The 144,179-nt window shown below is 34.3% G+C and overlaps 7 protein-coding genes and 1 long non-coding RNA gene across 19 annotated transcripts in view; 3 read left to right on the plus strand and 5 right to left on the minus strand.

Annotated features, from left to right (window-relative positions):
* Positions 1–7,759: 7,759 nt before the first annotated feature.
* On the minus strand, positions 7,760–8,341 carry LOC108455333 (serine/threonine-protein phosphatase 7 long form homolog). The gene has a single exon (XM_017753911.1). The coding sequence runs from the start codon at positions 8,339–8,341 to the stop codon at positions 7,760–7,762; it is 582 nt and encodes a 193-aa protein (XP_017609400.1).
* A 702-nt stretch (positions 8,342–9,043) lies between these two features.
* On the plus strand, positions 9,044–14,673 carry LOC108457220 (uncharacterized). Of its 7 annotated transcripts, none has more exons than XM_053024829.1 (16): positions 9,044–9,475; positions 9,550–9,644; positions 9,726–9,839; positions 10,080–10,184; positions 10,325–10,396; positions 10,878–10,990; positions 11,542–11,676; positions 11,922–12,056; positions 12,445–12,532; positions 12,609–12,680; positions 12,795–12,895; positions 13,149–13,266; positions 13,574–13,633; positions 13,746–13,856; positions 13,982–14,107; positions 14,271–14,673. In XM_053024829.1, the coding sequence occupies exons 1-15, from the start codon at positions 9,379–9,381 to the stop codon at positions 14,090–14,092; spliced, it is 1,527 nt and encodes a 508-aa protein (XP_052880789.1). In that variant the 5' UTR covers positions 9,044–9,378; the 3' UTR covers positions 14,093–14,107; positions 14,271–14,673. The 7 variants fall into 7 exon arrangements, with proteins under 7 accessions (XP_052880789.1, XP_052880790.1, XP_052880791.1 ...); XM_053024830.1 differs by having other exon boundaries at positions 11,925–12,056; XM_053024831.1 differs by having other exon boundaries at positions 9,046–9,475; positions 11,988–12,056.
* Positions 14,674–28,894: 14,221 nt separating this feature from the next.
* On the minus strand, positions 28,895–30,290 carry LOC108454524 (chalcone synthase-like). The gene is made up of 2 exons (XM_017753013.2): positions 30,002–30,290; positions 28,895–29,913 (listed from the first exon to the last, which is right to left on the minus strand). Exons 1-2 carry the CDS (start codon positions 30,003–30,005, stop codon positions 28,913–28,915), a joined length of 1,005 nt encoding a protein of 334 aa, XP_017608502.1. The 5' UTR covers positions 30,006–30,290; the 3' UTR covers positions 28,895–28,912.
* Positions 30,291–34,224: 3,934 nt separating this feature from the next.
* On the plus strand, positions 34,225–42,009 carry LOC108456942 (alpha-mannosidase At3g26720). 2 transcript variants are annotated; one of them, XM_017755702.2, is made up of 29 exons: positions 34,225–34,786; positions 34,881–34,964; positions 35,092–35,180; positions 35,344–35,518; positions 35,642–35,761; positions 35,943–36,026; positions 36,109–36,180; positions 36,298–36,411; positions 36,589–36,689; positions 36,767–36,860; positions 36,966–37,133; positions 37,223–37,312; positions 37,506–37,571; positions 37,655–37,711; positions 37,964–38,183; positions 38,285–38,427; positions 38,634–38,702; positions 38,791–38,850; positions 38,967–39,038; positions 39,525–39,572; positions 39,663–39,782; positions 40,078–40,143; positions 40,243–40,355; positions 40,437–40,521; positions 40,599–40,709; positions 40,788–40,883; positions 41,045–41,092; positions 41,205–41,273; positions 41,360–42,009. In XM_017755702.2, the coding sequence occupies exons 1-29, from the start codon at positions 34,568–34,570 to the stop codon at positions 41,573–41,575; spliced, it is 3,069 nt and encodes a 1,022-aa protein (XP_017611191.1). In that variant the 5' UTR covers positions 34,225–34,567; the 3' UTR covers positions 41,576–42,009. The 2 variants fall into 2 exon arrangements, with proteins under 2 accessions (XP_017611191.1, XP_052880786.1); XM_053024826.1 differs by having other exon boundaries at positions 34,227–34,786; positions 38,288–38,427.
* Positions 42,010–42,318: 309 nt separating this feature from the next.
* LOC108454831 (uncharacterized) lies at positions 42,319–44,679 on the minus strand. Of its 2 annotated transcripts, XR_008278703.1 has the most exons (3): positions 43,116–43,536; positions 42,753–43,032; positions 42,319–42,593 (listed from the first exon to the last, which is right to left on the minus strand). It is a non-coding gene; the product is annotated as an uncharacterized LOC108454831 (long non-coding RNA). The 2 variants fall into 2 exon arrangements; XR_001866778.2 differs by having other exon boundaries at positions 42,753–44,679.
* A 4,046-nt stretch (positions 44,680–48,725) lies between these two features.
* LOC108457432 (aspartokinase 2, chloroplastic) lies at positions 48,726–52,793 on the minus strand. Its single transcript, XM_017756491.2, has 14 exons — positions 52,477–52,793; positions 51,918–52,395; positions 51,737–51,819; positions 51,622–51,662; positions 51,361–51,515; positions 51,017–51,166; positions 50,819–50,914; positions 50,451–50,567; positions 50,167–50,286; positions 49,992–50,084; positions 49,786–49,902; positions 49,561–49,677; positions 49,373–49,435; positions 48,726–49,188 (listed from the first exon to the last, which is right to left on the minus strand). Exons 2-14 carry the CDS (start codon positions 52,317–52,319, stop codon positions 49,063–49,065), a joined length of 1,680 nt encoding a protein of 559 aa, XP_017611980.1. The 5' UTR covers positions 52,320–52,395; positions 52,477–52,793; the 3' UTR covers positions 48,726–49,062.
* A 15,623-nt stretch (positions 52,794–68,416) lies between these two features.
* Positions 68,417–70,789, minus strand: LOC108454554 (uncharacterized). The gene is made up of 5 exons (XM_053024825.1): positions 70,374–70,789; positions 69,498–69,596; positions 69,306–69,414; positions 69,135–69,206; positions 68,417–68,805 (listed from the first exon to the last, which is right to left on the minus strand). The coding sequence occupies exons 1-5, from the start codon at positions 70,649–70,651 to the stop codon at positions 68,701–68,703; spliced, it is 663 nt and encodes a 220-aa protein (XP_052880785.1). The 5' UTR covers positions 70,652–70,789; the 3' UTR covers positions 68,417–68,700.
* Positions 70,790–143,449: 72,660 nt separating this feature from the next.
* LOC108454082 (phytyl ester synthase 2, chloroplastic) overlaps positions 143,450–144,179 on the plus strand; it is a 5,956-nt gene continuing 5,226 nt past the window's right edge. For 2 of the 4 annotated variants that reach the window (XM_017752396.2, XM_017752397.2), the window contains exon 1: positions 143,491–144,073. In XM_017752396.2, coding sequence (XP_017607885.1) covers positions 143,677–144,073 — 397 coding nt within the window. In that variant the 5' untranslated portion in view covers positions 143,491–143,676. Of the gene's footprint in view, positions 144,074–144,179 lie in introns of all 4 variants that reach the window. The other 2 variants (XM_053024827.1, XM_017752398.2) reach the window with 2 other exon arrangements.

Here is a 144,179-nt window from a genome sequence, read left to right on the forward strand (position 1 = left end):
CTCTAAATTTCACTGGTCATACAATTCAGTCCTTGCTCAATTAGCCCATCACTTAAGCTATTTTTCCTCAATTAATATTTTATTCCATCATTCTAAACTATTACACAACCTTTAAAAATCAGAATTTCAACACTAAACCTTAATTCACAACTTTTTCACAATTAGGTTCTAAAATCAATTTTTATTGAAATTACTTGATAAAATCATCAAACAACAAAGTAAAAGCTTCAAATCTATTTTATTTCATCACAAACAGCCAACACTTATCAATGGTATCTTTCAATTTTGTCCATAAAATCAAAAACTAATGAATTAAACACTTGGACCTAATTGTAAAAGTCATAAAAACATAAAAATCTCAAAGAAAAAGGCAAGAATTGAACTCACATATGTCAAACTATGAAAAAAAGCAACTTTCAGACCTCCCATTGCGTTTTTGCTGAAGAAGAATGATGATATCTCTAGATTATTCAATTTTGTCTTGTTTTATATGCTTAATTTGCAAAATTTCCAATTTTGCCCCTTGTTCACACTTGATTTTTATTTTTCCTGCACACACATGCCGTCCAGCCCAATAATGGGTGTTTAATTGCCTATTTAGTCCTCTTTTAATTATTACTAGAGCTATTTAATCACATTTCATAATTTTGCACTTAATTCAATTTAGTCCTTTTTACCCAATTGACTACCAAAACCTTAAAATTTCTTGACGAAACTTTAATACTGACTTACTAATACTCCATAAATATTTCTAAAAATATTTATGCCGGTTTATGAATTTTAGGTCTCGATACCTCGTTTTCAACCCAATTTACCTGATTAATTCTTTTAAAATCGCAAAATTCACTAATTCAAAAATTCTTTTAAATTCACGCTTGGCCCATAATTATTATTTATTAAAATTTCTAAACTTACTTATTGGATTTTTTAATCTCGAATCACTGTTTTTCGATACCACTGAAAAATTTGGCTGTTACAGAATTTTAAAAACAGAGTTCTATAGGAAAAACTTACTCTTAAAACTTTAGTTTAAAATCAAAGTTCTTGGAAAACATAACAGTTAGCACACAAGTTACGAACTCTAAACATTCATACTGAAAAACATGATAGTTAGCAAACTTATAGCAAGTCGTAGCCACTCACTGATAAAGCTGAGAATTTAAACGAGTTTTGCTTTACCTTTATACTTGCTAGTAGATGGTCCGACTGGTTCGCAACATACATAACAAAATTAACACATTCAAGCGAACCTAACTTTTTGGACAATCAACCCTAACAAGATAGAGGATTACCTTGATTTCTACAAACTTGGTTCAGAAGATAGGCTTGACAATAGAATACCAATGAGAGAATTTTCATGGAAGAAGGATTGTATTTATAGGCACTAAGTGTCTTAGTGATTCTAGGATACCCTACTTGACTTAAAAATTTAGTCGGTTTAGAAGAAAGTTACATGCACGAAAAGTATCCTAGATACATAGTATCTTTATTTCCTAACTGACTTGACTTTAATTGGCGAACCTCTAGTTTACAACTTAACTAGCGAACACAACTTCCAATGAATCTAGCAAACCCTCTTACCACATCTTTTGGTGTACACCAGTTCACAAAAACACTGACGAACTCCTTAATAATTTCTCTTTGGCGAATCCTAATTCGTTGAAATAGTGGCGAACCTTCACTTGCGAGGTCAAAACTTCCAAACCCGATATCGAGATATTATTATTGATTAATTTGCAAACTATTTTTCATTAATGTTGCTTAGCCTATACTCACCTGACCAGTTTTTCCCTAAGGCTGATTTTGAAAATGGAAACTCATACCATCATAAAGTAACCCACTTCATATGTGCTGCTGCAAATTTTGGAAAAGCTATTTTGGGAAGGAGCGATATTCTTGTTTCAAGGAGAGGAAGTATAAAACAATGAAAAAATGGGCCAATTTACCAATAAAAGCCCCTATATTTTTAAATTTACCAAAATGGACCAGGTGGAAAATTAATTACTGGAATTGGCCAAATTCTACAAAATGCGTCTACACCAACGGGTTGTCAGGGGAAAAAGCAGGAAAACGCTTCTTCAAGGAAGCGCTTTGCCTATGTGGACAGAAAATGCTTCCTTGAGGGTGCACTTTCAGTCCACGTGGAAGAAATGCTTCCTTGAGGAAGCGTTTTCTCTTTTTTTAGGGTTATGGTTTTTTGCAATCAGGGTTAGGGTTTTGGGAGTTTTGGGCTTTTAAATTTAAGGGTTTTAAGGAAAAAATTAAATAAATTAGGGTTTAAGGTTTCTTAATTAAATTAATTATAAATTTTAAAAAATTAGATTATGGTTTAATGTTTATGGTTTTTAAGGAAAAAATCAAATAAATTAGGGTTTAGGGTTACTTGAGTAAATTAATTATAAATTTAAAAAATTTAGATTAGGCTTTTAAGGTTTAGGGTATTAGGGTATTAACGAAAAAATCAAATAAATTAGGGTTTGGGGTTTAGGGTTACTTAATTAAATTATTTGTTAATTTAAAAAAGATCTCACGTGGACGCTCTTTTGTTACAGTAGTTTCTGGAAAAAATAATTTTGAGAAAACGTTTCTGAGCAAATAGTGTCAAAAACACTTCAAGCAGTTGCATTGTCAGCAAAAGTACTGAAAGAAGCTCCCGCATAGATGCTCTTTTGCTATAGTATTTTCTAAAAAAAATAATTTTGAGAAGACGTTTCTGAGCAAATAGTGTCAAAAACACTTCAAGTAGGATGCATTGTCAGCAAAAGTATTGAAAGAAGCTCCCACGTGGACGCTCTTTTGCTACAGTAGTTTTTGAAAAAATAATTTTGAGAAGATTTTTCTGAGCAAATAGTGTCAAAAACGCTTCAAGTAGGATGTATTGTCAGCAAAAGTACTGAAAGAAGCTCCCACGTGGACGCTCTTTTGCTATAGTATTTTCTGAAAAAATAATTTTGAAAAGACGTTTCTGAGCAAATAGTGTTAAAAACGCTTCAAGCAGGATGCATTGTTAGCAAAAGTACTGAAAGAAGTTCCCACGTGACGCTAATTTGCTATAATGGTTTCTAAAAAAATAATTTTGAGAAGATGTTTCTGAGCAAATAGTGTCAAAAACGCTTCAAGCAAGATGCAATGTCAGCAAAAATACTGAAAGAAGCTCCCACGTGGACGCTCTTTTGCTACAATAGTTCCTATTTGGCCTGAGGTTATAAATGAGCCAAATTTTTTTCTCAGATTGCATAACTTACAGCAACAAAAGAGAGAGTCTAAGAAGGATAGAAATTAAAGATGAGTGAACGTATTAATGATGTTATTTACTATGATGGTGAGGTTCGTCACACTGAGAACGATGTTGTGTTTTTATCGGAGAATACAACTCGATTGGTTTTTAACTAGCACATTGATTTGACAGAACTTCGCAAAAAAATTAGGCATAAAATCTTTGGAACAATGCCAATGAAAGTTTTATCTATTAAGTATCAATTTTGTGCTTCTGTTGATCCTGTGATATATGACTCGTTCGACATCAGAGGTGCTCGTGGCTTGGAGGCAATAGTGCAGACTCATCTCGCTAGTGGAACACCCTATCTTTAGTTATATGTACATTTTGCATCCCTAAATGATACATTTGCGACTGTTGTTCGAGAGGAATACACGGCTCCTGCCCAACACTTCATTAGTGGGTTACAAAACACGGAATAGCCGGTGTTTGGTATCGGTATGGAATACACAACCCCTGCACGACACTCCGTCAGTGGATGGGACATGCATCTCGGTGGATCGATGTTTGATGCTGAAAATACGTACTAGGGAACGACATCAACTTCTAGTGGTTGGCAATCTACATCCAATTGGGGACGTTATGAAATGCCCAGAAGAAGGGATGATGTACTCCTTATGACGTCCACCAGTGAGGGGACCTCATACGTCGCAGATGATGGTGGGTTAGATGATGAGTCCGATGTAGATCCACTTCGAGAGCCCGACCCTGATGGTGTAGAAGTTGGATTATTTTCTGAACCAGAGCCTATTCCAACTGAACTTGAAGATGTTAAAGAGGGTTCAGATGAAGAAGAAGATCCACGATTCAGGGCATACTCGTCTCCAGCCCACATGCATAATGTCAATCTATCTGTAGATAATGCGTTGGAGTTTTCAGATCTACCACACAGAATGCGTGATCGTACAAGTTCGTTATTGGATTCGAGTGAATTTGAAGTTGGTAAGGAGTTTTCCAATAATGATAGTTTTCTTGGTTCATTGAAACAACATAGCATCAATAACAGTGTTAACTACCAAGTGGTTAAATCTAAATCTGATAAGTTTGAAGTGAAATGTACAGTGCAAGACGGTACATGTTCATGGAAAATCTACGCCTCGTTGAGGAAAAGAACAGGGTTGTGGGAGATAAAAAAGTACAAAGGTCCACATACATGTGCTGCAGGTAAAATATTTAAGGTTTTTTAATAATATTGTTATTATGTAATATTGTATTATTTAACGTACTTCGTTGACAGGTATTTCACAAGATCATCCCAAGATAGATTCAGCTATGTTAGCTAACTTAATACTACCCACAGTGAAGGCAGATCTCAGGACTTTAGTGCCGGTCTTAATTGCCAATATTTGTAGCCAAATGGGGTACACACCCTCTTACCATAAGGCTTGGATAGCTAAGCAGAAGGCGTTGGAGAAGATGTATAGTGGGTGGGATGCTTCATATAATGAAATATGGCAGTGGTGTCAAGTGCTAGAAAGATACGTCTCAGGTTGCATAACAGACCTTGAAATGAAACCTGCGTACTACAACGACCGATTGCTCCGTAGATGCCAAGTGTTCAAAAGTCTGTTTTGGACCTTTAAGCAATGCCGAGACGCATTTCTATACTGCAAGCTATTGGTACAAATTGACGGTACCTTTATGTTTGGTAGATATACCCATCGACTATTGCTGGCAGTGGTACAGGATGGCAGTGGGAGAATCCTTCCAATTGCGTTTGCAATAACATCGGGGGAGTCAGCTGATGGCTAGGATTTCTTTCTTTCTAGGTTAAGGAGGCATGCCTGCCTCCAACCTGATATCTGCATTATATCGGATTGAGGCACCAGAATACTAGCTGCAATTGAGCGACAGGGAAGTCTATGGCTTCGCACACACCATCGGTATTGCCTAAGGCACGTTGCTTCCAACTACAACAGCCAATATCTATCTAAAAGTGAACGACGGCAAGTGACCAATATGAGTATTTAACTTAATCTCTATTAATATAATTTTGTTTGTAATATTCAATTTATTCTAAATGGAAGAGTGGTACGTAATTTTCGCTATCAACTTATATTGGCATGGTATGAGATAAGTAAAAACCGTTTTCATGAGATGTTGGCGATTTTTCGTTCAGTTAATAAAGAAGGCCATGACTACCTATGTAACATACCTTTCTAATAGTGGACACAAGCATACGATGGTGGCATACGATATGGTCATAGGACCTTAAACTTGGTTGAATGCATAAATTCTGTTCTAAAAGGGACGCGTCATTTACCGATAACATCAATTGTGCGAGAGACATATTTTCGTTTAGCGGCGCTATTTCCAAAGCTAGCAGCGAGTTATACAGGCCAAATGCAGGGAGACCATGTATGGTGCACGAAGGTATTGCAAGAAATTAACAATGTGAAGGCGCGGACGAACACTATGCACACAGTGTGTCACGATCGAGACAACTTATGGTTTCGTGTGACAGAGTTTAACAGACCGCACCAAGGTATTACTGGCAAGCAATATCGTGTACACTTGAGAAATAGGACTTGCGACTATGGGAAGTTTAACGCACTTCGTTATCCATGCGCTCATGTAATTGCAGCTTGTCAGAATCTTCGTCTGGATCCCATGAGCTATGTCGACGGAGTTGACAAATTAGAATACATGTACAACATGTGGAGACACGTATTCCCACCGGTCCTAGATAAACGTAAGTGACCGTCTGTATCGCTTGTTCCGTTTAAGCTGTTACCGGAGAGAGTTGCGGCGCAAACTAAAGGGTTGACATTGCTATATTAGAATACACAACAATATGGATATCCGAGAAATAACCAATCAACAGAAGTTGTGCGGATGGTGTAGGAACCTAGGCCATACAAGTAGATCATGTCCAAATTGCAATAGTTGATAGTTGTTGTAATTATTTATATTTTATTACATGAAATAATATAAAATATTTAAAATATTGCCTTATTCAAAAGAATTTCTATTTTATTAAAAATATAAGACTAAATTACAATTACTTTATTCAAAACAACCTTTTATTTTATTACATTAAATAATATAAAAATATTCAAAATGTTTGTACAAATATATTAAAATAAAAATCAATGTCCGTGCCTGTCGGATTCAGTGCCACATAGAGGTCGTCGACGGTTATGCACTGGATTCCTCTTTTGTCTAGCTTTCAGCGCGGGTTGTGGTTGCTCCGGCAAAGATTTTGGTTCCTCCAGCAAGGGATCTGGTTGTGGGTGTTGGGAGGATGACCCACCTTGAGAGAATAGTGACTGCGGAGGTGTTTGCATCATCAATGGCGAAGGTGTTTGAAACCTATAAGGTGATGGGGATTGGTAAAAAGAAGAGCTCCCCGACGGCCCCTCGTGCGATCTCGAGTACGATGGCGGCCTATAGATCGGTGGTCCACTTAAAATAATCGAAAATGAAGATGAACCGGGCCATGCATTCCAACCTGTCATAAGACTAGAAAAATAAAACATATATGGGTTAGGATACATAAAAGGGCTAGGATACGCACCTGGCATCATCTGAAAAGGCTGTGCTGTGGGTGTCGTCGGTTGAAGTGTTGGGCCCGGTGACTGTGTGGGTGCTGTTGCTAGGCCTGCTGATTGTATGAGCACTGTTATAGGCCGGGTGATTGTGTGGGCGTTGTTGATGGGCCTGCGTCGTCATCCATTTTTCTTGGATTTAAAGGGCCACGTCGTTCCCTTTGGACACGCAATTGCCGTAGCCTCTCCTCTTCCAATAATAAATATGGCTTGCCATTGATCTTAAACCATGGCATGTATTCCGGCACGCACGCTAACTTTGGAACAATGATCGGTTCCCGAGTAGGTATATAATTATACCGATCTTCCCATATTTAGATAAAGTGTGACCAGAATCTCGGCCAATCCGTATGCAATTGCCGTAAGTCATTCTATGATGATCATCCAACACATCAGGTGCCACGGGAATTGGTTTTCGGAATCCAAATTGCCGTAATACTCTGTCTAATTGGTGCATCTCCACGATCGCAAAGTTTACCAATGGGACCTTCACATGCCAAGCGTTCAGATTTTACAAGTATTCATCCGGAATTACTGCCCGAATTGTCGAATCTTCATATAGTGTCCATTGAAACTATATGAAAATGATGGAAATATTAGTTATATACATAATACTAAATGCTAAATACGAATCGACTATTTTATTATGTATGTATATCTATTTTTTTAAATATTTACTTGTGCTTCCGATCGTTGGTCTAATAGAAGTCGTATATCTTCAAGAGAGGTAGGTAATCCAACATAACTTGCCAAATGGTTCTACCTAATTAAATAAACTTTTAGCATACGATTATATTTTAAATCTACGTAATAATTGTAAAATCTAATATAAAATTTACCTCATTATGAGTGGGAATGTATATGGGTGGTCCACTCGAGGACGTAAAAATGGAAAGCGAAACTGTGTCCATAATTGCAGTAGAGATAGGCAACCTCAGATTTTCGCTTTATTCGGTCGCGTCGCCCCGCACATCTCCCGGTACAGTGTTGCCAACATGGCAGACCCCCAACTAAATTCACCAGCTGCTCTAAAATCAACAAGTTTCAACAGCCATCTTAGATGTACAAGGTTTCGTGACAAGTCCGGCATCAAATAATCTCCAATTATCTCAAAAATGTATGCCGGAGCATATCGTATTCTTTCTAGTTCGATAGAATCATCATCCGGCTCTGGGAATTTGTCCCGTAACCAGCCCATCTCGATCCGACCTCCGTTAATATTATCCAGAATAGCACCCAAAAGCTCATAGCATACCTCTCCCCAATCAGCAGAATGAACGGACCCAGTGACTGCGTCCCCGTCCACCGACAATCCCAATTGCAAATGCACGTCTTCCAAAGTGATAGTAAACTCTCCATATGGAAGATGGAATGTGTGCGTCTCGGGTCTCCACCTCTCTATCAACGCACTAATGAGTTTCGGATCCAACTTGCACCCCCGGCCTATCGTAGCCACTTGCCAAAAACCCGCTTCCCGCAGATAATTCTCTATCAATGGTGATGGAGGACCAGCCATATTACGGATATAGTATTGCAATATCCGATCTACAGACTTTTATAAGAAATAATAAAACAAAAATTATTTAAAATTGCATAAATGAAAAAAAATCTTAAATAATATTTAAAAATTAAATTTAACACTTACCATTTTCATTTGTTTGACGAATATGTGTTTATCATCGAGACGAATTAATTCTCCGGCCATTGCTAACACGATCAAATTTTTTTGATTTAAAAAAATAAATTCAGAAAAAATAAAATTATAACTTTTTTGAAAAAATTAACGAGAGCTTTGAGAGAAATTTGAGAGAAATTTAAGAGAAATTTGAGAGATTTGAGAGAATATTGAAAGATTGAAGATGGAAAGGATTTAAGTGTGAAAAAAATGAAAGGGGTAGGGGTTTTTATAGTTTTATTTTTACCGTTGGGAGTTATCAATGGTCAAAAAAGTAGCCGTTGGTATTATTCATGCACAGGGAAAACGCTTCCTTGAGGAAGTATTTTCCTACTTTATCCCCTGACAACAAGCTAACATAGACGCGTTTTTGGGAGAAATGACCTATCTCGGTAATTAATTTTCCACCTGGCCCCTTTATATTTAACGAGACAAAAGTTAGAATATAATGGTAAAAGCAAATTTGCGGATTAACCAAATAATTTTATATTAAATATAAAAAAATTAAGGCAGCACTCCTCCAAACACGGCGATAGTGTTGATGTTGCAGCCTCCGTTTGCATTTTGATGGTTGGCTTAAGTAATTATTAATTATTATTCCGTCGGCCCCGGATAAGGCGATGCTGACAAAACCAAAATGCAGAGGCCAGAATTTCCATTAGCAAAGGAGATATTAATGCTGTAAACTCAGTTACCATGTAAAATTGGATTAAATGCTTTATAAATTGCAATTAAAGTTAAAATAGATGGATGTAGAGTCTTGGGAGTTACGATTTACCTTGCCTTTCATCCCACGCCATGAATCCCATAAAGCAATAAAACTTGCCGTTTCTTTCTTCCTTCTTCATCGTCTTTGAATCCACACCCACGTCTCTGCCATGGACACCAAAAACAAGGATGTTATTCGATTAGAGCGTGAATCCGTCATCCCCATCCTAAAGCCCAAGCTCATCATGACTTTAGCCAACCTAATTGGTATCCATTTATCCACTTCCTCTTTTTGGGTTTCTCTTACTGTCCTTTTAACTAATTTCATTCGCGCGTTACAGAACATAGTTCTGATCGGGCCGAGTTTTTAAAGTTCTGCAAGAGAGTTGAGTACACGATACGAGCTTGGTATCTTCTCCAATTTGAGGATTTAATGGTATTACAAACATAATCCTTGAAGCATTTTGTTCCTATTCCTTCCCTTTCTCCCTAATTTTAGTTGGACTTATGTCCGCAGCAATTATACTCCCTCTTCGACCCTGTACATGGGGCTCAGAAATTGCAGCAGCAAAATTTATCTTCTGAAGAAGTAGATGTACTTGAACAGAATTTCTTGACATATTTATTTCAGGTATTCTGCTCTGCTTCTAACGGGTAAAACAGAAACAATGTTCTCTATGTATAATAACACCATTTATTTTGTGCAAGCAAGTGTTATTGATATGATGACTTGAATTTCATTTATGATAAGTGTGTCTCTGATGTTTCCATTAACATAACTAAAATTGATTCCAACAACACCATATATGCTACTTATTTTGGCTGCTAATTTAGCATCACGATGGTAGTTGAATTTCCCTTTGGTGTACAGGTGATGGAGAAGAGTAATTTTAAGATTGCTACAGATGAGGAGATTGATGTCGCACTTGCAGGGCAATATCTTCTTAACCTTCCCATAATAGTTGATGAATCTAAGGTCATCTGCAACTTCGTCTGTTTTGTATATTATCATCTCCAGTTATTGAATCTTTATATCAATATACCGAGTGGGTTTTATTCTGTGTTAATAATATTATTCTTTTTTTATCTTACGCAGTTTGTTTTCATTGAATGCAGATTGACAAGACACTTCTGAAGAGATATTTTTCAGAGCACCCCCAACCAAACCTTCCTGATTTTGCTGATAAGGTTGTGATTACAATTTAGCATAGAAGGTGCATCATTGTTTGTGTTGTTTCGGACACTCACTAGTAAGACGAAGTTGCTCTTGAGTTTGTCATATGAAAAAACCAGAAGGATTTTGATTTTTGAGCTTCTTCTCTTTATTGAGCAGTTAGTTTTCACTAGTTTGTATTTTTTCTGTATTTTCCGTGTGGTTTTTGCTATGTATTTGTACATCAGACGGATCGGAGTCCAGAGACTTGTTTTGGTTAATGGCATAATATTATGCTTGAGACCTATAAAAGATGATTTTCTCAATGATTATGCACATGCCATATTATTACTCTAAAGATATAATATATCCATAAATTACATTAAAAGTGCAGAGTCATTTCAATACCATATCATCAAAGAAGTTTTGGATATGCTTGCTTATACATATTCGATTCAGATGTATTAGTTGATATCCCTCTCTCCTAAGCTAAGCATAAATCATTTTGTCTTTTAGTACATTATCTTCAGACGTGGGATAGGAATTGATCGTACAACGGATTATTTTTTCATGGAGAAGGTGGATATGATCATTACACGTCTTTGGACATTTCTTTTAAGGCTAACACGGTGAGCATCTTTAGGGAAATTATTACCTTTTATGAGTTGTTTTGGTATATTTTTGGCTAAAGCACCTTTAGATACAGTTGCTTAGAGGTAATTGGAAAACTGACTATGGTTAAGCCTATGGAATGTAATTTAACAAAATTTTCTGTAACTCAAAATATCTTGGAATTAGTATGACTGGTAGGTTGAGGTAATGTTTGACCATTCTGCGGTCTTCATTTATTAAGGGTCCTAAATTGTTAATTTACTGCAAAGGATATAGAGTTCGCCATGAGATGCCAGGGGTGGATGGTAATGGCCAAGCCCCCCAAAAAAAAAAGAGCAAAAAATTTTGGACATTTTCGTTACTTCCTTGAAATTTTTAATTAAGTACTCCTAAAATTTTTGAAAATTCTCATTATTCTCACAAAATATTTGAAAATTTTAATTATGCCTCCAAAACTTAGTCCCAAGATCCACCACTAATATCTTTCTTCTCTTTCTTGTAGACTTGATTGCTTCATACATTTTGTTTTTCTTCCTTTTAATGCTTTCCAGAGATATGATCCTTGCAGATTGGAAAAACTTTTGAACAGAAGATTAAGAGAACGACATAAGAAAGAGCCAAAGAAGGATGATGAAATTAACCCTGAAGCAGACAGTGAAGATTTGTTTGTTGATCGGATCCGTCTTGAAAATATGGACCTAAGGTTGTGAAGTACCACCTTATGCTTTTATTTTCGAGGACAGTACTTATTTATGAACATATATACCATCTAAGTGCTTTCTAAGCAAGCCACTTGTAGGATGCTTTCCATGCCATCATCATTAAATTTGAACTAGTCTTGATAATTTACAATTTTGACGCAGCTACTTTTTTTAGCTTTATGTTTTAATTTCAGTACGAATATTTGCATATCTTTCCTCTTAAATAGTTATATGATTTTATCATTAGCAGCATGTCTTTCCTAAACTCTGGCGGTGTCATTAGTCAATTACTTGCTTGTTCTGTATTAAGCAGCATCAAGAAATTGGTGAGCAAGACTACAATCCAAGAGCCTACTTTTGATAGGATTATTGTTGTCTACAGGTACTGCATGTTGCATCTTACCATACAAGTTTCCAGTTGAGATAAATTAGAAATTGTCAATAATGTCTTTCTTCAATAATTGATATGGATATATTAGAAAGCCAGTTTATTGGTCTACTTTATTTCAAGGTTGAACATATTGATTGTTGGAACAGTATTCTGAAAGCACCTCAGTTTCTTATTCTCTTGGTCTTGAGAGAATTATCTTATTAGTAAAGAAAAAGAAAGGAGAAAGGGCATCAAGACAGAAATTTCTATGGATAGAGAATCATATTTTCTTTAGGAAAAAATGCTAAACTGCTCATGGATTTGGTGTCTTTCTAAATTAGTTAAATAAAAATCATGAAGAGCAATTCATAGAAATCTAAGATGTGAGGTGAACTTCCAGGAGAGCTAGCCCCAAACCAAATATGGATCGAGGAATATACGTAAAACATTTCAAAAATATTCCAATGGCAGATCTGGAAATAGTCCTTGTGAGTCTCTCATCTCTTTGCTCAAAGCTTTTATATGATCAAAGTGTATGATATTATTTTTGTTTTTTCATAACAGCCTGAAAAGAAAAATCCAGGATTAACTCCCATGGACTGGGTCAAGTTCCTTGCCTCTGCTGTTGTGGGGCTGGTCAGTTAAGCAATGATGTTTCTCTGTTACCTGTTCTTGTCTTTCCACCATTGCTTCATTTCTGCCTGGTATTCATATTGATTGAATGCACTATTATTGTGCCTTTATTCACAGGTTACTGTGTTTAGTTCTCTTCAAATGCCTACAGCTGATCTTTGGGTCATCTTTGCCATTTTGTCAACTGTGATTGGTTACTGCGCTAAGACATATTTCACGTATGCTTTCCTCCATCTTGGATTAAATGTAATATGTCTTATGCTCTTTGCTATATGTCGTGGGATCAATGTTGATGGATCCATTCAGAAATATAAGCTGGTAAAGGGATGTCCTCTTATTTATACTATGTTGTCCCAGGTGCCTCTGGTTGGCTGTATAGGCACTTATACTTAATTACTTGGTGTCTCCGTTGCTTTACATGTTTCACATTGTTTGATTGATTTGTGTTATTATTTTCATATTACATTTTAGGTTTGAAGCAAACATGGCTACATATCAGAATTTAATAACACAGTCCATGTATGACAAACAACTCGATAGTGGAAGGGGCACTTTACTTCACTTGTGTGATGATGTGATTCAACAGGAAGTAGGTTGCATTCCTTTTTTTTTTCCTTCTGTCTTGTATCGGAAATTTTAGTACATTTTCCTGCCAAAAGCAAGAAACTGTAGCATCTATTTTTTTATTTTGATTCATATTGAAAGCAAGAGAAGCTGTATAGCCTTCACTATTCCAAGCCTTAATTGCTTGGTTACACAGTTGCGAAGCTTTGATGTGTAGTGCATATAGGATATGAAACCAAACAGAGTCTTATCTTCAAATGAGCTTTACTATTTGTTTATTTTCCTTCTGTTCCACAATATTCCTTTATTCTGAACAACAATCTTGACTGCAGGTGAAAGAGGTAATCATCTCATTCTTTATACTAATGGAGCAAGGTAAAGCCACCATGGAGGTATGCATCATCATTTTTTCATCATTCCTTGCTTTATAGATATTCTTCAATGTGACAAATTTTTATGTGGGTCCATTTTAGTAGAGCATAACCTTTTAACAATTCAATATAGGACTTGGATCTAAGGTGCGAGGAACTAATTAAAGAGGAATTTGGGGAGAGCTGTAACTTTGATGTGGATGATGCAGTTGAAAAGCTAGAGAAGTTGAAAATTGTTTCTCGGGTCCTTATATTCCACCTCCATAAACTTGATTATATTCATATTTGTTAAATATATTCATCTTTTGGGTTCAAGTTAGTTAATACATTTCTTGTGGATAAATTGGTTGCAAATGTTTTTGAATTCAGGATTCTATTGGACGATTTTATTGTGTTGGACTGAAACGTGCAAATGAGATTATTGGTGTAACCACTGAGGAACTCGTGCTGAAGGCAAGACAGGGTTCTATTTCAGCTTAATGCTATGCTACCTTGGTGAGGTGGGACACTTTCATCTATATATACAAATGTATTTCATATGTGTGTGTTTTCTTAAAAAAGTATGATACTAATTTTATAATTAGCAGAAGAATAATTCAAGGGCCTGGTTATTTTTTTTAAATTATGATATTAACTTAGTAATTGAATTTGAACTCAGGATGGTGAGTGGAGGATATACATGTATGAACCTGAGTCACGTGTTAATGAGGTTATCAGAACCCTAAAATCCTTGCTTCATATCATGTGACATGGGAACTGGGAAGACGTGGTCCGGCAAGCAGCTATGCAGTTGTGCATATTGTTGATTTTAATGTGTGTATTTCCTTATCTCAATTTGAGGGTTTCATTTTCTGTCATCTATGTGCTGTACATTATATTTTGGGGTATGTGGCATGCATGTTGTAGCTTCATGAAAATTGCTAACTTTGTTTATATTATGCATTGAGATGTTTGTTTGGAAGCACGAGTTCCAGAATCTAGAATGTTTGAAGAACACCGTGAGAAGCAGCCGATCTAACCTCTAGAATGAAACAGAGGAGGTTGGTTTTGATCATATATAATTCTTCAAGTAGCTAGCCAATATTCTATCCTAATATTATTAAGCTCTGCCATTCATACTCCGTATTTTGTATGTTGGTTCTTTATAAGCATTAGTGTGATGCTTATAATGTCGGATTCATTAAACTGCAAATGCAAGGATGGATATTTTAACTTTTAGATCACCAAAGGAAACATTAAATTAGATGACATGCATACTTTATTGCTCCATCCCATCTAACTAGAATATCAGAAATTGTTAATATTTTCTACTCTTTATCTTACTGATTGGGCACTGCCTTCTAAAAGCGTAGTTCTTACAACCTTTCTGGTGATTGAGAAAAACATCAGCTAACCCCCCCTCCCCTATCTCGTACCTTTTCCTCTTGTTTTCAGGATTGCTGCCGGCAACACCCTGGACGTAATGCAAAGTGACTTAAAATATCAACTGGTGCATAATCAATGCTCAAACTAATAGATTAATGATGGTGTAAGGTTATATGACCCAATTCCATAGACATATTTTGGGCGAACGTACCAAATCTAAAATGCATGCGTTCAAAGCCCAAAAAGCATAAAAGCTTAATCAATAAGCGTGCTAGCCGATAACTGAAAACCTATAAAAGGTTACTGGCTCATAGCATAATGGGAATAGGCTTTTTTTATTTTTTGACAAAAGGACCGGAAAGGTCAACTCAATTTATAGAATCACTTTATAACCAATGCATGGATATCCTCAGGATAATCCATATCAAAGGTCCAATTATAAGATTTAGTAATAGAATTTTTACAAATAAAGTTTGCCACCTTATTACAATTTCGGTTGGCCAAACAAATAACCGCAGTTTTAATATTGACCATAGTTTTGTAAATCTCCTTGATACGAGTGCCCATAATAGTGATTTCCTTAATCACGCTTTTTCACTCTATTCACTAGACTGGCACAATCGATATTAAATATAATTATATTTGAGTCCAATAATAATATTAAAGATTACTGTCAATTAGAGATATTGAGTTTGTTATTGAATTAATGTCGGAAATATTTCCGATATTGATAGTTCCGTATAGAATGATACCTATAGAATTGAAAAAGTTTAAAAGTACAGTTGCAAGAGTTGACAGATAGGGGTTTTGCCTGGCATAGTTTTTCTCTTTGGAGTGTTTCTTTGTTATTTGTTAAGAAAAAGGAAGGGTCAGTGCGACTATGTATCGACTACTAACAACTCAACAAAGTCACGATCAAGAATAAGTTTGCATTGCCACGTATCGATGATTTGTTTGATCAGTTGAAAGGTGCGACAGTATTCTCAAAGATCAATCTTCGTTCTGGTTATTATCAGTTACGGGTTAAAGACTCTGATGTGTCGAAAATTATGTTTAAAACCAGGTACGAACATTATGAGTTTCTTGTGATGCCATTTGGTTTGACTAATGCACCTGCTGTGTTTATGGACCTGATGAACAAAATATTCAAACCATATTTAGACAGATTTGTTGTTGTATTCATTGATGACATCCTGATCTATTCACGAGATGAGACAAAGCATGCCCAGAATTTAAGAATTGTTTTGCAAACTTTATGCGAAAAATAACTATTCGCTAAGTTCAGCAAATATGAGTTCTGACTCCAAGAAGTAGGAATTTTGGGATATGTAGTGTCTGCAGATGGTATTAGAATTGATCCGAGTAAAATCTCAGCTGTAGTGGACTAGAAACCTCCGAGAAATGTATCTGAATTCAAAAGTTTTCTGGATCTGGATATTATCGAAGATTTTTCAAGGGATTTTCGATGATTGCAACGCCTTTGACGAAACTATTGCAAAAAGATGTTAAGTTCGAATGGTCGGAGAAATGTCAGCAAAGTTTTAATCAGTTGAAAGCTTTGTTAATTGTGGCACCTGTGTTAGTTCAACCAGAGTCGGTAAAGAATTTGTGATTTATAGTGATACTTCATTGAATGATTTGGGTTGTGTTTTAATGCAAGAGGGCAAAGTAATATCGTATGCTTCTCGACAGTTGAAACTGCACGAAAAAAATTATTTGACTCACGATTTAGAGCTTGCAGCTATCGTATTTGCTTTGAAGATTTGGTGACACCATTTGTACGGAGAAAAATGTCACATCTTCACGGATCACAAGAGCTTGAAATATTTGATGTCACAGAAAGATTTGAATTTGGGAAAACGTAGGTGGCTTGAGTTATTGAAAGATTATGACTTGATCATTGATTATCATCCGGGAAAGGCTAATGTTGTTGTCGATACTTTGAGTAGAAAATCTTTTTTGCTTTACGAGCATTGAACACACGATTGATGTTGATTAATGACAGTTTAATTTTAGCTGAATTAAAAGCTACGTTTTTACAACAGATTTACGAAGCTTAAAAATATGATGAAAATTTGATCACTAAATGGAAACAGGTTAAGCCTACATCTGATTCAGATTTTCATGTTGGTTTCGATGACAGTTTGTACTTTAAAGACAAAATTTGTGTTCCGAGAAATTCTGATCTCATTCAAAAGTTTTTACAGAAAGCTCAATGTAGTAGCTTATTTATTCATCCTAGTAGTAATAAATTGTACGGCGATTTGAAACAGATATATTGGTGGCCAAGTATGAAACGGGAGATTTCAGGGTTCATATTGAAATGTTTGGTTTGTCAACAAGTTAAAGCCAAGCATCAGGTACCTTCTGGTTTGTTACAACCTGTGATGGTTCTAGAATGGAAATGAGAATGTGTCACAATGGATTTTGTATCGGGATTGTCTCTATCTCTTAGAAAGAAAGATGCTCTGTGGGTCATTGTAAATCGTTTGACGAAATCTGTGCATTTCATTCCAGTGCGTACGGATTTTTCACTTGAGAGATTGGCAGAGTTGTATGTTGCCAAGATTGTTAGATTGCACAGTATGCCATTTTCTATTATCTTTGATAAAGATTCACGGTTTACGTATCGATTCTAGAGTAAATTACATGAAGCTCTAGGTACTCGATTGCATTTCAGTATAATGTTTCATCCACAGATCGATGGTCAGTCTGAGCGAGTAATTAAGGTACTTAAAAATATGATTCGATGTTGTGTTTTAGAGTTCGAAGGTAACTGGGAGAGATTTTTTCCGTTGGTTGAATTTGCATACAACAACAGTTACCAGACGAGTATTAAAATGGCACCGTATAAAGATTTGTATGGTCGAAAGTGTCGAACTTCGTTATACTGGACTGAGCTGAGTGAGAAAAAGATATTCGGTGTTGATTTGATTTGAGAAATCGAAGAAAAGGTAAAAGTGATATGAAATAGTTTGAAAACAGCTTCTGATTGACAAATATCTTATGCAGATTTGAAAGAAAAGACATTGAATTTTAAATCAATGACAAGTATTGTTGAAAGTATCACATTGGAAGAAAGTTTTTCGATTTGTTCGGAAAGGAAAGCTTAGTCTGTGGTTTATCGAGTTGTACAAGATCATTGAGAGAATTGGGCCGGTAGGTTACAAATTGGTTTTGCCGTCAGAATTAGAAAATATTTATAATGTATTTCATGTATCGATGTTACGATGGTATCGATCAGATTCTTCACACGTAATATCCCCAGTTGATGTTGAGATTCAGCCTGATATGACGTACAGTGAAGAACCCATTAGAATTCTAGCTCGGGAAGTTAAAGAATTGAGAAATAAAAAGCATAATGTTAGTTAAAGTTCTCTGGCAATAACACGGAATAAAAGAGGCTACTTGAGAACTGGAAGAAGCTATGAAAGTGCAATACCTGAACTTATTTTTTGGGACAAAAATTCCTTTAAAGGGGAAAAGTTATAACAACCCATTTTTAGTGAAATCAGAATAATGGTTTTAGGATCACAAATATGATGAGTAAATTATTATTTTATGATTATTTTAATGTATATGGGACTATAGTAAGGTTGTATAAAAATTTCGTTAAGAAATTTTAATGTTTGCGTGATTAATTAAGTGAAAAAGACTAAATCATAAAAAGTGTAAAAGTAGAGTTCTATTTGTTTAAAGGGGTTAAAGGCTATGGTAAGAAACCATATAGACTTAAATGGTAACTAGACCATTTGAATAGTTAGTAGACATAGATGGACATAACTTAAGTGATTTTTTTTAAGTTAAAAACAAAAGTTAATATAGTAATTAGTAAATTAAACTAAAAACAAATAAAAGAAAAAATGTACTCATCTTCTCCAAATCTTATTTCCATTGAATTTTGAAGGAAATAAGGCTAGGGGTGAGCAAAATCCGATTCGATTCGAAAAACTCGATAAAAAATTTAAATTTTGAATTAAATAGTTCAAATTATTTGAGTAAATCATGTAATACCCCTACCCGTATTCATTGCCGGAATAGGATACGAGGCATTACAGGAGTTTACGAATTAATTTTTTTTTTATATTCAATATAGCCCCTTTATAAATATCTAACATTCCCTGCAATATTAAATCGAGACCAATCCACATCAACCAAATCAATTCAACATATTTTCAAGATAAATTCATGCATATTTATAAGATAACGTCATCACACATCTAAAACCAGGTTTGTTAACCATACTAAGGGCTAACTTTACATTCATTTCATGTTAACATTTACTTTGTTAGCTTATACATGCCATTGATTTCCAAAATAAAGTTTCTTTATATACCGAAATCCACGAGGTTGACGATGTGATGTGTCTCAGACCAAATCCGACCTCCCACTCTTAACACTACAAAAGCAGGGAAAAAGGAAGCGGGTAAGCACTTTGTGCTTAGTAAGCTCATGTAACAAGAATTATACTTACCTAATATTTTCAATACAATATAATAAACATTCATATATCCATTCAATGCATTATTACCCTAACATGCACAAACTCAACATTCAAGTTAGTACAATAATTTCCATGTATCAATAATATATACCATGATTGATGAGCTCGTCAATACCATGATTTCTATTTTCTTGTTATTTTTCCATATTTATCCCGTTGAATTTATCAGAATTTCGATGGATTTTCAGAGGTACACATTTATTGTACAATTCCGGGTCCGTCAATTCATATTCATGTGCGCACATTTCCATTTCAGAGAGCACACTCCATGAACCTCAACCTTGCGGCGGGATTACGGTCGAGCTAAATCCCGCAATATAAACTCATAGAGTATTGTCGGGATTACCGGTCCAGGCTAAATCCTGCAACGACAATTACTCTAATGAGCTTGGATCTGAATTATCATCCGAGCTAAATTTAGACCCTAATTGGATTACCCGTCGGGCTAAATCCATTTTACATATATTCTTGGAGGGCTATATCGAGTTAGGATCACCCGTCCGGGCTAGATCCTTTTTACCGTCAATTCCTTTTCAGAGATCCATCGAATTTTCCTTTCATTCAACCAGGATTTCTTCCCCTTTTATCAAATATATCAATGTTTCATAAATTTTCATATAATGAACATTCAAATCATATTCATATCAAAAACATACATTTCAAGCATTTAAGAATATAATTCAAGTTACATGAACTTACCTCGATACTTGTTTGTAAACAATAAAAATCTACTAATCCTGAAATTTTTCCTTTCCTCGATCTAGCTTCCTATTTGAATCTTCCGGATCTAAATAAATAAATTTAATTATCAATTTAATACATTTCATGTTCATATGCAACATTCTCTATAATTCAACTATTATTTATAGTTCATTCAAAGCTGTCTACTTGAGTCATAGTCACTAAATTATTTATAACTTGAGCTACGGAACTCCAAATTAAGATCTGTTAATTTCACCTAAAACTAGACTCATATATATTTTTACCATAAAATTTTCAGAATTTTTGGTTTAGCCAATAAGTACAGTTTATTATTTAAAGTCACCCCTATTCTGTTGTCGACAGTTCTGACCCTTCTTCACTAAAAATTAATTATCTCTTCATACAGAACTCAAATGATGTTATCGTTTGTTTCTCTTAAAAATAGACTCATCAAGGATTCTATACATATAAATTTAAGCCCATAATTGCTTTTATTAAATTTTTTATGATTTTTCAAAGTCAGAACAGGGGAACCTGAATTCATTCTGATCTTGTCTCACAAAATTCATTATATCTCAAAATTTACAAATCCATTCCTTGCATTATTTATTCTATGAAAAACTAGACTCAATAAGCTTTAATGCCATATTTTTTTCATCTTCTAATTCGATTTCTAAAATTTATGGTGATTTTTCAAAGTTAGTCTACTGCTGCTGTCCAAACTGTTTTTGTGCAAGCTGTTTATTACCATTTTTCCCCTAAGCTTTTAATAAATGATAATTTCGTCCATACTCAATTAGCCTCTCAATTGAGCTGATTTTTCTCAATTAACATTTTATTCTATCACCTTAAACTAGTTTACAACCTTTAGGAATCAGAATTTCAGCAATAGACTTTAATTCCAAGCATTTTCACAATTAGGTCCTAAAAATCAATTTCTATTGAAATTACCTAATAAAATCATCTCATAAACAAATTAAAGCTTTAATTTCATTCTATTTCATCATAAACTTACAGCACTCAACCATGGTGACTTTCAATTTCATCCATGAAATCAAAAACTAATGAATTTAATAGTAGGACGTAGTTGTAAAAGTCTTAGAAACACAAAAATTACAAGAAAAAGGCAAGGATTAACTCACTTGGTGCAAAAATTATGAAATACCAGCTTAGAGAACCCTCCTATGGCGTTTTTAGCTGCTGGAATTGAAGAGAAATGAAGAGAAATCTAGATATTTCCTATTTAGTCCTAGCTTTATTTAGTTATTTTGTAATATTCCAATTTTACCCTTAATTTATCAATTTTTCTGCTGATTTCATACCCTCGCCGTCCAGCCCAAATAAATTTTGGGTCTAATTCCCTTTTAAATCCTTTCTCATTAGACTCTTAAGCTATTTAATCATTCTAGCAACTTTTACACCTATTACAATTTAGTCCTTTTTATTTAATTGACTACCCAAACATTAAAATTTCCTAACGCAATTTTAATACCACATTAATAACATTTTATAAATATTTATAAAATTATTTTTGACTCAGTTTTACGAGATAGAGGTCTCGATACCTTGTTCTTACCCAATTTCTTCAATAATTTCTTTTTCTATCTAATCATTAAATCGGTAAAATTTTTCTATCAATATTTTCATACGATTTTCCTATCATATCAATTTTCAAGCAAAAATATTGAAATAAATTTCTCTTTAAACGGATCTAAGGTTCTGAAACCGTTGTTCGATAACCTTAAATTTAGGCCATTACAACTCTCCCCTTTAAGGATTTTCGTCCTCGAAAATCTTACCGAGAAAGAGGTTTGGGTATTGTTTCCTCATTGCCTCCTCCAGTTCCCATGTCGCTTCCTCAATCCGTGCTTTTGCCACAATACTTTCACCAAATTTATCTTTTATTTCTAAGCTCTTTTGTCTCCCATGCCAATATCTTGTGGGTTCTTCACCGTAAGTCATATCCGGTTGAATCTCTACTCATCGAGAAATAACATGTGAAAGATCTGATCGATATCGTCGTAACATAGATACATGAAAAACATTATGGATTCTATCAAGTTCGGTGGTAATGCCAATCGATAAGCGATAGGTCCAATTCTTTCTATGATTTCATAAGGCGGATAAATCTTGGACTCGGTTTACCCTTTCGACCGAATCGGAGGACTTTTTCCAAGGAGACACTTTCAAAAATAACTTGTCACCGACTTGAAATTCAATCTCTTTTCGTTTAAGGTTCGGCATATGATTTTGACGATCGAAGTCGCTTTTAGACTATCCCGAATAACCTTTACTTTTCTTACATTTCCGGATCAAATCAACCCCATGTATATTCCTTTCACTAAGCTCTATCCAATATAACAAAGTGTTCTACATTTTCTACCATACAAAGCTTCATACGAGCCATTTTAATACTAGACGATAAGCATTATTGTAAGCAAATTCAATCAAAGGTAGATACCTATCCCAATTACCTTCAAACTCTAGTATACAACATCGAGCATATCTTCCAATACTTGAATTACATTCTCGATTGACCATCATCGAGGATGAAATGCGATCTTGAAATACAACCGAGTACCCAAGGCTTCTTGCAATTTGTCCCGAAGCGAGACGTAAATCGGAGATCTCTATCGATATAATGGAGACAGCACTCCATGTAGCGACAATCTCAGATATGTACAGTTCAGCTAGTTTATCTAAAGAATAATCCATACGTACAGGAATAAAGTGAGCTGACTTTGTTAATCGGTCAACAATTACCCAAATAGCATCTTTTTTCCTCGGAGACAAAGGTAGCCCCGATACAAAATCCATAGTGATTCTTTCCCATTTCCATTCTGGTATAGTAATTGGCTGAAGTAACCCCGAAGGTACCTAATGTTCAGCTTTAACTTGTTGACATATTAAACACCTTGATACAAACTCAGAGATATCACGTTTCATTCCCGACCACAAGTACATCTTTTTTAGATCATTATACATTTTATTACTCCCCGGATGTACAGACATAATACCGTTGTGAGCCTCGCGTAGAATCTTCTGTATGAGCTCTGAATTCTGAGGTACACATACCTTACCTCTGAATAATAAACAACCATCGAACCAATCTGAAATTGAATCATTACGACTCACATTGTGCTGTTTAACTTGTAACTTCTCATCATTCTTCTGAGCTTCACATATTTGCTGTAAAAATGTCGGTTTAGCTCTTAATTCTGCTAAGATTGAACCATCATCAGTCAATGATAACCGGGTATTCATAACTTGTAAAGCAAATAGAGATTTCTGGCTCAAAGCATTAGCTACAACATTAGCCTTACCCGGATGGTAATCAATAATCAAATCATAGTCCTTTATCAGTTCAAGCCACCTGCGCTGTCTCAAATTCAAATCTTTCTGTGTCATCAAATATTTCAAGCTTTTATGATCAGTATAAATATGACATTTCTCACCGTACAAGTAATGGCACCATATCTTCAGCGCAAATACAATAGCAGCTAATTCAAGATCATGTACTGGGTAGTTTCTTTCATGTGGTTTAAGTTGTCTTGAAGCATAGGCTATTACTTTACCTTCTTGCATCAAAACACAACCTAAACCATTTAATGAGACATCACTGTAAATAACAAATTCCTTACCCGGTTCAGGCTTCACTAATACAGGTGCTTTCATTAATAGGTCTTTCAATCGGTTGAAACTTTGTTGACATTCATCAGTCCACTCGAACTTTACATCTTTCTACAATAATCGAGTCATTGGAGAAGCTATCATAGAGAATCCCTGTACAAATCTCCGATAATAACCAGCTAAACCCAAGAATCTTCTAACTTCAGATACATTCTTCGGTGGATTCCAATTGACAATAGCTGATATTTTACTTAGATCTACCCTGATGCCTTCGGCAGATATAATGTGTCCAAGAAAACCCACTTCTCGAAGCTAAAATTTACATTTACTGAATTTAGCATATAACTGTTTCTCTCGTAGAATTTGCAACACAATTCTCAAATGTTCTGCATGTTCTTCTTCATCCTGAGAATAAATCAAAATATCATCAATGAATACTACTACAAATCTGTCAAAGTACGGTCTGAATTTCCGGTTCATCAAATCCATGAATCTGCAGTGCATTAGTTAGCCCAAACGGCATAACGAGAAACTCATAATGCCCGTGCACGGTTCTAAAGGTTTTTTGGCACATCGACTCATTTACCCGTAATTGATAATAACTTTGATCGAAGATCAATCTTTGAAAACTGAGAGCACCTTTCGGTGATCAAATAAATCATCAATCCAGGTAATGGTACTTATTCTTTATGGTTACTTTATTGTTGCCGGTAGTCGATGCACAATCTCAAAGACCTATCTTTCTTTTTCACAAACACAACCGGAGCACCCCAAGGTGAATGACTCGGTCGGACAAAACCCCTATCAACAAGTTCTTGCAACTGTGTCTTTAAAACTTTTAATTCTGTAGGAGCCATACGATACGGAGCTATGGAGATCAGAGTAGTTCCCGGAATCAAATCTATAGAAAATTCCACTTCTCTTTCTGGTGGCAATCCTGGTAATTCCTTTGGAAACACATCGGAAAATTCACATACCAATGGAACTGCTTGTATTTTTTACTCAGATACTTTGGTGTCAAGTACATAAGCCAAGTAAGCATCATACCCTTTTTTGACATACCTCTATGCTGCCATTACTTAAATCATATCAGATAACCCCTCTGTCTGATCAGATTTAACCCGGAGCAACTCATCATTCTAACACTTTAGCACAATATATTTTTGTCTACAATTTACTACCGCATCATACTGGGTTAACCAATCCATGCCCAATATCACGTCAAATTCATCAAATGGCAGTAACATCAAATCAGCCGAGAAACAATAACCTCTTACCATTATTGGACAATTTTTACAAATTTTATCCACCAACACAGACTGGCCCAAGGGATTCGAGACTTTAACCACAAATTCAATAGGTTCAACAGATAAAGTTTTAATAATTGCAAGTTTAACACATATATATGAATGCGTAGAACCAGGATCAATCAATGCAGTAATATCAGTATCAAGTAAAGAAAATGTACCAGTAATAACATCGGGTACTAAGGCATCTTCTCTGGCACGAATGGCATATGTCCTAGCAGGTGCTCGTGCCTCAGGCCTACCTGCAGTATCTTTTGTAGCTCCTCGACTACCACTGACATTACCGGATGGTCGAGGTAGTCTACCTCTCGAAACTGGATTACTCAGCTTTGATATCTGTTCAGCTTCTTTTTCACCCCTTTCTGGACAATATCTGAGGAAATGGTCAAAAGAACCACATCGGTAACAAGCCCCGCTCTTTAATCGACATTCACCAAAATGAGCTTTATTACAGTACTGACATCTCGGTTTAGGAGTGCCAACACTGCCAACACTGGTCACTGATGGAGTAGAAGGCCTTGGATTAGTGCGTTAAGAACCTCGCTCTTTGCCCGAGTACCCAATGGCTGAAGTAGAACGATCGTGATACTTCTTCAATTTCTTTGAAGCAGAAAACTGAGATTTTCCCATTGGTCTTTTACTAAAAATTCGAGCTTCCCTTTCAGTCTGTTTCTTTTCTTTGCTCAATTCTTCTGCTTTATAAGCTCTCTCTGCCAATGTAGCAAACTCTCGAATTTCAAGAATTCCGATCAGTAGTTTAATGTCTTCATTTAACCCTTCTTCGAATCGTTTGCACATTTTAGCTTCTGACTGTACCCATTCTCGAGCATATTTACTCAATCGAACAAATTCTCTTTCATATTCAGATACTAATCTGTTACCCTGTTTCAACTCAAGAAATTCTTTTCTTTTCTGATCGAGAAACCTCTGGCTGATATTTTTTTTCTGAACTCGGTCTGAAAGAATTCCCATGTAATTTCTTCTTTCGGAACAACTGAAGCTTTAGTATTCCACCAATGGTAAACTGTGTCTTTTAGCAGTGAGACAGTACATTTCAGACATTCTTCTGGTGTACAAGATAATTCCTCCAGAACCCGAGTAGTGTTTTCTAACCGAATTCACTCGTTCGGAATCATCATCAATCGCTGCTTTCGAAATTCTTGACCCCATATTTTGAATTTTATATCTTGGAGCTTTCCTTTTTCGACAGATTCAAGACTGTACCTTGTGGGATCTCGGGAGCAGTGGAGGAGCAGGAGGAAGCTTGAACTTGTCGCACTCTGAGGTTAGTTCTTAAGTATTAATTAAACCATTCATTCATCATTTGAAAGAAATTTGTTTTTGCCTCCTCCTTGACCGTCTACCTCGGGCCTTCTCTTGCTAGTTTCTTCTCTTTGTCTCAAAGCGGAGCATGACTCGGACTTCCTCAGATTGAGCTCGATCGGATCACATTACTATAAGAAAAACACATTTTAAATGGTCGGAGATATCACACTATCAATAATAATTTAAATGACATGTATAGCTAATCCCGTATTTGCTACATAAGTCCTAGAACCGGCTAAACCGTAGCTCTGATACCAATAAATGTAATACCCCTACCCGTATTTATTTAGGAATAGGTACGAGGCATTCTAGGAGTTCTGAACTAATTTTTTTATATTCAATATAGCCCCTTTATAAATATCTAACATTCCCTGCAATATTAAATCGAGACCAATCCACATCAATCAAATCAATTCAACATATTTTCAAGATAAATTCATGCATATTTATAAGATAACGTCATCACATATCTAAAACCAGGTTTGTTAACCATACTAATGGCTAACTTTACATTCATTTCACGTTAACATTTCCTTTGTTAGCTTATACATGCCATTGATTTCCAAAACAAAGTTTCTTTATATACCGAAATCCCGAGGTTGACGATTGTGATGTGTCTCCACCAAATCCGACCTCCCACTCTTAACACTACAAAAGCAGGGAAAAAGGAAGCGGGTAAGCACTTTGTGCTTAGTAAGCTCATGTAACAAGAATTATACTTACCTAATATTTTCAATACAATATAATAAACATTCATATATCCATTCAATGCATTATTACCCTAACATGCACAAACTCAACATTCAAGTTAGTACAATAATTTCCATGTATCAATAATATATACCATGATTGATGAGCTCGTCAATACCATGATTTGATAGAAGTTGAATTACAATTGATGATGGAAATGTAACCAAATATGCATGTTTATGTAAGTTTTGATCTTTGCATTTGAGGTGCCTTGTATGGCATATTGGTTAATTGATTTTAGGACTCTTGAATTGGTCATTACATGTGTATTTTGATAGGGTTTTGATGCTTTGGTTATGTGCACATAAGGCCTAAAGGTTTATGCATGATGTGGTGTTGGAAATAGCTTATTTTGGGTGAAATTTAGGTCCACATACCCTGAGACACGGGTGTGCGACTCAGCCATGTGTGACACACGGCCTGGCACACAGGCGTGTGAGGCAATTTCAAGAGTTACACGGCTTAGCACACAAGCATGTGACACGACCGCGTGACCCTACTTAGAGAGTTATATAGGTGAGGACACGAGCTAGGACACCGCCTGTGTGTCCCTAGTTCGAATGTTACACGGTCTGAGACACGGGCGTGTGTCTCAGTCATGTGAGGCACACGGCCTGGCCACATGGACGTGTGGCCCTTGTATTCCAAAATTTGTAACTTTTTCATAAACTTCCCAAACGATTTTAAATTGGTCCTGAATTGGTTCTAAGGTATTTCCAGGGCCTCGAGGACTCGATTTAGGGACGATATGTATGCGAATAGTTGTTTTATATTATCTTTATAGTAATGTATGAAATGTATGTTTAAATGTTTTGTTTGTACTGTAATACTCCGTAACTCTAATCCGGCGACGGATACGGGTTAGGGGTGTTACAATTTAACCACAGAGTTGCCTCTCCGTAAACGCCTTTGTTTAATGTTTTTGGCTAGACATTCTTAAAAGTTATTTCACAATCAAAAGATTCTAATAATGCCTTGACTTAGTAAAATCGAACATTAGGCACAAATTGGAAGTTGAGGCAACTTTGGTGTTTTGATCCCTCTTTGGTTCTTTAACCAACCATTCTCACATCCAATTATAATTCCAACACAGTAAAAGTACGTGATTGGGTTAAAAGGATGGTGGTTGTTTAACATAACCTGTAGAATATACAAAATGGCTAAAAATAAATCAAGTATTAAAACTAAGAATTCGTGAAAGAAATTCTAGTACTATCAAATTTTCGTGAGGCTTAAAGCTATTTGGAGAAAATATATGTATAGGCTAAATATAATAGCTATCATCTTGCACTAGTATTTCATCCTTAACCTCTTTAACTTAATCTTTTATTTTCTGTTCGACTTTATTGAAAGTCTCAAGAATTTCCTTCTCATCCTTTTTGGGTTCAGCAGAACTTTTTAAGGAATGAGGTTCTATATCTTTTAATTCTCTTAAAATCAATATATTATAGACCCAAAAAATGTCTCTATAGCAAAAAAAATAATAATAAAATCTGAAACTAGGCTTTGTTAATAGTTCAAATAACAAAAACTTACCAAAAATTAAATTTAAGTTTTTTAAGTATTTCTTAAATCAATAATCAATAAAATATAAATATAAACAATATAACTAAAACACATATAGCATATTTCATTGGAAAAATATCACAAATAAATAGAAAAATTATATTGTATCATCCTCTCCAAGCCACATAATCGTCTTACTTTTTGTCTTGGTCAGTTTGCCTGTGTATGTATACTGTGTAGCACAACAGTTTCCACAGTGGGACCTGGCCCCAATCCGAAAAGGACACCCCACTCATACCCTTCACCGGTGGTCGGCATTCCTTGGTCAAGGGATTTCTTTCTCATCTCGTCCATGATAAATAACACACATGCACTTGACATGTTGCCAAACTCGCTCAGCACATGACGGGTAGCCCTGAGTTTGTCTTCTTTGAGACCTAGTTTGGCTTCGATTTGGTCAAGTATTGCAGGGCCACCAGGGTGAGCGATCCAGAAGATGGAGTTCCAGTCCCAGATGCCAATTGGTGAGAATGCTTCAACCAAGCTTTTTTCTATGTTCTTTGAGATCAATCCAGGTACGTCTTTCAACAAATGAAAAGTGAGGCCGACTTCACGCAAGTGTCCGTCAATGGCCCCATCTGAATCTGGCAAGATTGTCTGAGCAGCTGATACAAGCTGGAATAGTGGGCGTTCAGTTTTGGAATCAGGTTCAGCACCTATTATGACAGCTGCAGCGCCATCAGCAAAAAATGCTTGGCCCACTAGAGAATCCAAGTGCGTATCAGAGGGTCCACGAAAAGTGACAGCCGTGATCTCGGAGCACACCACCAGAACCCGAGCCTCCTTGTTATTTTTAGCCAAATCCTTGGCGAGACGAAGCACGGTTCCACCAGCAAAGCAGCCTAGCTGATACATCATGATCCTCTTCACAGAGGGTCTCAGTCCTAGGAGCTTGATAAGTTGGTAGTCCGCACCAGGCATGTCTACACCAGAAGTAGTGCAGAAAACAAGGTGGGTGATCTTAGATTTAGGGTGTCCCCATTCTTTGATGGCCTTTGTTGCGGCTTCTTTTCCCAGCTTTGGCACCTCCACCACCACTATTGCTTGGCGCGCGTCCAGAGATGAAGCCATGTAGGGGCACATGTTTGGATTTTCCTTCAAGATTTCCTCAGTCAGGTACATGTGACGTTTCTTGATCATTGACTTGTCGCCTGTTGAGTAAATGATTAAGGGAATAAGTAATAAATACAGAATGTAAGGAAACAATATATGGAATATATAAAGAGAATATCGACGCACACATGCGCTTGAATTTGTGTTAGAGGTCAGTCATGTGGTCGCTGTTGGTGATGTGGAAGTAGTAGTCAGGATAGTCAGCCTGGAAAACGCAGTTGGGAGGAGTGACGGTGCCAATGGCAAGGACGGTTGCAGGACCCTGGGCTCTTTGGGCCTTCCTGATCTCCTCAAAGGTAGCCATTGCCATTAGCTTAGCTGAGGAGCTCCCGAATAAAGGTTAGAGGTGGGGGCTCTAAAGTAGCTATTATTTATTATTGTTTATTATTATACTAACACAGGAAAGGCGTGTGTTTGTGTTGGATGAATAGGAATGGATTTTATTTATATTAGGAATGGGTAGGTTGGATGGACCGGCAGGCTGAGGCCACGTGGGGTCTGGGATTGGCTGTTCAAGACACGGTAAATGTGCTGCCACATCCCTGTCTATTTCTGTTTAATTTTAAATATTTTGTTTTGATTATTGAATTATAAAAAAATTTAATTTAATCCGAATTCGTTTTTTAATCGGTTAAACTATTAACGGTTAGAGGTGATCATGGGCCGGGCCGGGTTTGGAGCAGGCCCAAATAAAATTTTAGGTCCAGGCCCAGCCCGGCCCGAAATATGGGCCTAAAAATTTGTCCAAACCTGGCCCGAAATAAAATTGCTAAGCCCGAGTCCGGTACGGCCCGGCCCATATTAAATTTTTTTTGCTTATTTTATTAAATAAAAAAATAAAAAATATAATAAATCAAATATATTTAAAAACATAAAATAAATATTAAAACAAATAAAATGATACTAAAATAATTCTTAAAATAATACACAAATTGATAATATAATAAAAATGGTTATATTAAAATTTAAAATAATTAAAATAAAATAAATATATATATTAATATATAATTCGAGCAGGGCCGGGCCAAAAAACTCTTACTCGAGACCCGGCCCATTTTCTAAACGAGCCTCGTTTTTTTGCCCAAACTCATTTTTCGGGCTTATATTTTTACCCAAACCTTCTTATTTTTTAGGCGGGCCTTCAGGCAGAGCCGGGCCGCCCAGCCCATAATCAGCTCTATTAACAGTGTGATTATGTGGATTTTTTAAATATTTTATCTAAAATAGTAGGCCACCATTTTCCTTTTTCCTTTTTTCTTTCTTCTTCCCTCCGGTTGCCGTCGTCTCTGATTTCTTCCTCGATTGGACTCAACGCCTTGCAACCCCAGACTGACTTTCTAATCTTCAGGTGCACTTGTGGGTTCTACCTTTGGTTATATTTGGAACAACATTGAAAAAGTGAAGTCTTTGAGTGAAATAGAGTTTGGTCATTTACCTGGATACCCTGGTCTTCAAGCAGGAACATTTGCCATCCTTGTTTGGAGAAAATCAAGGATAGAAATGTTGCCAATACAAAGATCTGGGGTTGTTTTATAAATTCATTTGATGATTTGGAAGCTTAATATGTTCAATGGTTGAAGACACATGTAGGTCATAATCGTGTTTTCAGTGTTGGACCACTAAGTTTGGTAGGCCCTGATGTATCGGATCGGGGCTATTTAGGTTCTGTGTCTGACATAAATGTCGAGGATGTAGTTTAGAGTGGTGGCATGATGCTTTAATTTGTAATGACATATATAGGGAGCTTTCGATTGTTATTGAGACTATGTTTTGGTATGTGCTTTAGCTTAAAGCTTTGTTGCTTAAATAGTTAAATACAGCTCAAATATAGCAAAACTTGCTATGAATGTAAATCATGAATATTTAATGCTTTGTTAATATATTGGAAAATATAAAATGTGGTGCCAATGAGGGAACATTGGTTCCACACTTAATGTGGTTGTTTTGGCTTTGAATAGGTTAAATGGCTAGTAATTAGGTTACTTAGTGTCCAAGTAAGCATGATTTGGGAAACTTAATTTTTAAGATTCATTTTGGTACACACGAGCTGCCATACAGCCGTGTGCCGTACATGATCTAAGACACGGCCTTCGACACGCTCGTGTGTATCAAGTCAGTGAGTCACACGGTCTGCAATATGGTCGTGTCTAATTAGTCAGAGAGTTACACAATCTACGATACGGCCGTGTGACCTAAGTTAGTGAGTTACACGGGGAAAGACACAGGCTGGGACACGGCTGTGTGTCCCAACTTTGAATGCCCACAAGGTTTGGGCTAAGTCACACGGCCTGGACCACGGTTGTGTGACCCCTGCATTCTCAAATTTTCATGTTTTTCTAAAAAATTTCTGATTTGTCTCAATTTGATCCCTGATTATTTCTAATGTAATTTTTGGGCCTCGTAAACCCAAAATAAGGCCCATGTACATATTTATTCTATGATATGATATATGTTCTTAAATTAATTGAATACTTGTTATGGAATTAAGATAAATTTTTTGTTTAGTTCTGTAACACTCCGATCACTATTCTGGCAACGGAGATGGGATACGGGTGTTAAATTAGAAAATGAACCTCGAGAATACAATAAAACTCAACGATTGTCTACATTTTTTACGGACGAAAATAATCCACTGAGTGAGGCATAGCAAAGATATCAATTTCTATAAAGAGTTACTACATAAATTATTTATGGAACAATCTAAGAATATAAAAGATGGTAGAAGAATAGAAAGAAACTTTGCTTCTATGTTTTTGGGTGTGTTATATAAATGGAATTTCACTCTTATTTATAGGAGACTTCATGTCTCTTTATAGGGACATAACTACCCAAATGGATAGTCATCTATTTAGCAATAAACATAATTATTCAATAGATATCTATTTGAATAATTATAACTATTTGTTAATAATCAAGTAACATAATTTTTAAATTTAAGAGACATAACTTTTGATTTGTTATAAATTTTTATTTGTAATTATTTAATTTCTTATAACAGCTTAATGGATCAATAGCTAAACGCTTGGAACATACTGTAATCCCATTATTAATCTAATATATATATATATAATATAATACCAACTCCTAAAGTTGTCTTACAGAATAAATAAGGTTAAAATTAATCTTTCCTTTTACTTTTTATCAATAGTTATTATTTTCATTTATTTTTAATCCCTTTGTATTAATCAATCCTCATTTTTTCATATTATTTCAAGTTATAATGTAGCTATTTAACCTTAGTTTTATTTACGTAATATTTCCCACTCTACATATTTAATACTTAAAAAATTGTCACTATTTAATATTTTGTAGTCATTAATATATATTCTGAGTATATTTACTTTGTCTATAAATAATACTTTAATTTTGATATTGAATATGTTAGAAGTAATTTTTATTTTTAGCAGTAGTGTATTTAGGGAGTTAGGGTGTGTTCTCTATTGCTTTTGGGATGAACTTTTTCTAAAAAAAGTGTTTTTCTCTTAAAACAATGAAGAACACATATCATTAGAGTAACTTTTTAACTTTTGGGATGAGCTTTTTAGAGATGAAAAGCGATAAATTTTAGTTTTTAAATTAAAAAGCACTTTTGGTACGTTATTTTACCTTTTAACCTTACTTTTTGATTTAAAATGTGTTTGATGCTATTATTTGTGTCCTCTTTCTTGGTTATTTAATATGAGTTTTACAAATGTGTTAAAAGTATTAATTAAAAATAAAAATATTTTTAAAATAATACAATTGTGTCAATATCTAATTACAAATATTTAATTATTATATTTAAATATTTAAATATAGTTTATAATTCTAATTAAATTTAATAAATAATTAATATTAATATTATATATTAAAATATTAACAATAAGTTATAATAAATTATTTTTATATTTTTACTAAAATATCATAAAATTAACTAATTTGAACATTATTTAAATACATATTTGTTACTTTAAATATCATGTCTAAAATAGACATTTTACTTTTTAAAAGCACTTTTTAACAAAGAATATCAAACACTTAAATTTTTCCAAAGCATTTCTTAAAATCTTACCAATAAAGACTTTTTCACAAAGACTTTTCAAAAACAATGAAGAATTGACCTTAGTAGGGTCTTCCTAAAATAAAATTATTTTTAAAAATTTTAAAATTTTAAATTAATACAAGTAAAATTAGTTTTTAACTTTTTAAAAATAATGACATTTAGTCTATTTTAGACTAATTTAATAACAAATACAAATTCAAAATTTAAAAATGGAAAAGAAATAAAATAAAATAAAATACTAAAATAATTGTTTTTTGAAAGTTAAAGCTGTAAATAAATCATAATGCAAAACAAAAACATGTTAGAAATTAAAATGTGAGCTGCGCCTGCACCTGCAACTTTTGATTGGGCTAAGATGATGTCTTAAATTATCATATACTTAAGGATAAGATTAGTTGGGAGAAAAAAAAAAAAAAACTGAAGTCAATATCAGAGACAAAAATGGCTACTCACACTGACAAACCTACACACGCCTCTTCCCTTACAAGCAAACTCTTTGCTTTGATCAAAAGAGATTAAAAAATAGAACTTGCAGTGCGAAAATCAAGCTGACCATTGAAAGCGGTGGAAAGTCCATTCCAGTGGTTTGGGTCTTCACTCTTTATATAACTCCTTAATCTTTCCTGTTGTACTGTACCCTTTGCTGCTCTATGCCTATGGCGATGATGCCGATGGCGATCATCCTGTTGTTTGCCATCCTTTTGGCTAGAGGTGTTAGTAGTGCAGAATCCAGTTATATAGAATACAACACCACACAGAGAATTGTTCCTGGTAAAATCAATGTCCACTTGGTGCCCCATTCTCATGATGATGTTGGTTGGCTCAAGACTGTTGATCAGTATTACTTTGGGGGCAACAACTCTATTCGGGTATACCCTTTCTTGCATGCTTCTTTTTTTGTATTTGGTTCTTGCTCGATTGGGATTTGGTATTTGATTTGATGCTTCTTTCAACTTTCATCAGGGAGCTTGTGTTCAGAACGTCTTGGATTCCGTCATTTCAGCTTTATTTGATGATAAAAATAGAAAATTTATCTATGTCGAGATGGTAATTTTGTTTTCCTTCTTCTTCTTTTTCAATTTGAAGCCTTTTCTGTTCTGGGTTTCGACTCCTTTGCCCGTGTAAATGTGATTGATTTATGATTTCTATTGCATCGTTTGATTTTCCTTTTCAGGCTTTCTTTCAAAGGTGGTGGAGACAGCAGAGTAATGCTAAGAAGATTAAAGTGAAGGAGCTAGTCAACTCCGGTCAACTAGAGTTCATGTAATATTTTTTCATTTTTTTCCTATAATTGCATTTTGGTAAACTGAAAAGAAGTAAATATTAGAAAATTATGAGCAGTTGATTATCCTCACAGCATCTACCATTTGTTTATTAGGGCTTAATTGCTAATTTCCTGTGTGTGTATGTGTGTGTGTGTTTATAGAAATGGAGGTATGTGTATGCATGATGAGGCAACCCCACATTACATTGACTTGATTGATCAGACAACCTTAGGACATAAGTACATCAAAGATGAGTTCAATCAGATTCCTAGAGTTGGTTGGCAGATCGATCCTTTTGGGCATTCTGCTGTGCAAGCTTATTTGCTTGGTGCAGAGGTATGTATGCATGTGGCTTCAATGGGATTATTTCTTTATGTTTGGTGTATGAAATACGTTTTCGTGGCTATATATTGAATTTGTTATGTTCGAGTTGTTAGAATGCCTCTCTCTTTATTGCAGTTAGGATTTGACTCTCTATTTTTTGCTCGAATTGATTATCAAGATAGAGCTAAGCGCTTAAAGGAAAAGACTCTTGAGGTAGTATGGCAGGGTTCTAAGTCCCTTGGTTCATCTTCACAGGTTCGGGTCTTAACATCTATAGTTCTCATGGCTTTCTCATTTTCTGATTCAAAAACTGGATATTCCTTACTCCATTGAAGTTTGTTATAGACACAGAGTACTATATTTACTCCTTTTACTGATGTATTTTGCTGATATTTATAACATTGTTTTGATCACTCATATTCTGATTTCATGGCAGATATTCACTGGCATATTCCCCCGGCATTATGATCCTCCTGATGGTTTCACATTTGAGATAAATGATGTGTCTCCTCCCATTCAGGTAACCTTGTAAAACGTTCAAGTATCACTTTTCTCTCTACTTTTTGGTTATAAATTTATTAACACAAAGTTTTTAACTGAAGGACGATGTTCTCCTGTTTGACTATAATGTTCAAGAGCGGGTCAATGACTTCATAGCTGCTGCACTGGCACAGGTAGGACGTTACAGTTGCTATTTACTGATTTCCTTGAGAGCAAAACGAACTCTGCTTCCGAGATTTCTCCGACAGTATGGTTAACAGCAGTTGCTTAGTAACAGTTTTCTATTTTAGGCAAATGTAACGAGAACAAATCATATCATGTGGGCCATGGGGACTGATTTCCGTTACCAATATGCAAATTCATGGTTCAGACAAATGGACAAGTTCATTCATTATGTCAACCAGGTACTTGATTTCCTTGTACATCTTTCATTTTGACTTCTTATGTCTTCTTGTAATCATTTGGTCATGTTTTGATCTCTTTTTTCATGAGATTTGCCATCTGGTTTTCCCTTTAACTGCTATAGAATTCTAGTTGAATTTTGATGTTATAAAGCTTTTTCTTATTTGGAGAATCTATAGGATGGGCGCATCAATGCCTTATACTCCACTCCTTCCATCTATACCGATGCAAAATACACAGAAAATGTGCAGTGGCCACTCAAGACTGATGATTTCTTCCCGTGAGTTTAATTTCAATTTATGGTACTGCCCTTAGTGTAAGTCTGTGATGCTAATAAAACATATATATTATTTTTAGGTATGCAGATAAGCCAAACGCATATTGGACAGGTTACTTCACAAGCCGGCCAGCCTTTAAAGGTTATGTCAGAGTGCTGAGTGCTTACTATCTGGTAAGCCAGTTTCTAGAAATGTGGCTGTGGATTTTTAAAGGTAGATTCTCGCAGACTGTTTAAGGATGGTTTTTTTTTTTAATGCTTTCTTTTCATTATCAACAGGCTGCCAGGCAGTTGGAATTCTTTAAAGGTAGGAGTGCTTCAGGACCAAACACGGATGCATTAGCTGATGCTTTGGCAATTGCTCAACATCATGATGCAGTTAGTGGCACAGAAAGACAGCATGTAGCTGCTGACTATGCATTACGGTTGTCAATAGGATACAAGGAGGTTCGTACAGCTTAATGTCCTAAAATTTTGTACAACTATTGGCATTATACGGCTTAATAAAAATCTAATACTTTCAACTTTATTTTTAGGCTGAGAAGGTGGTTGCCTCTTCGCTTGCCTTCTTGGCAGATTCAAGGTCAAGTACTGAACAAAAGAACAGTGTTACAAGCTTTCAGCAGGTACACAATATAATTGGTATTAGTTTTATGCATCTTTGAATTTTTAGTTGCATGCTGAAACTAAAAAAGGAGTATAGAAAGTGCACATAAATTTTTATTATTATTCTTGTTGACCAATTTGCATTTTTTAATATAATTAAGTTGGTTGGGTGGCTTTTCTGACGAATCTTTTTTTTAACAAATCTTTTGCTAGTGTCCTTTACTTAATATAAGTTTTTGTCCTCCATCGGAAGCTGCCTTGTCCAGTGGGAAAAGCTTGGTAATGATATACATATACTGTTTCTGAGTTGGACCCATTTATTTCATGGCAATAGATCAACTAATATTTTATCTCCAATGTAGGTTATCATTATCTACAATTCTCTAGGATGGAAGAGAGAAGAAACTATAAGAATTCCTGTGAGTATCCCCCTTCTGCCTTTCTGGATCATGTGATGTGACAGTTGGACCTCTCTAAACTTTGATATTGTAGTACTTCAACAACAATAGAGTGAATAAATGATACAACCTGCATGCTTGCAATCTATATCCAACCAGAGACAATAACACACAATGAGGAATTGCAATTTATCTACAAAAACTGAAAATCTAACTGTAATCATTTAGAGCATGAAATTTGCTTGTTTTTCAGTGAGATTTAACCTGTGACAGGTCTCCTCCGAAAGTATTGTTGTCAAGGATTCTGAAGGGAGAGAAATCGAATCACAACTTATCCCTCTTTCAAATTCCACTTTACGCATAAGAAGTCAATACATCAAAGCATATTTGGGGAAAAAACCAAGAGAAACAGCTAAATATTGGGTTGCTTTTTCAGTTTCAGTGCCTTCTCTAGGTTTCAGCACTTATATTGTAGCAACTACTAAAGAGACAGGTTGGCATTATTGCTTCATTTTTTTTATGTGTCAATAAAGTAGATGATTTTGACTTATGCTTCTAAGTTATTAACAGAATGAACTGTTATTAAATTTTCAGAAGGCCGTAGCCCTACCATCTCAACCATGCATACCTATGAAGCAAGTGAAAACAATACCATTGAAGTTGGCCAAGGAAGTTTAAAGCTTCTTTACTCAGCAGATAAAGGAAAACTTACTCGTTATGTTAATACCAGAAATTCGGTAAACTATTCTGTCTAATCTTCAGTTTGGTTGTGTCTCTCTAACTATAATTATTGGATTATTTTTCGTTTATTTGTCTTTTAAATTTCTTTCAGTATTTCATATTTTATTTGGATTCTCTTTATTCTTTGTAATATTTTTTTCTTGTGTTATAAAATAATGTTATTTAAAGCCAGTTAGTCTGTAATCTAATTTTATTGCTGAAGGTTACGGCCTTTGCTGAGCAATCCTATGGTTATTACTCGGGAAATGATGGAACTGATAAAGATCCTCAGGTATTTTTGTTCATTCATTGAGCTTGTGGTTGGAGAAAAGGTATTATATTATAATATACTAATTGCAAAATACTTATGTTTTATAAAGGCTTCTGGGGCATATGTTTTTCGTCCAAATGGTACATTCTCCATAAAATCTGAAAACCAGGTATCTGTTTTTATTTGAACAAATTTCATGTCTATCAGTAATGACCCTTTACAATTCATTTATTATTTTTTTCAAAAATGAGGATCTGAAGAAAAATGGAGATTTGTTTGTTGCAGACTCCTTTAACGGTTGTGCGGGGTCCCTTGTTGGATGAAGTACATCAACAGCTGAATTCATGGGTATCACAGGTGATTCACCTGATAGAAACACGTTTGATGCACCAACTTCTGTTACTGGAACTTTTTACCTTAATATGAAGCTCTCATATTTCAGATTCTTGCATCTGAAAGTTATTGTTCACAAGTTCGTAAAGCTTTGGGACGGGATATAGATTCATAAAGAAACAGTTGCATATAGTTTATTGTCAATTATTGGACTTAGGAAAAGTGGGTTATGCATATCCAATTCATTTTTTGTCTAATTTATGTTTTTGTGGAGTCACTATTGGCTAAATTTAAAACCCCGGTCAATTTGCCGTCTGTTTTCCTCAATAAATCGTAATAAAAACATCCACCACCATACTCTTCTGAATCTCTGCTATCATGTTTATATTTAATTTGGAGTTATGTAATGCAGTTTCTATTTGCACAGAACAAGAAGTTTATGGCTTTTATTTGAACCGAAGTATCTAGTGTCTTCAACTTATAGTAACAGAATGCTGCATTGATGAACAGGTTACCAGGGTATACAAGGGAAAAGAGCATGCTGAGGTCGAGTTCAGTGTGAGTTAAATCTCTCTTGTTATTTTTTAAATTGCTTGCAGGACTGAACGGTTGGGTGGATTTTCTGACACTTTATGTGGATAATCTTAGATTGGACCTATTCCTGTGAATGATGGGATAGGTAAAGAAATCATCACTCAAATTACAACAACTATGAGGACCAACAAAACGTTCTATACAGATTCTAATGGACGTGACTTCATTAAACGGGTATGTTGATTCTTACTGCTGGCCATTCTAGCAAATTCTTGTCATGCAATTATTTTTTATCAAAAGCCATGCAGAATTCAACTTCTAGCATAAATTGTTTCTAGATACCAAATTCAGCTTCCAAAGTTTTCTGAATGGCAACTTTGCTAGCTTCTGTTTTTCTACTTGGTGAATGCTTGTATGCTTATTTTTCTCTTAATTTATTGTTTCATCCACCAAAATGAAATTCTAGTTCTGTAATTGCTGATAACAATGTCTACTTTTGCTCCATGGCACTTAAATCCAATGTTTGCAGATTCGAGATTTTAGGAAAGACTGGGACCTTCAAGTTAACCAACCAATTGCTGGAAATTACTACCCGGTATGTTCCTTTCTGTGAAAATTGCAAATATTTCTTTCCATTCTATAATAAAAATAGTGATATTGAAATTGGATTTCTTCTTTGCATGCTTTCTTCCAGGTTAACCTTGGAATCTATGTCCAAGATGATAGCACAGAGCTCTCAGTGTTGGTGGATCGTTCAGTGGGGGCATCCAGCTTAGCTGATGGCCAAATTGAGCTGATGCTTCACAGGTCCATTGCATCTTTCCTTTCTTTTCTTTTATTTTTTCAAGTACTTATTATTCAGAGTCTATAACATATAATGATTTATAGGAGGTTGATTCACGATGATATCAGAGGTGTTGGTGAAGTATTAAATGAAACAGTTTGTGTCTCTGAAGGATGTGATGGTTTAACTGTAAGCATAGCTTGACGTCATGTTCTTTGTCTGTGACTCTTAAAGTGCCATGCGTAATGGAATTCTGGATTTTGCAGATCCTTGGGAAATTTTATCTCCGAATTGATCATATAGGAGAAGGGGCAAAGTGGCGTCGCACGGTTGGCCAAGAGATATATTCCCCACTTCTTTTAGCCTTCTCTGAACAGGTGAAGTATAAACTAAACTTGGTTCTTTTGTGGCATTGGCCTTCCATGCTTATGTCATTGATGTTCCTTTTTCTATAGGATGGCAATGATTGGATGAGCTCTCACATTCCAACATTTTCAGGCATTGATCCCTCCTATTCATTACCAGATAACATTGCCATAATAACTCTCCAGGTGAAGAACAAATTACAGAACTAGCTAAAAGCTTCTGATGCCTATGACCTGAAAATGATTTTTTGTTTTTTTTTTTTTAAATTGCCCTGTGCATGCATGTTGGTTACTTAGGATAGTAAGTAAATTTTTTTTTATAGTTTTCCTGCTTTTGAATATTGCAGGAGCTGGAAAATGGAAAAGTGCTGCTGCGGTTGGCTCATCTGTTTGAGGTACTCTTAACTCCTCCCTTTGTGTAGGTTGTATAGAAACTTTACTATTATATGGTTCCATCCACATATTCAATAGAATAGATTGTAATTTGTTTTGTTGATTTGGTCAAAGACCGGGGAGGAAAAGGAGTATTCAGTGATGGCAAGTGTAGAACTGAAAAAGCTGTTTCCAAACAAGAAGGTAAGAGCAGCAATAGAGAATGGTTGATGGATGATATATGTATATGGCATAATAAATTATCTTACAGTGGTATTTCATCACTCCAGATAAAGAAAGTAACAGAGATGAGTTTGTCTGCAAATCAAGAAAGAGGTGAAATGGAAAAGAGAAGGTTAGCTTGGAAAGTAGAAGGCGGGGGCGGAGAATCAAAGGTGGTAAGGGGAGGAGCAGTTGATCCTGCTAAGCTGCTCGTTGAACTTGCTCCAATGGAGATCCGAACTTTCCTGATTGATGTAGATTACATCCAACTGGTGGGTGGTTGAAAGACACACCAAAATGTGGGTTTTGTATGTGCTAAATAAATCTTCATCTACTCAAACTTAATGTAATGGGGTTCAAGCTGTGTTTGTATGTGCAAGTGCAACTCCCTCTCACTACTACCTTCAGCCAAAGTTAAACACTGACATCTGCATCACACTTTGACGGTTGCTACAATCACATATTCATTAACTTACTGCCACACATGGGGTTTAGTGTTGCGTTGGTGACTCTAAAACTCGTAGAAAACACTAGCAAGGCATTTGGTGCTTTCCATGTGATTGATAGCCAAGTTGCTCTATAATGCTTAGTATATCTTGAAAAATATTGATTAGTGTCCTGACAAAGTTGCATTACAACATTTGGTTTTCTAAATATGATGATTAATCCGAACACTTTTTGGAAAATATGATATGATGACAAATTATGTTTGGTAAAAGTATCTCTTGTTACTAAGTTTACCTCTCTAAAAATTTGTAGTATCATTTGAATAATAATTAATAATGTTTTCTTTTATATCAATTCATCTTACTTTTGGATCGATATATTAATAAATTTAACTTTTATAATTTTTTTATTTTTGTATTAATTCTAAAAAAATTAACAAATTTAACCATCCTTAGATATTAACAAATTTAGAATTAATGACTAAATTGATAAAATAAATTTATTATGATAAAATTGATGAAATGTGTAAACATTAAAAGATATTATAGCTTTCAAAAGTAGGATAAATTGGCCAAATAAATGAACATAATGATTAATTGTTTTGCTTACTTTCAGATTTTTTTTAATCATCAATTGACTCAATATCAACATTTACAGCAACTAGATTAAGAATTTCATCAAAGAGAGACGATGGATTCTGAAGAGCGAGAGAAAGTCGACGATAGACGGAGCGATAATCGACAAGCAAAGAAAGGAGCAATCGAAATTCAAAATCGAGATGCGGATGTTGATATTGAAACTAACTTGACACCAAACAAGCCTAGGTCATGGAAGGATCGTCTCACCGGTACAGGCCTGCAAATCAAAGATAAAACAGAAGAGATAACTAGAGAAAAAGATGACGACGATATAGACTTACTCGAAGAAGATATTGTGAGAACCTCGGTAAACGGCATACCAGCAAGAATTCTCTAATCGGGTCAATCAGTTAGTTATAAAGGATATGGAACTTACGGTAGTAATCAAGCTCTTGGGAAGAAAAATTGGTTACGCAACACTGCAAAACAAGATCCATTCCTTGTGGAAACCGAGCCAACCGTTCAGATTAATGGACATCGAAAACGGCTACTATCTGGCTAAATTCCAGAACGTCGGAGACTTTGAGAGGGTTTTAAGTCTAGGGCCTTGGATAGTTTATGGGCAATATCTAACTGTTCAACCTTGGAGCATTGAATTTAACCTTCGCAACCATACCAGAATATGGTCATGGCTTGGATACGACTACCAGGATTGCCTGGACATATGTACAAAAGGAAAATTCTCTGAGAAATAGGAGGAATGGTGGGAACAGTCGCAAAATTGGACTTTAACACTTACAATGGTGTTCGGGGAAGATTTGCAAGAATGACAGTCTACGTCAATCTTGGAAAGGCCCTTACATCGAAAGTTCTAATCAATGGAATACCACAAAGAATCGAGTATGAACACCTTCCTACGGTATGTTTCTCTTGTGGCCACTATGGACATAAACAGGATATATGCCCAAAATCGACGACTGTTCAACACCAATAGAAAGAAAGCTTCTCGGGAGAAGAAACAATTCCGAAAAACAGACCTGATTCAAGAGAAAGCAACCTTACAAACAACTCTGGTGACTATAGACCTTGGATGCTCGTGGAAAAACGCAACCGGCGATGGTCAAAAGAGAGGCAGAACAGCAACGGCGCAGCCAAAGAGAAGAAACAAAAAAATATTAGGTTTCAACCTTTGGAAACCCTAATTGACGAAATGGGCTCAGAAGAGAACAGGCCCATTATGGAAACAATTCAAACCCAAACAGAGGCATGGAATTGTGTGTGCCCAATAGAAGCAAATAGTGGACCCTCATCCACAGGCCAGCTCCAGCAAAAAATAGATAAATAGGCTCCAGCTAACTCGAATTTTAAACAGACTCAGACCAAAACGTTTGGGCCCAGTTCATCTCCTAAAAGAAACCAGACTGGTTACAATTCAGGAAAACAAGAGCAATCAGGCATAATGCATCCTGTACCAGGAATAAAAATACAAACAGAACCAGAGAATAGGGTTTTGGAAGAAACACAATCTGCGATACAACAAACAGGGGGAGAATCGGGAATTGAAGCAACAGAAGACAAAGCAAACAATACAAAGAATGAGAGATAGATCATGAGAGAAATTAAATATTCACAGTCGACAACAAACCCGGGATCCCAACCTAGCCTCCATTCCACTGCTGAAAGTGCAAAGGAGGTCGCAGTGACACCTACCAACGGAATTCTATATCCAACCAAACACTCAATAGTAGTGTTCAAAGATCCAAACAACCACCAGGAAAAACATGAAGATCGACTAATATCCAAAAACCATATGGGGCGACGAAAGAATTCACCTATAGTAAGCACCAGTGGGGGGAAAACAAACGGCAGCACAAAAGGGCAAAAAATCAAAAGGATAATTCAGGATAAAGGAAGCCCTTTCAAAGTCACGTCCCTCAAAATTACTTTGGCAGAGTCAATGGCTAATATGGTGGATCTGTTACATGAACAAGTCAAGCAAAGCATATTCATTAAATCAAATGAAGAAGGAGATAGGAATGCAGAAAGCAGAAATGACACACGACTGCAAAACTAGACTGGGTAATTCTTTCTAAACCTTCATGATGAATAGTAAAATTAATTTATCAATTTTTGTCTGGAATTGCCAAGGATGCGCAAGTCTCAAATTCCCACGCATCTTTAGAGAATATAACATGGAATTTAGACCAGATATTATAGGACTTTTAGAACCAAAGCTTAGTGGCAGCAAGGCAGATGAAATAATTGTTAAACTTGGATTTCATCATTCACATCGCATAGAAGCAACAGGCTTTTCAAGGGAAATTTGGATTGGGTGGAAGGAGACAATTCACCTTGAAATAATTCAAAATCATCCCCAATTTATTCTGGTTAAAATACATAATGGGGAACAATACAACCCTTCCTACTTGCTATCATATATGGAAGCCCCAATTCCACTAAAAGAAAGAATTTATGGGAAACATTAAAAACAATTATACCATCGGATCATTCACATTGGATGGCATTATGTGATTTTAATGCAATTCTTTCCGTTGAAGATAAAAAGGGTGGTAATATCATAGGGAAAAGATGCCTACATTTTGGAGACTTTATGGACTCCAAAAATCTTCAAGACTTGGGATTCCAATGACCCTCATACACTTGGCAACGAGGAGGAGTCTTTGAAAGACTGGATCGTGCGATAGGAAATGCAGTCTGGTGTCAATCGTTTCCCCAATGCTTAATAACACACCTAACCCGAATCAAATTAGATCACAGACCATTGTTAGTAAACATCAATCCGGATTTTAAACATCCTAGAGGTCAACCGTTCAGGTTTCTTGCGGGATGGGCACAACATCAAGACTTTTCCAATATCGTTAAGAGTTAATGAAAATATGAAGGGGATATGTACAGCTCCTTAAATCAACTCACTGTAAGGCTTAAAGGCTAGAATAAAAACGTATATGGGCACATTGGATACTGCAAACAAAAATTGATTAAATCTTTAAGCTTGATACAAATGAAACTTGAAAGATCCTACTAGTATTCACTAGCCCAGGAAGAAATAAATATCAGAGAGGAACTGGAGAATGTTCTTAGTCTTGAGGAATTATTGTGGAAGCAAAAATCCAGATGCGACTGACTTAAATTAGGGGATAGGAATACAAAATTTTTCCATAGCCGTACAATGCATAGAAGGAAAATTAATCGCATTAGTGCTCTTCATGATATAAACGGTGATTGGCTTTATGACCCAGAAGATATCCAGAGTGAAGCGGTTAATTACTTTCAAAGATTATATGGTGAAAAACCAAATAGAGTGGGAAATCTACCCCCAAGTCAATTCCCTCCATTAGAAGATAGCGATATCAACTTTTTACAAAAAGAAGTCACGAATGAAGAAATCAAAAAAGCACTCTTTGATATGGCCCCTCTAAAAGCACCTGGAAGCGACGGTTATCACACTTCAGAACCAATGAGAGAACGTAGGAGACGCAGTCTGTACTAGGGTTAAAGATGTTTTTAAAGGGCGTCCTATTGATCAAGATATTAACAACACGTTATCGTCCTAATCCCGAAGGTTGCCCAACCAAAAGAAATATCCCAATTTAGACCAATAAGTCTATGCAACGTCCTTTACAAACTAATTATGAAAATAATAGCCAATAGGTTTAAAATAATCTTTCCCAAAATTATTTTTCAAGAACAAGAGGGTTTCATCGCCGGAAAAAACATCACTGATAATATTATAATAGCCCAGGAGGTCATACATTCGATGCGTGGAAAAAATAAAAAGTGGATGACAATCAAGATTGATTTGGAAAAAAGCCTATGACAGAGTTCGTTGGAATTTCATCGACAAATCGATTCAAGCAGCTGGAATACTAGATTATCTATGAAGAGTTATTATGTCAACCATCACAACAACTACTATGCAAGTTCTATGGAATGGAGTACCTACTGAAAATTTTAAACCAGCAAGAGGAGTGAGACAAGGGTGTCCATTATCACCTTACCTATTTGTCCTATGCATAGAATGGCTAGGGCATAGCTTCAAATCCTCCATCTCCTCAGAAAACTAGATCCTTGTTAGATTATCTAGATCTGGACCCAACTTGTCACACCTATTTTTTGCAGATGACTTGGTAATTTTCTCAAAAGCAGATATCAAACATGGCATGCTACTAAAAAATATTCTAAACCAGTTCTGCAGTTTTTCAGGACATTGTGACAACACAAGGAAAACCAACATATTTTTTCAAAAGGAGTAGCAGAAGATTTAAGTGATAGGCTTAGTAGGATATTGGGGTACCAGAAAGTAAAATAATTGGGCAAATATCTAGGTATCCTTCTTTTCCATAAAAGAATTACTAAGTCTATAGTTCAATTTGTAATTGAAAAAGTTTGGTCCAAATTATGCAACTGGGATGCAAAACAACTTTCCATGGCTGGACGCTTTATTCTTGTTCAATCGGTACTCTTAACTATCCCCAATTATTTCATGCAATCCATGAAAATTTAAAAAGGGGTATGCGATGAAATTGAACGATTAGCAAGACAGTTCATTTGGGGATCCAACATGGGGGGAAGAAAAATAACACTTGTGGATTGGCAAACAATATGCTAGCCACGTACATGCGGCGGTTTAGGCTTGAGACGATTGCATGAACAAAACAAATCATTCCTGCTGAAAATAGGATTCAATCTCATCTCCAATTGAAATGCACTATGGACACGTGTGCTACTGTCGAAATACGGAGTGAAATAGGTAATCCCCGAAAGTATAAGAAAAGGAAATAGTTCTGCATTATGGAAAACAATTGAACAGATTTGGCCTATGTTAAAAGACAACCTCTATTGGGCGGTTAATAATGGAACAGAAATACACTGCTGGAAAGATAATTGGGTTCCTACAGTTGGACCGTTGATTACGCAAATTCAAAATCCAAGTAGATCAATAAGTGAGTGTCTACTTAAAGACATGGTAACAGCAGAAGGGGTCTAGAATTTAGAAGCCTTTACAGAAAATTTAGCAGAAGAAACAGTGCAAAAAATTCTTGAAATACAGCCCCTACATCATCTAGCAGGACCAGACAAAGTTAGATGGATACCGACCTCTAATGGAATTTTTCAATCAAAACTACTTACCAAATGATAATGGAAAATACATGGAATAATCGGGACAACGTGGAAAGGAATCTAGAAATACTCAAGACCCCAACGCATTCGATTCTTCCTCTGGTTAGCTTGTAAACATCGACTACTTACAAACCTTGAAAGGTCACGACGAGCGCTCAGTTTTGATACCTCCTGCCCGGTCTGCTAGCAAAACACTGAAGAAGCCATTCATGTCCTCAGAGATTGTTCAATCACAAAAGAAGTTTGGCTGAACATTGTCCCTGCAAGCTGGCAAACAAAATTTTTTTCTAGCAATATTTTTGAATGGGTGGAAGAAAACTTAAAGCACAATGAATGGCTGATATGGGCTAAAACTTCCTGGCCAACCCTCTTCAGACTTGTTGCATGGCGCATATGGAAGAATAGAAACCTATTTGTTTTCTAGGATATAACATGGAGCTTAACGGAGACAATCAAAATCTCTGTCTGTTGGGCAAGACAGTACACACTTATATGTAAGGAATCCATCTTAGGAATTAAACGAAGAAATAGAACAGGACTCAAGAGTAATCATAGAATAAAGATTATGTTTAGATTTAATTTTCCTTTAAATTAGTTTATTTTTTCCACAAAAAAAATTGAGAGCAACTAAAAGATCTTTTTAACTTTTGTTTATTAATTAAAAGATAATACTATGTATTTTAATATTTTCAAGTATTTTTATCAATAAATATTTACATTAAATATGTAATAATAATAATAATCCAATTGATAACTTTTAAAATTTTCATTTTGATTTATATTTTAATTGATGATGAAAATTTTTCAATTTCTTTTTGGCAATTAAATTGTTTAGTTTAACTTTTATTTGTCATTTCATTTTCCATATATTTTTAAAAATATAACTATGCATATATATATATTCCAAATACATATAAATGTTTATTTTCTAAAAATGATGCATCTTGAAGAGTGAGAGGATTGATTAATTTCGATAATGCATCTTAAGATACACTGATGAAAGAGAAAGAGTATTAGGATTAGAAAGTAACCTCATTTTTCTTTTAAGCCAAAAAATTTAATAACCCAAACTAAAACAAAGGTAATTTTTGCCTTACAATTTTCTTTTCCCGAATTTCCGTTTACATGGAAAATTAACCTTTCCAACACTCGTTATTTCTGACAATTAACATTCCTCCCAAAAAAATAAAAGAAATTCAAATTTGCTCATTTATTTAAGCTTAAAATAGGCATTTGCAGGTAGCTAAGGTGGGGCTAGACAAGCAAGTTTGTATATTTGGTTTTGCTGAGGACCTTTATTCTTCACAAACACAAGCACAACTGACATACATAACAGGATATAAGACAATTGTGGCCTGCAATTCCTCCTTTTTTTCTTTCCATTAAATTGCATACAGGAAATTAAGCAGGCATCAATCATCCAGATACCCAGGGAAATAAATAGTAAATCATCCCCATCATCTGCCCCTACATTCATATGTTTATATAATGTTACATTATCATACCAATTTGTTAATATATCTTTCTAAATTGCAACAGCAGCAAGCAAAGGAAGAAGAATTTAATCTCCTAAGCTCATTATATCAAATGAATCCATAAATTTCTCATCTCATCAAACTGGCAGAACCACATTGATCTAACCCAGGAAGCTCACTTTCAAAAAATGATGAATGAAGTGCCCTCACGCACTCTTCTGCTTCGTTGTCATTTACAACCAATGATATGTTAACCTACAAAGGTTAAACAACACCCTCAGTGAGACTAAACATCCAGTTTCACATTAAGATTGATTACGAAGAACAGTCATCATGTCCCAGGAGGGCACTAAATAACATGTCAGGTGTCAACTCCAAAAGGTGGCAATTTGGAGGATAGAGAGAAACTGTAAGAGAAATTGGGTTGTGCAGAAAATACCTTAGATGCGCCCTGAGAGATCATTTGAACATTGACTCCATTGGTCCTAAGAACGTTAAATGCCTGTCACAAATTTTCAACCATCAATGGAACTAGCAATAAAATCAAACCCTATTCCATCAAATCCGAAGATTATTTAAAAGTTATGATCTTGTGTATGAGTGGTATGACACAAGATGATGCGGTACCTTCTCCAGTATAAGTGAGGATCTCTGGACATTCCCAATGAGAGAAATGATAGATCTGTGTTGAAGCAAATTGACAACAGCGATTTTTTCAAGTTCTTCTACAACATGGTCTAGTTCCTGTCAAGACAAAAATATGCAGTGGAAATGGATCAGAATTCTTCTGCAGAACAAGTACTACATTTATAACATGATACGATTAATAAAAGCATGAAGAATATTCCTTGCCTGCTGAATTAACTCTCTGCTCCAAAGTTTTGACGGATCCAAAGTCAACGAAATACTAACTTCACTGGTAGCTACAACATCCACAGAGATGCCTAAATCTTCGAAGATAGAAAATACCTGCAGAGATAAAGAAGATACAGATCAATCAGACAATAAAAAGGTCCAAATGAACAGAGAACATTGAAATAAAGAAATGGACTTCAAACCTTCGCTAGAAAGCCAAATTGACCAAGCATTCGTGTGCTAACAATATCCAACATGGTGACATTCCGTTTCAAAACAATGCTGGTGAGTACCGCCTGCAGTTAGGACAAAAATGATTAAACCCGTTCTGATTTCATGAAAGAAAGATACATGAACTACTAGCTAGCCGCTACAAACCTTACTCATATCTCTATTTCCAGTGATGAGAGTTCCTGGAGCATTAGGATTGTAAGAATTTTTAACCCTAACAGGAATATCACCCTCCCTAGCTGGTCTCATGGATTGTGGATGCAGAACCTGAAAAAGGGGTTGATGAATATACAAATTCACTCAGTTAGCCATGCTTAGATTAATTAAATGATCATTACACTATTGACAAGAATAGAACCCAAACACGAAGACATGCATTTTTCATCGGAGGGAAGCACTTGATAGTTATTAAAAGGAATGGACAATATTACCTGAGCACCAAAGTAAGCAAGTTCTGCTGCCTCTTCAAATGTCAGGTATGGTACAGGTTGAGCCCCAGAATATATGTTAGGATCACAGGTCAAAACACCATCAACATCTTTCCATACCTGCAATGAACAAAAGAATACTGTTGTACCCTAAAAAAGTAACATATGTAGGACAAAGGTTGTACTTTTGTGAGTATTTGTTTTTTGTTACACTTTTGGTGCATGGTACATTTGCAGATTTCTATGCTTGTTGGTTGTGAAATAGATGGTTTCCATTCAAGAAAAAGATAATAAAAGATGGTACTCATTATAGTCATGCATATATAGGTTTACGACTTAAACAAGTTCAGACCTTGAACAAATGCACTGACCTGAATTTCTCGCAATCCCAATGCTTTTCCAATGGTTGTGGCTGTCAAATCACTACCACCCCTACCTAAAGTAGTAATTGCACAAGATCTCCAGCCCTACAACATTAACAAGATAAAAAAACATTACCAAAAGATTCCCACACCAAACTCTTGTTTTAGAATGATATCATTTTGAAAAGATATCAGCAGCTGTTCTACCTTTCCAAGGAAACCGGTCACAACTGGGATTGCTGGATTACTGTTCCAATCATCATCTAATCTTTTTGCAACAGCTGTGTAAGTTGCCTCCAGAATATCCGCATTTGTGAAGTCATCAGTGGTAATGAAACCAATTTCAAAGGCATCATACTGCAAAACCAGAAAATGACTTACAAGGTCCACTCCATGTGATGGTACTTACAAGGAAATGCAAAGAATACAGTACAATGGATAAATGTGATTAAAAATTAAGCATGGATATGCGTGTATCCTACTCAATTCTGATTTGATTTTAGAACCACAAAATATACATAAAATCAACTTTTAGAGTAACAAAAACATACTTGACGGGCCTTAACCCCAATTTTATCCAAATATGCAGCAAAAATCCTTGTAGACATGCACTCCCCAAATGAAACTATATAGTCTTTTGTACGCAATGTTAACTCTTTCATCATAGCAATTCCTTTTAAGAGTTGCTCCAGTTCTTGCAGGTGCTCTACAGGCAAACAATCAAGACAGAAACTATAATAAGGAAAGCCTAAACTTAAAAAACATAAGAGGCTTCAATGTAAAACTGAATGAAGCAGCAGATTATAACTCACCATCAACAATCCACCTCTCCACTCCTAGTTCATCAACCGTCCTGAGTATTCAAATTGAAGATAAGATACAACAAATTATATTACAACTCTACATGTTTACAACTCTTGATGTTACCTATGATGCAGCTCTTTTATGAAGCCTAACTCTTCGATGGTATCCACCTTAGTGACACCACAGCTGACAGCCTTTTCACCAGCCTAACCATCAGATCAAAACCTACTTCTTAGTAAACCCTTGCAGCTCTAGTTTCAAAGACACTAACGGATAATATTGACAGATCAAATAAAATGGTTACCAGCAAAAGCTTATTGGTTGTCTTTCCCATGGCAGAAAGAACAATGACTGGCCTTTCGTTGGGGAAACTAAGTATAAGGTCAGCAACCTCTCTCATTCGCTCAGCGGAAGCCACTGATGATCCACCGAACTTCATCACACACGTCAATTCATTCTTTGCTTCTCCCAACGTTGATTTCTCAACCTCATTCCTTTCGATCACATCCACATTCCCTCCCTCACAACTAACCTTAAACACTCTACTTTTACAACAATGCCTTAGCCTCCTACAAGAATCCGTAGACCGGAATGACCCGAAATGAAGCTGGCTCGAAAATGCCGAACGACAGTGGAAAGAAGTCTGCTTTGGAAATGAATGAGACGGGGCGGTTTTTACGCCGGAAATTTGTAAAGAAGCCGCCATCGTAGCAAATAAAAAAACTCAGTAACTAGTTGTTTCGACGAGTAATGAACGGAAAATATAAATATTTCCCAAAGATCTGATTTGAAAACCATAGAAAATAACAATCAGTGGCTGTAGAAATAAGCGAAACGGAAATTAAAAAGGAAAAAATGCATACCTGTAGAGAGCGGGAAGAAAGAAGATGACTCTCTCAATTCAAAAGAGAAAAACAAAAGGATATATTTTCATATTATAAAATAAGAGGCGATCGTTTGAGAGGGAGAGTGAAGGAAGCGCCAACAATGAAACCAAAACACCGCCGCCTCCCTCTGTCTCTCCCAATCCCTCTGTTTGTTCTTTCTTAAATTATTTGGTCGGAAGAGAAAACCCTTCCCTTTGTTTTAGCTCTTGGAACACGTGGAAATGAATGACCAAGATTTTTGTGTTGTGAGGCTTCTTAATTTGATCTGACGGCTATGGAATAGTCTGTTGGCCGCGGCGCATGGGTTTTTGTTTTTATTTTTAAAAAAGTAATTAAGTAAAATAAATAAATAAATATATGTGAAAGTGGAAGCGGACGTGTACTGATTGCGCCGGTCCAATCTATGGCTGCCTTTTATTTGGACCACTATTTCTTATTTGACCACTAATTTTCACCTTCACCCTTTCTCTTAGAAATAACAAAAATCAACACGTTTCTTTAATATGATATATCACTCGTTTAGGTCTCAAAATTCGTTTGAGAAGTGAAAAAGTTTTGATAAAAATATATTCTTAAAAATAAATTTAAATAAAAATAATATTTATTATCTAAATGGTTAAGTTTTTGATAAAATTTTTGGACAAATTCGAGGATTTGTTTATATTTTTTTATTGTTTTGTTATCATTTTTAATATTGTTTTGTAACCATTTTGTTATTATTTTACTGTTATTTTATAATATTTTTAGTATATTTTAAATTTGTTAGGAAATATTTATTTTAATATTTTTAGTATATTTGATATTATATTTTTAAATTTATTTTATATAAAAAATAATATATATTTTTAAAACAGATGGATCGAGTTAGACTCGAATTTAGTATTTTTATTTAGGTCGGGCTTGAACAAAATTTTAAGTCCATTTTTCAAACTGAACCAAGCCTGGGCAAAAAATCGAGCCTAAAATTTTGTATTGGCTCGGCTCATGATTAAGTCTAAATGGCCCTATTATAAATGAAACGAGTTACCATAATTGTCTATAGATATTGTATTCCTAAAAAAATATAGGGTTAAGCTTTCAAGATAATATTTATGACCTTAAATATTATTCAACATATAAAATATCAAAATAAATTTTATATTTATTACATGTGTGATGTACAGATTTAACTATATGTGTTAATTAAAATATATTAAACTTATTTATATAAATTTTATGATTGATATTATAAATAAGTAAGAAGAATTTTAAATTTTTTATATATTTTGTAATTCAATAATCTTTTATAAAAGTAATGCCTTAAATCATTGTTGTATGTATATGATATATGCAATTTCTTAAATTAATATATATATATATATGAAAAGTGTTCATCAAATCCATTGAATTTTTATTTATGAAATCTATTTACAATAATTTTTTAAATTTGTTCTACTTTTTAGAAACCTAATTTAAATTTATTAAAATTTTAATTTTTATAAATATTTTATTATGAAATGGTTGTCCATTATGATAAGAAGTTTGATGCACTTTAAGACTCTAATGTCAACTAGGAATAAACTTTTGTATCATTTATATTTTTATGTTTATAAATATAAACTTTAAAGAAGCATTGTAAATATTTCTATTGATGAATAAAATAATTATTTATCTTTTGCTCTCTTATTTCTCTTGTTCTTTACTCTTTATTTTATAATATGTTATCGGTATGATTCTTTTTCTAAGTTTTCTTCTTCTTAAGTTATAAACAATATTGCATTAAACAAGGTTGAAAACAAAAATTCTAAACAAAATCTCGAAAGAAGAAAAGCATAGAAGCCCCTCTAAAACCGAGGGCTTAGACTAATGTCTTCATTACTCTTATAAACTTTGCTTGGTAGAGTGAAAGAAGATTGTAAATATGGAAAATTGAAGGGATAAAAAATATAAATTTTTTTCTATAGATGTGCTTGGTAGGAATAATGGAAAAATGGAAAGAAAAAGTAATTTCCTTTCTATCCATTGCTTGGTAGAATTAAATAATAAAATGAATAAAAATAAAATATTTAAAAAATGTATAATTTTGAATTAACATACACATGTCTCTCATTTTCTCTCCTCTCATCCTTTTAATTTAGGATGATTGATTTTCATGCATTAAGATAAAAAATTATCATCTCTCCTACTTTCTTTCCTCTCACTTTTCTTCCCTCCTAAGCATTCTCAAAACTTATTTTCTTTTCACTTTTCAACTCCCTCCTCCTCTCATCCTTCCACTTTTCTACTTAACTAAGCATACCTTTAAAATTTCATAGCTGCGCATCTAGTTTGAAATTTTAGATTTTATGCACAAAAAAAGTCTATAAAAGTAAACTGCAGCTGAATTCAATAAGAAAACGTATACCTAGTGGGAATCGAACTAACACCTTAACGCTCTCACAATCCTTCATTCATGGTCGGACTACCTTAGAGGTGTGCATGGGCCGGATGGCCCGGCCCGGCCCGAAGACCCGCCCAAAAAATAGGAGGGTTTGGGTAAGATTTTTTTGGCCCAGGCCCGGCCCGATTTTACTATTAAATTATTTTTAAATTTTTTTATTTTTAATTTTAAATAACTTTAGTACTTTTACTTTACTTTTTTTGTTGTTTTGATGTTATTTTGATATTGTAAAATTTTTGTTGTTAATATAATTTAATTCTTAATTTAGTTCTAATTTGTTTCAATTTTTCAATTCTAATATAATTACTTTTTATTATATTTTTAATTTATGTATTATTTTAATAATTATTTTAGTCCCATTATTTATTTATTTTTTGTTTTAATATTTGTTTTTATGTTTTTAAATGTATTTGATTTATTATATTTTAAAGTTTTTTATTTAATAAAAACAAAAAAAATATCTAAGGCCTACCATTTTTTTCTCGGGCCGGGCTTGGACAAATTTCTAGGCCCATATTTCGGGCCAGGCCAGGCCTGACCCGAGCCTTGAAAATGGGCTAAAATTTTTTATGAATCCGGCCCGACCCATGCACACCTCTAGACTACCCAAAGATTTATTATTCTGTGTTAAGAAACATATAAAACTAATTGGAACCAAAGAGAAGAAAAGAAAAAGAACGCCACAGGAAGAAGTATTCAAACTTGCGCCCTGTACTATCCGTCACCGCCTTTAACCACTCATCTACTCCAAAGCTTCTAGACCTTTTATGCCATGAAATTTATATAAAAAGATGTCAATATCTAGTATGTTTTCTCGACTATTTTTATTTTTGGTAAAATTGTTCTTATATTCATGTATGAAAGAAAGAAAATATTATTATTTTAAGGTTTGTTTAAATTAGTATTTTATTAAGTTATGTCATACATACTATTTGGAAATTAAAGATTTGATTATTGAATTCTTGATTATTAAATAAGTTTAATACTGTAATTTGATTAAAATTATATGTGAAGTTTATTTTTATTGGGATGAAATTTAACTTATGATACTGAATTTGATTGGTAAAGAAAATAGTATAAAGTTTAATATCTATGCAATTTTATTATTTTGAGTAATAATTATCATTATTTTTTATTCAAATTTGTTGTAATTTATGTTTTAAGTTATCAAATATGGCTGTTAAACTTTAGTCATATAAAATCTTGTGGTAAATTGAAATTTGATTTTTTATAATTTATTGGTTGATATATATTGGAATTCTATTATATTATCTAGATAAACTACAATGTTGCCAATTTTGCAAACATGCATGTTAGTATAGGTAAAAAGTACACTGGGGGCCTCTATACTAAGAGTCAAATTGCATTTTGCCTTATCTACTAAAAAATGGACATATTTGTCTATGTATGTTAGATCAAAGAGCAAACTTGTCATTTGTTAAAAAATTCATTCATTTGTACTGTTAAAAACTAGTATGGCTGACAAAATAACTAGACAATGACACATGGCATGCCACTTGTACCTTGTGCTAACGTATAGTGACCAGTTTCTAACAGTAAAAATGGATGTAAATTTTAACAAAAAGGACTAATTTGCTATTTGATCTAATGTACATGGATTAATTTGCCTATTTGAATTTTGGAATGATTTTAAAAGAAAGATATGACTATCGAAATATGATAATTCTATCTAAAGCTCATTACGGTTGGACATAATTGAAGTTGCAAGATTTTAAAACTGTGAAGGAGTGTAATTTTGTAGTATTTATGATAAGTTCTCAATTAATATTATGTTGGGAGAATATTATTGATAAAGACCAATTGGTGAAGACTTTTCTAACTTTTCATGCTTCAAATGTGTTTTTACAGTAGCAATCTCTAAAAAAGGTCTTAATATATATTTTGAATTACTATCTTGTTTATTTGTGGTTAAATAAAACAATGAGCTACTAAATGAAACATCATTAAGCCTGTCCTACTAGATCTACTCCATTCCTTGAAGCAAATGCAACAATATATAGTAAATTTGAAAGGCATAATCTTGGATGTGGATATGATAAGTGGTTCTATATTAGTAAAAAGCGGTGATCATAATAATTATTCTCACCACCAAAAGCAGAAAATAAAGATAATGCGAAGACGGATAATAAGATTGATGTTGAAATTTAGATTAATAGTTTCATCCTATGCTTCTGCTTTTAATTGTTGTGTCTTTATGGTATGCTCATACACTTTGCTTAATTTTGTACATATGTGACAGCCTTAAAACGACTCTAGTCGAAATGTGGTTTCGGGACCACAAAACCGAGGCATAAAAATAATTTAATATTTATTTTATTGCCTATAATGTGTGTTAACCCATGTGTGACATTTTTTTATGCTTTGATTTAGAGTTATAAATGTGAATTTCACTAGAAAGGGCCTAGTAGTAAATTTTGAAAGTATGATGGGGAAATGTGTGATGACTAATTAAAGCATGCATGCAAAACAATGGACTTGCATGTCAAATTCCCCCAATAGCTAGTGGCCGGCCATGACAAGGAATTATGGGCAAAAATCATGTCATGAAACATGTTTGGTAAGTGGGTTATGTTGGAATAAATAAAATAAGGAGTATGGAATAAAAAAAATGTGTGTGTGTGTGAAGGCTTCTCCTCCCCATTGCCGTGTAGGTAGGAAAGAAAACAAAAATTTTGTTCATCCATTTTCACTCTCTTTTGGCCGAAAATACTAAGGATAAGGAGGAGTTTTGCTTCATACTTGGTTTGGAAGAGGATTAGGAAGAGGTTGGCTATACTTGCATCAAGATTAAGGTATGTTTGAGGTTGTGCCATGAGATTCATGCATGTTTTAGTTGCTAGCTTGATGTTCTTGTTAGCCCATGGTTCAAATCTTTGTTATGTCATGGGAATGAAATTCGCCAAAGTGAATATAGTGTTAATGCCATTGCATGCTAAATATCAAGCTTGATAATGATACATGTGATGGAGGATTGAGGATTCTTAGATTTTCTTTTAGTATTTTTTGAATGAGATACTAAGTTCCTTGTTTTACCATGACCAAATTGAAATGGTATGGTGTTGTGGTATTCGCCATGTTATATCCATAAGTATGATTCATGCATGTTGCATGGTAAGTAAGATTTAAGCTTTGGATATGTGTATATATTTGGATATAAGCCACTTGAGAATTGGCTCTAGCATATATCTATGTATATATGTTCGCATTACGATGTATTGGTATGACATATATGCTATTTCAAGGTGTATATTTGCTTGTGATGATGTCTCGATTATGAAGTAAATGAGAGATGTGCAATGAGTTACGATATGTAATGCGTTAGTAGTAAAACATATGCTGTTTTTGTGTGGTATTAAGTGTATAATTGGCCTCAAATTGGACATGTATATTCGGCCACATAAGGGGAAATTGGTGTGCATGCATTCGGTTAGAGGCAAGCATATTGATGCCTATTCTTGGCTTAGAAAATTCGGCTAAGAGGAATATTAACTAATGTGTTGAGTTCGATTCATGATTTCGTACATATGCGACTTTGATGCCTAATGAGTATATATATTGGCTAAGTATCTTGAATTCCTCTTTCGATGCTCACATGATAAAACCAATTTATTTGTTAAATTAAGCTCAAGAGCAAAGGGGAGCTAAATCCGATAAGGGGAAGGAAAAAGCCGTGGAATAGCCGTCGAAATCGTTCGACCACATCCGAGATAAGTTCTTGAGCAATAGAGCTTAAATTCTGAATTGATTAGATCATGTTTAAAGCAAATTAAAATCATACTCTTTGTGTGTGGCTATTGAGCCGAAATTACAAATGTGATAAGTGACTTGTGTCTGAATTTTGCTAATAAAAATGAAATGTGAATGTGTTATGGTTTATTGATAAATGTACATGGTTATTCGAATGATATCCGGGCTAAGTCCCGAAGGCTTTGTGCTAAGTGACTAAATCCGGACTAAGATCCGAAGGCTTTCGAGCAAGCTACTAAATCCGGGTTGAGTCCGAAGGCATTCGTGCGAGTTATCAGAATCGGGTTATGTCCCGAAGGCATTTGAATGTGTAGCCATATCCGGTTAAACTCTGAAGATACGTGATTCAAGAATGAATGAACCTGCTGTAAAATTTCAGCTAATACGCTTGAAAATTCCAGCAACGAGGTATGTTCGTATGTGCTTTGGAATAGTTGATTCCCTTCGAATAATATTCGCTCAATCGAGAAATGAGCTTTCGGCATTTGGCTAAGATGAACCCTTATGTATGAATATAGGGGTTGGAATATGAAATTATCCGTTAGCTATATGAATGTTATGCTTTTGTTGTGCTGGAATCCCTTGCTCTAACTTACTAAGCATAAATTGCTTACTCCGTTTCTCTGTTTCTCTGTCTATAGATTTTGGCTCGTCAGCTATCGGACTCGGGATTTCTGGAAGTCGAAGTCTCCCACACTATCAAAGTCCCTTTCGGTATATATTTTGGTTGGATTTTGAAATGGCATGTATAGGACTACCCTTTTGTTGCGTTTTAAGTACTTTTGTGATGTATGTGTGTACGACCATGCGAAAATGGCTCGTAAAAGTGGAGTATGGCATTAGACCATTTGTGCTTATGTATACATGTATGGTTTTATGATGTGACTACGGACTGAATGGAAGTGAGAGCAAATGATCAGCCATTGGAATGGCTAAAAATGATTATATGTGGACCTATGTATGACAAAACTTTAGTTGGTCCATAGAAACCACGAAATAGGTAAGGTTTACCTGAAAAACAGATGCTGACAGCAGCAGTGGTGTAGATTTGAAAAATCACTAAAAATTGTAGGAATGGAATTAAATAGTGAATAAATTATGTAAATGAACCTTGATGAATCTACTTTCATATGGAAGAAACGAAACGGTCATATGAATTATATGTTAAGAGATATTAAAGTTCTCGTGAAACAGGGCCAGAACGGTTTCTGGATCCCCTGTTCCGACTTTAGAAATTCATTGTAAATTAACCAGAGATAATTAGGCATCATGCCATATATGTATAGATTCCTCTATGAGTCTAGTTTCTATAGAAATAAACGGTATCAGCATTGAAGCCCTGTACAGGGAGATATCCAATTCATAACGCACGAAGGTCAGTGTAGTTGATCCCTGCAACAGGGGAGACTTTAACTAATAAACTGTACTAATTGGCCAGACCAAAAATTCTAGAAAAAAATATGTTGATGGACTTATGAGTCTAGTTTCAGGGAAAAATTACGAAACTGATTTTCGAGCTTTAAAACTCAAGATATGATTTTTGAAGCGACAGTGATGCAGTAACCAGCTAGTCTGGAAAATTTTTATGGACTGTGAAACAATTTAGCTGAGTTTGTGTGCACCTTGTGTTCGACTCCGGTAACGGGCTCGGGTACGGGGTGTTACAACATATATCTATGCAAAGAAAATATTTGTTTGTATGCATTTGGTAAATTGATAAATTCTATTCACAATAAATGCACGTGGCTTCGAATTTGATTTTATTGTTTTGAGGCTGATGTTCTATATTTGGTTAGTCCAATGATGGCAGATTTAGTCAACCTGTCAACTATCACCTAAACCGTATCTTTCTTTTTCGGCATTAACGACAAATTGGATACAAAGTCTATAGTGATTTACTCTCATTTCCATTTTGGAATCATTATAGGCTATAATAAACCTAATGGGACCTGATGTTTTGCCTTAACTTGTTGACATACTGAACATTTTTCCACATACTCAATGATCTCTCTTTTCATTCTTGGCCACCGATACAACGATTTCAAATCATTATACACCTTATTGTTGTTTGGATGTATCATGTAAGCACTACTATGAGCTTCGTACAGAATTTCTTGTTTCAACTTTGAATTCTTCGTTACACACAAACGGTTCCAAAAGTATAGGCTCCCGTTATCATCAACACTAAACTTGGTGGTCTGATTATTTTCAACAAGTTTTCGTTTTGCTTGCAACTTAGAATCATCTTTTTGCAACTGTTGGATCTTCTGAAGAAAAACAAGTTTAGCTTTCAATTCAACTAGAATAGAATCGTCTTGTTCCAAAGTCAAACAAATATTCATCGCCTTTAAAGAAAAGAAGAACTTTCAACTCAGGGCATCAGCTACAACATTAGCTTTTCTAGGATGATAATCTATAATCAGATCATAGTCTTTAAGCAGTTCAAATCATCTACATTGTCTCAAATTCAATTCTTTCTATGTCAGCAAGTATTTTAGGATTTTGTGATATGTGAAAATATGACATTTTTCCCGTACAGATAGTGTCTCCAGATCTTCAGAGAAAAAACCATTGCTTCAAGTTCCAGATCATGTGTAGAATGATTCTTCTCGAGTAACTTAAGCTGGGACTGACGTTTCCGTCCATGTCCCTTCAAAAGTGATCTTTTCATCTTGTGCAAAGGTGGCCGCTTTGTATGTTTTAAGAAGATTGCACAGTCGATTTGTTAGCTTACTGCGTCAGAGGATGGCGAGCCCAAGAGACAAAATGGCGTGGCATTCGCCATTGATAAGTGATGATCTAGCATAAGATTATCCCACAAAAGCGATTGTTGGTTAGAGTCAGGTTCCTTTAAATCATAAGTCTAAAATCTTGGAGCTGGTAGTCGTAGGCGTCCTCTTCCACTAAAACTAACTTATTCTGTTTGAGAAGGATCACCTAAAAGCCGAGGATTGAACCTAAGGTGGATCGAGACAACCAGAGGCTGGAATCTCTCTATAAGAACTCTTTTTCCTCAACTCTATTTATCTCTACTATTTTAATTTTAATTTTCGTAATTTCAATTCAATCAAAACTTTTAGTTCTGTTTTTTTATTTTTTTCCAGGTATGCAGAATTTTTTGGGCACGACTCTGTTCGGGATTTCGAGGAACAAGCACTTGTGCAAATCCAATCCCTGAGGATTTGACCCTACTTCCCTTATTCTTTTTCATTATTTTATAAGGATAGGATATTTTTAGTGCTCTCAACAACCGCATCAACAACGATGGAGAGTATCCAAAACTCGAATACAGAGAGAAAATCCAAAAGAAACCCTAATATCCCAAATACAAAAGCTCTCTAAAAAACTCTCCCCAAAAACTCTTTAACAAATCTCACATAAAAGATATTTAATGCAAATCTTATTCTCTGAATCTAAGGTTCCAAAGGCCCTTTAAATAGGTTTGGGATATGGCTCCAATATGACTAGAATAACCCTAGAGGAAATAGAGTCCGATTGGGAGAATAAATCTTTTTGAGAGTAAAAAATTGTAGTTCTAATTGTGCAGGAAACATCGTCTTGTCGTGACGTCACTTACCTGCCCGTCACGATGTCGCAACTTTGCCCGATTGCCAAAAGCTTTGCGTCATCTCGACGTCTAGGACCTCATTGTCTCAACGTCGAGTGATTTTCTACTCCCCTTTAGTTTCTTGACGATTCTTGTCTTAAGTGCTCGCAACATATCCGGTAAATGCGAGGCACACCCCACAAATCTCCACATTGACTTGTATTTATCATGCTTCCTTTGCCAAAACTAGTCATGGGCCTATCTCGAACTTTGCAAGATTCTAACCTTGAAATTAAAGGACTTCTAGTCTTCGTCTTGTGCACTACCAAATTGAAATTGACTTAAGTTTTATTCCCATGAAGGCAATGCTCTGTTTTCCCAACTCTTGGACATGAAAGAGAATCTCTCTTGTTTAAAATGGTCATACTTTTTTTGCTTGTATGACCAATTCATTTATGCCTCAACTGAGTCGAATCTGACTCTTTATGTAACACCCCTAACATGTATCCGTTGCCAGAATAGGGTTACTGAGCATTGCCAAAATAGGGTTACGGAACATTACCGGACTTATTACTTAAACAATCATATATTTCATGTTCATTATTCAAGACCATACAAAAATAATTCAAATTCAATCATATATTCCCTAACACGAGCCCTCAAGGCCCAAAGCAAGCATTAAAAATAATTCGGGACTAAATCGAGAACTCAAAGAAATTTTAGGAAAACATTGAAAATTTTCAAAATGCAGGGAACACACGCCCGTGTGGCCAGGTCGTGTGTCTCATACGGCCAAGAGACACTACCATGTCTCAAGCCGTGTGGGCATTCGAAATGGAATCACATAGCCGTGTCCCTGCCCGTGTCCAACCCCGTGTAACTCACTGACTTGGGTCACACAGCTGACCACACGCCTGTGTGACTAGCTCGTGTAACTCACTGACTTGCTTACATTAGAAATTTCAAGGGACACACAGCCGAAACACACACCTGTGTCTCTGCCCGTGTGGACGAAATTAGGCTATTTTCTAAGCCACATTTCTTACCTAAATAGGTACCAACCTAAGCTCAATAATGCACATACAACCATGACATAAATAAACATTCAAAACCAACCAATTCCAAGTCTATAACATACAATATCCACACATACAACATAATATCCATAAGCACATTCACTTGACCACTTTAAAGTATACTATATATACTTCTAAAGTTTACCTAATTAGTCAATTACATATATAGACTTTTGTGCCTAACACATAACCTATATGCCATTTCTAAATCTCAACAATATGGTACTCTACTTACCAAATCACAATCTAGGCATTTTCAAGACATTCCATACATCATGAAGCTAATCACACACACATATATATAAATATCAACCCATAGCAATTCAAACCACATGAAATGGCCAATTACATAACCAAAACATATAGGCTTTTATTAGCCAAAAGACCTATACATGCTATATAACCAAAATACATTAAGTCCAAAAGTACCAAAACAACTGCTAGATAGTGTGATGAAATCTCCGACAACTTTCAATCCAAGCGAGCTTCCGAATCACTATAAAACATAGAAAAGTAAACAGAGTAAGCAATTAAGCTTAGTAAGTTCGTATAGCATAAAACTCAGCTTACCATTTAATCACAATTTAAGTAATTAAACATAGCATAATGCAACTCAATTTGATCCACAAGCCTAACACATATTCATCCATAAAATTAAGCATGAAATCACAAATCTCATAGATTTAATTCTCACATGATTCACGTACATACCTGTACTGGTTCATATTGAGTTCACATACTCTCGTAACATCCCCGTTGAACTGTTTGGAATAATATCGAATACTCGGGTATCTCACACAATAAGTGTCAATACATGGTCGAAACCATCTCTATCTCATATATCATATAGATGCTCACTCTCGAATTATCACTAGGTCTACTCATACAAGTTGAAGGTCAAGACGTAGCTACATGGTGCTGCTCACACAAGCTGACTAGTAACCGCAACACATGTCGAAAAACTCAGCCACAGGTGGAACGTACAGGACCAGCAGCCATAACATGACAACCCCTAATGACATGTCATCTGTATCCTATCTATTCTTAAGGTTCAACCGGGATCCATACAATTCTCGATATCTCGTCGAGAATTTTCATATTGTCGTATCATCACAATTATATTAATTAAGCATGTAAACACATAAAATTTAAAGCTTATTAATATACGAACTTACCTCGAACTCATATGAAGGAAAACGATCGTTCAATCAAAAACTTTATCTTTTCCCCGATCTAATTTCGTACATTGCTTTTCTTGATCTATATAATAAAATTTAACAATTTTAATTCATATTTACTCAATTAAATCCAAATTTCATGTTATGGAAAAATTATCATTTTGCCCATATACTTTTAACTCCTTTACAGTTTAGTGCTATTTTCATAAAAATGCAAATTCATGCAATTTAGTCTATTCCCATGCAAGCCAAATATCATCTAAGCTTAAAGTAGCCCATACATTTCATTAATTCACACATTTCACCACATAATTTTCACATTTTACAAATAAATCCCTATTTGACATTTTCTACCAAAATCACTTTACAAAACTTGTTTAACTAACACCAACTTTTATTTTCATCCATCAAACATAAAAAACAACCAACACACATTCATGGAAAAAATCTAAACTTTTAACAGTTTCTCAATTTAGTCCCTGGGCTGTCTATATTAAGCTACAACGACTTCAAAAACATAGAAATCATTAAAAACGGATCAAAATTCACTCACCAATTGAGTTTGCAAGCTTGGCCGAACCTAGCATGCATCCATGGTGTTTTTCATATTTTATTTTTGGTGGTGGATGATGGAAAAAGATGATAGCCATCTTTTAATTTACTTAATTTATCATTATATATCTATTTACTAATTTAACCTCTAAAAACATTAGAATTTACACAAATGCCAAGCCATTATCATCCATTAACATATTAATGGTCTAATTGTCATATAAGGACCTCTACTTTAAATTTCTATAGTTATTAAACACTTTCAGCTATTAGAACCCAACTTTTAGACTTTACGCGATTTAGTCCTTTTTATCGAATTAAGCATACAAACGTTAAAGTTTCTTAATGAAATTTTCATGTAATCATACTATTATGCTGTAGACCTCAAAATAATAATAAAATAATTATTTCAACTTTAGATTTGTGGTTCCAAAACCACTATTCTGATTTGACTGAAAATGGGATGTTACACTTTAACAAACGAGGAACTTGCGGTTTTATCCTTTACCGTTGATCCTTATAGAACATAAATATTGCCTGCCTTTCGACCTCTCATCACAAATAGAGCACCATGAGACACCTTAATTTCGTTTGACTCGATGTTGATTCTACAACCCTTTGAATCTAAATTTCCCAAAGAGATAAGATTTCTTTTTAAATCAGACATATTCTTAACATCTGATTGTGTCCTGATTGTCTTGTCGTGCATCCTAATCTGGATGATACCAACACAAATTACCTTACAGGATGAGTCATTCCCCATATGCACAACTCCACCTTCAACTGAACTGTATGTAGAGAACCAGTCCCTGTTGGGACACATGTGAGAAGAACACCTTGAATTAAGGATCCACTCAGATGTAAGTTTGGAGCTTTCGCTTGTTAACACCAATAAGAAATCATCACCATTTTCTTCGACTACAGTAGCATTGGTTACCTTAGCATTCTGCTATTTATCCTCATCACTCTCAATAGCCCTCTTGGTTTTAATTTTCAAACTATAACATTCTGCCTTTATGTGACTCAGCTTTTTACAGTGGTTACATCTTTTGTCACGGTTCCTCGATTTTGACCTTGACCTAGATTGTTACCTACTTTTGGCAGCCAAAATCGAGGCTATTTCATTAGATTTGCTGCTTGAGCCTAATTCATTGTCGAATTTTTCTTTATTCAACAAATTTCCCTTCACATCCTCAAATAAGAGTTTATCTCTGCCATAAATCAGGGTCTTCCTAAATGTTTTATATAAATGGGATAAAGAGCACAACAATAACATAGCCTGATCTTTGTCATCTATGTTTACCTCGACGTTCTTCAGGTCATTTAGAAGTGTAATAAACTCACTAATGTGAGCCCAAATGGACGTTCTTTTATGAAATGTGTACAAGCATTGCTTCAATACCAATCGATTGACCAACAATTTCGTCACATAAAGGGTTTCTAATTTCATCTATAAAGCAACTACTACTTTTTTTTTTGTAAGCATTTCATGTAGTACATTATTCGTGAGGCATAACTATATCGTAGACAAAGCTTTTTCATCAAGCTCTTCCCATTCTGATTTTTCCATACCTTCGGGATTTTTACCGGTAACGACCTTCTTTATGTCATTCTAAACTAGAAGTGTTATCATCCGAACCTACCATAAACTGAAGTTTGTAATCCCATCAAACTTCTCAATATTGAATCTCATTGTTGCCATCTTGAACGAGTCAATTTGTAGAAGCTAAACTTAGCTCTGATACTAGTTTGTTGCAGATCAACCTGTATGAACAATGAGAAAGTAAAAGTAAAGAAGAATGAACACAAGTATTTATGTGGAAAACCCTTACTAAGGGATAAAAAACCACAGGTAAATGAGGCTTCGAATTTTCACTAAACAACAAACAAAGAGTACAACGATAGAGAGTATTTAAAACCTGAATACAAAGAGCAAATCCAAAAGAAACCCTAATATCCCAAATACAAAAGCTCTCTAAAAAACTCTCCCTAAAAACTCTTTAACAAATCTCACACAAGAGATATTTAATGCAAATATGATTCTCTGAATCTAATGTCTCTAAACAGGGTTCCAAAAGCCCTTTAAATCGGCTTGGGGCGTTGGTCCAATATGACTAAAATAACTCAGTAGAAAATAGAGTTCGACTAGGAGAAGAAACCCTGTTGAATTTTTGCAGGAAACATCGTCTCGTCATGACGTCACCTACTTGGTCATCACGACATTGCAACTTTGCTCGGTTGCCAAAAACGTCTCGTCGTCCGGACCTTCAGGACTTCCTTGTCCCGACGTCACGCAACTTTCTGCTCCCCTTCAATTTCTCATCTTAGGTGCCCATAACGTATCCGATAAATGTAAGACACACCCCACACATTTGTTATTTATATCATTTTTTTGTGTGTAAGTATATTTGTTGCATAATTCTATTTTTTATCCATATTTTGGATGTGCCAAAATTTAGTTATTTAAGGGATTCATTAAGTTAGTGTCATTCGTCAATTGAGTAATTACCAAAAACCATTCCATTTATATAAAAAAATAAACATTATTATGAGATTATTTTTGTCAATTTAAGTCGTATAAAATCTAAGAAGTGCGCTTGATGGAATTCAATCCCAAAACATCATAGTTGGCAATGCCTTAACTTTACCATTTCTTCCTTTTCTTTTTGGACTTAAACGTCAACATTTCAACCAAAACATCGTTTGTTCTTAATATTAATAAAATATATATTTGTTACATAATTTTTTTCATCATTATTGTGTATCATAATTTAATTATAATAAAATCTCCTATAAATCTAGTATCACCCACCAACCCGATCTCAACTCAAATGAAAATTTTTCAAATAATTCTTTTAAAAAATAAATTATACTATTATGAAAGTATTATTTTATTTTTGTATTTTTAATAAGAATATTGGATATATAATTTTTTGCCAGGTACTACAAATCTAATAGATAGATAGAACTCTTCAATCACAAGTCAAAATGACAACAAAAATACTAATTTTGGAATAGAAGCGAATTAATAAGATCATAAGTATTTTACTTTTCACATTTCATACAAATCGGTTTCTTTTAATATTTTCAACATCCATATTCACTCTTCATATATTATCTTTAAAAATTATTCATTTATCTTGAAAAAATATTAGAATTCCCAATCAAACAAATATAATTTCAAACCCACTTTGATCCTTTACTAGCTCATCCATATAGTAGGCTTTGTAGTTGTAGAACCAGAGACCAATACCCCTTGCCCCAGCCATTTCAAATTAGTCCCATCAGATGAAATTGTTGGGGGTGACAGTGTCTTGGTCGCCATTACTAGATTACGAGTGTTAAGACGATAAAAAGGGCATTGTACAAGAACATATGTTTAAACCACAAGCCATTCCCCTCGTAACGATTACAACTGCAAAATGAGATATGATGTCGCTGTCACATGCAGGCATGCCGATAGAGTTTTGTCCTAAGTCCCCTACGATACAAGTGATGTGTACGTAGCATGAAATCAAGTGTAGAGGCCTAAGAACTTGGAATCTCTCCATCTTTCACTAATCTCATTAGAAAATCCAGACACAACCAAAGACCCTATTTTAACTGCAAACAGAAACTAGCAAAGAAAGGATGTTGTGCATTAAATGGAGACACTCTATTTTAGCGCTTCTTCTTGCTTGCTTTTGATGGGGTTATTATCAGGTAGATGAACAGAACCACAATTGATATCACGGAGATTTGAGACCCATACTTAGCCATCAACCTCTGCATAAACCGAAGGTTCATATTTATTTGACAGTCAGTAAGTAGTTTATGGGATCTGTAAATCAAACTATGAGAGACAAAAGTTAAGAATGGCCGATACTATGAATTTATCCAAATTGCAAATAATTCCAACAAATAGGCACATGCATGATTAGCTTAGCATACGTAGCAACATTTCATACCTTAGCCTTCATGTTCCATCATGAACAGAGGGAGTTCCCAAAAAAAAAAAAAAAGCAGAAAGGCTTTAGTGACGTGAGAAACAGGGAAAAGACACCGAATACTGAATAGCTTGATTGTTGGTTACCGTTAGTCCAAACAAAACTTACCCACTCAAACTTCTTCTCAGGCGGTCTTTCCTCAAGGATATCTAAGGGCAAGATTGGAGTTGAATACGCCTCCTAAAAACAAAATAACGAGTTAGATCATCAAACTCTTTTCACCCTCTTATCCCTTATATCTTGAGGGAGGGAAATAGAACTCTCTTATGAATCTCAAACCTGTTGAACAGCCTTCGTGGGAATTCGGAAATATATGACTGCTGGAGCACCATGAAACATTCCCTTCCTTTTGGCCTCTAATTCAAATGAATGTGATAGATGACCACCGCTGCGTTCATAAACTTTTTGCAATTTAATTAATTCAATCAACACACAACATATCAAATAGAATTAGAGGAGGGAAATACTAACGCATCAAGCTTCTGCCATGAATGTGAAGTGTTGCCACTGACAATATCAAAAGCATCTTGAGGCCAGCTATTATCAATGAGACTCACATCATATGCCGCCCTGAAGTTTTTTTCCCCCACAGATAATTTCTCAAGTAAGGTAATATCCCACAACATAAAATGCACAAGAAAAAAAAATTCACATTTGAGTTCAAAGGAACACAGCCAGAAAAGGGGACAATATACAATGCTCGGTCTTTATATTTACCACAGCAGAAGTCCATGAAAACTTTCATCAATATTATTCAAGCATCATATGGATCATACTCAGAGTAAATTAACCTCCAAGTAAAATCATATAATCAACGGGGTTAGTAAACGAATTGACAGTAAAATTTGAAATTTCAAGAAACAGGCAAACTGCTAGAGCAGGAAAACTATACAAAGAGAGAACGAAAATTTAACCATGCACGCTGAAGAAGAGTAGCAAAATTCTCTAGTCATAAAGGTTAAAAACAATGAAATTTTTCGTAAATCTTCTTCTATTTATTAAAATAATGGTAATTTGATCCCTTTTCTGTCAGAACACGATACCTATAAAATGAATGGATTACGCTTCAAATTTGCTTCTTGTCAATTTACGTTTAAATTGAATCACCTAAAAAGAAGAATCTCTTCTCTCATGTAAATCAGCTACTTATCAGTATCATGCAGTGTCCAAAACCACATTGTAAGCTACGAAGAGAAAGAGATAACTCGAAATGATACTCAAAATTAAAGATCACTCAAAATGTAGAATTTTTCTCCTAGGTTGAAAAATCAGAGGTAGATCTGGATAAAAGCTATTAGGGAAGAAAGAAAAGATAGAAGAAGAAGGGAAAGGGAAAGAAAAACCCACGTGAAGCCTTGGTTGTAGATGTCGACGGAAACGGAGACGCGTTCGGCGCCGGATTTGAGTCTGTTCAGCGATGCCTTCTTGTGAGCGATTATGAAGGGGGCGTCGCCGGTGGCGGTGGCGGTGGCGGCTGAAACCAGGAAAATAATAAAGAAAGCCTTCATGAGTGGATTTCCGATGAGCATCGCCATGAGTCTGCCGGAACTGGTTACTTTTATGTTTTTCTCTTTAATAAGAAATGGAAAAATGAATTTAAACAAGCGACACCAGGGTTCGTTCATAACATTGAGCTGCCCAGAGCATGAGAATCAAAATGTCTGTGGGCCGGCGTCCTTTTATTTGCAGGGGCGAAGTGAAAAATTAAATTGTATATGTTAAATAATTTTAATGTCTGTGGATCTTTTGTTTCATATTGTGATTTTAGATGTTAAACGATAAATTTGAAAAATTAGTTGTTATTTAAAAGTATATTTTTAATGAATTTTTGATTAGAGATTAAATTATTAAAAATATAAAATGTAATGATTTAATGTGAAATTGTTGCATGAATGGGCTGTTTTAGATACCTTGATTATTCGGCTAGACTTAATTTTGGGTAAAAATAGTTAATTTACATGTTTTGAGTTGAGTGACTAAATTGAATAAAAGTAAAATTTTAGGAGTAATTTTATAAAAATATCAAAAATAACTAAATTGCATAAAATGAATTGTTTTATTGTCTAAATTAATAGCTTGAATGAAATTATTAATTTAGATCAAAATCGGGTGAAAAATCGAGGAAAATAAAAAATTACCAAAATATCCTTGAACTTTGGTATTTCTACAATTTAGCCATGTAAGTTCGTATGAACTGTATTCTGTATAATTTTGATTAAATTGAATTTCAATATGTGATTATATTTTCATTAAATCAATATAAATATGTTAGTATGCAATTTACTGTGTTATAAAACGACATAAATCCAATGACGTACGACGATTACCGAGGCCAGTTTGAATCTTAGGAATTCGTAGGATACAAATGACATGTCATTAGAATTTACATGATTCAAGTGTTGGTCCTGAACGTCCTACCGGTGGCTGAGGTCTGGCATGTGTTGCCGATACTCCACAGCTCGTGTGAGCAGCATCGTGTAGCTACGTTCCGACCCACAACTCGTGTGAGCATCCTGATTTACAGGTCGTGTGAGCATTTTGATTTACAGCTCATGTAAGCATAAATGTACAGAAATTGACGGATTACAGTTATATGAGTTAGCACACTACGTGTGAGTAATCTCGGGTATCCAACAATATTCTAAATGGTTCAACGGGCATTATCTAGATAAGAAACGGTAAGAGAATGATGTGTATTATGACATGTACATATATGAACATCCTTGATATGATGATACATGGAAATTACGTAAGTTGAGATGAGTAATAAACTCAAGTGTTACATGTTGAGAATAAATGGGTATCCATGTTGAATTTATATGAAATATGTTCAAGTAAGCTAATATGTGTTGTTGTTTGATGCTTAGGCATGTGCCAAGCTATTGGTTGAATGGTATTATGTTTACTTATAAATTGCATTGAAATGGTAAGAGCCCAAATGGAAATGTGCATGTGTTCATGAAAGAGTGGTAAAGTTTTAATTATGAAATTTCTTATGAAATGATTTATCATGTGGTTAATTCCAAAAAGAGCTATGTTTAAATGCACTAGCTTGTGGCTATGGTTGATGATATGTTTATGCCTTGTATGCTATGCATTTGAACCGAGTGTGGAAAGGTAATGAAATAGTAAGTTCATACTTGAAGTGTAAAATGATGTTCATACTTGAAGTGTAAAATGATGAAAAAGGGAATGATGACTTGAATTGATGTTGTTATTTAAGTTAAAGAAAGTAAATGCAATGGAAAGTAATGAAATGCAAATGAAAATAAGAAAATTTGAAAGAGTTTAAAGTTATTTAAAATCCTACTTTGCTAGGGATAATATGTTTATGTGATGTTGTGGATTTAGTCACTTTGTGAGTTATTGAATATGATTTCATGAATCTTGCGATATCAGTATAGGATTATTCTTGATATGTATAAATTTCATGTTTGAAATGGATTGATATGACTAAAGTTTATATGAGCTTACTAAGCATTCATTGCTTACGTAGTTGTCTTTCCTTTACTTTTCAAATTATCGAAAGCTCGATCAGGTTGGAAGCTAGTTGGAGATCCATCATACTATCCATCGACTATATCAGTAGATTTTGATACTTTGGCCGTGGTTATAATGACATGAATAGGTGGACTATGTTTAATGTTTAATTGATGAGTTTGGCATGTATATGTCATTTTTGTTTATGATTATGGCATGAAATGTTGCCTTGGATTTGAGGTACTTAAAGTACTATTGGTGTCTTGTTGATTGTGGTTAATATGATCAAATTTATGCATGTTTTGAAATGACCAAATTTGGTATATGTTAATGTATCTTTAAATGGCCAAAATGGTATGTGATAAATTGATCTCAACATGGTCAAAATATAGTTTATTTTGGAAAGGTTTTGAACAATATGTGCATAATGTAAATATGGTATTTAAATGTCGGTTGATTAGTACTATTTGGAAATGGTTTGTTTATGTCATTTAGGTGGTTATGTTAACATGTATGGATGGTCTTTTAATGGTTGCTATTTTGGCATTTTGGTGCTTAAGTGATGGTAGTTAGAATGATGAATAAATGTGCATGCTATGAAATGCCGTTATGATATGCTTGAATGTTGTCATTGAGGTATGGTTTGATATGGAAATAGATAGTGAGTATTGAGTAGATCAATGACTAATTTGGTATATTTGGATGTGGTTGGCATGTGGCCCAGTTTGCTAAGGTTTAGTGATGATAGTTGTTTAATGGTCAAATTGGTCTATTTGAGTATGATTGGTATGTGAACATTGTGGTAAATATTGGTATAGAATTGGTACAAATGGTTTGTATGTGTGTGCATATTTAGGGTGAAGTAAATGGCTTGAAAATGACCTATTTCTCATCCATACGGCCTAATACACAGGCGTGTGTCTCAGTCGTGTGTGACACACGGTTACGTGACACAGTCGTGTGTCACCTGTAAGTTTTTATAGGCTGCATTTCGAGAGTTACACGGGCGTCTGGCTTGGCAGTGTGAACCAACTCAAAGAGTTACACGGACATAGACACGGGCTTGGACACGACCATGTGTCCCTACTTCGAATGCCCACACGGCCTAGCCACGTGGCCGTTTGACCCTGTAGTATGAATTTTTCTATCTTTTTCCATGAAGTTCTAATTATTTTCGATTTAGTCCCGAACCGTTTCTAAAGTGTTTCTAAGGCCTCAAGGGCTTGAAAAAGGGACGTTATGCATGTGTTTGAATGGAATATGATGTGTTTTATAAATGATTGTAATCAAATGTTTTAAGTTAAAAGTTTCCTGTAATGCTCCGTAATCATATTTCGACGATAAATATAGGTTAGGGGTGTTACATGGGACCTCTACCACCCGTGGCTACGCTTCTGTTTATGTGTTTTGATGAATATACAGTTTAGCTAAATCAAATTAATATAACCTGTTTCAATTGAAAACTAGATGGTTTGACTGTCTCTTACTATTTTTAATTTTCCGTATTTGGAATTTATATTTTTATTTTTGTTTTAAAGAATTTATTTTTTGATTTAAAAATATAAATCTAAATGATTAACGTAATTAAATTCTTTTGTTAAATTTAGGTTTATTATACTATTACATGTTTATCAAGTGAGTATTAAATTTATACATATTTTAACTTAATTAAATGAACTTTTCAAAATTACTCAAATCAATAAAAAAGAGAGAGAAGCTAGGAATTGAAAAAAAAAAGATTTATCTATGTTTAATTTTGGAGGGTTTATTGAGATTTTTAAAATTTTTGAAGGGTTTAAAGAGAATTTTCCAAAATTTTAAAAGAGTTTTATATATTTGTTTGAATAATAGTTGGAATGTTGGATTTTTATTGAAGAAATACTAGAAAATAGGCCAATAGCCCAAAAACAAGAGCAAACAGCTAACACATAAAAGTCCGCCAAACAAAAAAAAGGAAAAATAAAAAGACGAAAACATAAATTCAAACAGAAACAATTAAATGAAGTAAAAACACAACAAAAGAAGTCATAATCATAAATGGAAATCATTTCCAGTGATTTGAAATAACGATTTCTTAGAAATCCCTTTTCCCATTTGGGTAGCTTTGAGTATCTTACCAGAAACTTCGTCCAATCAAGCTAACGATTAGCCAGTCACTGGGAACCCTAGCATTCGTTCGTTGATCTCCACCGATTGTTCAGCATAACCAGGTACTGTGTTTCTTAGATAAAATTCTTCCTGTCTTTTGAGACCGTTTGTAGCCAAAATACGGGTCGATTTGTTTTCCTGTCTCAATGCATGTTTAAAGACACATTTTTCAAATCTTTTGCTTATAGATATGTTTGGAAAATTTGAACATCACATATATAATAAGGATAATTATATGTTATTATTTACTATCATGATAAGTTAGTCCAAATATTAGGGTTAGGTCCTCAAATTGTACACAAGATATCTTTTCTAATATCTCATCATTAGGAAAGAGAGAGCATATATTCTCTAAATTTTTTGTGCGCTAATTTAGAAGATCAAATCTCCAATATCCGGTAAAACTTCAAGAAATTCATGAATTCAGCTACGCTTCCGCATATAGTTTTATTATTTATTTATTCTTGATGATTTGACATGATAGATCCTGATTTACAGTTTTAATTTTATATTAGATATTATTTAAAATTCTAACAAGTAGCATCCGAGCCTCGTCATGTTGAATCATTGAGAATGAATTGATTATTTATTATTTTGAATTTATATTATTTTTTTTAGGGTTTGAATTTTTTGTGTTATCTTGAAAAATTAAAGATGATTAAAATTCTTTCATTGTTGTATGATTGGACTGAAGATGCTTTTATTTGTCATATTCTGCTAAATTCAATCATGTCCATGTTTCTGTTCGATCGATTATTTGGTCTATTTTTTGCATAGGAGTTCTTTTAATAATGGTGTAACACATGTTTTAATCTTTATTTTTCTTATTACCAACTTCTTAATTCAACGTATGACATGTAAAATCTTGCCAAGGAAAGACAAAAGCATTCTTGCCTCGTTTAAATAAAATCTTAATTAAAAGTATGAATTGCATTTTAATTTTTTCGATTATATACACATATATAATATTCATATGTTTTGATTGGTTTAATGCATGTTGTAGTTTCGTCTGTATAAATATATAATATATACATGCTTTGATTGGTTTAATGCATGATAGTTTTGGAAAATTATATTATTATCTTTTAATTTGATTGAAAGATGAAATTAAGGTAAATATTTTGGAACAAATAAATTCAGATTTTGGCTTTTAATTAAGGATGTCTAATATTTTAAATAAATTAGTTGAAACAAAATGCCGCCAAAGTGACCTCTTTTGCGTAGATTAGTTTATTTGAAATATTAAGATGATTATATGTTTTTGTGATTTATGCGTTTATTAATTAACCCAAATGTAAGTTAATATTTGGCAGAATTATAACGATATCTGTGGTGATAAATATGTGACAATTATAAGGTATTTTATGTGAGCAATAAGTTAGTCCAAAGATTAATTCATTGTTTGACATAGTTTATTGTCAATGTTTGATTACTACAACAAGAGTACTGCTTACTGTTAATATTAATGTCGAAAGACTTGATATTAATGTAGTGTTTGGTATCTTGAGATGTGATTAGCCATTATATTGAATTTATTGTTTACTTATGAATATTGATTTAAGCTTGTTTTTGTTCTCTATTCAGCTAATTCATTTTCTGCTGCCACAATATCTGCTAATATAAATTCTATACCCATGCTTAATGAGACTAATTTTAAGGAATGGAAAAGGCACTTACTTATGTGCTTGGCTAGTATGGACATAGATCTTGCACTAAGGGAAGAACAACTTGCACCTCTCACTGTAAAAAGCACCCCTACTGTTAAAAGGGACTTTGAGAGGTGAGATCGTTCAAATCGCATGAGTCTAATGATCATGAAACACAATATTCCAGAAGCCTTTAGGGACACAGAATCTGAAGAGATTACTCAGGCCAAAGGTTTCCTTGATGAAATTGAGAAATGTTTTGCTAAAAACGATAAGGTTGAGATGACATTACTTCTGACTTTTTTGATGTCTATGAAGTATAACGGTCAAGGAAACGTAATGGAGTACATTATGGAGATGTTCCATATTGTTTCAAGACTTAAGGCACTTAAGATTGAGCTTTCTGAGGAATTGCTTGTTCTTATGGTTTTGGTATTACTTACTGCACAGTTTAACCAATTTAAAATTAGTTATAACTGTCAAAAGGAGAAATGAACCCTAAATGAGCTCATTTCTTATTTTGTGCAAGAGGAAGAAAGGTTGAAGCGTGATAAGTCTGAAAGTGTTCATTTGGCTAATGCCTCTAAGGAGAAGGGCAAGAAAAGAAAATATCAGAACGAAGCTGCTAGAAGTCCAGCTCAAAAGAAACAACAATAAGCTGCAGAGAGTTGTTTCTTTTGTAATAAGTCTGGACATGTAAAGAAAGATTGTACCAAATATCATGCTTGGCGTGTAAAGAAAGGTATAATTCTTAACTTGGTCTGTTCTGAGATTAATTTAGCTTCAATACCTAGAAACACTTGGTGGATAAATTCTGGTGCAACTACTCACATAAGTGTCTCTATGCAGGGTTGCCTAAGTTACCGAAACCAAGTAATGGTGAAAGACACATCTTTGTGGGCGATGGAAAATCGGTAGAAGTGGAAGCAATTGTGCATTTTAGGTTGTTATTAGGAGCTGGTTTTTATTTGGATTTAAAAGACACTTTTGTTGTACCGTCATTTAGATGGAATTTAGTTTCTGTTTCTTCGTTGGACAAATTTGGATATTATTGTTCATTCGGAAACAATCAATTTAATTTGTCTTAAAATTCAAATGTTATTGGAACTCTTATTTAAATACCTATGACAACCTTTATTTGCTAGAAACAGTTGTATCTTATAATGAAACCTTGTATGTGGAATCACATGGTTTTAAACGCAAATTAAATAAGGAAAATTCAGCATCATTCTGGCATAGGCGCTTGGGTCATATTTCAAAAGTTAGAGTTGAACGCCTTGTGTCTGATGGTATTTTAGAGTCCCTTGACTTCACAAACTTTGATGCTGTGTAGATTGCATTAAGGGAAAATAGACCAAAACCAAGAGATTGGGTGCAAACAGATCTTTAGACGTCTTAGAATTAATTCATACAAATATCTGTGGGCCATTCCTTACGGCATCTTGGAATTGTCAACAATATTTTATAACATTCATAGACGATTACTCACGTTATGGGTATCTATATCTCATTCATGAGAAATTTCAGTTTTTGGAAGTGTTCAAAAATTATAAAGCTGAAGTTGAGAATCAACTCAACAAAAGGATTAAAAATGTCAGATCTGATTGTGGTGGTGAGTACTATGGTAGATATGATGGCTTAGGTGAACAATGTCCAGGACCGTTTGCGAAATTCTTAGAGGAATGCAGTATTTTCCCACAGTACACCATGCCAGGATCACCTAGTAAGGAGCATGATTACTCATTCTACCTTACTTGAGTCCCTCTGGGGAGAAGCATTAAAGACAGCAGCTTACATTCTGAACAGAGTACCCAATAAAGCAGTTGCAAAAACACCTTATGAGCTTTGGACAGGTTAAGAGCCTAGTTTAAAGCACTTTCACATTTAGGGATGTCCAGCTGAGGCAAGGCCTTATAGGCTACATGAAAAGAAATTAGACTCCAAAATAGTAAGCAACTACTTTATTGGTTATTCTGAGCGATCTAGGGACTATAAATTTTATGATCCTATAATAACGAATATTTTTTAGACTGGAACTGCAACATTTTTTGAGGATGTTGAGTTTGGGGGAGAAATAAGGTTAGAAACATTGCTTTTGAGGAGGAATTGGATTCTAACTCAATTCCTACTATCACTTTTGACGATGTTCAAGTTCTTATACCTATTATTGATCAAGAACCTCTACAACACAATATTGAACAACTCCTCATTCAAAATGAGGTAATCGTTCCAGAAGAACAAACTCAACAACCTCAAGAACAAGTGCCATTAAGGATGTCCACAAGAGAAAGGAGAAATGCTATTCCAGGTGATTATATTGTATTTCTCCAAGAACATGAGGATAATAGAATGATGGAAGATGATCCAATCAAGTTTCATCAAGTTATGAAAAGTTCTAATTCTAAAAAATGGATTGATGCCATGAAAGATGAGTATAAATCTATGCAAGACAATAAAGTTTCGAAACTTGTCCCATTACCTGAAGGTGCAAAACCAATTAGTTGTAAATGAATATTTAAAACTAATATGGATGCAAATGGTAATGTGGAGAGGTATAAGGCACGTCTTGTTGCTAAAGGATATACTCAGAAAGAAGGCATTAATTTTATAGAGACTTTCTCTCCAGTTTCATCGAAAGACTCCTTCAGGATAATCATGGCGTTTATTGCTCATTTTGATTTTGAGTTACATCAGATGGATGTTAAGACTGCGTTTCTTAATGGCGACATTGAAAAAATAATTTATATGGTGCAACCAGAAAATTTTGAGTCGAAAGACTCAAATAATATCATTTGCAAATTGACAAAATCCATCTATGGACTCAAACAAGCTTCCCGTCAATGGTACCACAAGTTTCATCAAATAATTGTTTCGTTTGGTTTTGAGATGTATATTCTTGATGATTGTGTGTATCACAAATTCAATGGGAGTAAGTACATATTTCTCGTTCTATATGTTGATGACATTTTGCTAGCCACTAATGATATAGGCTTATTACACAAAACCAAGAGGTTTTTATCCAAGCATTTTGAGATAAAATATCTTAGGGATGCCTCTTTTGTTTTAGAAATTCAGATACATCGAGATCGATCTCGAGGTATTCTTGGATTATCACAAAATAACTATATCGATAAAGTACTCAAAAGGTTTAGGATGCAGAGTTGTAGACCAAGTGACACCCCTATCGCTAAAGGAGACAAATTTAGTCTTACTCAATGCACTAAAAGTAACCTTGAAATTCAGGAAATTCAAAAGATTCCCTATGCATCAGCTGTTGGGAGTTTAATGTATGTTCAAGTATGTACACGTCCGGACATTGCATACATTATTGGGATGTTAGGCAGATATTTAAGCAACCCTGGTATAGACCATTGGATAGCAGCCAAAAGGGTTATGAGATATCTTCAGAAAAAAAAGATTATATGCTTACTTATAAGAGATCAGATCTTTTGGAGGTCGTAGGGTATTCTAATTTTGATTTCGCTAGATGCCAAGATAGTAGGAAATCTACATCAGGCTATATTTATCTGTTAGCCAGAGGAGCTATATCTTGGAAAAGTGTCAAACAGACACTTGTAGCTTCGTCCACTATGGCAACAGAGTTTGTAGCATGTTATGAGGCATCCAACCATGGAATATGGTTGCGGAACTTTTTCATAGGGCTGATCATTTTGGAGAATGTAGAAAGACCACTCAAATTATTTTGTGACAATAAGTCAACAATGCTGTATTCTAATAACAACATGAGTTCATCTAAGTCAAAGCATATTGACATAAAGTTCCTAGTTGTAAAAGAAAGAGTGCAAAATGGTCAAATATCCATAGAGCACATTGGGACAAACTCTATGATAGCGGATCTGCTCACAAAAGGTTTACCACCCAAGGTCTTTCATGAGCACACTGCTCACATGGGTGTTACATTGTTTGAGGATATCATGATTTAGTGAGAGTTTATATTTCAGACATTTATGAATTTGGTTATTTTTTTATCAGAAATTGAAGTATTTAGTTTACTCATTCTGTTTATTATTTTGAAATTGACCTCACTTAAGTTTAAAGAGGACCAGCTAGAAATAGACATGTTTAGATCATATTGCATGTAATTTCTATGCTACACATCCATACTTGATCTATGTCATTTGGTTGTGTTAATATACGTGATCATGGATGGATTTAGTTATGATATTTGTAACGAAAGTCGCATTGGTTCTATGTTAACATAATTAATGGACGAGATTGTTTGGAATGCCTTTTGGATATGATAGTAAAATTTTGAGCTCATAAGGTTATATAATGACATGTAATTATAAAGTAATTAGTATATATATGTGGTCCAAGTGGGAGATTGTTGGAAAATTTGGACATCACATATATAATAAGGATAATTACATGTTATTATTTACTATCCTGATAGGTTAGCCCAAATTAAAAGTGATCTAATTTGGTTAGAATTGGGCTTTTAATTATTAAATAAAATATGGGTCAAATATGTGTAGATACTCTTCTAATCAAATTCTAATTAATGATGGGCTAATTAGAATTTGATTAGAGCTAATATGCTAAGGTTATAAATATTAGGGTTATGGTCCCCAAATTATACACAAGATATCTTTTCTAATATCCTATCATTAGGAAAAAGAGAACAGATATTCTCTGAATTTCTTGTGTGCTAATTTGGAAGATCAAATCCCCAAGATCCGGTAAAACTTCAAGAAATTTATGGATTCAAGTACGTTTCCACATATAGTTCTATTATTTATTTATTCTTGATGATTTGACATGATAGATCCTAGTTTACAGTTCTAATTTTATATTAGATATTATTTAAAATTCTAACAAGATCTTATGTTAGATATGCAAGGCCCGATTTCTGATTTGTCTTCTCTATCTCCTTTCATCTTCCTGATTATTGTCAAAGAATCACATTCAATCTCCACCATAGGAAGAGTCACAAACAAACCTAGTTCCACAGCCTGTAAACATACAACAATTTCTGCCGCAAAGGAAGTCGGTATGTTTGCATGTAAAGAAACTTTTGAATGTAGGACTTTAATGTTGCCATTTCTAATGATAATGCCTGAACTTGATCTGCTCTCTTTTTTATTATAAGTTGCATCAAAATTAATTCTTACAGTATGTGCTTGTGAAACCTTCCACCATGTTTCCTCAACAATGGTATTGCTTTTCCTCATATGTATTCCATCAAGTTTTTGAATGTAAGAACTAATGAAATTGATTGTTTCTAATGCTAGGCTTTGTTTTCCTTCATGTAGAAATTGGATCCTATCAGTCCAAATTACCCAAAGCGTACATCTAAGAACTCTACCCATCTAGCTGGAATGGTTGTCAAAGAATTGGCTCATCCAATCCTTAATGTTTGAATTAGGTGACGTCGTTAGCCCTCTAAAATTCATTAACTGCAAAATCTCAGTTGATTTTTAATAGTATCTGAAAACATGCTCTACCGTCTTAGCACCACCTGCACATCAAGGACATCTAGGATTTCCAGTTAATCTTTTGTAATATAAATTAGCCAAAGTAGGCAGATTTTTTTTTTGTTATTCGCCAAATAGTAATTTTAAATTTGTTGAGCAAATCCAGTAGCCAAATTTTCTTGTAAAGTGAGGGGTTATTAGGAGATTCCTCCTGTTCTTCTTGTAAAAGAAATATACAGGCACTTCTCACTGAATACTCGCCAGAGGCTTCCCTTTTCCAGACAAGAAAGTCATCTTTTACAGTCTTCGCTAAAAGAATTCCCAAAATTCTGCTTGTATCATTTATCATAAAGGTACTTTACACTAGATTTACATTCTAGTTTCCAGCGTCTTGATTAATCAAATCAGTTACATTATGTAACGTTTGAATGTCCACCAAATATTGATATCCAATTCTACCTCTCCAGGTATCCAATCGTTATTCTAAATTGAAAGATTTGTTCCCTTTCCTATCTGCCATCCTAGCCCCGATGCCAACAGATCCCTTGTAACCCATATACTTTGCCAGGTATACAAAGGTATACTTTTGATGATTGTTTTATGAAACACTAAACTAGACTACGATCACGACTAAGGCAAGCGCACCTATCAAATGGTAGTATAGTTATGGTAAGCCAGAATATCGTATCCACAAGGACTAAAAGTACTAGTATTAACTTTTTTTCTATTATTTAACCTAAAATATAATGGATTCATTTTAATCTAAATTTAACTAACTAATTAACTACTAAACACGACAAAGATTGAAGAAAATAATCGAATAAACCAATAATAAAGACAATACTAAAGGAAGAATCCACCTAGACTTCACTTATTATTCCGATTATGAACCAAATAATTTATTCACTTGTCTTGATCTGTAGAAATCCCTAAATTAGGCTAATATATCTTTCGAGACTAAAAACAACTAACTTTAGGTTGATTAATTGAAATTTCTTTCTAATTAAAACCCCTATTGTTGCATTAACTCGACCTATGGATTCCCTTATTAGATTTGACTCTAATCCGACATATATATGTCACCCTATTTCTAGGGTTGCATGCAACTCTACTTAATTATGCAAGATCTACTGAATAAACACATCAAACTTGGAATAATATCCTGAAAATATTAAGGCAAGAATTAATAACTCATAATTAAGAAGAAGAACAAATATTTACCATTAAATTCAGAACTTTAAATCACAAGATTCATCTTAGGTTTCATCCTTCCTAGGTATTTAGGGAGTTTAGTTCATAATGTAGTAGGAAAACATCTCAAAAATAGGAAAATAACAAAACATAAAGAAACCCAAAAAATTTCGAGAGAAATTGAAGGGAGATCTTCAGTCTTGAAGGAGATCCTGCTTCTGAGCTGAATCCGTTGGCATTCTTCAAGTAATTCCTATGTTCTTCTCTTCGTGTCCCTTTAGATCCTCTCCTAGTGTGTTTAAATAGACTTTGGAATGCCCAAAATAGCCAAAAATTAGCCTTTTTCGAGTAGAATTAAAATAGGTCTCGACAGGGACACGACCGTGTGGCACGCCCGTGTGTAATTCTGATATGGTATTAAGTCAACATGGCCATGACACACGGGCATGTGGTCTGTCCGTGTGTCTCACACGGGTGTGTGGAAGTGTCTGGGCCTTGTGCAACACTGAAATAAACCTATTTTGTCCCTTTTTGGCTTTTTTCTTGCACTTTTTACTTTCCTATGCTCATCTGGATATAAAACATGAAATTAAAGGATTAGGAGGATCAACTTCACTAAATATTATGATAAATCATCCAAAAATATGCCAAACATGGGATTAAAATATGTTACTTTTGAGGTTTATCAACTTCCTAAACTTGAGTTTAGAAAATTCGTATTATGAAAGTATTTTGCCTTCAAAGATCTAACAAGTAGGGAATTTAGATAATTAAGTAATCTCCACCATTGTTTCGCTAACAATGATAAATTAAACTGTGCCAACTTGTGAAAACCCTTTCCCTCCTGCTATTTTAAATCACACATAGATTTCCATGCACACCAGTGAATCCCCTTCTTAGTACTGCTCATTTTCCACTAGAAATGCAAAATAATACTCTCCAATTCAACACATAAAGAACTTAGTAATAAAAAACATAGCATATAGTATGTTGGGGTTGCTTGTAAAAAAGATTTGATGAATACCTCTTTTTCCCCTTGTGATAAATACCTGCTACTCCAACCACTTAGTTTCTTGCGCATCCTATCCTTCAAAGATTGGAAAGCCTATTTTTTCCTTCTCCCCACCATGTTTGAAAGGCCCAAGTACTTTTCTGGATCTTCAAAAATATTCACTTTTAGGTATTGTGAAATCTCTCATTTATCCCTAGTAGAAACGTTAGAACTGAAAAATGCAGTAGACTTGTCAAAGTTTATGCATTGCCCAAAATTCTCATCATATTCCTGCAAAAATATTTTTATGACCATCACACCTCTAGAAGTTTCCTTTCCAAACAATATACAATCATTTGCAATCATTTAATGAGTTATTTGTGGACCTTTCCTGCACACCTTTGCTCAATTAATTTGACCCATACTTAAAGCCCTTCTGATCAAGGTTAAAAGGCCTTCGGTACAAAAGAGAATAAGTAAGGGCCTGAAGGGTCACCCTGTCTCAACCCTCTATTTAGCCTAAAAGTATCACTTGATTCTCCGTTAATAATGATAGAATATGAGACAGATGTAATACAATGTATTATAAATCATATCCAAGAACTTGCAAAGCCCATTTTTGGTATAATTTTTTCAATAAAATGCTACTCAAACAATCATAAGCCTTGCTTATATCCAATTTTAGAGCTAAGGATCCTTTCCTCCCTATTCTCTTTTTCTAAAAGCATGTATAACTTCGTAGTCTAGGAGTATGATGACGTCACAAACTAACTAAAATATGACAAATGTAAGTGCACCTATCGAATGGTAGTATAGCTACGGTGAGTCGGGAATATCGTATCCACGAGGACTAAAAGTACTAGTAGTTACTATCTTTTTATTATCTAGCCGAATAAATTGACAGGATTTATTTTAATCTAATTTTAACTAATCTAATTACTAAGGAGAAACAGAGAATAAATTAGGAAAATATTGAAGAAAATTGATGAGAGATGACAATACCCAGGAAAGAATCCACCTAGACTTCACTTATTATTCCAAATCTGAATTAAAAGATTTATTCACTTGTCTTGATCCGTAGAAATCCCTAACTTATGTTAATATCTCTTTTGAGAATAAAAACTACTGACTCTAGGTTGATTAATTGAAATCTCTTTCTAATTAAAACCCCTATTGTCGCATTAACTTGATCTATAGATTCCCCTATTAGATTTGACTCTAATCTGGTAGATTTATGTTGTCCTATTTCTAGGATTGCATGCAACTCACTCAATTGTGCCAGATTTACTCTTAAACAGGGACTTTTGCTCTATTGAATAAGCACATCAATCATAAGTTAATATCCTGAAAACATTAAAACATAAAATAAGAACACATAATTGAGATCAAGAACAAATATTTATCATGTAATTCAGAAAAAATCAAATAATAAGATCCGCATTAGGTTTCATCCTCCCTAGGTATCTAGGAAATTTAGTTTATACTTTTTGGGGGAAAACATCTCAAAATTAGGAAAAAAAAACAAAACAAAAAGAAACCCAAAAACTTCGAGAGAAATTGAATGGAGATATTCAGTCTTGAAGGAGATCTTGCTTCTGAGTTGAATCTGTTGTCGTTCTTCGAGTATTTTCTCTGTTTATCTTTGCGTGTCCCCTTAGGTCCTCTTCTAGTGTGTTTTTATAGACTTTAGAATGCTTAGAAACCCTAAAAATTCTTTTTTTCGTGTGCTTGGGAAATAAGGAGCGATATCGGTACGGGCTGCCACATGGGCGTGTGGCCAACCCGTGTGGCTCACAGGGCGTGTGCTCAGCCCGTGTGGGAATGGTCTTGGCTGTGTGGATCCTTAAATCAGCCCATTTTGTCTGTTTTTGGCCCGTTTTTCACTCATTTTGTTCCCCTATACTCACCTAAGTATGGAAACATGAAATTAAAGGATTAGAAGCATCAAATTCACTAATTTATATAATAAATCACCTAAAAACATGCTAAACATGGGATTAAAATGTGTTACTTTTATGGTTTATTAGAGCACATTGTCTTTAATAAATTTGGCAGGCATAAAAGCACTTTGAGCCTCATCTATGCATGTTTCAAGAGGATTTTGTAATCTATTTGCAACAGTCTTTGCAACAAGTTTATAAAGCACCATACATAAGCTTATGGGTCTGAAATTTTTTAAGTTTGTAGAATGACTAACCTTTGGGGTTAAAACAATATTTATTCTATTCAAAGGTTCCAAATATTTACCTTTGTCCAAAATATCAAGGCAGAACTGGCAAATATCCTTTCTTATAATGTACTAGTACTTTTAGAAGGATAGCGCTAGGAAACCATCCTCTCCTGATGCTTTTGTTGGACCCATCGTATTCAAAGCTTCAAAAATTTATTCTCCATTGTATTTGGCCGCCAATACTCTATTTGTATCATCACTTAAAAGTTTTGACGTCTGCTAAAATCTAACTAGAATTTTTTCGCCTCTAGTGGCAAAAATGTTTGAAAAATAAGCTCGAGTAATCTTTTCCGTTTCTCCTTGTTCAATGACTAGAATTCCCTCCTCATTTTGCAATCCGTTAATCTGATTTTTTCGATGCCTTTGTGAAGCAAAATTGTGGAAAAAAGTAGTATTCCTATCACCCCGTTTTAACCAATTGGCTCTCGCTCTGCTCACAATACCTTTCCTCTTTGTCAGCCTCCATATTAATATGCAATTTAACATCTAATATTTCTACCAACACGTCACCCGTTTTATCCTGACTATCTAATTTCTCTAATTTTTTCCTCAACCTTGACGTTACCTTATTTCTTTTTGCTTTTACCCTATCAGCCTATTCCTTCAAGCCTACCTTTATACATTACAGTTTATCAATTAGCTCTCCAGAGCTAGAATCCCACAACTTCTTAACTACTGTTTGCAAGACTTTTCCATGCACCACCAAGCTTCAAATCGTAATTGATTTTTTACTCTTTTATTTGCCCCTTGATTCGTTTGAATGAAAAAAAGGCAATGATCTGAAAATGAATGAAAAAGATGCCTCAATAGGAATTTAGGAAATTATGTATCCAATCCACATTAGCAACACCCCGATCAAGTCTTTCTCTTATATTGGTTTTTGGTAACTTACCACGTTCCCAAGGAAACCATGGGCCTGTATAACCAATGTCCTCCAAGCCACACTCATCCAACGCCCTCCTAAACTCTTCCATTCTTCTCTCATCTATAGGAGCGCCTCCTTTCTTCTCATAATCAAACTTAATTTCATTAAAAATTGCCACTACTGAGCCATGGTAAATGTCGAATAGCCCTAAAAAATTTTAATAGTGTCCATGTTTCCATTCTGTTTCTATTATCTGGAGTACCATAAAAACCCGTAAAATGTCACTCCTGACTATTTGAGGTTTCTTGTATAACCACGTCAATGTGATATTTCAATTAGTTTTGAAGGGAAATCAAACAACCCTTTCTCCATCCAAAACATAAGCCACCTCTCGTGCTCTTAGCCGACATGTCAATTCCACAAAAATAACCACAACGTCTTTTTACTCTTTTCATTTTCTCCAAATCAAGTTTGGTTTCCATAAAGAAGACGATTTGGAGATTATAAATTTTCAGTAGATGCTAAAGTCTTGGAACTGCCTGCGAATTCCCCAAGCCGTGAACCTTCTAACATAACAGTTTCGTGGCGTCCGGTCGGCTTACCAGTTGGCAATCGCCGATATCATGTTAGTTTTTCATTGTCGACTATGTTGGTCTCCTCAATCTGGACTAGAAAACTTGACCCAGTTGAACGTCCTACCTCAGACCGAGGCTTTTTTTTTTCCTTCCATTAATTTTAATGGAATTTCATGAAAGTCTTGGTCCATTAGCTTTTGGGCCTCTATATTTGACTTTCTTTTGGTAGAATTTTGGATTTTGGAAAGTAATCTCATATTAAGTCCTCCATTCATGGGTCAGATTGTGTCTCCCTTATATTGCTCACTCCTTTCTTATCCATGGTATTTCCATAATTAGGATTTCTACCACCATCGTCTTCTACCAACCACCGACTCCTCCACGTTGCTGTTTTTTTTTTTTAAATTTGAAAGGTTTATTAAAAATTTTTCAAGATTTTGAAAGGTCTAATTAAAATTTTTACAAATTTAAAGAGCCTAACCTGAATTTTTTAAAAAGTTTAAGAGTTGAATATAATTTTCTTTTTACATTGCTGCGTTGGTAAAATAATATTATTGTATAAGAAAAGAATAGATTGAATATGATAATTTTACCCTTATAAAAAATATTTTTTTAGATTGTTAATAATATCTTAATAAAATTTTAAATACATTAAATTTATTGATAAAATAAAAGATTATTATGATATACTATTTGTAAAATAATTAATTATTATAAATTTTAAATTAATTATATCTTTTATTTTTAATTTATGTATTTTTATAAAATTTTAGAGTGTAAAAGAGATAGGTTTACATTTGTCAGAAGGTTTTATTATATATATTATACAAATATTTTATATTTTATTATATTTAAATAATAGATAGTATGTATAAAAATATTATAAAATAATAAATTCTATATATTATATGTTAAATATTTTTATTTTTAAATATTATGTTTAGAATATTTTATTATTATATTGTGAAATATATTATATAGTTTAATATATTATTTTGTAAAAATATTTTTAATAGCATTTTAGAATTATTAAAAAATTTATTTCATATAAAAATATTATATTTTATATAATTTATATCATAATTATAAAAATATTTTAATAAATTATATTATAATATTATAAAATATAATAGGTTTATTTGAAATCCTTGCTTGTCAAAATCCATAATATAAACGTTTTTTCCCTTAAAAAATGATCGCAATTCCATCTGATTTGATGTTGAAATGAGCAAATTTTAAAATTAAGGTTAAGCTTGTGGAATGTAATATTACGGTGGAATGAGATATAGCTTTTGAGTTGTGAATATTTCTGATCAGCTCATAATTTCATATTATGGAATGGTGTTAAAGATGTTGTGATATATGGTGTAATTTTATTATTGTTTATTTCTTATGTTATTTTAAATTACGGGCTAAATCTTAAATTTTAGACTAATTTTTTTAAATTTTTCCTTAAATAAAGTTTAAACTAATTAAAAATTAAAAATATTTTTTCTTAATAATGAACCAATAGATGTCATACATTACAATTACAATTATTATATTTTATTTAATAATTTATTTATTAATATATTAATTATAGTTATAATTATAATTATAGTTGTTGCAAGCACTTTTCATAAATTATTGTAATTATGATTTATAAATTTATTTTAATATCATATATTTGCTTATTAATATATAAACTATAATTAAATTTGTTAAAAATAAATAAATTCTATAACAAGGACAATTATGTAAAACATGCTTCTAAGTAATCTTAAATTTGATAAATGAAGCACTTGAATCTTACATTCCAGTCAAATGAACTAAAAAAAGTAATCTAATGTTTTACTCTTAATCCTATTACGACGTAATCGAAAATTCGGCGAACCAAACATATAGTTAATGTAATACAATTGTTTTTTTATGTGAAAAATAGAAAGCGAAAACTTCAGTATGTCCTCATTTAACACCATAACAAAAGTATATTGGCTTCTTTTGTTGAAACTTTCGCTTGGTCAACATGTTGAAGATCATCTCGAGAGCTGATAACAATTGTTGAAGATCATTGTGTTCTTGGCTTATGTAAAATACCACAGGGTCTACGCTTCCTTTTATTTTGGCTAAATCTTTGAGGCGTGCATTGCAGAGGCTTTGGCAATAGTGGAAGCCATAGAAGTTGCAAGGGAATTGGGCAACTCTTTTATTATCATCGAGGGAGAGCCCTCCAGGTCATCTCTAATCTTCGAGACAACAAACAAGACTGTGATCACAAAAGGCAGAATGTCGATAAAGCAATTCCATATTTGCTGTGTTCAACATGTGAAAAGACAAGCCCACAAATTGGCTAGAAATGGCTTAGTTTGTACCAGAAATATAATTTGGGTGAACGAACATCCGCATTGTCTTCTTGAAACTATAATTGCTAATGCTTCTAATCTTTAAAGAAATGAAGCATATCTTCTTCTTTTTTAAAAAAAAACAAAAAAACAAAAAACAGCTTTAGTATGGTCAACAGTTAGACGACTAATGGAACTGGCTTTAGAAGGAACAAAGTCCCCTAACTTGGCTCTAAATTGGTTGATGCAAATACAAGTATAACGCCCTAATTTTTGATGGTGTTAAAAAGCCGGTTTTGGGTCGATTTTGTCAACCGAGCTAATTGGAGAAGTCAAATAAAAAGTTTTTTGAGAATTAGTGTCGAATTAATCATGGGTGATGGGTGTTGAATCATCAAAAACAATATTTCTACCCCTAAACAATAAATAAATAGTAGTATAGGGATTAAGGGTCGATCTCAATGAGGTTGAGATATTTGAAATTGTTGTTCAGTTCAACCAAGTTGCGCTCTTAAATACCTGTCATGCACACTATGTATGATGATTTATGCAAAAATAAAATGGGAAATTTAAATCTAATAAAAGTAAAAATAATAAAGATAATTGAAATTCAAATAACAGTAAATGTAGCAGCCCGTTTTCAATGGCGTCGAAAATAGTGGTTTAGGGACCATGATTCTGATGAGCGAGTTAGTATTTTATTATTTATTTAACATTTACGAGTATTTATTAGAGTCGTATTAAAATTTGGTTAAGAAATTTTAACGTTTAGATAATTAATTAAGTGAAAATGACTAAATTGTAAAAGTTGAAAAAATTAGTTTCTATTATTTAATTATATCAAATAGTTATGAAAATGTAATTAAATGGACTTAGTGGGTAAATATACGATATAGTATGTTAGTGGATAGTCATGGACAAGATTTAGTTGAATTTTTTAAAAAATAATAAGGGTAAAATAGTAAAATAGTAAATAACCATCATCATCTTCATTTGACATTTCCAAAACCGATTTCTCCATTGTTACCAACCTAAAGCTTCGGCCAAAGCTTAATCCTTGTGCATGGTATGTAATTTTGCCCTACTTTTAGGAATATTTATGTTTTTGAGCTCGTATTAGCTTAATCTAGCTAGCTCAAAGTAAATTTGTAGAATTGTTAAAAGTTTAGGGACTTTCCATGAATGAGTTTGAGGTGTTTGAGAATTTAGTTGATAAATTGTTAAGGTTGGTAGTTAAATAGAAGTATTTTGTTAAGTGATTTTTGATGATTTTGTGTTTAAGGACTTACTTGAAAAATTAATAAAATTCAATGAAAATGGGGTGAAGTAATGAAAGTTTTGGGCTGTAACGAACCCTAGGAAAATCGGCTAGCATGATGTTAAATTATTTATGGTTAATTTGCAAGTTCTAGATTTAGGGACTAAATTACGTAAAAGTTAAAATGTTAGGGTTAATTTTGTAAATTCACATTAAAATGGGCTATAAGCTTGAATTAATTATTTTAAGCTATTTTAATTATTTAATTGAATGAAATTATTATTTAGATCAAGACACAAATCAACTAAACTTGAATCGTGGTAAAATTAAGATTTCAGATTAGTCATCAGCTTTACTTTTGCAACCGTGTTAGTCGAGGTAAGTTCGTATAGAGATTAAAATCGTTATTTGCTATTCTGAATGAGTTATTTATGAATATTTATGTGGAGTATAGTATTGAATAATAATTGTTTGGTAATTAACATTGTGAATTAAATGGTAAGGTTAGTCTATTTAAAGGTTGTGTTTGAGAAATGTGAAATTCATGAAGACATACTGAAATGTTATAATGAAATGGCAGTAAAGGACTGGAGATGTAAAGGTCCCGTTTGAACCTCGTGAATACTTAGGATACAAATGACATGACATTAGGGATTACACAGTTTTGGGTGCTGGTCTTGGATGTCTTGCTGATGGCTGAGGTCCTACATTTGTTGTGGATTCTCTACAGGTAGTGAGAGCAGCATCGTGTAGCTTAACATCTCGCCCCACAGCTCGTGTGAGTAGGCCCATTTTACAGCTCATGTAAACATTATAGATACGGTTACAGTTACATGTATAGGCACACTTTGTGTGAGTATGGTTCTCGAGCATCTGACGTTGTTTCATTTGGTTCAACAGGTAAATAAAGATTTAAAGAGTATATGAATATATAACATGATCCATTATTTTGAGAAATGATGTGGATTATATTGATATGTATACTTGAAAAGAAAAGAATGTTCAACGAAAATATGTGATGGATGAAATATGAAATTGAAATGTTTGTTTTGCCTTATGTCATGATTTGGTTGGATTTACATGTTTATTTTTACATCTACTAACCTTGTGAGATGGTGCGTATAGGAAAGGAAATTTTGCTTATGGCATAATGAAATTATGCATGGTTATTTGATATAATGTGATCGGTAAGTTTAAGCTTCCTTTATACGAGCTTACTAAGCACTAGTTGCTTATATAGTTGTTTTCCCTTGTTTTGTAGATCACCGGAAGCTCAACTGGCTGGAATCATGTCAGAACACAATCACACTACCCAATAATCATATTAGTAGTTTTTGCTTACTTTGGTTAAGGTTATAAATGACATGTAATAGGGCTTGAACGTTATCTTGGCAATTTGGTTTGTTTTGAATTTGTTCTAAACTTAATTGTGTCTTAATGTTCTTTGCTAATCGCTTATAAATGAAGATGTATATATATGTGTTGTTGGGCATTTATGCATGCCTTATGAAAGTAGGTAGCTCATGGTTGAATGATATGTTTTTGAAGTGGCTATTTGGTATGTTGTATCTATTCTTAATGGTTGAACTTGAGTTATTGATTGGATTAATTTTGATGTGTGAATTATGGTGCCATTTGATGGAATATTGGTTAGACCTAGAATGGATTTTTTGGTATCTTTTTGGTGCCTTGAATGTGTTTTTAACCATATAAAATAAACTAGTATATTATGTCTTGGTTTGCAAGAATCGGGTGCTTGTTTTGGCTTGCATTAGGGGATAAATAGGGAGAACACAGTCTTGGACATGGGTTGTCACACGGCCGTATACCACACACGGTCACCCTACACGGCGTATGTCAATTAATTTTAAGTGCAGAATGAATCACATGGTTTTAGAGAGTTACACGGCCGTATGATCAAACTTCAAATGCATACACAGTCTAGCACACGGCCTGCAACATGGTCGTGTGACCCTATTTTGAATACCCACACGGGTAGACACACGGGCTAGGACACGACCGTGTGCCCCGTACTTCAATTTTGTTTCGATTTTGAACTAGTCCTTGATAATTGAGTCTTCTCCTTCGCCCGATAAGCCAGTTATAGTGATTAAGGACGCATCAGACAACCAACTCTTCCGTGTGTAAATTAATTGCAGAAATGCCAAACAACTAACCCTCATCGAAAAAACAACCATGAAACACACGTCCACAATTTAGCTCTCTGATGGCCTTACAAACTAGAATGGCCCAACTTGAACCAACAACCTCAACCGCGCGAGCCGTTTAGATCCGATTACTATTTCCTTTTAGGAAATGTGTCCATTTTGTAGTAAACATGTAATTATTTTCTAATTATTTGAACAATGAATGAATAAATAAATAGAACTAATTTCACATTTCACTATTATGCCTTTTTTATTTCTATCTTTCATATTTTGCATGAATAGCAAAATTGTGACAAGCAAATATTAGCTCATTGATTGACTAAGTTCAAACTGATGATAAGTGGCATTGTAAGAATTTTTACATTGTGAGAAAGATAACTTACTTCAGTAGATAATCTAAACGATTCTGTAATCTTGAAAAAGAATCAAAGTGAGCATTTGATTCAAATACTGAGAAGGATTATTATATCGTTTACAATTCCAATTGAGGAAATGGCTAGTATTGACTATCGGAGCAGTTGAGCCAACAGGTAGAGACATGGATGTATTCATTGGGAGAATGATACATTAGACTCGACCAAAGATGAATTAGTTCCTAATTCATTTGTGAATTAATTCACTTGTGATGTTCATGGTGTGATTTACCTAAATCTTGAGTTAGTCACTGACCATACATATGTAACTCATGTGCTTTGATATAAGTGGAGGCTTATGTTTTAAAGATGATCGAGCTGATTACCGGTATGTTGGGTAGATGACTTGTGTATGGCATGGCTTTAGAAGAAATAGTGCAATTCATAGATCGATTAAAGAGTTAACGATATCCTCTCATTGGCATTGTGTAGATTGATAAATATGGAATGTGGTCACGGGTTGCTTGTTCTCGAACAAGCAATTTATCATAGCCATTTGTTGACAGTGATCATATTAATCATTAAGAAGGCACGATGATGACAATGAATTAAAATAGGATTGTATTGAATGAACAGATTTAACTTAAAGGAATCGAGGATATCATATGAGGGTAACACTCACATGACAAGGTCATTGGACAAAGCAATTGGATGAGTTGCTTTCGTAAAGAGTATACAATAAGAAGTTTTCAATCATGGTACTAGTACTTCTTGTGGACTGACTTCATGGTTAAATAATTGCGAATTAGTAGAATGATGCTTCTGGGCATAATTGCAATTACTAGAGCCTAATTATATATGTTTGATTGGTCCCTCCACTAGCTCAACAAAAGCTTGATTGGACTGCATTTGAATCAAAATAAAATTTTAGAACTTTGGAAATAATTTAATTGAGTTGATTTGTTCGATGTGAAATTAAATTAGGCGGTCGTAAGAATTGTTCAACTAGAGAATTTGATTAAAGAATTTTCTTGAAAAATTAATTTTGAAAATCTAAATGATTTTTGGAAAATTAATTTTGATCAAGTAAAATTAAATTAATCAAATTAATTCAAATTAATATGATATTTTTGGAAAATAATTTCAAGTCGGACAATTGGCTCATTGGGTAATTGAACTTAAAAGTCAAACCAAATAAGAACTCGATGTTTGAAACTGAAATAGTGAATTAAAACCTTAAAACTTCTCACTCTAATGAGGGGTACCTATGACAATTAAAACTGGGTCATATTAACCAAGAAAGAAATACTAGACTCGTAAAAGATGGCGCCTTAAGTATGCTTAAGGAAGTTAGTCTTCCACAATGTGAATCTTGCTAAGAAGGTAAAATGACTAAGAGGTCTTTTAATGCGAAAGGTACAATGGCCAACCAACCTTTAGAACTTGTGCACACTGATGTATGTGGTCACATGAGCATTAATGCCCGAAGAAGTTACGATTATTACGTGACTTTCATCGATGACTATTCTCGATATGGATATGTTTATCTAATGCATCGCAAAAGTGAAACCTTTGATAAATTTTGAGAGTTTCATGCGGAATTGAAAAAGTAATTAGGTTTATCCATAAAGAATCTTCGGTTTAACTGAGGTGGGGAATACTTGTCCGACGAGTTCTTAAGATATCTTATATAGAACGGGATTTTATCCCAGTTGACTGCACTGAGCCCTCCAAAGAAATATGGCATAGCTGAGAGAAAGAATAGAACCTTGCTTGATATGGTTTGTCTAATGTTAAGCTAATCACAACCTACTTCTTCCTTCTAGGGATATGCGATACAAATGACTTGCTATATTCTGAATAATGTGCCAACCAAGTTTACTTTTAAGACAATTTATGAACTGTGGCATGGAAAGAAACCCATTCTAAATCATTTTAGAATATGGGGTTGTCCAAAACACATCCTGGATAAGGATGCAAAAAAGTTGGATGCATGGAAAAAATTGTGCAAGTTTGTAGGATGTCTAAAAAGAACAAAGGGTGGATTATGCTACAATTTGAAAGATAATACAATTAAGGTTTCTACTCATGCTACTTTCCTCGAGGAAAGCTATATGGATAACTTTAAGCTTCAAAGGAAAGTGGTACTCGAGGAACTTTTGAGAGTTGTAGAACAATCATCAAGTTCAATTCTCGAGAAAGTTGTAGAAAGACCTACAAATAATCAACAACATAGGGGAATCCGCCTTAGTGGGAGAGTTTCTAAGGCACCATAATTCTTCATCTATAATGGTAGTATTTATAATAAGGAAGTAAATTATGAGGTTGATGATCCACACACTTACGAGGTGGTTATGCAAGACGTTGATACCAAGCTCTGGAAACAGACCATGAATGCCGAGATGGATTTTATGAAATCCAATACAGTGTGGGAACTTGTAGACTTATTGTTTGGGATTAAACCCATAGGGCGTAAGTGGATGTACAATACGAAGAGAAATACGGAAGGAAAAGTGGAAACACATAAAGCTAGACTTGTAGGGAAATGCTACACACAGAAAGAATGCATCGATTACGATGAGACCTTCTATCTGCATACTCTTATCCATTACCGCTACTCTTGATTACGAGATCTAACAAATGGATGTCAAGAAAACATTCTTGAATGACTATCTTATTGAGATCATTTACATGGCTCAACCCACTAGCTATGTTGTCAAAGGAAATGAGTAGAAAGTTTGCAAAAGGTTGGAAAATATGGGTTTGGAAAACGCAGTGGAAAATAAATTTAGGGAAAATAGAGTTTTAAAAATTTTTCCAAAACAAAATCTTGGATGTGATATTTAAAGTAATAAACCCTTAATCAAATTTTTACCTTTTCAATTCGTCTAGGATGAGCGCTTTGACCAAGTAGTATGTCTGCTAAGTGTGGGCTCGCTTTGAGTAGAAAGTTTTTCTCTAAAATTTTGGGTCAAGTTGTAAATCAGAAAAATATCTTTAGAAATTTTTTGAAATAATATCTTTAGAGAATTTTCTCTCTACAACTTTCTCTTGAATTCAAGTGTGTGAAAAATAATTACCCAAGACTCTCTTTATATAGGGAGAGTTTAGAGAGTTTAACTATGCTTAAACTTAATCTTTTAATATTAAATTTAATCTAATATTTATCAAGATAAATATTAAGATAATCACTTTAATATTAAATTAATAAAATACTCTTAAGATAAGTATTAAATTAAATTTAATATTAAACTATTAAAATAATATTATTTTTGGAGTAGTTAATCTAAAATTAAATTCTCTAGTAGAGTTCCAGTAGGAGTATAACTCTTCCATTGCTCAACCACCGAAGACCAACAGCTGTCGGCCACCGGAACACTGTTGTCGAAGTCGCCAGCACCTTCGTGTCTGGTGATGCAGGTGCGACACCCTTATGGCATCCCGAATTGGTTCGACTACTGCCAATTCGGTCCGGGACAATGCTAACTCGACCGGTCCGGTCTAGCCACCTGTTTGACCGTCGGCCCAGTTCGACTTGTTTTTGGATTTTGGTCTCCATTTTTGGCTTACGAGCTCAATTTACGATCTCAGATCCAATTTTGAAGTTCGATTACCCATTAAGCCAATTGTCTGACTTGAAAATTAATTTTAAAAAATATCATATTAATTTTAATTAATTTGATTAATTTAATTTTACTTAATCAAAATTAATTTTTCCAAAAATCACTTAGATTTTCCAAATTAATTTTTAAAGAAAATTCTTTAATCAAATTCTTTAGTTGAACAATTCTCACGACTACATAATTTAATTCCACATTGAATAAATCGACTCAATTAATTATTTCCAAAGTCGTTGAATTTTCTTTTGATTCAAATGCAGTCCGATCGAGCTTTGTTGAGCTAGCAGAGGGACCAATCAGACATAGATAATTAGGCTATAGTAATTGCAATTATGTCCAGAAGTATCGCTCCGATAATTCGTAATTACTTAATCATGGAGTCAGTCTACAAGAAGTACCATGATTGAAAACTCCTTATTGTATACTCTTTACAAAAGTAATTCATCCAACTGCTTTGTCCAATGTCCTCATCATGTGTGTGTCACCTCCATATGATATCCTTGATTTCTTTGAGTTAAATCCGTTCACTCAATACAATCTTATTTTTTCTCGTTGTCGCCATTATGTCTTCTTAATGATTAATATGAGCACATCAATAAATGGTTGTGATAAATTGCTCGTTTAAGAACAAGCAACTCGTGGCCACGTCTATATTTATCAATCTTCACAATGCCAATGAGAGGATATCAATAACTCTTTAATTGATTTATGAATCCTACTGTTGCTAGTAAAGCTATGCCATACACAAGTCAAGTACCCAACATACCGGCTATGGGTTCGATCATCAAAGCACATGAGTTTCATACGCACGGTCAGTGACTAATTCAGGATTTAGGAGGTAAATCACACCATGAACGTCACAAGTGAATTATTTCACAAATGAATTCAGAATTAATTCATCTTGGGTCTAGTCTAATGTATCATTCTACTAATGAATACATCTATGTCTTTACCAGTGGAGTCAACTGCTCCGATAGCCAAGACTAGCCATCTCCCTAATTGAAATTGTAGATAACATAATAATCATTCTCAGTATTTGAATCAAATGCTCACTTTGATTCTTTTATGGGATTACGGACTTATTTAGATTATCTACTGAAGTAAGTTGTCTTTCTAGCAATGTAAACATTCTTACAATGCCACTTATCTTCAGTTTGAACTTAGACAATTAATGAGCTAATATTTTCTATTCAGAATTTCACTATGTAACAGCCCAAAATTGACCCTAGTCGGAATGTGGTTTTGGGACCACAAAACCGAGGCATAAAAAATAATTAAAAATTTATTTTGATGCCTATAATATGTGTGTGCTCATGTATGACATTTTATGATGATTGATTTAGTGTTATAAAGGTGAATTTCACTAGAAAGGACTTGTGTGAGAAAATTTAGAATTGAGATAGGCAAATGTGGAAGTGGTCTATTGATGCACACTAGGAAATGTTGTCCTTGCATGTCAAATTCCCCAAATTTGACTATAGTGGCGGCCAAGGTGGGCATGATGGGCAAGGAAAACATGTTTCCAACATGTTTGGCTAGTGAGTTATGTAGGAAGTATTATAATAAAAATAAGCATAAAAAATGAAAAAAAAGAGAAAGATGAGCTTGGATGCCCTTGTTGCCGTGAGTGTGGAGAAAGAAAGAAGAATTTTTGTTCATCATTTTCATTTCCTTTGGGCTGAAAATTCTAAGGAGGAAGGAAGGAATTCTTGTTTCATGTTGGCTTGGAAGAGGTTTAGGAGGAGGTTTGGCCATACTTGTACCTAGATTAAGGTAAGTTTGATGTTTTGCCATGAGATTCATGTATATTTTAGTTGCTAGCTTGATGTTCTTGTTAGCCCATGGTTCAAATCTTTGTTATGTCATGGGAATAAAATTCGCCAAAGTGAATATGGTGTTAATGCCATTGCATGCTAAATATCAAGCTTGATAATGATTCATGTGATGGTAGATTGAGGATTCTTAGATTTTCTTTTAGCATTTTTGAATGAGATACTAAGTTCTTTGTTTAACCATGACCAAATTGAAACGGTATGGTGTTGTGGTATTCGCCATGTTGTATCCATAAGTATGATTCATGCATGTTGCATGGTAAGTAAGATTTAAGCTTTGGATATGTGTGTATATTTGGATATAAGCCACTTGAGAATTCGCCATTGCACCTACATGAATATATGTTTGCACATGATGAATTGGTATGACATGTATACTATTTTAAGGTGTCTATTTGCTTGTGATGTTGTTTGGTTATGAAATAAATGAGAGATGTGTATAGAACTACAATATGTAATCGTTAATTAGGAAAATGTATGCTGTTTTTTTGTGTAGTATTAAGTGTAAAATTAGCCTCCACATAGACATGCATATTCGCCAAAGGAAGTAGATTGGTGTGCATGTATTCGGTTAGAGGCAACCATATTGAAGCCTTATCTTGGCTTAGATTGTTGACCAAATGGGTAATAAGTGAGGATGGTTGCGAATATACAAACATACATATGCATGTGTAATTGAATTATGAATGTTTAGCAAGAGGGTTAAACTAGTTGATTTATTGATTAAGCTCAAGGAGTTAAAGAAGGAGAATCAAGCAAGGGAAAGACGAAGGTCATCGAGTAGCCGACTTGGACTGTTTTACCCAACACAAGGTAAGTCATTAAGCGTATATTTGGTGTTGATTTAAATGATCAATATATATATGCAAATGTGTTTAAATGAGTTGGTGTGTAAATGGAAATGTATGTGTATGGAATGATGCCATTGTTGAATGTATAAAGGCAGCAAAATACATAAGGTATTGGTCTCGGCACTAAGTGTGCGGGTATAAATGGACACGGTGACAAGATTGGCACTAAGTGTGCGGGTTTAAAATTGTACAGCACTAAGTGTGCGAGTTTGATTATATAGCACTAAGTGTGCGAGTTGAATACATATAGCACTAAGTGTGCGGATTCACTATATGTTCTTGCATTACAATTGGCACTGAGTGTGCGACATTATCGAGCTAATCCCGGACAGCGGATCGGGTAAGTACCTCGAGCTCTTGACGAATAGAAAATATGTTCATGCTCGGGGTTGAATTTGGTAAGCCTTAAATCTATGTGATGATTGAAATTGTATGGTTGTGCTGGAAATTGAGTTAATGTGTAAAATGCTTGATTATCTTGTTGTGTAGAATATGAAATGTGGATGTATGAATTGGTGCGAGATTGGACCGAAAGGTCCGAGGTATTATGGTATAGATTCGATATGGACGAGTACCTAGCCTCATTTGTTGTACATGTAGTAGTAACTTTATCGATGGATTGACGAATGCTTATGACTTACTGAGTTGTAAACTCACTCGGTGTTTTCTTGTCACCCATTTTAGGTCTCTTGGACTCGTATTGTTTGCGTGCTCGAGCCGTCTTTGAAGTCATCACACCGGCTGAAATCTTGTGGTATTGTTTTTTGTTGTTGAAGAACATTTGGCATGTATAGGCTATTATATTTTGTCGAATTGTGGGTTGTAAACTTTAAGCCATGTGAAAATGGCCTATGTGGTCATCGAGTGGGATGCTAGAACCTATAGCCACGAGTCTTAGAAACTCAAATTTTGTTAAGGTGGCCATAATTTGTGTCATGTATGATGGATGATTAAGGCCAAGGAAAAATTCATGAAATTGGCATAGTCTACTGCAGTAACTGTTGCAGACAGCAGCAGTGAGATGAGATTGAAAAATCACTAAAAATAGTAGAAGTAGAATTAAATAGTGAGTAAATTATGGAACTGAACCTTGATGAATCTATTTTTATATGGACGAAACGAAACGACCATATGAGCAGTATACTGGGAAATATTAAAGTTCTCGTGAGACAGGGCCAGAACGATTTCTGGGTCCCCTGTCGCGACTTTGAAAATTTACCATAAATTATCTAGAAAGAATTAGGAGTCATGCATTATATGTACAGATTCCATTTTGAGTCTAGTTTCATTAGAAACAAACAGCACCAGTATTAAAGCCCTGTACAGAAAGATATTCAAGTTGTAACACGCGGAGGTCAGAGCAGTCGATCCCTGTAACATGGGTGACTTTAACTAATAAACTGTACCAATTGGCCCAACCAAAAATTCTAAAAATAAATCCATGGATGGGTATATGAGTATAAATTCAGGGAAAATTTACGAAACCAGTTTCCGAGTTTTGGAACTCGAGATATGATTTTAAGGCGACGGTGACGCAGTTTTCCAGCCTGTCCAGAAATGCCAAATTGGTCGGTACTTTAAGAGGATTTGTCTCGTTAACCCCTCGTGTCCGCTAACGGCGCCGGTCACGAGTTAGGTGTTACAATTTTATTGGTATCAGAGCTATGGTTTAGTCGGTTCGGGACTACCATAGCGCGTGTGAGTCTAGCTCTACATGCCAAATTGTTAGCGCTTAATAATGTGATGACTTGACGGTTGGAATTTTTGTTTTGATTAGCAATGGAACCCGGGGTAGAGAGACCCTTGGCGGATGACGTTGAAAGTGTAGCGGCTGCTCTGCGCAAGGGACACCGCCGTTAAGCCTCGATCATCCGCGAGTAATCAAAATGAAGGGCGAAACAAGCCTTCTTCACCATGATGAATGAGTGGGTCGCGCAATATGCCCGAACCAAATTTACTGTCCAACCATTCCGAATTTAAATACTCCACCCTAAGAGCCCGCAATGCCTCCGATTCATCGATCCGTGAGGCTGAGTAAACCACCGTGGACTTGATTAGGAAGCGTGGGGCGAGGAGTTCAAGGCCATAGTTACCGATGATGCCGAAAAGGCCGAAGTTCGCTCGATAACACCATTAGAGTGTTAGATGAATCGTCATGCACACCGACGAATGTCTTAAGTGTGCTATATCCTTGTTATGAGACTCACTTACTATTGGTGGAGGACTTTAATTTCCATAGTCCCAAATGAACGAGTTACTTGGGATTTCTTCCAATCCAATTTCGAAAGAAATACATTAGTCAACGGTTCATCGATCGAAGCGTAAGGAATTCTTGGAACTCAAGCAAGGCCGGATGATCAGATCTCGAATCTGAACATGAGTTCGTAAGACTTAGTCGGTATGCTCGGAGTGTGTGGCTGATGAGGTTGCGATGTGCAAAAGATTTGAAGAAGGATTGAATGAAGAGTTAAAGTTACTAGTGGGAATTTTGGAGATAAAGGAGTTCGTGACACTAGTCGAACGAGCTCGCAAGGCGGAAGAACTTGGGAAGGAGAAGAAGAAGGCTGAATTTGAAGCAAGAGATTACCGTAAAAGATCGACGAGTAAAGCTCCGTTCTCGGCTGTAAAGAGGTTCGTGGAGGACACCAAGAAGTCGAGGACGATCGGGAATTTCCATTAGAGCCCGACCATTGACGGACTCGAGCTACTTCAGTAGCTAGTGTGGGCAATAATCGTTAAGAGAGACCGAATGCCCCAATGTGGAAGACGACACCTAGGTGAATGTTGGGGTAAGTCTCATTAATAGGGCTGTTATGGATGCGGTTCAAGGACCACTTCATTAGAGATTGCACGAGCTAGATGAGAGGAATAAGACGCAAGGTGCAAGACCTAGTGGAACGACGGTGGAGGTAGGCCCCGAGAATCTCTGGAGGTAGGGGTGGTAATCGAGAGGAGCCTCTAATACGGCTGTCCGATCCGACACCCGTACTCTGCTAGAGCATATGCCATCCGCGCACGAGAGGAGGCATCCTCCCCGACGTTATCACCGGTACTTTTACTCTCTTTGATACTATTGTGATTGCATTGATTGACCCCGCTCTACTCACTCATATGTATGTGAAACCTTAGCATCCAAGAAGACTCACCGTTGAGTCTCGAGTTCGTAATTCGAGTGTCAAACCCTTTGGGTCAATACGTGCTCGTTGATAAAGTGTGCAAGAGATGCCCCTAACAATTCGAGAATCTGCTTTTTACCGATCCGATGCTTCTACCATTTAATGAATTCGATGTTATTCTTGGTATGGATTGGTGATCGTACATGATGCGGTGGTGGATCGCAAAAGGAAAACCATTGATTTGAGGAGTGCAAATAATGAGGTAGTCCGAGTCGAGTCATCGATTTAAAAGGAGCGCCAATGATAATATCTTCTATGACCGCTCGGAGGTATGTGAAAAGGGTGTGAAACATACCTTGCGTATGTGTTTGGAAGTAAAGAGACGGAAAGGAAACTCGAATCGGTACCGGTGGTTTGTGAGTATTCGGATGTTTTTCCGAGGAGTTACCGGATTGCCACCGGTTCGAGAAGTGGAATTCGCATCGGTTGTATCGGGTACTACGCCGATTTCAATAGCCCCGTATCGTATGGCATTAACGGAATTAAAGGAATTGAAGGTTCAATTGCAAGAATTGACGGATAGAGGTTTCGCTCGACCGAGTTTTTCTCCATGGGGCGCTTTGTATTGTTTGTGAAGAAGAAGGACGGAACCATGAGGTTGTGCATCGACTATCGTCAACTCAATAAAGTGACGATAAAGAATAAATATCCATTGCCACGAATTGACGATTTGTTTGATCAATTAAAGGGAGCCTCGGTGTTTTCAAAGATAGATTTGAGGTCGGGTACTATCGGTTGAGGGTCCCAGAATCGGACATACCCAAAACCGCTTTTAGAACGAGGTACGGTCACTACGAATTCTTGGTGATGCCGTTTGGGCTCACTAATGCCCTACGGTGTTTATGGATTTAATGAATAGAATTTTCAGCCATACTTGGATCGGTTCGTAGTTGTATTTATCGATGACATTTTGGTCTATTCGAGAGATGAAACCGAGCATCTTGAACACCGAGGCTAGTGTTGCAAATCTTACGAGATAAGCGTTATACGCAAAGTTCAAGAATGTGAATTTTGGTTGAAAGAGGTTAGCTTTTGGGGCACGTGGTGTCCGTGACGGTGTCGGTGGACCGAACAAAATTTCGCCATAGTCGATTGGAAACCACCAAGGAATGTTACCGAAGTTAGGAGCTTTTTGGGGCTTGCCGGTTATTACCGACGATTTGTAAAAAGGTTTCTCGACGATAGCCACGCCAATGACGAAGCTACTCCAAAAGGATGTTAAGTTCGAATGGACGGAGAAATGTCAGAAAAGTTTCGATCAACTGAAAGCTTATTTGACTGAAGCCCCAATTCTAGTGCAACCCGAATCGGGCAAAGAGTTTGTCATTTATAGTGACGCATCTCTACTTGGGTTAGGTTGCGTATTAATGCAAGAAGGTCGAGTTGTGGCCTATGCGTCGAGGCAATTAAAGCCACATGAGAAAAATTATCCGACTCATGATCTCGAATTGGCCGCCATCGTATTCGCCTTAAAGATTTGGCGACATTACTTATTTGGTGAAAGGTGCCATGTATACTCGGATCACAAAAGTCTCAAATATTTGATAACCCAAAGAGACTTAAATCTGCGACAAAGACGTTGGCTCGAGCTGTTAAAGGATTATGAGTGATCATTGACTATCACCCGGAAAGGCGAATGTGGTTGCGGATGCCTTGAGTCGTAAATCGTTATTCACTTTACGAGCGATGAATGTGCACTTGTCCGTCCGATCCGACAAAGGTGTTAGTGGTGAATTGAAAGCCAAACCATTATTGACACACCAAATTCGAGAAGCTCGAGAAAGTCGACGACGAGTTGGTTGCAAAACGGGCTGCATGTGTTCGAACAAGGACTCGGAGTTTCAAATCGACGATGACGATTGTTTGAGGTTCAAAAGTCGTGTGTGTCCCAAAGAATTCGAACTCATTTCGATAATTCTGAATGAAGCCCATTGTAGCCGAATGGCAATCCACCCGGGAGTACGAAGATGTACAATGAATTGAAACGTCGGTTTTGGTGGCATGGATGAAGCGAGACATCTCCGACTTTGTTTGAGATGTCTAATATGTCAACAAGTGAAAGCGGAACATCGGTGCCTTCAGATTACTTCACCAATCACGATACCCGAGTGGAAATGGGATCGAGTCACAATGGACTTTGTATCCTGACCGCCATTGTCGCAAGTAAGAAGGATGCGGTTTGGGTCGTGGTAGATCGATTGACTAAGTCGGCCCACTTTGTCCCCTCGACGCACGGATTTTTCAATGGACAAATTAGCGAATTGTACGTTTCTCGTTGTGAGATTACACGGGTGCCTATTTCTATCGTGTCGGATAGAGATCCGAGATTTACCTCGCGATTTTGGAAAAAGTTGCAAGAAGCTTTGGGTACCAAGTTGCATTTCAGACCGCCTTTCACCCCCAAACCGATGGTCAATCCGAACGGATAATTCAAATACTCGAGGATATGTTGAGATGTTGTATCCTTGAGTTTAGTGGTTCATGGGAGCAGATTCGCCTTTGATTGAATTCGCTACAACAATAGCTTTCAATCAAGTATTAAGATGGCGCCTTACGAGGCTTTATACGGTCGTAAATGCCGTACCCATTATTCGACTGAACTTAGTGAAGGTAAATTCTTGAGGTTGATTTGGTTAAGGATGCCGAGCAAAGAGTTCGAGTAATTCGTGAAAGTTTGAAAGCGACTTGGATCGCCAAAAGTCGTATGCGGATTTGAAAAGAAAAGATATTGAATATCGGGTTGGAGACAAGGTCTTTCTCAAAGTTTCACCTTGGAAGAAGGTGCTTAGATTTGGCCGTAAGGAAAATTGAGCCCGAGGTTCATCGGGCCATATGAAATATCTGAACGAGTCGGTCCAATCGCGATCGTTTGATTTTGCCCCCGAACTTGAAAGGATTCACAACGTCTTCCATGTTTCGATGCTTCGACGCTATAGATCCGATCCATCGCACGTGATTAGTCCATCAGAAATTGAAATTCAAGCTAATATGAGTTATGAGGAAGAACCGATTCGTATCCTATCACGAGAAGTGAAAGAGTTGCGACCTCAACAGAAAACTGAAGAGTAACGGCAGCAAGTGATTGAGTTCAGTAGTTCCTCATATAAAATTATTGACTCTAGAGATATAGTAATATGGAGAAGACAAAATTGTTTCAAGCAACCGACAGAACCGTAAGCGCCCTTGTTTCAAAGAGAGGAGGACGGGTTATTCACATTTCATTTGATGGTCGAGGCGAATTGAAAGCTAAGCAAATGGTAATTCTAAAGATTCCCGGGAAAAATAGAGATGTCTCTACGTTACCCATAATATGTGGAAGTATCGACGTAATTTCATAGAGTCATTCGATTGAATGCTACATGAAGAACATAAGCCGATGATTTGAACGGAAGACCTAGGATGTAGAAGATCATAACATGAGTGGTTCGACAGATTTGGATTCCTATATATCCACTCATGTGGTACTTCATTGTACAATATATATAAGAATTATACGATAAGAATTATACGAATCCATCTGTATAGATATCATCATCTACATCCAGAAAGCCGTATGCTTTGGAAGAAGCTTGTACAGTTTGGGAAGGGGTTTTGATTGATCGATCAAAAAGAAGAATCTACTTCAACCGATATGCCCTTAGGCACGGCCATACATAACATAGAAATCACACTTGGAAGGGGTGGACAATTAGCTAGAGCAATGGTGTCATTGTAAACCGATTGCAAAGGAGGAAATCGGCCACATTAAAATTACCTTCCGGGAGGTCCGTTTGATATCCAAAAGCGCAAAGAACAATGGACAGTGGGGAATGTTGGGGTGAACGAGAAAAGTTTGGGTAGAGCCGGATCTAAATGTTGGCTAGGTAAGCGTCCCGTAGTAAGAGGAGTAGTTATGAACCTCAGAGACCATCCCCATGGGGGTGGTGAAGGAGGCTCCAATTGGTAGAAAAAAACCCGCAACCCCTTGGGGTTATCCTGCACTTGGAAGAAGAAGTAGAAAAAGGAGTCCTAGAAGATAGAAACATAAATGTGACTAATTGCACTAGCAGTACATCGTATTAGATCCAAGTAAAATACCTTAATCTTGAGTGGATGATGAACTATGTATGCATGACTCATATACTTTGATATAAATAAAAGCCTAAGTTCAAATAGGTAAGGAACCGAAAGTTGATACGTTGGGTATACAACTTATGTAATATGTAGAATCATTCCATAACAGGGAAATTCATAGCCCAGTAATGGGCAAATGGTATTCTTTCATCGGCATTACATGATAGATGAAAAATAAATGTGGTCACGGGTCGTTTGTCTTCGTGATAAATGATTTAATTACTATATGATAATAATTAATTTTTCATGAAAGAACATGTAATTGTTAGAGTATGCCCAATGACCAATCATGAGATGATTGTAATCACATGTTCATTTTACCTTGTTTGTTAATATAATGCATTGCAATTATTATTTCAGTTTCTTTTTTCTGTTTGTATAAATAAACTGGTTAATAATAAAGTTCTAAGAATAATATGATTATTCTTAAAAGGTCCTTAGTCAAGTATTATTGTGGGCTTGGACAATGATAATGCATTGAGGCTAATGTGTAGTTGATTGATGACAAAGTGTTGTCATTGACATAAGGATGTCAAAATCGATACATGAGTATGTGTTAGAGAACAACATATTGGACTGACCCGCCATGGTTATGTTTTTTGGATTATTATGTAATAGTCAGAACATTACTTATAGTGGTAACTATGTATATGATCCTTAAACTTGATATCATCATTGTCCCAACATCGTCAATCATATATTTTGACACAATCAAATGTCTACCATAACAAGTTATACTATAAAAATTGATATTGGGTATGCCTCAATCTATGTAGTGGGATATGATTGATCAAGATAGGATTTGTCCCTCCTACATAATGGAAGCAATATCTTAGGCCTATTGATGGAGTGAGACTAGAAATGTATGACCATGCTTGAATAAGTTGATATGAGACATCACACTTATTTGTTTATTGTAGTTTACATAGAATATCAAGAAATATGAGATTGGACTATACAAGTGTGACTATTCCATGACTTATGTCCAATCTAGATATTAAGGATAAAATGATTGGAATCTCTAACTAATCTGAAAAATTCCCACTCGTATTCAGATACAGTCATATTCTTCTGTTTAAGCTCTAAAAATTCTTTCCTTTTCTGATCAAGGAATCTACGGCTAATATACTTCATTTTGAATTCTGTTTAGAAAAATTCCCATGTAACATTTTCCATCAATACAACAGAAGTCTGGATATTCCACCACTGATAGGCTGAGTCTTTTAACAAAGATACAACACATTTCAAACATTCATCAGGTGTACAAGGCAATTTATCCAAAACTCTAATAGTATTTTCTAACCAAAATCTAACCCTTTTTGGATCATCTTCAGCAGTAGCTCTAAATTCTTCTACCCCATATTTACGAATTTTATTTACTGGAGGCTTACCAGTTCTAATAGATTCAACACCTTGTGGCATATCAGGAACAGGTTGAGAAGCATAAGGGGGAGGTTGTTGTACAGCAGGATTTGTTCTTAAAAATTCTATAAACCATTTATTCATCATTTGAAAGAAGGCTTATTTAGCCTCCTCACCTCAACCCTTAGATACAAGCCTTCTACTACTTGAAGCAACTCTTTGAATTGAAGCTTGAGCATTGCTCTCAGCTTCCTCAGATTCAGCTCGGTTGGACGACATTACTATATGAAAAACATGTTTAAAATGGTCAGAAGATATCACGCAATTACAATTTATATAATGGCATGTATAACTAGACTCGTACTTACTACGTTAGTCCGAGAATCGACTCAATCGTAGCTCTAATATCATTAAATGTAACACCCCTAACCTATATTTATCGCCGAAACAGAGTTACAGAGCATTACCGAAGTTTACAGATCAAATGCAATTAATTCATAACATTTACTATTCATATTTGAAACTAAACATATTCAATCATATTGTCCCTTAAATGGACCCTCAAGGCCCAATTTATATGTTAGAAACAAATCGGGACTAAACCGGGAACTTAGAGAATTTTTTCGTAAAATTTCAAAATTTTCTTTAGGTGCAGGGGACACACGCCTGTATGGTTAGGCCGTGTGGGTAGGTAAATGGCCGTGTCCCAGCCCGTGCCCAATTTAGGTTGTATACTGACTTAGTTACACGGCCAAGTCACACGCCCGTGTGCTAGGCCGTGTGAGCATATTGACTTGTATAATTATGATGTAGGGTTCACACGGCCAAGTCACACACCCATGTGCTAGGCCATGTAACACACACAACTGAGACATACGCCCGTGTCTCTACCCGTGTGAAACTACCTGAGCATTATGTTTCACAAATTTTAAGATGCAAGGGATACACGGCCAAACCACATGCCCATGCGCATGGCCGTGTATCACACATGGCTGAGACACATGCCCATGTCTCTGCCCGTGTGAACGAAAATAGTTCATTTTATAGACCACTTTTCTCACCCAAATTGTCTTCCACCTACAACATCATTTAAGCACATTCACAAGCCAATTCATAGCTCTCAAACCAAGTCAAAATCTAAGTCTTTTACATGAAATATCATCACAATTATCCAAGCATTCAATCTTACTTATTTGACCATATAAACATATATGTATATTTTACCAAATCATGCAATCCTTAACATACTTTTAACTTCCATCATTTAACTATTTCAACACACATATCAAGCATGAATAAGCCTTATATAATTGCTTCTTAATATATCAAACACTAGCCATTCCAATGGCTACTTACAACCAAAACATTATTGTGCCAACATAGGCTAATTAACCTATACATGTCATTATACTCAAAATAAAGTTCGCCATTTTATACTAAAACGAGCTGAAGGATAGTGTGATGTTGCTCCAACCTACGTCCGAACTTTACGAGCTTCTGAGTACTATAAAATAGAAAAAATAAATTAAAGAAAGCATATAATGCTTTTGTATAACAAGAAATTAACTTACCATTCATTTTCATTAAAACAAACATATAAATGGCATCCAAGCATTTTGTCTTAAAGCCTAAAACACACAATTTCAATAACCATGTTAGTCAAGTAATTCACATAAATACCTAGAACATGAATGAGCTCATCATGTAATAACTTTCATATACATATGCATTCCATATCATATTTCCACATATTGTAATCATTTTCATGACAAATCATCTCAAATTCATTTTAACCATGTCAGAATTTTGCTCGTTGAATTTATTTGAAATATCGATGAATACACATGTAGTACACTCAAAGTGTACAATACTGTAATCCATCAATTCATATTCAGGGGTATTCATTAGAGTACATAATTAGAAAGCACTCTCTCGAGCCGTATAACAGGAAGCTCATGTGAGCCATGTAACAGGAAGTTTATCCGAGCTATAATAGGAAACTCATAAGAGTTTAAAACAGAAAGCTCATATGAGATTAACAGGTAACTCCGAAGAGCTATTATCAGAAAGCTCCGGATAACCATATATCAGGAAGTTCAAGCGAGCCATATCGGGAAGCTCATTAAGAGCTATTTATCAGGACGCTCATAAAAAGTTGCGGTATGTCAGCAATATATGTAGGAACAATTTCAATCGGGATGCTCGCAGGAACCATATAATGGGAAGCTTGAGATGGCTTATAACAAGATGCTCATAAGAGTTATGGTGTGTTTGCAACATATGCAGGACTACAACCAATAGGGAATCTTGTATCCACCGAATTTTCATTTATTCATACGAGATTTAACATTTATAAAGCATTGTCGGATATAATATTAATTTCATATTTATAGCAACAATACAATGACATACACAACATTCAATTCAAGCATATAAATATACGCAATTTAGTTTCACGAACTTGCCTCGTTTCTTGCTCGTATATGAAAATCTACTAATTCGACACTTTTTCTTTTCCTCAATCTAACTCCTTATTTGATCTTTCCGGATCTGAATAAATGAATTTAACATCAGTTTAATACATTTCATATTAAATTTAATCCAATTTACATCTTAGGCAAAATTACCATTTTGCCCTTATATTTTTGATTAATTGCAATTTCATCCCTAGGCTCTGAAAATGAAATTCATGCAATTTAATCCTTATTCCAAGCCTAACCGAATTTTTCATATAACATTTACAGCCCATGTATTTCACAAATTTCAAAATTTTTTTATGAATTTTACATCTTTTCAATTTAGTTCCTAAATCACAATTTCATGGAAATTTCCTTTACAAAAGTTGTTTATTTATCAACAACCTTTCATTTTCTGCCATGAATTTCAAAATTTCAGCATACTCATCCATTGAAAAATTTTATTACTTTGATAACTTTACAAATTGATCCCCAAAATAGATAGATTAAGTTATTATGATCTCGGAAATGTAAAAATTACTAAAAATGGTACATGATTACTTACCCAATTAAGCTTGCTTGAAGTTCTCTCTCTTAGCTAGGGTTTCCATAGAAAATTTTAGGGAAGATGATGATATAAAATGATATTTTTTCTTTTAATTTAATTATCATCTTTTAATTTTCCACTTTCCAATTTAGTCATTTTCTTTTCTTAAATTTCCATAGGTGAATCATCATAAATATCTACTAGCTTCTCTTAATGGTCTATTTTCTTTATAAGGACCTCAAAATTTTAATTCCATAGCTATTTGATCCTTTTAGCTACTAGAACTCAACTTTGCATTTTATGCAATTTGGTCATTTCTATCAATTAAACATGTAATCGGTAAAATTTTCTTTACAAAATTTTATACGGTATTCCTATCATAATGCAGACCATGCATTATATTAAAATAATTTTTTCTTTCGGCTAGAATTTGTGGTCTCAAAACCACTATTCCGATTTCACTGAAAATGGGCTGTTACATACATCACCCAAAATGTCATATACACGGCAAACACATTAACTAACATTCTGCTGATCATCAACCATAAGTTCACCTATACATACCATTATAACCCTAACCAAGACATCAAAATCTACCGATATAATCGCTGGATAGTGTGATAGATCTCCGACTAGCTTTTAACCCAATCGAGCTTCCAAAGTAAAGGAAAGAAAACCATATAAGCAATGAATGCTTAGTAAGCTCGTATGAACCATAAGCATAATATTACATTTCAATAATGAACATTATAGGTTCAATCTAAACCTATACCAATGCCTCAAAATTTACCAAACCATAATTACCAACTCGTAAGTAAGTAAATTCATTTATGTCACATAAATTTATAATTCATAACATAAAAGGATTTTATGGGACGTAATGTATAACCATCAACCTTTCTATAAATTATAGACCTCTAAATTTACTTACTTTCCTTTCTGTTCCCAATGCTTTTCATAAGCCTCAACAACATTATTAATTCTCAATTCAATGTATTTATTCATGACATTGATAGATTCACTCAAAGCATAAGCAATTTACTACCATATGAATACATCATTTATCTCATTAAACCTTTTTATAACATCATAATACATCCCAATTACGTACTTATCATATCATTCCCTTTTTTTACCTGTTTCATATGCATAGTACAAGCATAATCATAAAAATCAATCATATCCACAAGTTTGGCATAAACCTAAGCATCCATACTAAACATGTTAGCATACATGGTATAAATCATAAGAAAAAATAACATATATAGCCATTGATCTTAACATGAACCATTAGAAATTGCCACCTATCTCAGTTTTCATAATTTCCATGTATCAACAGATCAAGCATATTCATAAAGTTTCATGTCTTAATTCATATCGTTTTCTTTAGCATTTCATTTGCATAACACATAAGACATAAACATAGCATCACTTAAATCATACTTTTCATAATCATAAATGTTCTTATATGAATCATCGATACATCATATCTTTCTATAATTGTTGTAGAGAAATCAATCAGAACCCTTATCGTTCATCCTTTTTCATGCCCGTTGAACCACTTAGAAAAATACCGGATACGAGGGACAGCTCTCACAAAGTGTGCTAAACATATAGTCGTAGCTCACACGAGCTGTAAAATGGGTCTGCTCATACAAGCTGTCGGTCAGAATGTAAGCTACACAATGCTACTCACACAAGCTGTCGAATATCCGCAACTAATGCTGGACCTTAGCCATCGATAGGACATTCAAGACCAGCACCTAAAACATGGTAACCTGGTCTACTCACACAAGTTGTTGGTCGGAACTTAGCTATATGGTGTTGCTCACACAAGCTGTTAAGTAACCGTAACACATGCCAGAAACTCAACCATCGGTAGGATGTTTAGGACCAGCACCCGAAACACTGTAACCATAATGACATTTCATTTGTATCTAATATATTCTTAAGGTTCAAATGGGACTCAATAATCATCGTACATCGTTAAATTTACATCGTCTCATAACATGATAACTTGTATAATAACATATATATATTGATTCATTTTCAATAAAAGCATATATTAACATTCAGTTTAATCAAAATTATACATAATATAGTTCATACGAACTTGCTTGACTAAATTGTAAAAATACCAAAGTTCAAGGGCATTCTGATAGTTTTTCAATTTCATCTATTTTTCACCTGATCTTGATCTAAATTAAAATTTTCATTAAATATATTAGTCATTAAATAAAAATGAAATTTAGTCATTTTTAATTTTTACAATTTTCCCTTAAATTTTTACTTTTATTTAATTTAGTCCCCGAGCCCAAAACATGCAAATTAACCATTTTACCCAAAATTTAGCCTAGCTAAATACGTGTAGTATCCAATACAGCCCATTTATGTAACAATTTTACAAAAAATCCTTGTATTTTTATCATTTTAACAATTTAGTCTATAATCGATAAATTCATCAAACATCACTTAATAAAATACTTTTAAATAACAAATAATATCTTAAATTCATCATTTAACATCTAAAATCACAAGTTTCATCAATGGAAACATTCAAAATCTTTAAATGTTTCAAAATTGAAGGTACGGGCTAGCTGGACCTAGTTGCAACGATCTATAAAATATAAAAATTACAAGAAACGGGGCTAAAATCACATACCAATTTTACTTGTGAAGTTGCCGAAACCTCCAAGCTAAAAAAAATGGCTTCTTCCCTCATTTAAATTGGTTACCAAGCTTTGAAAAAGATGAATCAAACTTTTGTTTTATTTATTTTCATATAATTATCAAATTACCATATTAACCTTAGTTAATAATTAAATAAAACATCAAATTCATATCCATTATTGTCCACTAACACATTGAATAGTCTAATTATCATTTAAGTCTCTTTTCCTTTATTCAATTAACCATTTAATCACTCAAATCAAATAGTGATTAAATTTTACATCTTTTACAATTTAGTCCTTTTGAATTAATTAACCATCGAAACATTAAAATTTTTCAACGAAACTTTAATACCACCTTAATAACACTCTGTAAATATTTATAAAAATATTTACGGCTCAGTTTATAGAAACGAGGTCCCAATACCTCATTTTCTTAAACCACTTGACTTTTAGGTCATATCATTTGAACTTAATAAATCGTTTATATAACATAAATTATCATATCAAAATCTTTTTGAAATCCATATTTTACTCATAAATATTATATCACTGCAAAACAGGCTGTTACACACATTTTGAATCTCACAAGTGAATAAATCTATAAACGGATTCAAGATCTATTCTTATTGGGTCAAGTTTGATGTATGATCAATTCAGTCAGTCACATCTATGTCTCTATCTTCTGAGATTCATCCGCTCTAATGCCTGGGAGTCATCCACTGTGATGCCCAAGACAAGGCATCTCCCTAGTTGGACTTGATAGATGACATGTTAATCTTTCAATTGGTTTGCTCAGTTTTGATTAGAATAAGGTCATGTTTAGGTTCGTCTACTAAAATAAGTTGTTTTTCCATATTACGATCCGACCACGTAATAACGCTTAGCACTAGCTAAACATTAGACAACCAGTGAACCAATATTTGCTTCTAATTTGCTTTGCATATAAAAATCAAATGAGGACATAATAAAAACTATATTAATTTAATCCATGAATTTATTTTATTAACAAATTTGTTTGAAAAATTTACAAGTTTATAAACAAATATACTACACCTAGGGCACCAGATCCAACATATCATAGAGACACAAAACCCGTGGCCATGTTTACTTTTCATCTATCATGTGATGCCAATAAGAGTATATCATTTACCCATGTCTTGAACTTTGAATTCCACCATTGTAAATAATGTTACATACTATAGAAGTTATATACCCAACGCACCAGCTTTTGGTTCATTATATATTTGAACTTATGATTTTACTTAAATCAAAATATATGAGTCACATATACATGGTCCATCATCCACTTAGGATTAAAGTATGCCACACTATGAACATCACAAGTGAATAAATCCATAAATAAATTCAGGATCTATTTTACTTAGGTCCTGTCCAATGTACTATCAGTCCAATCAGTCACATTTATGTCTGTATCTTCTAGAAGTCATCCGCTTTGATATTCAAGACAAAGTATCCCCCAATTAGAATTGATAGATGGAATGTTATTCTTTCAATCGATTCTTAGTTTTTATTAAACAAAGGACATGTTTAGGTTTATCTACTAATATAAGTCGTCTTTCTGTATTACGATCCAACCACATAATACTATTTAGTATTAGTTAAACATTAAATAATCAGTGAGTTAATATTTGCTTCCATTTTGCTTTTCATGCAAAAAGAATTGATGACAATATACAAAGGTATTAATGTAATTCATGAATAATTTCAATAAACCAATTTGTTCGAAAAAATAAAAATTTACAAATAAATATACTACATTTAAGGCGCTAGAGCCAACAAAACTGTGGCATGAGAAGCTTGGTCATGTACACTACAAATGACTTTAAAGACTAGTTCAGTTTGAGGTTGTCAGAGGTATGCCAAAGCTAAGTGGAGATTTTCTTAAATTCTATAGTAGTTGTTTGAAGAGTAAACAACATAGGGAGAAACATCAGAGAGTTTAATAGGTTCAAACATTTGAGTGACTAGAGTTACTCCACATGGATTTAATAGGTCCTATCCGGACAGAAAGTATTGGTGGCAAGTGTTATGTGTTAGTTTTTATAGATGACTACTTGAGGCACACATGGGTGAGATTTCTTAGATACAAGGATGAAACTTTTGAAGAATTCAAGAAGCTATATAGAACCTTGGTGAATAATGATTAGAATGATCAAAAGGATAAAGAACGATCATGGTAGAGAGTTTCAAAATGAATATTTTGCATATTACTATGAAAATGAGAGAATCAAACATGAATTTTTTGCTCCAAAAACTCCATAGTAGAATGAAGTTGTTGAATGCAAGAACAGATCAATGCAGGAGATGGCTAGAGCGGTGCTCAACTGTAAGGGTATTGCTCATAAGTTCCAGGTTGAAGCTGTCAACATAGTTACCTATGTGATCAACAGGGTTCATCTAAGGCCAAAGGCTCAAGTAACCACTTGTGAATTGTGTAAGGGGAGAAAACCAAGTGTGAAATATTTTTATATTCTTGTGTTACGAGGCTAGATCTTTTGTCTCGCGATCCATGTGGCCTTAGGCATTCCGTTCATCCAAACTCACCTAATTTAGCCTTTACTCAAGTGAAGATTCCTTAATAACTCCTCCAAGGCACCAATTTGTAGAGCGGAAGTGATTTATGCCAAAAGAAGCAACAAAAGAACAACAAAAAGAACGCACACAAGGTATTTGAGTAAACACTCTCTATATTCTCTTATTCACAAGAATAATGAAACAATGAATGGAGTGAGCACAAATGAGGGGGAGGCTCTCTATTTATAGTTGAGCTCCCCCAAAACTGACAGTTAAGATACATTTACATCGACAGACGAGATTAATCATATCCCTTGATTTTAAGGATTTACAAGATATGGAATATCAAATCTAATTTAATCTTTACAAGATATGATTCGCTCAATATTTTAAGATTAGTTACCAAATTAGCTTAAGTTGTCATATCTTCATTATCAGGCCAACCAGGCTTTAATCTAACAGGCTTCTCCAACAGCTTCCTAAATCGGGCCTGTTTTTGCGGGCCAAATGATCCCCATCTAAATAATAAACCTCCATTGGATGCATTTGGTACGATGGTCACAGGTTTTGAACTGCATTCTGTGACATTTTTCCCCACATATTCTCGCAACACCCTCGTTATGACTTCCGAATGACACTGACTTATTTGTCTCGGTCTCATCCCAACGCTTAGCTTTTCCCTTCCTTCGGGAATTTTGGCTTAGCTTACGTCGCTTCTTAACTCGAACCGTCATACTTGTTGCATTTACTCTGGTTAACTATCCCACATGCATCGCTTCTTTCTCCTTGAAGTTTGATACACCACTCACCTCTCCCATAAGTGGAAGCCTTGTCGATAACTCAGCCAACTCTAACGCTTCAATTGAATTGAGCCTCATTGGTCCCAACTTTACTATTTTTATCGTAACGTTTTCCCCTAAGTTCAATGACAAACTCACCTCTTCCTTGGGTGGAAGCCTCTTCGACGACTCATCAAGCTCAGACGTTGCCTTTCTTTTGACTATGGCTTGCTTTGGATAGTTCTGTAACTCATGCAGACCATGACACATAAAGCACTTTACTCACTTCTTTTTGTTCCTCTTTGCCTTCTTGGCTTCAGCTTTTCCCTTATTCGAACCAAGCTTCTTGGGTTCCTTGTTTGCTCTATCGTCCCCTTTAATGATAGACATCTTCAGACACTTCTACAACCTATGCAGACTATGACATAAGCACTCTACTGGCTTTTTCTTACTTTCGGCCTCCTTGGCTTCGACACCCCTTGTGCTCGAACCAAGTCCCAAGACCTTACCCACCGGCTTCTCCTTAAGCGAAGACTTTTTCGGACATTTCTTCAATATGTGTGGACCATCAAAGAGAAATCATTTCAACTTGTCCCTTTTCCTCTTGGGTTTCTTCTTTTTAACTCATGGTTTCCCATTACCACCATTGTTGTCGTTGCCATTGCCATCAACAACATCTTCTTTGTGGTCCTTTTCACGTACGCCCCTTTCCTCGGACTTGGAAGACCCAAGCTTATCTTTTCCTAGACTAAGCTTGACCACAGACTCTACTACTGCCATGGCTTCTGACAGCTTTTGGACACCTCTTTGTTCCACCTGAAAAGCAAGCAATGCTTCTTTCTGGGTCACATCTGAAACTTGAAGCAAAAGTTCCTTAAACTCTTGAACATACTTCCCTATTGTGCCCCGTTGTATTATCCCTTGCAGCTTTGCCCGAGCTTCTTCCTCAGTAAATTCTGGGTAAAACTATTCCTTCAAATCACATTGGAACTCTTGCCACGCCCCAATCTCACATTGCCTTTTATCTGTGGTCCTGCCTCGCCACCATAAAAGCGCAATATTAGTAAGAAACATTGAAGCAGTGTTTACCTTAACTGCATCATACATGATGCCTTTGGCACAGAAGTAGTTTTCCATCCTCCACATGAAATTGTCCACATCACATGCAGACCTTGTCCCCATAAACTCTTTCGACTTTGGAACATCCTCGTTACTGAGTGTTGCACTCGACACTCCTTTCTCCATGGCTGCTCGGCACAAGGACAGCTCTCCCTCGAGCTCCTCTATTCTTGTGCTCAAAGCCATCATCGTGGCCATTGTTTCCTCTTTCAAAGCCTTCATCATGGCTTTAAGAGTATCTTTCCTCTCCGTCAGCTTCTTTATTTGGGAATCTAGTAACTTTTGCATGCTATCCCTCTGGAAAGTGAGACATATGGTCACAAAGTCCCTGGACTACTCCCTTAAGTCATCTATGCTTTCCCCAAGTGCATTGTCTGACTCTTCGCGTCCTCCATAAACTCCTCAAGTTTACCCACGCGTTTCTCAACAGCTGGCAACATCTCCCTTAAAGTCTTTCTGGCCCACCTTTGTTCGAACTCTTCTTTCGACATCTCAACGGTGCCTTCAAACCAATAAATCGGGTACCACTTGTCACAGGGCTAGATCTTTTGTATCGTGATCCGTGCAGCCTTAGGTGATCCGTTCGCTCTAAACTCGCCTAAGTCAGCCTTTACTCCCAAAAGTGAGGATTCCTTTGGAATTCCTTTAAGGCACTAATTTGTATAGCGAAAGCGATTGTGCCAAAAGAACCTACCAATGAACAAAAGAAAGCCAAAGAAAGAATGCACACAAATTGTTTAAGTAAATGCTCAAATAATTCTATTACTTTTAAGAATTCAACATACAATGGATGAGATACAAATGAAGGGGAGGCTATTTATTTATAGTTGAGCTCCCCCAAAATCGACGGTCAAGATCAAATTACATCGACGGTCGAGATTAGTCTATTCCTTGATTTAGGGATTTACAAGATTACATCATATCAAATCAAATCTATAAGATATATTCCCCTACTTACTAAAAATAGCCTAAGTTGTCATATCTTTATTATCGGGCCAACCAGGCTTCAGTCTGACAGGCTTCTCCAATAGTTCTCCATTAATGTGGTGATCGATGATGAAAGTTTCGTTTAGTTCATTAAAAACTAGATTCAACAAGCTTTCCAACCATATTTGACTTTACTCCTAATTCAATATCTACAATGTTTGGTGAATTTTTAAATTTACTTCTAATGTCATTACTAAACTATTTTTGTTAATACTTGAATATCAACTTCAACAACTTTAGTTTTACCCTTTCAGACTTTCAAAATTCATGCTTCCTTCACCATTTAACTTATTAATTCTTTAATTTAAATATTATTCTAAATCATATTTTATACAATTTTAAACTAAATCCAAACAAAGTACATAAGAGTTCAAAAGAGTACTTACTTGACTTTAGTTTGAATAAGTAATTTAAGCCTTCTTCTTCCTTCTTTTAATATTTTACCATTTCTTTCCTTTCTCGACATCACTATTTTCAAGTTTCCTTCCCTTTCTCTTAATTGAATAAATAAGAAAAAAAAATAAAAATACATATCCAATAACAATTTTATATGTTTCTACTTAAAATAAACAAGAATACATGATGAAAATATGAGTTTCTCACCTTGTCTTCTAAACTTTCTCTAACTTCGAACCATGGGTTCTTGAATTCTAACATGTAACAAAACTTAGAGTAGTGTAGGAAGCTAAATTTCCTTTAGAATTTAATGAAAAATAAAAGGTTTTTGGCTGGTTAGATGAAAGAAATGAAACAAGATGAAAAAAAAACAAGTTTCTCTTCCTTTTCTTCTTTGTTGCCGTAGGTTAGAGAAAATATGTGGAGAATTCTACATTTTTCTTTTTTTTTTTTAAAATTAACCTAATACAAATAAAAATCTCTTCTTAGATCTAACTGTGAAAATTGAATCCCTCTTTTCCATTTAATCTAATGGTCCAAAATCATCAAAGAACAATAACTTTTTCTCTTTTCTTTCTTTCACTCTTAATGTATCTTCTTGAGAAATGTCCATTTTACCCTTTATAATTCTTTATTTTCACCCTTGAACTTATGGTCACTTTTTGATATAATTATTCTTTTAACCCTTGCACGTTTACTTCTTTACAATGCAATATATATCTTAGTTTAACAAATTAAAATATATCATTTCTAATGACTTTCTCCAATATCCAACTACCTCCTCTAATTTTTTATCGATTAAATGCAATTCACTACTAGAGAAAATTTTACTAAATATTTTCATGGAATAGTACTAATTATGACATTAGAATTTTAGGGGCGTTAAATAAGGTATCTCCCTATTTGGACTCGATAAACGACATAATAGTCTTTGAATCGATTTTCTCAATTCCAATTAATTAGACTATGGGCTATTTAGATTACCTACTAATATAAATTTTCTTCTCATATTATGATTTCTCCATACGATGCAACTTAATATTAGTTAAATGTTAGGTAATCAGTGAGCCAATATTTTCTTATACATTTAGCTTTGTATACAAAAATCATTTAGGACAAATACAAACGACAATGAAATTTTATTAAATCAATATGTTCTAAAGATTACAAGCATATATGACAAAAAATACAATAAAGGCACTAAGTCCCAACAAAGCAAGCATGAAAAAAGCTATAAAAAATAGAATTATGCATAAAAATTATGTGAAGGGTAGCTCCATTAGTAGTGGACCTTGGTGAACTCATGTTGAACTTCTTTTCCACCAAATCTTTCAATTTTGAAAACTTATGTTCTCCTAATCCTCAGTTTTCTCATCAGGCAAGAAAACCCATTCATGATCAATATCCATTTTATGGTAAATCATTTTTTAAGGAAATAGAATCTAATTCAAAAGAGTAAATATATAACTTGAGGTGAAGAGTTTGGTGGGAGGGGGAGCTAAATTATTGGATAAAAAATATGGCTTTACATGAACTTTTATTGGAAATTTAAGTGATTAGAGCAAGAGCCACCAAGACAAATGGTGTCCTCCTACTCTTTTGAGTGAAAGATTAAAGCTTTGAACAAAGAAATATACGACAACTTTGAGTTCTTACGAGCTTATCCTTTTAACATGATGGAAGTAAACAGTTGGAATTAAAAGTGTAATAGAACGATAGTTTAGATATCATTTTGACCAAAAAAAAAAATCAGTACTTAAGTGGAAAAAGCTAGCTTTGGGGCTTATTTTTTATTTAAGCCTTTAAAAAATAGAAAAAATCAGTTCAAACGGTTTAACTGTAGGTTTAACAAGTTTTTAACTTAGTTTTGAACCGATTCGTATTTAGTCACCCTAGTTTACCTGCATTTCTATTTTGATCACCTATTTTAGAAATTTGTTATTTTAGTCACATGATATATCGTTAATTAATAACAGATTTGGATTAATAGAGTAATTTTTATTTAACCAAAATTGTGAAGCTCCAAAACGACGATCCATTAGAGGAGATTAAATCTAAAAGTGTTATTTGGGATAGAAATTGGACAAAGACAATGAAATGACATAGAAATTGGATTTAAGTGTTATTTTGGATTTTTTTTTTACAAGAAAATCTATTCTGTATGTTTGAATAGTTTATGGAGGATCGTTGAAGAAAATTTGAAAATAGTTTTAAGAAATTATATTATTCTTAAACCATGGGTTTATCCCTTTAATTAATATAAGCCTTTAGATTTTTTTTTAATCAATTAAGTCTCTTCAAATTCTTTGAATTCAATTGAACCCCTTAATTAATAAAATTGGCAAAATAAGCCATTTAACTGCCATTGATTGTTAGTATTTAATGAAAATACTGATGTGGTCATTAACAGTGCTACGTCAACATTAAATGTTGATGTGGTAATATAGGGCTAACAAAAAAAAATTGAAAATATTTTTAAAATAAGTGGACACCCATTTTTATTATATAAGTTTGTTGATGTTCATTTCTTATTTAAAATATGAAAAATAAATTCTTTTATAAATTTTATGAACTTTAATTAATTTCTAATAACTTTATAAAATTTATTTTTTATAATTTTAAAATATAAAAATAATTTTTTTTTGTAAAGTGTAAGTGTTTGTGCCATTTAGAAAAATCATCTTGATTGAATCTAGAGATATAATTATTCAAACTTATTTTAGATTTAACTTTTAAATTATTTTTATTTTTGAATCTTTTGAATTTTGTTTAATATTTTATAAATTTCAATAAACTTTTTTATAATTTTAAAAATTAGGTCTAGAATAGACGTGGACAATACCGTTCCTAGACAACTGCTTATTCAAGTTAATTCTAGTTTTAAAAAACTTTTAATTTTTTTTTGTTGGTGTGAAGCGCCATGTCAATGTTGTTAATGACCATGCCAGCGTTGTAACAATTAAAGAGAGAAACGTTGATCGAAGGGCTTAATTGATGCAATTTGAGAGTTTGATGGCTTAAATGAGTGGTTATTTTTTTCTTTTGCAGAGGGACTTAATTGATTTTTTTTGCTAAAGTTCACGGGCTTCCATTTACCTTATTTATTAATTGAAAATAATTAACATTTTGTTTATTATCATTTCTTAATTGTGTTCTATATTTTCATAGTTTAACTTCCACTCCTAATATAGTTTAATAACTTTCACATCTTTATTTGTAATTAAAGACAACTTAATAAAATGTACTTTTAGGTGATCTTACATTTAATAAAACAAACAACAAAATTTTACATTACATTTAATAAAACAAACAACAAAATTTTACATTTCAACAAAATGAGCTTAATAGGATAATCTAACATATCTAATAATTTACAAGTAATCTTATATTATGATAATTGTATTGATAATATTACTAAAGATAAATTAAAATTTTGTGAACCGATCACTAAAAAGTTAGAAAGGAGGGCAGAAAATAGAGAAAATTAATTAAAATGGAAAAAAAAGAGGGGAGGGAGGAGAAATTGACTTCTTTTTAGTATACAAATACAACCCATCCCAATTACACAAAAGAAAGGAGAGAAAACAGAAACCAATGTAATATTTAAGGAGAAGTATCAAACTACCTTTACTTATATTTAAAGTTTCATTTCTATTTATTTGAATTAAAAAAGGACACCTTAAAATTAGAAATATGAAACTAATCTTTTCATTTCTATTTTAAAAGTACAAGTATGATACTGAATAAATTGGTACATACTATTATCAAATTGTATCAATTTATAGTTTCGGATTTATCAATATTTTTAAAACATATTTAATATATAAAATATTTATAAATATCAAATAAATGATCTTGAATAAATTTAAAATATAAAATACATATTAATAAACTCCACAAATAAAATTTATCATTTGATAAATTTAAAATTAACAAGAAAAAGAAATCGAAAGGTGAGGAGATTTTTCGATAAAAGAAGTTGAAAGATGAGTTTTTCTTTGATAATCAGGTGAGTGAGTTTTTTTTATATATTTTAAATATGAAAGTGCTTCTCAATTTTATGGGAAACCCTGGTTAATGGGAGAGATAACCTTTTGTTCAAGGACGTGAAGGAAAATCTACTGAGCAAAGAAAAACTTGATAACGAGTTAGGCCCAAATAAAAATTCAAACAGGCAAGCCTCAGTTTTAATTGCAAGGGGCAAGCAACAATCCAAAATGTCAAATCTTTATGCAACTAAAATAATGTTCTTTCGACCGCGACAAACAATATAGCTACTGTAAGAAGATGGGCCACATTAAAGAAGAATGCTACAAACTTCACAACAAAAACAAAAGGGATGTCGAAAACATGAGAAAGGAAAAAAGAAATCAGAAGTTGTTGATGCTAGTGTAGCTGATGACAGAGGTGATGATTCCTTGTTGGTGTCTACAAACGAAAGCTCCAAGCTTACATCTGAGTGGATCCTTGATTCAAGATGCTCCTATCACATATGTCCCAATAGGGGCTGGTTCTCTACGTATAGTTAAGTTGAAGGTGGAGTTGTACTGATGGGGAATAATTCTCCATGTAAGATAATCAGAATCAGAACAGTATAAGTTAGTATGCATGAAAAAATTATTCAGACACTGTCAAATTTCAGGTATGTGCTTGATTTCAAGAAAAATCTCATCTCATTGGAAATACTAGACTTGAAATGTTGCAGGATCATCATCGAGTCAAACGGCTTAAAGGTTTCTCATGTAGCTCTTGTGGTGATGAGAGGAAAGAAACAGGGCAACTTATATGTTCTGCAAGGGTCGAAAGTGACTAGTGTAACTGCAATTACTAAAAAAGAGCCGAAATAGTCACTATGTTGCAACAAGAATCATCATGACATCACAATGATGCGACATGATTCTTTCTCTGTGGAATCCGATTCAACCCAATTGTGGCACATGTGACTCGGTCATATGAGTGAGAAAGGTATGACTATTTTGCGTAAAAAAGGTCTTCTCAAAGACACTGGAGTTGGAAAATTAAATTTCTACAAGCATTGTATTTATGGGAAGCAAACACAAGTTAGTTTCAATTTAGTAGTGTACAGAACAAAAGGGACTCTCAACTATGTTTATTCTAATTTATGGGGTTTGACTCAAGACATCTCAAAAGGTGGTAATAAATATTTTCTAACTTCAATTGATGACCACTCTAGGAAAGTTTGAGTTTACTTCTTGAAGCAAAAGAATGAGGTATTTGGAATATTCAAGTAGTGGAAAACGTTGCTAGAAAAACAGACTGGGAAGCCCATAAAGCGGTTGAGAATGGACAATGGTCTTGAGTTTTGTTCATCAGAGTTTAATGATTACTGCAAATGGGAAGGAATAGAAAGACATAGCACCATTATTGGTACTTCGCAATAGAACGGGGTTGCTGAAAGAATGAACAGAACTTTACTCAAGAAGGCTCGATGTATGGTTTCCAATGCAAGCTTATGGAAGAAATTTCAAGCTGAAGCCGTCAACATGGCAAGCCATTTGGTAAACCAATCTCCACATCAAGTATTGAATAGAAAAGTTCCAGAGAAGATATGGTCAGGTACTCCTCCAAATTATTCTAACCTTAGAGTTTTCGATTGTCCTGCTTATGTAAAAATTAGCCAAGGGAAGCTTAAACCTAGAGTCGTGAAGTGCATTTTTCTAGGTTTCACTGTCAATATTAAAGGTTTCAAGTTGTGGTGCATAACGCTCGGTTTGTGCAAGTGCACACAATCATTATCAAGTAATAAGTAAGTAAAAGACTTATCGTCTTCTCAGGGATTGTGTATGTTAATCAATATATTACAAAATTAAAGTTAACAATTTGATGATAAAAACACAATAACTTGAGTGATGGGTGATTAACTAAATTAAATTATCTAGATGCAAGATTGATCCCTAATGCAATTTAAACTAAATGCGAAGTATGAAATGAAAAGTATGAATGAATTTAGCAAAAACACAAACTTCAACAATCAATAACATGAATAGGCTAGGACAATTACATCATTCAACTTAACTTATTTTTATCATGCTTAACATTGTTTAGAAATTATGCCATGGCAACTCGATCTTTCATGAGTTTGGAAACCAAATATGACATTTCGGAATCTTTTACTTAATAAAAGATACATTTTACTAATCATATTAAACTAAGGGTTTCTTAGGATTCATATGAAGTAACAGGGACGGGTTAGGTTTGAAACAATTTAATCACATAAACGTAAAACCTATGCAAGATAACAGAGCTTGTTAAAGTTATTATGAACCTTTAATTTAGTCAGGTTAGGATCTAAATTAAACATGGACATTTCAATAATTATGTCCACTAGCCGTCATCTGGTTAGGATCGCTCATCTAATTCTAATGCATCCAATCACTTATGAATAAATACATACTTGAGTTTAATTAAAAACATGATCGGATAAGGTACAAACACTATTGACATGATTTAAAAAAACTTCATTAAATAAATGAAATCATCCTAGCTAAACAGAATTAAGCTATCATTGTTGATAACAAGATAATAAAACACATTGCAAACATGATTAAAATCAAATAACAAAGTAAATGAATAATAAACTATGTCGAATCAATAGTCTTGTGAACTCTGATTGAAGATGTTTTCCTCCAATCCTTGTGTTGCTCATTTGCCAATGGCTCCATAACGTGGCAGGCCAAGAGATAATCTTATCAAAGTTTTTGGCTAAAAAAGAAAATATAGGATGCTATGCTTGGAAATGAAGAGAGGAAATGAGAGAATGAATGATGATTGAGAGATGTGAAGAATGAGGGATGTTGGGATGATTGAAATGGGGAATGACTGAGGGTGTTTATACTTGAAGTAGATGGTAGTGTTTGCTAAAAATAGGCATTAGGTTCCTTCCATTTTCTCCATTGCTTGGCCGACCATATTTTGTAGAAGAAGGTGGATGGTGGTTCCTTTATTTGAGCATAGAATCATGCTAAATTTAGGCATGGTTTGGACGGTTTCAAGGGTAATCTTTGTGTGTTGAATTATTCTCCAAATGTAGGGACCTTCAGTAATTATCCCAAAAATAGATTTTTGGGCAGCAACATGCTTGTGCCAAATTTGGGCTTGACTCCCCCTTGTTAGACAGTTCTGTGACCCATTAAATAATCATACTTGTCCACCATGTAGCATCATTTTAACTGGGTCAAATTAACACCTTATTGACCCATTTAGGATGGTTTTGCCGTCCAACATAGGAAATAAATAGCTCATGTTCGTGCAACTTTATAATAAGATCTTTATTAAATCAACTTTATGGTCCCACTACACAATTAAATATAACACATTAATAAATAACATGAAATAATTTAATTTATGCACAAAATTCATGTAATAAAGCACAAATTTGCATATTTTATAAATTCATGTCTATTATCGAGGTTTAAGGAAAATTCACTAAATTAATTAACAAATACTTGGGATTAATATTAGTTATAAGTAAAAAGGTCGTAAATGCTAATAGAAAAACCTTATATAAATTAGAGTTTACACACCTCCAAACTTAATCCATTGCTCGTCCTAAGTAATGTTTCACATAAAGCACAACTTTTGCTAAGGAAAATTTTGCAATAAGTTTAAGTAGCATCAATCTTTACTCATAACCATGCATCAACAAAATCATGCTCACAAACTCTTTTTATTGATAAGTCATTCATATACAAACATTATTTCAAAAAGTTATTCTAAGTGCAAAAAAATGCTAGCATTAGTTATAAAGTGCATGCTTTTCGAGGTCATACATAACATTCACCATTCAATCAAAGTTTCCTTATCAACCAAACAAAGTAATCACAAGGAAACTTTGATCCTAACTTTGCCTTGGATCCTTTCAAGGTACATTCTTCCTACTAATGGATTATTCACCCCTCAAACTTAAATTTGAAGCATATGCCTAATATTTCTCAATACTTCAAGTATTTATTTTGCTCGTTTTACTTGACATTATAATAGAGCTTTTAATTTTTTTAGCATACGAAGAACATATACATCTTTTCAAATTTTTTCTCAATATTTTCTCACCAAGACAAGTATAGTTTAGATCGGTGCAAGAATAAGATAAAATTTAAAAAGATGTTAATATAACTTATGATGTAGGTAAATAACAATAAAATAGGCTTTAAGGCTCAAATTAAGGTTTCAAAGGTCAAATACATATAATAGGCACGAAAGGCTCAAATGATCCAAAGAAAATATGTCTAAATCATGTTTATATTCTAATACCTCCTAGGATTTTGCCTCAAGAAAGTTATTAAGTCAATTCTAAGGACTTAAACCTTCATGCATGTCTATTTCAAAAGAAGTTCAATTTTCATGACAAAAGGCTACATAAGACCTAAGAATATACAAGCATTCCATAACTCAAGATAACATAAAAAAAAACTCAAATAAAATCAGAAATCATACTTGTATTTGAGCTAACTTATGAACAAAAATTTTCTTTGAATATTATTTTATTTCAGCATATTCATGTGAAAGCATTGAAACCTACTTAATTTTTTTTTTAAATTCATGCTAATATTGCCTTAACCCCTTCCAAAAAGAAGCAATGTCCTTATTGCAAAAACAAAGTAATGAATGAAAACTGAACACCAAGTAGGGTTGTAAGAAAGAGATGTGAGTCATGAAGACTTCTTAAGTACCAAGTCTTTTTCAACTATCTATCTAGACATGTTCATTCCTATTACCACATCACTTTGTTTTTTTCTAATGAAGAAGCATTAAACTTATTTTATTGATGCTTGCAATATCTTATTTATTATGAAAAAAAATTAACTATGAAAGAAATATAAATGCCTAAAAATAAATAAATACTAAGAAAAAGAAATTTCCTCCTTTTTATTCGTGCCATCCTCTATGTCTTTTTCCTTTTCCCTTTTTTGTTGCACTTGATCCCATAATCTCCTCTTGCCATGTCTCAAAGATATGATCTGGGAACTTAGAAAAAAAGTGTTAGAGATATTCTTAAAAGTATTTCATATGGTATCATCTTTAACTTTTGCATATCTCCAGTAAGCTTGTTGTTGGTTATGCTTGAATTTCCACATATCCATAATAGTTGACAATTTTGATTTATTCATAGTGTTTGAAGAAGATGGCATGGGAATGATTAACTCAGGATTAAAACTCGACTCCACTGGTTCAGTAGCATTTGGGTCCACCCTGGGCTCAGGGCTATTTGGTTCCTCTTTAGTTCCTTCTTCTTCTATGGCATTTGTTGAGTCAGCTTCTGGTTCAGACTTAGTTGATGACTCATCAGATTCTGATTTGTTCAGTTCATTTCGCTCCACTTGGTTCATAGTTCAACATTCTCCACTAACCTTTCAAGATCATGCCTTATTATGCAACCTTGAACATATTGGTTTTTCAAGTTTTCTTTTGATCTTACTTGAGCCCTCAAACAAAGTGAATTAATAAATGATGGAAAGTAGGCACTTCCTGCCTTCTTTCTTGCACAGTTTTGAATCTCATTGTGAATAATTCTCCTAACATTGATAGACCTTTTTGTCATAATCGCATACAACAAAAGCATTCGTTTTATCGAGATGGTGAAACTATGTGAGATAGGCATGAAGCTATATCGAATAAAGTAGAATCATACCTTAGCCACTGTAATTAAATATTCCTTTCAGCAAGAACAACTACAATACTTTCTTATATTCCATTAGGATCCCGAATTTGTAACCACATTAAGAACTTGTTGAAGAAAATCTCAATTGATATTTTATATCATGGTAGAGTACTCATCTTCTTCAACATCAGGTAAGTTAAACAAATCATTAATAGATTTAGAAGTAAGTGTTGCCTTCATCTTACGAATAAGAACTTCAGTAGTTTTTGGCATGATCAATTTGGCATAGAACACTCACACTAAATCTTCACTCGACATTGATTGTGCATCACAGAATTGGTTACAATTTAAAGCATTAACCGTCTTTCAAAGTGACAATGATATGATTATCTTGTCATTGCTCTCCAAATTGAAACCTTTTTCTAGCATCATGTGTTTATTCTTAAACATAGAATCAAATATTTCCCTTGTTTCCTTATCTTGATTCACAATTGGATTTTCGGCAGAAGTCTTGAAAGATCTAGTTCTTTTGTGATACATAGTATTTTTCTCGAAAGATAGGTAGAGTTTTAGCAAAATGAAAAGAAATTGGCAATGTATGGTGGTTGAAGGTTGTGGTGGCGATGAAATTGCAGTAGCGACAAGAGTGCGACAGTGTCGAGATTGAAACGGTGAAGGCGTTGCTCTGACAAGAAGATTACAATGGCAATAGGAAGGCTTTGCGACAAGAAGGGAGATTTTAGGGAGATTCTTTAGGATTTGAGGCTAATGGCAAGAAGAAAGAAATAAGTGGCTAGGGTTTGAAGCTAATTGCTTTGAATGGTGTGAGGAATATGATGGTATAGAGGGGTTTATATAGTAGTAGATTAGAGTAAACTTGTAGCAAAAATTTAGCTATACAAGAATCCTTGGGCGATAATGTAAGGAGGGAAGGGAAAAATGACAAAAAAATAGGGTTTTCAAGGACTCTATGGACAGCAATGATGGGTAATTTCCTTATTTTTTTTGCTTTGGGCCTCAAGTCCAAATTGCAATTATTTGCTATACTAAAAAAATTAAACTAAACTAGGAAAATAAACTAATTAGTACTTGACCAAATTGACCGTCTTTATTCAAAATAAAGACAATTAAAATTAAAAACTTTTAGATTACTTAAAAAATTCCTTCTAAAAAAATTACATAAATTTAATATCCCAGGAAAGGTTGGAGGGGTCATAGACGGTCCCACTTAAGTTCCAATCTCCATAGACAAACTTAATTTAGTGTATTAATTCAAGAAGATAATTTCTAAGTATGCCCTTTATTAAAAATAAAAATATAAAAAATTAAAGGTCTATTAGATTGAATAAGGTTTCAACTCCCTCAACTTCACTATCCCAATAGTGTTTAAAATGTTGACCATTAACCTTAAAAGTACCTCTGTTGTTGTCATACAATTCGACGGCTCCATATGGATAAACTTTGTAGATGGTATAAGGTCCTTTCCATCGAGATTTTAGCTTTCCCAAAAAATAACTTTAGCCTTGCATTAAACAACAACACTTTCTAACCTTCTTTGAATTCACGAGGTTGTATACGTTTGTCATGCGATCTTTTAGACTATTCTTTATACATTTTGGCATTCTTATACGAAAATAAGCTCAACTCCTCAAGCTCATCAAGTTGTATCATCATTCTCTCACAGCTTGGTTAATATCCAAATTTAATTGTTTCAAAGCCTAGTGAGCTTTATTTTCCAACTCAGGTGGCAAACGACATACCTTTCCGAATACTAACCAATAAGGAGTAATTCTTAACGATGTCTTAAAAGTTTTTCAGTAGGCCCATAGAGTGTCATCAAGCTTCCGAGACCAATCTTTTCTATTAGGTTGCACCACCTCCTCGAGGATTTCTCTAATCTCATGGTTTACCCGTTCAACTTGCCCGTTTGATTGTGGATGATAGGCAGTGCCAGTTTTCTGTTTCACATTGTACTTGTCAAGAAACCAATTAAGCCATTTGTTTACAAAGTGCAATCCTTCATCGCTAATTATAGCTCTAGGAGTCACAAACCATGTAAACACATGCTTATCTAGGAATCGCATGACTACCTTAGCTTCATTTGTGGGGTATGTTTCAGCTTCAACCAACATAGATATGTAGTCAACGACCACAAGGATATACCTGTTACCATAAGAAGAAGGAAATGGGCCTAGAAAATTGATGCCCCATACGTCAAATAATTCGACCTCCAAAATGTTTTTCAAGGGCATCTTGTTCCTCCTTGATATGTTTCCAGTCCTCTAGCATCTATCACAATTTTTCATATATGCATACTCATCCTTAAACATTGTAGGCCAAAAGAATCCTATTTGTGAAATATTCACTGCAGTGCATGAACCACCAAAGTGTCCCCCACTTGGAGATGAATTGCAATGGTATAAGATTTCATCAATTTCACTTCTAGCCACGCACTTCCTGATTGTGTTACTTGCACATTTTTTAAACAAAAACAGATCTTACCAAAAATAATACCGATATCATGAAGGAATTTCTTCCTTTGTTGGTATGCCATTTCTTGAGAAATTATTCCACATGTTAAATAATTAGCATAATCAGCAAACTAAGGTACTTCATGAATTCAGCTTACCTCAAAGATATGCTCATCTGGAAATTTCTCATTGATAGGAACAAGTGAATGAGTTACCTCATTTTATTCCAACCTCGAAAAATGATCGGCTACTTGATTTTCAACGCATTTTCTATCTTAGATCTTAAGGTCAAATTCTTGGAGTAAGAGTATCTATCAAATTAGCCTCAATTTAGCATCTTTCTTTATGAGTAAGTATTTAATGGCTGCATGATTGGTAAAAACTGTAACTTTTGTATCTATAAGATATGAACAAAACTTGTCAAAAGCAAAAACTATAGCAAAGAGTTCTTTTTTAGTTACCGTGTAATTGAGTTGGGCTTTTGTCAAAGTTCTGCTTGCATAGTAGATAAGGTGAAATATTGTGTTCCTTCTTTGACCCATCACAGCTCCAACAGTGAAATCGCTTGCGTCACACATCAACTCAAAAAGTGAGTTCCAATTAAGTGTAACAAATTATTAGGCCTGAGATTAACTGACTTTTTAACTCTTCAAAAGCTTCCAATCATGCTTTATCAAACTCAAAATAGTATCTTTCTCTAATAGCACACACAAAAGCTTAGAAATTTTTGAAAAGTCTTTTATAAACCTTCGGTAAAATCCAGCATGGTCTAAGAAAGTTCGAACTCCTTTCATACTAACTGGTGGTGGTAATTTGTCAATCACATCCACCTTTGCTTTATCAACTTCAATCCCCTTTTGAAAATTTTATGCCCTAAAATAATTCCCTCCTTAACCATAAAATGACATTTCTCCCAGTTAAGGATAATATTTGTCTCCTCGCATCTTTTAAGTACCTTAGCCAAATTACTCAAACAAACATTATAAGTATTTCCAAAAATAGAAAAATCATCCATGAAAACCTCAACAAAATTTTCTACTATATTAGTAAATATTGCCATCATACATAGCTGAAATGTTGTAGGTGCATTACATAAACTGAAAGGCATTCGCCTAAAAGCAAATGTACCGCATGGGCAAGTAAAAGTGGTTTTGTGTTGGTTTTCCGAAGCTACAGCTATTTGGTTATATCCTGAATATCTATATAAAGAATAGTAATATTCATTACTTGCTAGTCGATCTAACATCTGATCCATAAAAGGCAACGAAAAATTGTCCTTCTGAGTAGCTTTGTTCAATTTGTTGTAGTCTATACAAATTCTCCAACCTGTGATAGTTCTCTTCGAGATTAACTCATTACGTTCATTCTCGACAATTGTGGTTTCGCCTTTTTTGGTACACATTGTACCAGACTTACCCATGAACTATTTGAGATGGGGTAGATAATTCTTGCATCTAACCATTTGATCACTTTTTTTTGAACTACCTCTTTCATGACAGGGTTGAGTCTCTTTTGCCCATCAATCCTAGCTCTTTTGCCCTCCTCTAAAATAATCTTATGCATATAAAAGTAAGGGCTTATTCCTCGAATATCCATTATGGTCCAACTGATCGCCCTTTTAAATTTCTTTAAAATAGAAATTAGTTGCTCTTCTTGGTGTTCTATTAGCTCTACTAAAATAACCACAGGCAAAGTAGAATAATTACCTAAATAAATGTATTTTAAATGGGAAGGAAGTAAATTAAGTTTGAGTCTGGGTGGTTCCTCGATTGACAACTTTGGTTGTGTGAATTCCCAAACTTCTAATTCTAGTAGTTCAAATTGTGTTGGTTGAACCTAATCCCTCGAATTGGCTTCCATCAAAGCCATGTTTTCATTACCTTTTTCATCTTCTGATGGCTCAGACCCTAAAGTGTTCTCCAATGGGTTTTCTTCAAAATTATTCTCTTATTTCATAGAAACTAAAGTTTCTAACTCTTCCATCACTGAACATTCCTCCATCGGATCAGGAATTTTCATAGCTTTTAGAACATTAAACGTTACCTGATCATCCTGAACTCTCATCGTGAGTTCTCATCTTCCTACGTCTATTGATGTTCTTCCCGTGGCTAGGAAAGGTATCCCTAGGATGATCGTCACTTCCTTATCTGCTTCAAAATCTAAGACAATGAAATTAGCAGGAAAAATAAATTTATCAACTCTTACCAAAACATCCTCGATCTTTCTTTCGGGGTATGCTAAAGATCGATCCGTTAGTTAAAGAGTCACAGTAGTAGGTCTTACTTCGCCTATTCCTAACAATTTGAAAATAGACTTGGGTATCAAGTTGATGCTTACTCCTAAGTCACACAAAGCTTTACCACAGTAAGATTCTTCGATATTACAGGGTATAGTAAAGTTTCCAGGGTCTTTCAATTTCAAAGGAAGCTTGTTTTATAAGAATGCACCGCACTCATTCGTTAATGCTACAGTATCATACTCACTGAGTCTTTTCTTCTTCGTCTATAGAAGATGTTAATTTTTCAGAATTCACTAGTTTAGGTTTTACCTCATCAGACTTTGTAAGTTTTGGCTCAGCTAGTGAAGGAATTTCAACTGTTGGTTGACTTTCTTCCTTCTCAATGGGTTTATCTTCAATCACAACCTCCTTGGGTTCCAAAGTCATACCACTTCGTAAGGAAACTACTTTGCAATATTCCTTACCCAAATTTCTTGGATTTTCTATATCGCTCAGCAAGGCTCCTAGCGATCGGTTATGAAGCTCCGTACCTAACTAACCCATTTGGTTCTCCAAATTTTTTAGTGTTGCTGCTTGACTTTGAATTAAGGCGTCATTCTTCGCCATGTATGCCTTCAATAAGTCTTTTCCCAACAGTCCCCTTTGTTTGGCTTGAAGCTTTACCTACCAATTTTTCAGAATCTGTCGAAGTAAGAGGTGTAACAGTACCCTCAATAGTTGTTGTTTCAATGGACATTCTATAAGAAAAAAATTTTAAAATACATTTATATACAATATATAAATGGATTAAAATATATACACATTTATATACATTTACATACATTCATATACATTTACATGCATTTATATAAAATGGCATAAAGTTCCAAAAGATAGCATAAAACCTTGTCACTTCTACTAACTAGAATTAATAATTACAATATTTTTTTACCAAATTTAGAAATTTTATTTTATTTTATCCTAATATTAAATATCTTTTGTAAGAATGAATTGTTTTTAGACAGAGTACTATATGGCTTGTGAATATGCACGTGAGGACAAAAGGAAGTCAATAAATACACAACTACTAATCATTTTCTACACAACCATACAAATCAAAACAAACTTGACCTATAAAATTTACCTTAAAGTGAAAACACGCACATGCTACAATTAATGTGTTTTCTCTGAACTAATTATTAATTATGCACCCTTCATTCACCATTTTTCTTACTTTGATCTCAAGATTTCAAAGATCTAATTATTGGCAAAAAAAAAAAAAAATTTAAATGAAGTAAAGAATATTGGTTAAGAATGATTGAATACATGGATGATTTTGCACCGTTACTCTATATTTCACTTTTATTTTTTAATTAAAAATTGATTTTTTTTACTCGAATACAAGTCCTTTATCACTCATATGTTGTACTGTATTATAATAAGGATAAAATACATACAATGCTTCAATTAAAATGGAGTAGAAGCACACACAATATTCTTGTGATAGTATTTAGGAAATGGGCATGATTCTATGAAGAATGTTAAATTGTAAATTATATGACAAGGACAAATCAACATGAGCAAAGTGTTCAAAATTATAGCTAGAGATAACTTTGATTTGCGAAGTACCAAAACCAATTTTATCCTAAATAGAATTTGCATCTACTTATTGGCCTTCTAAAAAAATCTAAAATTTTCAAAATAAATAAATATCTTAAAAATTCTAAAATACATTTTATTTTATAATCTTTATAGTAAAATAAATAAATATACTATATTTTGATTTATAATACCAACTTAATTAAAAACTGTTAAAAACCTTATTAAATTTAAAATAATATGACAGAGATGTGATTTGAAGCATATATAAACCTAATAACTAAATCTCCTACTAAATTCATCCTTGAACATGTTCTATTTCACAATGATATGAGAACCCCTTTAACCCTACACCATTTATCACATCTAATCTAACTCACAACCTCCACGATGTCCGCATAACACCTAGAAGCATCTCTCCTCTCATTTTCCATTTTTATTTTCCTTCAATTTTTTTGTTATTTTTGTATTACATTTTTAAGTTTGCAACAATAAATTTACACAAAACTCACATAATAAAATTTAAATCATAATAGAAAATGCAATTACAACTAACAAAAAGAAGAAAGTTGGGTTATCTCCCACTGCTAATTATGGAACACAAAAGCATCTTCCATTGTGACACTAAAAAAAGCAAATAAAAGGGAAAACATGACAAACCCATGAAGAGTTAATCAAAGTTTATTTAAAATTAAAGAAGTTGGTTGCTTTTTAGCCCTTTTCATACCCATTGAAAGTTGGCCTAGGTCCCCATAGATTCTTTTGGAGAACGATATGGAAGCTTAAAACTCTTTAGAAAATATGGGTCTTTGCTTGGAGATTGGGTCATGATCTCCTCCCAACGAAAGACAAGATTGCTTCGATGCGCCAGCATGATGATAGAGAGTGCTTTAGGTGCGGTGATAAAAGGGAAACCCTTGTTCATGCCCTTAAGGATTGCCCAAACGCTAGGGCTGTTCTTTCCATGGGCAGCCTTGAGACCAACCAATAAGGGAACACCACAAAACCCAGCCAAACAGAACAAGAATGAGCTACTGGAATCGGATCCCCAAGAAACGACGAGCACCGAAGTAAACTGCCACCACACTCAACCAAAATCACCAACCACCCTACAAACAGCTTTTAACAAAAACAATACGTACAAAACAGTAACCAATACTCAAACGCAGCATAACAAGTTAAAAATGATCCACCTCAAGACCAACAAAAACACTCGTAAAGGGTGAATAAATCAGCACCTATCAGGACGAAAGATCAAACCAACAAAAACTAAGAAACAAACCAAAACAAAGCAGTTTAAACGCAAATTATAAATAAGGCAACAGTCTATAGAAAGACTCAATAGAACATTATCATGATCTCAAAAGCGATGATCAAGATGATCCCTAAACAGAAAAAAAACACAGAACAGTATGAAGCAAATACAGAAAGCGCAGAAAAAACACTTACAGGGAAAAAAGAAAGAAAAACCACATCAGAACTTTAAACAGTTCCTTTAAGTACATGAAAACATTGAAAAGAGATGAGGAAATTACAGGGAAACAAATTAAAATAAAGAAAACAACACGAGAAAACAATAAAAGAAACAAAAGGTAAAAACCACCGAAACCGAAGGCTGTCGTAACACCGATCAAGAAACGCTAGAGCTCGTTGAAGGCAGTCCTGAAGTGCGCACCTAGAAGGGCCAAGAACGCCACCGCCTCCCCATCAAAGGATCAACACCTCCCCAAAAAACAGCGTCACAAAGTGCTCCCCATCTTTGAAACCCGCCACCGGCCACAACCCCTCAAACCAACAAGGCACCCAAAGAAGAAATAGACGAGAACGAGCTATACTCTAAAGCAACAAAGCTCTCACAAAACAAAGATGACCAAACAACCAAAAAGAAGATGAAGCTTAATCGTTTAATAGCTACAACTCCCAAGAAACGAACATGGCTCGACACCTTTCACCACCAAATAGTCAATAACGCCACCACCACAATCATTTCCTTCATAATACGTCACCACTACGAAACCAAATAACGACGAAAAAGCAATAACCACCACCGTCCAAGTATTCGTTAAAGAGGAACATAGATGGACACACGCAAAGCCACCACCCAGTCGAGCCACAAAAGCACGAAGGTGGAAAAACAAGAACACAAATCACCCGAATCTTTAGAGAGAAAATTCCAAATTCCCGCTACCAGCACCCCCCCCCCCCGGATGCTTAATATCCTTTTAGATGAAGAAGACAAGGGTTTTTTGTTAAAATTATTTTCTTTTAATTATATTTTTTCCAAAATTTAATGACTTTAAATATTTATATTTTGAGGAGTTTTAAACTTTTTCAAATTTTATTGGTTTTAAATATATATAATTTTGAGAATTTTTTAAAATTTTATATATTTTGAAGTTTAAATTTTATATATATATGAATTTTTAATTTTGTATATTTATTATTTCAGATAATTTTTTTAAAATTAAGATTTGTGAAAAAAATAAAAATAAAAATAAAATAAAATAAAATAAAGAACACACAAAATTTTACGTGGAAACCCTTTCGGGAAAAAACCACGGGCAGAGGAGAAGAAAATTCACTATGTCGAAAATTTGAATCAATACAGGAGGAATAGACTATGTCTATTTATAGGCTTGCAAAGCCATATTCTAGTAGGATTGAAACACCTTATCCTAATCAATATAAAATAGATAGAGTTTAATAAGGTTTAAAAAACCTTATTCTAAAATAAAATAAAAGAAGTCTAGTTCTATATGGATTTTACTTTTATTTTATTTTCCATCGTATTTTATTTAAAATAAGAATTTGGGTCACTTAATTCTAACAATTTCCACCTTGACACAAATTCACAATGAACAAGTTCTTCATCGCGAACTTTCAATAAATAAGTTCTCCACCTCTTCCATAAAACCCCTTAAGGGTTTAACTTCAACAATGAACACCAACCAAGTCTAAGCAATGCTCAAACTTGGTTATAGAAAGTGACTTAGTCATCATATCAGCAGGATTTTCATGAGTACTAATTTTGCTCACAACAATATCACCACGAGCAATAATATCACGAACAAAATGATACCGAACATCAATGTGTTTTGTTCTCTCATGAAACATTTGATCTTTTGTAAGAAAACCCTTTGCAACAAGCCTTGCTTTATATCTGGGTTCTTCAACTCCTGGAGTCCCTTCTTTCTTTTTAAACACTCATTTACAACGAACAACCTTTTTACCTTTAGGAAGTTTCACAAGATCCCATGTTCTGTTTTTGTGGAGTGATTCCATCTCCTATTGCATAGCAAACATCCACTTTTCTGAGTCTTCACAGCTAATCGCCTCAGAATAATTAAATGGCTATTGATTCGCATCTATATCTTCAGCCACATTTAAAGCATAAGCAACTAGATCAGCCTCGGCATACTTCTTTGGAGGTTTAATTTCTCTTCTAGTTCTGTTTTTGGCGATAGAGTATTGCGGTGAAGAAGCAACTCTATTTTCAATTTTGTCTTGGCTTGAGGAGTCGACTCAGTATTAATCGATGCTCCACCGCTTTTGATTTTCTTTATTGGAAGAGTCTTTAAGAGATAAGTTAGGTAGCATAGCAGTTTCATCAAAAACAACATCTCTGCTAATCACAACTTTTCTATTTTCAGGACACCATAACTTATACCCTTTTACACCAACTTTATAACCAAGGAAAACACATTTAATGGATCTCGGTTCCAATATTCCATTATCAACATGAGCATGCGCAGGACACCCAAAGATCTTTAAATCAGAATAATTAGCAGGATTACCAGACCATACCTCTTGTAGAGTCTTTTTCTCAATGGCAATGGATGGGGATCGGTTGATCAAAAAACATGCAGAGAGGTCATTCGCCAAAACGACTTGTAAGTTGGCATTTGACAACATACATCGAACCTTCTCCATGATCGTTCTGTTCATTCGTTCTGCAATGCCATTTTGCTGTGGAGTATGACGAACTGTCAAGTGTCTCACGATCCCTTCTGACTTGCAAAATCTACTAAACTCATCAGAACAGAATTCTAAGCCATTGTCTGTGCGGAGGTATTTTATTTGTTTTCCCGTCTGTTTTTCAATCATAATTTTCCAAGACTTAAATACGGAAAACACATCGCTTTTCTGCTTCAGGAAGAATGCCCAAACTTTTCTGGAAAAATCATCAATAAAGGTTAGCATATAATTAGCTCCACCTCTCGAAGGCACTCTGGATGGCCCTCACAGATCAGAATGAATATACTCCAATGTTCCCTTCGTGTTATGGATTCCTTTGGTGAATCGAACTCTCTTTTGCTTCCCAAAAACACAGTGTTCACAGAAATTTAGTTTACAAATTCCTTGCCCATCAAGAAGTCCTCTTTTGCTCAATTCTACCATGCCATTCTCGCTCATATGCCCTAGGCGCATATGCCAAAGTTTAGTAATATCATCTTCTGACAAGAAAGATGAAGCGACAATTGATCGCCAAGAATGAGAGAACCACGCAAAACATATAACTTGGCAGTCTTTCTTTGCCCTTTCATCACAACAAGGGAACCTTTGAAAATATTTAAAACCCCACTTTCAGCTGTGTATCTGTACCCTTTTGAATCAAGAGTACTCAACGAAATTAAATTTCTCTTCAATTCTGGAACATGTCGTACATCACTAAGTGTTCTGACAACTCCATCAAACATCTTAACTTTAATTGTTCCAACACCTGCGATTTTACACGAAGCATTATTTCCCATCAAAACAACACCTTCAGACACTGTTTCGTAAGTTGTAAACCAATCCCGATTGGGACTCATGTGGAAGGTGCAGCCTAAATCAAGTATCCACTCCTCGTTTACTTTAGAATCATTGACAGAGGCGACTAGAAGTTCACCATCGCTGTAGTCTTCTACAACATCAGCTTTACCAAAATTTTCTGGTTGTTTTCCCTTTTGATTCGCAGCCTCCCTTTTAATCTTATTCTGTAGCTTATAGCACTCAGATTTAATGTGCCTTTTCTTCTTACAGAAGTTACAAGTTTTACCTCTGTTTGAAGACTTCGATCTACTCTTAGATTTACCACGAGGATTTCGTTCCTGTGTCCTACCACGATCATCATCAGCATTCCGATCTTGTCTCCCACGAACAATGAGACCCTCTCCTTGAGAGTCGGGTTTAACCACAAGATGCTCCATCTTATCATATGAGGTTAAAGAATCATAAACCTCATCAACTGTGAGAGACTTGTGGCTATATAAAATTGTGTCTCTAAAGGTTGAATAAGACGGGGGCAACGAACAAAGTAGAATCAACCCTAGATCTTCCTTATCATTGAATCTCCATGGCCTCCAAGTTTGAGAGAATTTCTTTAAACACTGTTAAGTGTTCGGGTACAGACGCACCTTCCTCCAAACGATGGGCATAAAGACGCTGCTTCATATGCAGCTTGCTTGTTAGAGTTTTCGACATACATATTTGTTCTAGCCTCTTCCATAATGCAATGGCGATCTTCTCTTTCATCACATCCTGCAAAATTTCGTTGGACAAATGCGATGTAATTGTGTTAACGCCTTTCGATCCTTACGCTTCTTCTCTCATCATCATTAATGTCAAGGCATCTTATCTATCCTAGCGAGGGCATCCTCCAGATCCATCTCGCAAGAAGCGCTTGCATCTTAATCTACCACAATGCAAATCTGGTGTTGCGATCCAACAGCGGAATTTCATACTTCAAAGACGCCATTACCGTGATCAAGATGAATAACCCAGAAGCTCAGATACCAATTTGTGAAAAAAATAAAAAATAAAATAAAATAAAGAACACACAAAATTTTACGTGGAAACCCTTTCGGGAAAAAACCACGGATAGAGGAGAAGAAAATTCACTATGTCGAAAATTTGAATCAATACAAGAAGTTTATAGGCTTGCAAAGCCATATTCTAGTAGGATTGAAACACCTTATTCTAATCAATATAAAATAGATGGAGTTTAATAAGGTTTAAAAATCTTATTCTAAAATAAAATAAAAGAAGTCTAGTTCTATATGGATTTTACTTTTATTTTATTTTCCATCGTATTTTATTTAAAATAAGAATTTGGGTCACTTAATTCTAACAAGATTAAATAGACATAATATTTAAATATTAAAGGCTAAATTTATTATTATAACAACAAAAAATAAGATAATGGGATGAAAAATGTTAATTGCTTTAATCGTTTAGTTTCTAAATTAAAAATACTAAATTATTTGATTCTTTTTGAAAGACCAATTTACTTAATATTAAAATTGAGAAAAATAAAAAGGTTTTTTTCACGTTTTAATCAATTAATTAACACTAATAATTCGACCTTTATTTTTCAGTTAATATAAATAGAAGTACTTAAAGTTGACAACTTGTACTTGGTATCTAAATTTTTTGATTTAATACCTAAACTTGAAATCCACGAGTTAACTTAATATTTCTTTATGTACCGATTAACATTATTAAAATATGTTGACGTGACACTAATAACTAATAGCATAATAACATATGATAGTCTCACATTTTAAAATATAAAAGTTAAATACCAAAAAAATAAATTACCAAGTTTAGATATCTTTGTATATATTAACTCGTATAACCATATAAAACTATTTTTAATTTATAAATCAGCTGTAGCGGCTTAGTTGTACTCTAAGCCTATGATTACTAAATTAGATAAAAAGTAAAGAGAAAATTGACTAATAATCTTAAAAAATGAATCGCTTTCTCATCATCTATAATTAACTTTCTTAATTTGTCTGTTTCATTTAACGCAACACAAACTAGCATAATTACACTTTTTTATTTTAATTGCTTTGAATTATATCTTCACACTTTTTAGTGATAAACATGTCAATTTTATTATTATTTTTGCATATATATTAAAAGGTATGGTACACTAATTTTATAAAAAATTAATTTAACATTTTATTTTATTTTTTATTTTTAGTTCGTTTTTCTATCAAATCATTCAAAATGAATAAAAATTTAATATTTTTAACTTTATTAATATGGTATATACATTGATAACATTTAAATATTTAATTAATTTTTAAAATTTTAAAATTTAAAAGAAATTATTTTTAAAATTAAAATTATTAAAATTATTAAAAAATATAAAAATATTTTTAATGTTTTAAAGTTTTAAAATTAATTAAATATTAATATATCATTAACATAATAATTTACGTATTGGTCACGTCAATAAAATTAACAAATATTTATTTTTCTCATCAATTTTAAAATAATTTAATAAAAATATAAATTTAAAAATTAAAATAAACGAAAACATTAAATAAAAAATTAAAATAATTATTACTTTGTATTGCTAACTTTTACTACTTTTTATTTGAATTACTATTTTTAATAAATTATGTAATCCTTTATTAAATTAGCTACTAAAAGCTTCGACCAACAGGAGCATCGTATAGACCTGGCAGTTGAAGAAAAGATGTTTTGTCTGAGTTTGTCTTTGTCTCACTATTTTCATATAAAATATAGAGTCTTCCACTCCACTACAAAGGTATAAGTCCCACTACTCTCACTTTATTATATATTAATCACTTTTCCTTATAAATTTCCCCCATTTCCAATCAGACAACTAAAAGGGATTCGTCCCCATGGCGGCAACCGGACCTTCTCTGTTTGTCGCCAGTACGTTAGTGACGTCAATGGCCGGAAACTCGGGGAGGAACCGGTGCTTAAGCTCATTTCGAGCGATGGCGGTGTCTGCAGATCAGAAATCGTCACCGGCGACGGTTTCAACGAGGTCAACGGAGAACGGAAGATGGTTGGAAGAGAAGAATAGGAAGGGAAGGAAGGAAGAAGAAGAGTTAACATCGAATATTTACTCGAATCCTCAGGAAATAACCGACGAGAAAGGAAAAACGTTGAGAGAATATTTCCAAGAGTGCAAAGATTTGATGATCCAATCAAAGGCAGGGCCGCCACGGTGGTTTACTCCTTTGGAGTGCGGGTCCCATGCTCCTGATTCTCCTCTCCTCCTCTTTTTGCCTGGTTTGAATTTCTTTTTTCATTTTTTTTTTGGAGTTTTTGATAAGGAAATCATAGCTAGCTTTTGACATTAACTTTATAGTAAAGTTATCAACTTTTTGAAAATGAA

Source organism: Gossypium arboreum, unplaced genomic scaffold (genome assembly GCF_025698485.1).
Source record: "Gossypium arboreum isolate Shixiya-1 unplaced genomic scaffold, ASM2569848v2 Contig00178, whole genome shotgun sequence".
Taxonomy (NCBI): domain Eukaryota; kingdom Viridiplantae; phylum Streptophyta; class Magnoliopsida; order Malvales; family Malvaceae; genus Gossypium; species Gossypium arboreum.

Coding starts and splice junctions, on each gene's coding strand:
- LOC108455333 (XM_017753911.1), bottom strand. CDS start 8,341: ATGGCTGGTCCTCCATCACCATTGATAGAGAATTATCTGCGGGAAGCG.
- LOC108457220 (XM_053024829.1), top strand. CDS start 9,379: ATGGACACCAAAAACAAGGATGTTATTCGATTAGAGCGTGAATCCGTC. Junction 10,397..10,877: donor TTCCTGATTTTGCTGATAAG/GTTGTGATTACA, acceptor TTTGTCTTTTAG/TACATTATCTTCAGACGTGG. Junction 12,681..12,794: donor CCTCTGCTGTTGTGGGGCTG/GTCAGTTAAGCA, acceptor CTTTATTCACAG/GTTACTGTGTTTAGTTCTCT.
- LOC108456942 (XM_017755702.2), top strand. CDS start 34,568: ATGCCTATGGCGATGATGCCGATGGCGATCATCCTGTTGTTTGCCATC. Junction 40,522..40,598: donor AAGGATGTGATGGTTTAACT/GTAAGCATAGCT, acceptor TGGATTTTGCAG/ATCCTTGGGAAATTTTATCT. Junction 41,274..41,359: donor AGCTGTTTCCAAACAAGAAG/GTAAGAGCAGCA, acceptor TCATCACTCCAG/ATAAAGAAAGTAACAGAGAT.
- LOC108457432 (XM_017756491.2), bottom strand. CDS start 52,319: ATGGCGGCTTCTTTACAAATTTCCGGCGTAAAAACCGCCCCGTCTCAT. Junction 50,085..50,166: donor GAAATAGAGATATGAGTAAG/GTTTGTAGCGGC, acceptor TCCTAACTGCAG/GCGGTACTCACCAGCATTGT. Junction 49,678..49,785: donor GCAGAGAGTTAATTCAGCAG/GCAAGGAATATT, acceptor TTGTCTTGACAG/GAACTAGACCATGTTGTAGA.
- LOC108454554 (XM_053024825.1), bottom strand. CDS start 70,651: ATGAACGAACCCTGGTGTCGCTTGTTTAAATTCATTTTTCCATTTCTT. Junction 69,597..70,373: donor ATCTACAACCAAGGCTTCAC/GTGGGTTTTTCT, acceptor AAAAAACTTCAG/GGCGGCATATGATGTGAGTC. Junction 69,415..69,497: donor TCATGGCAGAAGCTTGATGC/GTTAGTATTTCC, acceptor TTATGAACGCAG/CGGTGGTCATCTATCACATT.